Genomic DNA, 124,779 nt, shown 5'->3' with positions numbered 1-124,779 from the left:
TTCATATTATAACACCAGTGTGTTAAAATAACTGTATAAATCAACGTGATATTCATATTATAACACCGGTGTGTTAAACTATCTGTGTAATCAACGAGATATTCATATTATAACACCAGTGTGTTGAAATAACTGTATAAATCAACGTGATATTCATATTATAACACCGGTGTGTTAAACTATCTGTGTAATCAACGTGATATTCATATTATAACACCAGTGTGTTAAAATAACTGTATAAATCAACGTGATATTCATATTATAACACCAGTATGTTAAAATAACTGTATAAATGAACGTGACATTCATATTATAACACCAGTGTGTTAAACTATCTGCATAAATTAACACGCTATCAGTGTGATAAACTATCCGTTTCAGTTAACGTAATATCGATATAATAGCAAAAGTATGATAAACTGTCAGTAAAAATGAAAGATATTTCTTTCTATCGATGTGTAAGATCATAACCACAGAAATGTTTCGATAAATATTTATATTATTAATGCTAATTAAAAAACAAATTATTTCTTTAAAATCTTGATCAAGAGGAAAGTCTCGTCCATGATATTAAAACCTAGGACTTTAAGTTACTATAGTTACCACATCTTGACGTAAAAACTGACAAAGAATGCATCTTCTGTGGATAGAACTACAGCTCAATTAGTCAGTTGATTTCAGAACTTCGAGCGAAGCTACACAGGGACTACCTGTGATGGACAAGAGGAGCAGAAACCAATCAACACCATCCGTCGCCAATTTCAAATTACTTTTTCATGATGAAACAGTGGGATTTGACTGTCGGCTACAGCCTTCAAATACCGAGTTTATTTAGGTTTGTAGCAACGAGACGTGGATCACAAGTTATTGGGATTCACCGCTGACATGCTCTCTCGTTGGTCACACCCAACCTGTGATGTCCAAAACTTTTCAGTAAAATCGTGTTGTGATTATGTAATGGACATTGTTAGTTTTTCGATGGAAACGACTTTATTTCGAAACTTTTTATTTTTAATAACTATATATCTGAAGCTCTATAGTAGTTGATGATATATTCATGAAATACTGAGTAAGATTGGTAGGACTACTTATTACAAAGTTCCATATCAGATAAATTTGTTTGTTGGTTGGTTAAACCTCGCGCAAACTTGTAAGATGGCTACCCGCACTAGCCATTGTTAATTTTGAAGTAATATACTAGATGAAAGGCAGCCATTTAACAACATTCACTGCCAACACTTAGACTACTAGTTATCAACGGATCGAACATTATAAAACCAATAGTCTTAAATTTCATTTTACAAGGTTGTTATGTTTATCCACGAGTCCATTTTGTCGGTCTCTGATGAATTGTGTCGTTGTACAAGTTTAGTATGTCAACTCACGAGTCCATTTTGTTGGTCTATGATGAATTGTGTCGTTTTACAAGTTTATTATGTCAACTCACGAGTCCATTTTGTTGGTCTCTGATGAATTGTGTCGTTTTACAAGTTTATTGTGTCAACTCACGAGGCCACTAAGAAAATGTCTTATTGTTGCAGAAATATGAGGACGGATAACTTCCAATATCTTATGGCTAAAGGTGTCTTACATACACCAATGTGTTGTACTTGTCTCATCTGTATACACCAATGTGTTGTACGTGTCTCTTCTGTATACACCAATGTGTTGTACTTGTCTCATCTGTATACACCAATGTGTTGTACGTGTCTCTTCTGTATACACCAATGTGTTGTACGTGTCTCTTCTGTATACACCAATGTGTTGTACGTGTCTCATCTGTGAATTATACTTAAACTCTAGAAGGGAATAGATGATGGTTCGCTACAACACGGGTTGTGAAGCGATCACACCAAAGATCAAACTATCTGAAGTGTCAGTTTCCGAGAGAATCCTTTAAAAACAAAGGATCAGATGCTTCCAGTTGAGGTATCTCAAATGTCAGATATCAAGGGAATCCTTCCGTAAAGATGATCAGATGTGAAAGGCAAAGAGTGTGTTCGTGTGTTACAAGATGGAGAACTTGAACCGTTTCATACATTTCAACAAGTACAAGATAAAGTGTTCATCGTAATGAATCAGAAGCTGAAACACACCAGTACTTAACTCTATATTTGTTAATCGGTGAAAAGCGCGGCAAATTTGTAATAGCACTGCCGCAGGGTTTTACAGAACAGCGTATCACGTGACTGGAACATTAAACCATAATAAACAAGGCCTAACACGTTTAAATACTCAACCATTCAATAAGAATACTTACACGTAAAACTGATACATCATCCTAAAATGATAGGACACTGATGTTCATTATTTTTACTTCGCGATGCACAATGGTATCCTTTCTTGTTTTTTTTTAAATTAAGAATTTTTTATTGGTTTGTGTCACATGAAATAGAAATAAGGTTGTGTTTTAGCTTATATCTACACAACAGTTTGACCACCGTGAGAAATCGAGCTCAGGATTTTACCGTTGTACATGAACTTGTCAGAAGTGAGGTGGCGTTTCAATAACAGGTCACATTATCAAGAATTAATTAAGCATATAAGTATTAATGCTACTCAGGAAAATTATTATTTTTATAACTGTGTGTTTTTTCTTATAACAAAGCCATATCGGACTATTTGTTGTATCCACCGAGGGAATCTAACCCTTGATTTTAGCTGTTTAAATACGTAGACTTATCCGTTATCTCAACGGATGACTTTTTCATATAATAATTTTGTCTTAAAATAATTACTTAGTGTAGTAACACTTACATATAGATGGTGTCAACAACAACAGTTCAATAATTATTAACAGTACAAGCAAATGTCTACTCAGGACAAAGACACCAAAGGACAGACATAGAAACAAAATTATGAAACACCAAGTGACGGACGTAGAAACAAAATCATGAGACACCAAGTGGCGAACGTGAAAACGATCTCCTGCCTTGTCCTCCAACCTGATTTTGTCCCCTTATAGGACAGTGGTAAATTTACGAATTTGCAACGCTAAAACATAGGGTTCAATTCCCTGTAATAAACACAACAAATTGCCTCACGTGGCTAAAAACAACTACACTCCTGGTTTGAAAGTTTTTATTGTAACCTCAGTATTAATGAGTAGAAAAACTGGAATTCTTAGAAAGTGTGTGTGCATTCCCAGCAGCCTTCGTAACGTTACAGCATCAATCTATGGATGGTGTTCTGAGGCAAGGAAATGCCTCTTCGTTCCTTCTCCAAGATGATTTATAGACGATTCAGTTTTCCTAGTGGATGAAGTAGACATCTGTGAAATGAAGTGGCATAACACTTGCTTAAACTTGACTCAATGAAAGCAACTCGAAGCGGTTTACATCAAACTGATGTAAAGATTCGTTAGCACGCGAGCAGTGATTCAGAATACAAACACAATCGAAGGACGCTCCTCGTGTTTCTTGTACAACCGGTGATTCGACGGAAGTTATATTACTAACAACTAGCGCGCGCTCTTGACAAATCTTTCTTCTTTTTTTTTTCTCAGAATATTCATTTTCACTTCCACTTGCTCTCTAGCTTACGCATTTCCCAGCATGTTGCAAGATTGTTGGTGAGTGACGAATTATTTATCACTCCTGCTGAGATCTGGCTCCTCTCCGGTGGGCGTCAAAAGATTATACTTTTATAGTCAAAAAATTGACGTGATTCATTATAACTGTAAGCGCCTTTTCATTTATACCGTTGTCAGGTTTTTGTTGCCTAACCGATATAAAAGCGTCCTCTGACAACAGTTTCGCGTTATTTTTGCGAAGAGTTGTCGACAGTTCCAGAGAGCTGCATTCCACGTGCCCCGTTTGTGAAAATGCATCTAGTCAGCTGTAACGGAGTAAGCCAGATCCATTAGTACTATTAACTGAACTAACCTGTTTTGCGTGTTTTTAGTACTAATAATCATTTAACCTTGAAACGAGTATTAATTAATACAGTTTTATTTTATTTGTGTCAGGAATAACAACTTCATTAACTTTTTATTTATTGATTAATGGCTAGTTATAACTTGAATCAATGTCTTAGAAAAGTTACTTCGTTTATATATCGTTTATAAATATTAAATTTAGAAAAAAGTTGAATACCGCCAAATTTTTTTTATATTATTATTTGAAGATGTCGCTTCGAGCTAGCGCTCCTGTCAGACCTTACAGCTTTTAAAAGAAGGCAGAATTTCTTTGGTGTGTTTAAAAGTAGTCTATGTTTCTGCTAAGTAAAGTGAAATAAACAGAATATTCTCACTCGGTGGACACAGTAAACAGCCTGAGGTGGCTTTGCTATAAGAAAATAGCTCACACACACTGCTTGTTCTTTCTGGTAGGAAAAAACTATAACTTTATATAAACAGGCAGCCCTAGAACTGTTTAAAACTCGAAATAATAATGATTAGTAATCTATTACTTTGGGTATCTTGATCTTAGGCCTACATACCTATAGTGATATTATGATCTTTAGGCCTACCGGGATATGATACCTTGAACAAGATCCACACGGATATAACAGTATCTCGAATTTAGATCCACATGGATATAACAGTATCTCAGACTTAGAAAGCCAACATGGATATGACCGTTAAGATAAACAATAATTATTTAAAAACTACTTACTACTATGTGTTATTTCCACTCATAGACGATGGAGTGTGGTATAAATAAAGTGTATTTATTGCACGTGGACAGTAATATAATTTCACACCAGTATCTTAAATATAATTTGCCTTGAAAAGTATATTCAGGATTATTCAACTTTGAAAAGTAGCTTTTTCCCTCCTCCAAAAAACAAACACACACAAATCTTCTTTGTAGTTCAGCGATGTCAATGAACTTATAAGGCTAAAAACCAGGTTTTCGATGCCTGTGATTGGATCAGCACAGATAGCCCATTTTGTAGCGTTTTACTTAATAATAAACATATATTTTAACCACTTTAAATCATGGAATTAATTAACCGTTATCGATTAAAAAACGAACACGTGCAAAACGATTAAAAGGAAAGCAAAGTAATTAATTTTAGGTTTCTTCAAACTGTGGACCATTAATTTTATTTAAGCTATGAATGAATATTGTTTTGTTTGTTTTTCTGTTTAAAGAGTAACGTCTATCTGCTGAGTACACCTCGGGGACTGAACCCAGATTATGCGCTGTAAGTTCGTAGATTTACCTCTGCCTCACCGGAAGATAGATGAACTAAACCTCTATAATTCTTAGAATAAACCTGGTGGTTACGACACTCAACTCGTTCGTAATATCAGTGTAACAGATTCGAATATCGTCTCAAACCTGCTAGCCTTTTCAGCTGTGGGAGCGTTATAGTGTTACACTCAATTCCACTTTTCGATAGGAAAAAAGTATTCTCAAAAGTTCTTGGAGGTGTCACTCTAATCTATCACTTCAAGATTAAGGACAGCTAGTCACTGAGAAGCTTTCTGGAGAAATTAAAACAAACTAGCAAACATTTCTTAAACGAGAAATAAAATTCTTTTAGGCGTAAAAACTTAGAATAAGTTGGTTATGAGACAACTGCTGTGATATCTTGCTAAATGTGACACTTTTCATAGAAAGAACGATATTCGATGTAACAGAAAATTTAATTTAAAGGTATTTAAATCAGTTTTAAAGATAATTTTAAAACGTTACGCAGTGTTTTCCAAACTACTTGAGGGAGAGTCAAAAAACATTGACGAAATAAACAGAATTGGAGACAACGAAAATCTAATAAAACTATAACTTTCACAGTTACTCATTTTCTAACAATCTTCTTTTTATCATTTAAAAATATTAAAAATACATGAAGAAAATTTTAATTTTGCAGTTACCACTTGCAAAAATTATGTTAATGTTAAGGGGCGACGCTATTTAAAGTTTGGAACACAATACGTCAACCGATTTGTTTCAAACGTGCGTGTAACAGTGGATTTAACATGTAGCTTAAATTGACTTTTATTACTGAAGTAGATCGGAAATAAATTTTATTTTAACGCGTGTGTTTCTAGAAATTACAAACAAACTGCAGAGAAAAGTCATGTCGCCTGATCCGTCCATGTCTACTTGTCCTACCACTTTTTTTGTCTTCCTATTTTAGAGGTAAGTTAACTGTTTACTGAATGCTTAACGTTACACTGTTACTATGTACAGTCCAGACTATACTCCTAAGTTACACTGTTACTATGTTCAGTCCAGACTATACTCCTAAGTTACACTGTTACTATGTTCAGTCCATACTATACTCCTAAGTTACACTGTTACTATGTTCAGTCCAGACTATACTCCTAAGTTACACTGTTACTATGTTCAGTCCAGACTATACTTCTAAGTTACACTGTTACTATGTTCAGTCCATACTATACTCCTAAGTTACACTGTTACTATGTTCAGTCCAGACTATACTCCTAAGTTACACTGTTACTATATTCAGTCCAGACTATACTCCTAAGTTACACTGTTACTATATTCAGTCCAGACTATACTCCTAAGTTACACTGTTACTATGTTCAGTCCAGACTATACTCCTAAGTTACACTGTTACTATGTTCAGTCCATACTATACTCCTAAGTTACACTGTTACTATGTTCAGTCCAGACTATACTCCTAAGTTACACTGTTACTATGTTCAGTCCAGACTATACTTCTAAGTTACACTGTTACTATGTTCAGTCCATACTATACTCCTAAGTTACACTGTTACTATGTTCAGTCCAGACTATACTCCTAAGTTACACTGTTACTATGTTCAGTCCAGACTATACTCCTAAGTTACACTGTTACTATGTTCAGTCCAGACTATACTCCTAAGTTACACTGTTACTATGTTCAGTCCAGACTATACTCCTAAGTTACACTGTTACTATGTTCAGTCCATACTATACTCCTAAGTTACACTGTTACTATGTTCAGTCCATACTATACTCCTATGTTACACTGTTACTATATTCAGTCTAGACTACATCCTTATGTTACACTGTTCCTATATTCAGTCCAGACTATACTGCTAAGTCAGATTGTTACTATATTCAGTCCAGACTATACTGCTAAGTCAGATTGTTACTATATTCAGTTCAGACTATACTCCTAAGTTACACTGTTACTTTATTCAGTCCAGACTATACTCCTAATTTACACTGTTACTATATTCAGTCCAGACTATACTCCTAAGTTACACTGTTACTATATTCAGTCCAGACTATACTCCTAAGTTACACTGTTACTATATTCAGTCCTGACTATACTCCTAAGTTACACTGTTACTATGTTCAGTCCAGACTATACTCCTAAGTTACACTGTTACTATGTTCAGTCCATACTATACTCCTAAGTTACACTGTTACTATGTTCAGTCCAGACTATACTCCTAAGTTACACTGTTACTATGTTCAGTCCAGACTATACTCCTAAGGTACACTGTTACTATGTTTAGTCCAGACTATACTCCTAAGTTACACTGTTACTATGTTTAGTCCAGACTATACTCCTAAGTTACACTGTTACTATGTTCAGTGCAGACTATACTCCTAAGTTACACTGTTACTATGTTTAGTCAGACTATACTCTAAGTTACACTGTTACTATGTTCAGTCCATACTATACTCTAAGTTACACTGTTACTATATTCAGTCTAGACTACATCCTTATGTTACAGTGTTACTATATTCAGTCTAGACTACATCCTTATGTTACAGTGTTACTATATTCAGTCTAGACTACATCCTTATGTTACACTGTTACTATATTCAGTCTAGACTACATCCTTATGTTACAGTGTTACGAAATTCAGTCCAGACTATACTGCTAAGTCAGATTGTAACTATATTCAGTTCAGACTATACTCCTAAGTTACACTGTTACTATATTCAGTCCAGGCTATACTCCTAAGTTACACTGTTACTATATTCAGTCCAGACTATACTCCTAAGTTACACTGTTACTATGTTCAGTCCATACTACACTCCTAAGTTACACTGTTACTATGTTCAGTCCATACTATACTCCTAAGTTACACTGTTACTATATTCAGTCTAGACTACATCCTTATGTTACACTGTTACTATATTCAGTCCAGGCTATACTCCTAAGTTACAGTCACTATATTCAGTCCACACTATACTTCTAAGTTAGATTGTTACAGTCCGTAGTGTACTCCTAAGTTACAGTGTCACTATGTTCAGTCTAGACTATACTGCTGAGATAGATTGTTACTATGTACAGTCCGTAATGTACTCCTAAGTTACAGTGTCACTATGTTCAGTCTAGACTATACTGCTGAGATAGATTGTTACTATGTACAGTCCGTAATGTACTCCTAAGTTACAGTGTCACTATGTTCAGTCTAGACTATACTGCTGAGTTAGATTGTTACTATGTACAGTCCGCAGTGTACTCCTAAGTTACAGTGTCACTATATTCAGTCCAGAATATACTCCTAAGTTAGATTGTTACAGTCCGTAGTGTACTCCTAAATTACAGTGTTACTATATTCAGTCCAGACTATACTGCTGAGTTAGATTGTTACTATGTTCAGTCCGTAGTGTACTCCTAAGTTACAGTGTTACTATATTCAGTCCAGACTATACTGCTGAGTTAGATTGTTACTATGTTCAGTCCGTAGTGTACTCCTAAGTTACAGTGTTACTATATTGAGTCCAGACTATACTGCTGAGTTAGATTGTTACTATGTTCAGTCCGTAGTGTACTCCTAAGTTACAATGTTACTATATTCAGTCCAGACTATACTGCTGAGTTAGATTGTTACAGTCCGTAGTGTACTCCTAAGTTACAATGTTACTATATTCAGTCCAGACTATACTGCTGAGTTAGATTGTTACAGTCCGTAGTGTACTCCTAAGTTCCAGTGTTACTATATTCAGTCCAGACTATACTCCTAAATTACACTGTTACTATATTCAGTCTAGACTATACTCCTACGTTACACTGTTACTATATTCAGTCCATACTATTCTTCTAAATTACACTGTTACTATATTCAGTCCAGACTATACTGCTGAGTTATATTGTTACTATGTTCAGTCCGTGGTGTACTCCTAAGTTACAGTGTTACTATATTCAGTCCAGACTATACTGCTGAGTTAGATTGTTACTATGTTCAGTCCGTAGTGTACTCCTAAGTTACAGTGTTACTATATTCAGTCCAGACTATACTGCTGAGTTAGATTGTTACTATGTTCAGTCCGTTGTGTACTCCTAAGTTTCAGTGTTACTATATTCAGTCCAGACTATACTGCTGAGTTAGATTGTTACTATGTTCAGTCCGTAGTGTACTCTAAGTTACAGTGTTACTATATTCAGTTCAGATTACACTCTAAGTTACACTGTTACTATATTCTGTCCAGGCTATACTCGTAAGTTACACTGTTACTATATTCAGTCCAGACTATACTCCTAAGTTACACTGTTACTATATTCAGTCCATACTATACTCCTAAGTTACAGTGTTACTATATTCAGTCCAAACTATACTCCTAAGTTACACTGTTACTATGTTCAGTCCAGACTATACTCCTAAGTTACACTGTTACTATGTTCAGTCTATATTATACTCTAAGTTACACTGTTACTATGTTCAGTCCATACTATACTCCTAAGTTACACTGTTACTATGTTCAGTCCAGACTATACTCCTAAGTTACACTGTTACTATGTTCAGTCCAGACTATACTCCTAAGTTACACTGTTACTATGTTCAGTCAGACTATACTCCTAAGTTACACTGTTACTATGTTCAGTCCAGACTATACTCCTAAGTTACACTGTTACTATGTTCAGTCCATACTATACTCCTAAGTTACACTGTTACTATGTTCAGTCCATACTATACTCCTATGTTACACTGTTACTATATTCAGTCTAGACTACATCCTTATGTTACACTGTTACTATGTTTAGTCCAGACTATACTCCTAAGTTACACTGTTACTATGTTCAGTCCATACTATACTCCTAAGTTACACTGTTACTATGTTCAGTCCATACTATACTCCTAAGTTACACTAGTACTATATTCAGTCTAGACTACATCCTTATGTTACACTGTTACTATATTCAGTCTAGACTACATCCTTATGTTACAGTGTTACTATATTCAGTCTAGACTACATCCTTATGTTACAGTGTTACTATATTCAGTCTAGACTACATCCTTATGTTACACTGTTACTATATTCAGTCTAGACTACATCCTTATGTTACAGTGTTACGAAATTCAGTCCAGACTATACTGCTAAGTCAGATTGTAACTATATTCAGTTCAGACTATACTCCTAAGTTACACTGTTACTATATTCAGTCCAGGCTATACTCCTAAGTTACACTGTTACTATATTCAGTCCAGACTATACTCCTAAGTTACACTGTTACTATGTTCAGTCCATACTACACTCCTAAGTTACACTGTTACTATGTTCAGTCCATACTATACTCCTAAGTTACACTGTTACTATATTCAGTCTAGACTACATCCTTATGTTACACTGTTACTATATTCAGTCCAGGCTATACTCCTAAGTTACAGTCACTATATTCAGTCCACACTATACTTCTAAGTTAGATTGTTACAGTCCGTAGTGTACTCCTAAGTTACAGTGTCACTATGTTCAGTCTAGACTATACTGCTGAGATAGATTGTTACTATGTACAGTCCGTAGTGTACTCCTAAGTTACAGTGTCACTATGTTCAGTCTAGACTATACTGCTGAGTTAGATTGTTACTATGTACAGTCCGCAGTGTACTCCTAAGTTACAGTGTCACTATATTCAGTCCAGAATATACTCCTAAGTTAGATTGTTACAGTCCGTAGTGTACTCCTAAATTACAGTGTTACTATATTCAGTCCAGACTATACTGCTGAGTTAGATTGTTACTATGTTCAGTCCGTAGTGTACTCCTAAGTTACAGTGTTACTATATTCAGTCCAGACTATACTGCTGAGTTAGATTGTTACTATGTTCAGTCCGTAGTGTACTCCTAAGTTACAGTGTTACTATATTGAGTCCAGACTATACTGCTGAGTTAGATTGTTACTATGTTCAGTCCGTAGTGTACTCCTAAGTTACAATGTTACTATATTCAGTCCAGACTATACTGCTGAGTTAGATTGTTACAGTCCGTAGTGTACTCCTAAGTTACAATGTTACTATATTCAGTCCAGACTATACTGCTGAGTTAGATTGTTACAGTCCGTAGTGTACTCCTAAGTTCCAGTGTTACTATATTCAGTCCAGACTATACTCCTAAATTACACTGTTACTATATTCAGTCTAGACTATACTCCTACGTTACACTGTTACTATATTCAGTCCATACTATTCTTCTAAATTACACTGTTACTATATTCAGTCCAGACTATACTGCTGAGTTATATTGTTACTATGTTCAGTCCGTGGTGTACTCCTAAGTTACAGTGTTACTATATTCAGTCCAGACTATACTGCTGAGTTAGATTGTTACTATGTTCAGTCCGTAGTGTACTCCTAAGTTACAGTGTTACTATATTCAGTCCAGACTATACTGCTGAGTTAGATTGTTACTATGTTCAGTCCGTTGTGTACTCCTAAGTTTCAGTGTTACTATATTCAGTCCAGACTATACTGCTGAGTTAGATTGTTACTATGTTCAGTCCGTAGTGTACTCTAAGTTACAGTGTTACTATATTCAGTTCAGATTACACTCTAAGTTACACTGTTACTATATTCTGTCCAGGCTATACTCGTAAGTTACACTGTTACTATATTCAGTCCAGACTATACTCCTAAGTTACACTGTTACTATATTCAGTCCATACTATACTCCTAAGTTACAGTGTTACTATATTCAGTCCAAACTATACTCTAAGTTACACTGTTACTATGTTCAGTCAGACTATACTCTAAGTTACACTGTTACTATGTTCAGTCAGACTATACTCCTAAGTTACACTGTTACTATGTTCAGTCTATATTATACTCCTAAGTTACACTGTTACTATGTTCAGTTTATACTATACTCCTAAGTTACACAGTTACTATGTTCAGTCCATACTATACTCTAAGTTACATTGTTACTATGTTCAGTCAGACTATACTCTAAATTACACTGTTACTATGTTCAGTCAGACTATACTCTAAGTTACACTGTTAATATGTTTAGTCCAGACTATACTCCTAAGTTACACTGTTACTATGTTCAGTCAGACTATACTCTAAGTTACACTGTTACTATGTTCAGTCCATACTATACTCTAAGTTACACTGTTACTATGTTCAGTCCATACTGTACTCCTAAGTTACACTGTTACTATATTCAGTCTAGACTACATCCTTATGTTACACTGTTACTATATTCAGTCTAGACTACATCCTTATGTTACAGTGTTACTATATTCAGTCCAGACTATACTGCTAAGTCAGGTTGTTACTATATTCAGTTCAGACTATACTCCTAAGTTACACTGTTACTATATTCAGTCCAGGCTATACTCTAAGTTACACTGTTACTATATTCAGTCCAGACTATACTCCTAAGTTACACTGTTACTATATTCAGTCCAGACTATACTCCTAAGTTACACTGTTACTATATTCAGTTCAGACTATACTCCTAAGTTACACTGTTACTATGTACAGTCCAGACTATACTCCTAAGTTACACTGTTACTATGTTCAGTCCAGACTATACTTCTAAGTTACACTGTTACTATGTTCAGTCCATACTATACTCCTAAGTTACACTGTTACTATGTTCAGTCAGACTATACTCCTAAGTTACACTGTTACTATGTTCAGTCCAGACTATACTTCTAAGTTACACTGTTACTATGTTCAGTCCATACTATACTCTAAGTTACACTGTTACTATGTTCAGTCCAGACTATACTCTAAGTTACACTGTTACTATGTTCAGTCCAGACTATACTCCTAAGTTACACTGTTACTATATTCAGTCCAGACTATACTCTAAGTTACACTGTTACTATGTTCAGTCAGACTATACTCTAAGTTACACTGTTACTATGTTCAGTCCATACTATACTCTAAGTTACACTGTTACTATGTTCAGTCCAGACTATACTCTAAGTTACACTGTTACTATGTTCAGTCCAGACTATACTTCTAAGTTACACTGTTACTATGTTCAGTCCATACTATACTCTAAGTTACACTGTTACTATGTTCAGTCAGACTATACTCTAAGTTACACTGTTACTATGTTCAGTCAGACTATACTCCTAAGTTACACTGTTACTATGTTCAGTCAGACTATACTCTAAGTTACACTGTTACTATGTTCAGTCCATACTATACTCTAAGTTACACTGTTACTATGTTCAGTCCATACTATACTCCTATGTTACACTGTTACTATATTCAGTCTAGACTACATCCTTATGTTACACTGTTACTATATTCAGTCCAGACTATACTGCTAAGTCAGATTGTTACTATATTCAGTCCAGACTATACTGCTAAGTCAGATTGTTACTATATTCAGTTCAGACTATACTCCTAAGTTACACTGTTACTTTATTCAGTCCAGACTATACTCTAATTTACACTGTTACTATATTCAGTCCAGACTATACTCTAAGTTACACTGTTACTATATTCAGTCCAGACTATACTCTAAGTTACACTGTTACTATATTCAGTCCTGACTATACTCCTAAGTTACACTGTTACTATGTTCAGTCCAGACTATACTCCTAAGTTACACTGTTACTATGTTCAGTCCATACTATACTCCTAAGTTACACTGTTACTATGTTCAGTCAGACTATACTCCTAAGTTACACTGTTACTATGTTCAGTCCAGACTATACTCTAAGGTTACACTGTTACTATGTTTAGTCAGACTATACTCCTAAGTTACACTGTTACTATGTTTAGTCCAGACTATACTCCTAAGTTACACTGTTACTATGTTCAGTGCAGACTATACTCCTAAGTTACACTGTTACTATGTTTAGTCCAGACTATACTCCTAAGTTACACTGTTACTATGTTCAGTCCATACTATACTCCTAAGTTACACTGTTACTATGTTCAGTCCATACTATACTCCTAAGTTACACTAGTACTATATTCAGTCTAGACTACATCCTTATGTTACACTGTTACTATATTCAGTCTAGACTACATCCTTATGTTACAGTGTTACTATATTCAGTCTAGACTACATCCTTATGTTACAGTGTTACTATATTCAGTCTAGACTACATCCTTATGTTACACTGTTACTATATTCAGTCTAGACTACATCCTTATGTTACAGTGTTACGAAATTCAGTCCAGACTATACTGCTAAGTCAGATTGTAACTATATTCAGTTCAGACTATACTCCTAAGTTACACTGTTACTATATTCAGTCCAGGCTATACTCCTAAGTTACACTGTTACTATATTCAGTCCAGACTATACTCCTAAGTTACACTGTTACTATGTTCAGTCCATACTACACTCCTAAGTTACACTGTTACTATGTTCAGTCCATACTATACTCCTAAGTTACACTGTTACTATATTCAGTCTAGACTACATCCTTATGTTACACTGTTACTATATTCAGTCCAGGCTATACTCCTAAGTTACAGTCACTATATTCAGTCCACACTATACTTCTAAGTTAGATTGTTACAGTCCGTAGTGTACTCCTAAGTTACAGTGTCACTATGTTCAGTCTAGACTATACTGCTGAGATAGATTGTTACTATGTACAGTCCGTAGTGTACTCTAAGTTACAGTGTCACTATGTTCAGTCTAGACTATACTGCTGAGTTAGATTGTTACTATGTACAGTCCGCAGTGTACTCTAAGTTACAGTGTCACTATATTCAGTCCAGAATATACTCTAAGTTAGATTGTTACAGTCCGTAGTGTACTCTAAATTACAGTGTTACTATATTCAGTCCAGACTATACTGCTGAGTTAGATTGTTACTATGTTCAGTCCGTAGTGTACTCTAAGTTACAGTGTTACTATATTCAGTCCAGACTATACTGCTGAGTTAGATTGTTACTATGTTCAGTCCGTAGTGTACTCCTAAGTTACAGTGTTACTATATTGAGTCCAGACTATACTGCTGAGTTAGATTGTTACTATGTTCAGTCCGTAGTGTACTCTAAGTTACAATGTTACTATATTCAGTCCAGACTATACTGCTGAGTTAGATTGTTACAGTCCGTAGTGTACTCCTAAGTTCCAGTGTTACTATATTCAGTCCAGACTATACTCCTAAATTACACTGTTACTATATTCAGTCTAGACTATACTCCTACGTTACACTGTTACTATATTCAGTCCATACTATTCTTCTAAATTACACTGTTACTATATTCAGTCCAGACTATACTGCTGAGTTATATTGTTACTATGTTCAGTCCGTGGTGTACTCCTAAGTTACAGTGTTACTATATTCAGTCCAGACTATACTGCTGAGTTAGATTGTTACTATGTTCAGTCCGTAGTGTACTCCTAAGTTACAGTGTTACTATATTCAGTCCAGACTATACTGCTGAGTTAGATTGTTACTATGTTCAGTCCGTTGTGTACTCCTAAGTTTCAGTGTTACTATATTCAGTCCAGACTATACTGCTGAGTTAGATTGTTACTATGTTCAGTCCGTAGTGTACTCCTAAGTTACAGTGTTACTATATTCAGTTCAGATTACACTCCTAAGTTACACTGTTACTATATTCTGTCCAGGCTATACTCGTAAGTTACACTGTTACTATATTCAGTCCAGACTATACTCCTAAGTTACACTGTTACTATATTCAGTCCATACTATACTCTAAGTTACAGTGTTACTATATTCAGTCCAAACTATACTCCTAAGTTACACTGTTACTATGTTCAGTCCAGACTATACTCCTAAGTTACACTGTTACTATGTTCAGTCCAGACTATACTCTAAGTTACACTGTTACTATGTTCAGTCTATATTATACTCTAAGTTACACTGTTACTATGTTCAGTCCATACTATACTCTAAGTTACACAGTTACTATGTTCAGTCCATACTATACTCCTAAGTTACATTGTTACTATGTTCAGTCCAGACTATACTCCTAAATTACACTGTTATTATGTTCAGTCCAGACTATACTCCTAAGTTACACTGTTAATATGTTTAGTCCAGACTATACTCCTAAGTTACACTGTTACTATGTTCAGTCCAGACTATACTCCTAAGTTACACTGTTACTATGTTCAGTCCATACTATACTCCTAAGTTACACTGTTACTATGTTCAGTCCATACTATACTCCTAAGTTACACTGTTACTATGTTCAGTCCATACTGTACTCCTAAGTTACACTGTTACTATATTCAGTCTAGACTACATCCTTATGTTACACTGTTACTATATTCAGTCTAGACTACATCCTTATGTTACAGTGTTACTATATTCAGTCCAGACTATACTGCTAAGTCAGGTTGTTACTATATTCAGTTCAGACTATACTCCTAAGTTACACTGTTACTATATTCAGTCCAGGCTATACTCCTAAGTTACACTGTTACTATATTCAGTCCAGACTATACTCCTAAGTTACACTGTTACTATATTCAGTCCAGACTATACTCCTAAGTTACACTGTTACTATATTCAGTCTAGACTATATTCTAAGTTACACTGTTACTATATTCAGTCAGGCTATACTCTAAGTTACACTGTTACTATATTCAGTCCAGACTATACTCTAAGTTACACTGTTACTATATTCAGTCCAGACTATACTCCTAAGTTACACTGTTACTATATTCAGTCCATACTATACTCCTAAGTTACACTGTTACTATATTCAGTCCAGACTATACTCCTAAGTTACACTGTTACTATATTCTGTCCAGGCTATACTCGTAAGTTACACTGTTACTATATTCAGTCCAGACTATACTCCTAAGTTACACTGTTTCTATATTCAGTCCATACTATACTCCTAAGTTACACTGTTACTATATTCAGTCTAGACTATACTCCTAAGTTACACTGTTACTATGTTCAGTCCAGACTATACTCCTAAGTTACACTGTTACTAATGTTCAGTCCAGACTATACTCCTAAGTTACACTGTTACTATGTTCAGTCCAGACTATACTCCTAAGTTACACTGTTACTATGTTCAGTCCAGACTATACTCCTAAGTTACACTGTTACTATGTTTAGTCCAGACTATACTCCTAAGTTACACTGTTACTATGTTCAGTCCATACTATACTCCTAAGTTACACTGTTACTATATTCAGTCTAGACTACATCCTTATGTTACACTATTACTATATTCAGTCTAGACTACATCCTTATGTTACAGTGTTACTATATTCAGTCCAGACTATACTGCTAAGTCAGGTTGTTACTATATTCAGTTCAGACTATACTCCTAAGTTACACTGTTACTATATTCAGTACAGGCTATACTCCTAAGTTACAGTGTCACTATATTCAGTCCAGACTATACTTCTAAGTTAGATTGTTACAGTCCGTAGTGTACTCCTAAGTTACACTGTTACTATGTTTAGTCCAGACTATACTCCTAAGTTACACTGTTACTATGTTCAGTCCATACTATACTCCTAAGTTACACTGTTACTATGTTCAGTCCATACTATACTCCTAAGTTACACTGTTACTATATTTAGTCTAGACTACATCCTTATGTTACACTGTTACTATATTCAGTCTAGACTACATCCTTATGTTACAGTGTTACTATATTCAGTCCAGACTATACTGCTAAGTCAGGTTGTTACTATATTCAGTTCAGACTATACTCCTAAGTTACACTGTTACTATATTCAGTCCAGGCTATACTCCTAAGTTACAGTGTCTCTATATTCAGTCCAGACTATACTTCTAAGTTAGATTGTTACAGTCCGTAGTGTACTCCTAAGTTACAGTGTCACTATGTTCAGTCTAGACTATACTGCTGAGTTAGATTGTTACTATGTACAGTCCGCAGTGTACTCCTAAGTTACAGTGTCACTATATTCAGTCCAGAATATACTCCTAAGTTAGATTGTTACAGTCCGTAGTGTACTCCTAAATTACAGTGTTATTATATTCAGTCCAGACTATACTGCTGAGTTAGATTGTTACTATGTTCATTCCGTAGTGTTCTCCTAAGTTACAATGTTACTATATTCAGTCCAGACTATACTGCTGAGTTAGATTGTTACTATGTTCAGTCCGTAGTGTACTCTTAAGTTCCAGTGTCACTATATTCAGTCCAGACTATACTCCTAAGTTAGATTGTTACAGTCCGTAGTGTACTCCTAAGTTCCAGTGTTACTATATTCAGTCCAGACTATACTCCTAAATTACACTGTTACTATATTCAGTCTAGACTATACTCCTACGTTACACTGTTACTATATTCAGTCCATACTATTCTTCTAAATTACACTGTTACTATATTTAGTCCAGACTATACTGCTGAGTTAGATTGTTACTATGTTCAGTCCGTAGTGTACTCCTAAGTTACAGTGTTACTATATTCAGTCCAGACTATACTGCTGAGTTAGATTGTTACTATGTTCAGTCCGTGGTGTACTCCTAAGTTACAGTGTTACTATATTCAGTCCAGACTATACTGCTGAGTTAGATTGTTACTATGTTCAGTCCGTAGTGTACTCCTAAGTTACAGTGTTACTATATTCAGTCCAGACTATACTGCTGAGATAGATTGTTACTATGTTCAGTCCGTTGTGTACTCCTAAGTTTTAGTGTTACTATATTCAGTCCAGACTATACTGCTGAGTTAGATTGTTACTATGTTCAGTCCGTAGTGTACTCCTAAGTTACAGTGTTACTATATTCAGTTCAGACTACACTCCTAAGTTACACTGTTACTATATTCTGTCCAGGCTATACTCGTAAGTTACACTGTTACTATATTCAGTCCAGACTATACTCCTAAGTTACACTGTTACTATATTCAGTCCAGACTATACTCCTAAGTTACACTGTTACTATGTTCAGTCCAGACTATACTCCTAAGTTACACTGTTACTATGTTCAGTCCAGACTATACTCCTAAGTTACACTGTTACTATGTTCAGTCCAGACTATACTCCTAAGTTACACTGTTACTATGTTCAGTCCAGACTATACTCCTAAGTTACACTGTTACTATGTTCAGTCTATATTATACTCCTAAGTTACACTGTTACTATGTTCAGTCCATACTATACTCCTAAGTTACACAGTTACTATGTTCAGGCCATACTATACTCCTAAGTTACATTGTTACTATGTTCAGTCCAGACTATACTCCTAAGTTACACTGTTACTATGTTCAGTCCAGACTATACTCCTAAGTTACACTGTTACTATGTTTAGTCCAGACTATACTCCTAAGTTACACTGTTACTATGTTCAGTCCAGACTATACTCCTAAGTTACACTGTTACTATGTTCAGTCCATACTATACTCCTAAGTTACACTGTTACTATGTTCAGTCCATACTATACTCCTAAGTTACACTGTTACTATGTTCAGTCCATACTGTACTCCTAAGTTACACTGTTACTATATTCAGTCCAGACTATACTCCTAAGTTACACTGTTACTATATTCAGTCTAGACTATATTCCTAAGTTACACTGTTACTATATTCAGTCCATACTATACTCCTAAGTTACACTGTTACTATATTCAGTCCAGACTATACTCCTAAGTTACACTGTTACTATATTCAGTCCATACTATACTCCTAAGTTACACTGTTACTATATTCAGTCCAGGCTATACACCTAAGTTACACTGTTACTATATTCAGTCCAGACTACATCCTTACGTTACACTGTTACTATATTCAGTCTAGACTACATCCTTATGTTACAGTGTTACTATATTCAATCCAGACTATACTGCTAAGTCAGGTTGTTACTATATTCAGTTCAGACTATACTCCTAGGTTACACTGTTACTATATTCAGTCGAGGCTATACTCCTAAGTTACACTGTTACTATATTCAGTCCAGACTATACTCCTAAGTTACACTGTTACTATATTCAGTCCATACTATACTCCTAAGTTACACTGTTACTATATTCAGTCCAGACTATACTCCTAAGTTACACTGTTACTATATTCAGTCCAGACTATACTCCTAAGTTACACTGTTACTATATTCAGTCTAGACTATATTCCTAAGTTACACTGTTACTATATTCAGTCCAGGCTATACTCCTAAGTTACACTGTTACTATATTCAGTCCAGACTATACTCCTAAGTTACACTGTTACTATATTCAGTCCATACTATACTCCTAAGTTACACTGTTACTATATTCAGTCCAGACTATACTCCTAAGTTACACTGTTACTATATTCAGTCCATACTATACTCCTAAGTTACACTGTTACTATATTCAGTCCAGGCTATACACCTAAGTTACACTGTTACTATATTCAGTCCAGACTATACTCCTAAGTTACACTGTTACTATATTCAGTCTAGACTATATTCCTAAGTTACACTGTTACTATATTCAGTCAGACTATACTCCTAAGTTACACTGTTACTATATTCAGTCCAGGCTATACTCCTAAGTTACACTGTTACTATATTCAGTCCAGACTATACTCCTAAGTTACACTGTTACTGTATTCAGTCCAAACTATACTCCTAAGTTACACTGTTACTATATTCAGTCCAGACTATACTCCTAAGTTACACTGTTACTATATTCTGTCCAGGCTATACTCGTAAGTTACACTGTTACTATATTCAGTCCAGACTATACTCCTAAGTTACACTGTTACTATATTCAGTCCATACTATACTCCTAAGTTACACTGTTACTATATTCAGTCTAGACTATACTCCTAAGTTACACTGTTACTATGTTCAGTCCAGACTATACTCCTAAGTTACACTGTTACTATGTTCAGTCCAGACTATACTCCTAAGTTACACTGTTACTATGTTCAGTCTATATTATACTCCTAAGTTACACTGTTACTATGTTCAGTCCATACTATACTCCTAAGTTACACAGTTACTATGCTCAGTCCATACCATACTCCTAAGTTACATTGTTACTATGTTCAGTCCAGACTATACTCCTAAGTTACACTGTTACTATGTTCAGTCCAGACTATACTCCTAAGTTACACTGTTACTATGTTTAGTCAGACTATACTCCTAAGTTACACTGTTACTATGTTCAGTCCATACTATACTCCTAAGTTACACTGTTACTATGTTCAGTCCATACTATACTCCTAAGTTACACTGTTACTATATTCAGTCTAGACTACATCCTTATGTTACACTGTTACTATATTAAGTCTAGACTACATCCTTATGTTACACTGTTACTATATTAAGTCTAGACTACATCCTTATGTTACAGTGTTACTATATTCAGTCCAGACTATACTGCTAAGTCAGGTTGTTACTATATTCAGTTCAGACTATACTCCTAAGTTACACTGTTACTATATTCAGTCCAGGCTATACTCCTAAGTTACAGTGTCACTATATTCAGTCCAGAATATACTCCTAAGTTAGATTGTTACACTCCGTAGTGTACTCCTAAATTACAGTGTTATTATATTCAGTCCAGACTATACTGCTGAGTTAGATCGTTACTATGTTCAGTCCGTAGTGTACTCCTAAGTTACAGTGTTACTATATTCAGTCCAGACTATACTGCTGAGTTAGATTGTTACTATGTTCAGTCCGTAGGGTACTCCTAAGTTACAGTGTTACTATATTGAGTCCAGACTATACTGCTGAGTTAGATTGTTACTATGTTCAGTCCGTAGTGTACTCCTAAGTTACAATGTTACTATATTCAGTCCAGACTATACTGCTGAGTTAGATTGTTACTATGTTCAGTCCGTAGTGTACTCTTAAGTTCCAGTGTCACTATATTCAGTCCAGACTATACTCCTAAGTTAGATTGTTACAGTCCGTAGTGTACTCCTAAGTTCCAGTGTTACTATATTTAGTCCAGACTATACTCCTAAATTACACTGTTACTATATTCAGTCTAGACTATACTCCTACGTTACACTGTTACTATATTCAGTCCATACTATTCTTCTAAATTACACTGTTACTATATTCAGTCCAGACTATACTGCTGAGTTAGATTGTTACTATGTTCAGTCCGTAGTGTACTCCTAAGTTACAGTGTTACTATATTCAGTCCAGACTATACTGCTGAGTTAGATTGTTACTATGTTCAGTCCGTGGTGTACTCTAAGTTACAGTGTTACTATATTCAGTCCAGACTATACTGCTGAGTTAGATTGTTACTATGTTCAGTCCGTTGTGTACTCCTAAGTTTCAGTGTTACTATATTCAGTCCAGACTATACTGCTGAGTTAGATTGTTACTATGTTCAGTCCGTAGTGTACTCCTAAGTTACAGTGTTACTATATTCAGTTCAGACTACACTCCTAAGTTACACTGTTACTATATTCTGTCCAGGCTATACTCGTAAGTTACACTGTTACTATATTCAGTCCAGACTATACTCCTAAGTTACACTGTTACTATATTCAGTCCATACTATACTCCTAAGTTACACTGTTACTATATTCAGTCCAGACTATACTCCTAAGTTACACTGTTACTATGTTCAGTCCAGACTATACTCCTAAGTTACACTGTTACTATGTTCAGTCCAGACTATACTCCTAAGTTACACTGTTACTATGTTCAGTCCAGACTATACTCCTATGTTACACTGTTACTATGTTCAGTCTATATTATACTCCTAAGTTACACTGTTACTATATTCAGTCCATACTATACTCTAAGTTACACAGTTACTATGTTCAGTCCATACTATACTCCTAAGTTACATTGTTACTATGTTCAGTCCAGACTATACTCCTAAGTTCCACTGTTACTATGTTCAGTCCAGACTATACTCCTAAGTTACACTGTTACTATGTTTAGTCCAGACTATACTCCTAAGTTACACTGTTACTATGTTCAGTCCAGACTATACTCCTAAGTTACACTGTTACTATGTTCAGTCCATACTATACTCTAAGTTACACTGTTACTATGTTCAGTCCATACTATACTCCTAAGTTACACTGTTACTATGTTCAGTCCATACTGTACTCCTAAGTTACACTGTTACTATATTCAGTCTAGACTACATCCTTACGTTACACTGTTACTATATTCAGTCCAGACTATACTGCTAAGTCAGGTTGTTACTATATTCAGTTCAGACTATACTCCTAAGTTACACTGTTACTATATTCAGTCCAGGCTATACTCCTAAGTTACACTGTTACTATATTCAGTCCAGACTATACTCTAAGTTACACTGTTACTATATTCAGTCCAGACTATACTCCTAAGTTACACTGTTACTATATTCAGTCCATACTATACTCCTAAGTTACACTGTTACTATATTCAGTCCATTCTATACTCCTAAGTTACACTGTTACTATATTCAGTCCAGACTATACTCCTAAGTTACACTGTTACTATATTCAGTCCATACTATACTCCTAAGTTACACTGTTACTATATTCAGTCCAGACTATACTCCTAATTTACACTGTTACTATATTCAGTCCATACTATACTCCTAAGTTACACTGTTGCTATATTCAGTCCAGGCTATACACCTAAGTTACACTGTTACTATATTCAGTCCAGACTATACTCCTAAGTTACACTGTTACTATATTCAGTCTAGACTATATTCCTAAGTTACACTGTTACTATATTCAGTCCAGACTATATTCCTAAGTTACACTGTTACTATATTCAGTCCAGACTATACTTTTAAGTTACACTGTTACTATATTCAGTCCAGGCTATACTCCTAAGTTACACTGTTACTATATTCAGTCCAGACTATACTCCTAAGTTACACTGTTACTATATTCAGTCCATACTATACTCCTAAGTTACACTGTTACTATATTCAGTCCAGGCTATACTCCTAAGTTACACTGTTACTATATTCAGTCCAGGCTATACTCCTAAGTTACAGTGTCACTATGTTCAGTCTAGACTATACTGCTGAGTTAGATTGTTACTATGTTGAGTCCGTAGTGTACTCCTAAGTTGCACTGTTACTATGTTCAGTCTACACTATACTGCTGAGTTAGGTTGTTACTATATTCAGTCCGTAGTGTATTCCTAAGTTACAGTGTCACTATATTCAGTCCATACTATACTTCTAAGTTAGATTGTTACAGTCCGTAGTGTACTCCTAAGTTACAGTGTCACTATGTTCAGTCTAGACTATACTGCTGAGTTAGATTGTTACTATGTACAGTCCGTAGTGTACTCCTAAGTTATAGTGTCACTATATTCACTCCAGAATATACTCCTAAGTTAGATTGCTAGAGTCCGTAGTGTACTCCTAAATTACAGAGTTACTAAATTCAGTCCAGACTATACTGCTGAGTTAGAGTGTTACTATGTTCAGTCCGTAGTGTACTCCTAAGTTACAGTGTTACTATATTCAGTCCAGACTATACTGCTGAGTTAGATTGTTACTATGTTCCGTCCGTAGTGTACTCCTAAGTTACAGTGTTACTATATTCAGTCCAGACTATACTGCTGAGTTAGATTGTTATTATGTTCAGTCCGTAGTGTACTCCTAAGTTACAATGTTACTATATTCAGTCCAGACTATACTGCTGAGTTAGATTGTTATTATGTTCAGTCCGTAGTGTACTCCTAAGTTCCAGTGTCACTATATTCAGTCCAGACTATACTGCTGAGATAGATTGTTACTATGTTCAGTCTAGACTATACTGCTGAGTTAGATTGTTACTATGTTCAGTCTAGACTATACTGATGAGTTAGATTGTTACTATGTTGAGTCCGTAGTGTACTCCTAAGTTACACTGTTACTATGTTCAGTGTAGACTATACTGCTGAGTTAGATTGTTACTATGTTCAGTCTAGACTATACTGCTGAGTTAGATTGTTACTATGTTCAGTCTAGACTATACTGATGAGTTAGATTGTTACTATGTTGAGTCCGTAGTGTACTCCTAAGTTACAATGTTACTATGTTCAGTGTAGACTATACTGCTGAGTTAGATTGTTACTATGTTCAGTCCATAGTGTATTCCTAAGTTACAGTGTCACTATATTCAGTGCAGACTATACTTCTAAGTTAGATTGTTACAGTCCGTAGTGTACTCCTAAGTTACAGTGTTACTATATTCAGTGTAGACTATACTGCTGAGTTAGATTGTTACTATGTTCAGTCTTGACTATACTGCTGAGTTAGATTGTTACTATGTTGAGTCCGTAGTGTACTCCTAAGTTACACTGTTACTATGTTCAGTGTAGACTATACTGCTGAGTTAGATGGTTACTAGGTTCAGTCTAGACTATACTGCTGAGTTAGATTGTTACTATGTTCAGTCTAGACTATACTGATGAGTTAGATTGTTACTATGTTGAGTCCGTAGTGCACTCCTAAGTTACAATGTTACTATGTTCAGTGTAGACTATACTGCTGAGTTAGATTGTTACTATGTTCAGTCCATAGTGTATTCCTAAGTTACAGTGTCACTATATTCAGTCCAGACTATACTTCTAAGTTAGATTGTTACAGTCCGTAGTGTACTCCTAAGTTACAGTGTTACTATATTCAGTCCAGACTATACTGCTTAGTTAGATTGTTACTATGTTCAGTCCGTAGTGTACTCCTAAGTTACAGTGTTACTATATTCAGTCCAGACTATACTGCTGAGTTAGATTGTTACTATGTTCAGTCCGTAGTGTACTCCTAAGTTACAGTGTTACTATATTCAGTCCAGACTATACTCCTAAGTTAGATTGTTACAGTTTGTAGTGTACTCCTAAGTTCCAGTGTTACTATATTCAGTCCAGTCTATACTCCTAAATTACACTGTTACTCTATTCAGTCCAGACTATACTCCTACGTTACACTGTTACTATATTCAGTCCATACTATTCTTCTAAATTACACTGTTACTATATTCAGTCCAGACTATACTGCTGAGTTAGATTGTTACTATGTTCAGTCCGTAGTGTACTCCTAAGTTACAGTGTTACTATATTCAGTCCAGACTATACTGCTGAGTTAGATTGTTACTATGTTCAGTCCGTGGTGTACTCCTAAGTTACAGTGTTACTATATTCAGTCCAGACTATACTGCTGAGTTAGATTGTTACTATGTTCAGTCCGTTGTGTACTCCTAAGTTTCAGTGTTACTATATTCAGTCCAGACTATACTGCTGAGTTAGATTGTTACTATGTTCAGTCCGTAGTGTACTCCTAAGTTACAGTGTTACTATATTCAGTTCAGACTACACTCCTAAGTTACACTGTTACTATATTCTGTCCAGGCTATACTCGTAAGTTACACTGTTACTATATTCAGTCCAGACTATACTCCTAAGTTACACTGTTACTATATTCAGTCCATACTATACTCCTAAGTTACACTGTTACTATATTCAGTCCAGACTATACTCCTAAGTTACACTGTTACTATGTTCAGTCCAGACTATACTCCTAAGTTACACTGTTACTATGTTCAGTCCAGACTATACTCCTAAGTTACACTGTTACTATGTTCAGTCCAGACTATACTCCTATGTTACACTGTTACTATGTTCAGTCTATATTATACTCCTAAGTTACACTGTTACTATATTCAGTCCATACTATACTCCTAAGTTACACAGTTACTATGTTCAGTCCATACTATACTCCTAAGTTACATTGTTACTATGTTCAGTCCAGACTATACTCCTAAGTTCCACTGTTACTATGTTCAGTCCAGACTATACTCCTAAGTTACACTGTTACTATGTTTAGTCCAGACTATACTCCTAAGTTACACTGTTACTATGTTCAGTCCAGACTATACTCCTAAGTTACACTGTTACTATGTTCAGTCCATACTATACTCCTAAGTTACACTGTTACTATGTTCAGTCCATACTATACTCCTAAGTTACACTGTTACTATGTTCAGTCCATACTGTACTCCTAAGTTACACTGTTACTATATTCAGTCTAGACTACATCCTTACGTTACACTGTTACTATATTCAGTCCAGACTATACTGCTAAGTCAGGTTGTTACTATATTCAGTTCAGACTATACTCCTAAGTTACACTGTTACTATATTCAGTCCAGGCTATACTCCTAAGTTACACTGTTACTATATTCAGTCCAGACTATACTCCTAAGTTACACTGTTACTATATTCAGTCCAGACTATACTCCTAAGTTACACTGTTACTATATTCAGTCCATACTATACTCCTAAGTTACACTGTTACTATATTCAGTCCATACTATACTCCTAAGTTACACTGTTACTATATTCAGTCCAGACTATACTCCTAAGTTACACTGTTACTATATTCAGTCCATACTATACTCCTAAGTTACACTGTTACTATATTCAGTCCAGACTATACTCCTAATTTACACTGTTACTATATTCAGTCCATACTATACTCCTAAGTTACACTGTTGCTATATTCAGTCCAGGCTATACACCTAAGTTACACTGTTACTATATTCAGTCCAGACTATACTCCTAAGTTACACTGTTACTATATTCAGTCTAGACTATATTCCTAAGTTACACTGTTACTATATTCAGTCCAGACTATATTCTAAGTTACACTGTTACTATATTCAGTCCAGACTATACTTTTAAGTTACACTGTTACTATATTCAGTCCAGGCTATACTCTAAGTTACACTGTTACTATATTCAGTCCAGACTATACTCCTAAGTTACACTGTTACTATATTCAGTCCATACTATACTCCTAAGTTACACTGTTACTATATTCAGTCCAGGCTATACTCCTAAGTTACACTGTTACTATATTCAGTCCAGGCTATACTCCTAAGTTACAGTGTCACTATGTTCAGTCTAGACTATACTGCTGAGTTAGATTGTTACTATGTTGAGTCCGTAGTGTACTCCTAAGTTGCACTGTTACTATGTTCAGTCTACACTATACTGCTGAGTTAGGTTGTTACTATATTCAGTCCGTAGTGTATTCTAAGTTACAGTGTCACTATATTCAGTCCATACTATACTTCTAAGTTAGATTGTTACAGTCCGTAGTGTACTCCTAAGTTACAGTGTCACTATGTTCAGTCTAGACTATACTGCTGAGTTAGATTGTTACTATGTACAGTCCGTAGTGTACTCCTAAGTTATAGTGTCACTATATTCACTCCAGAATATACTCCTAAGTTAGATTGCTAGAGTCCGTAGTGTACTCCTAAATTACAGAGTTACTAAATTCAGTCCAGACTATACTGCTGAGTTAGAGTGTTACTATGTTCAGTCCGTAGTGTACTCCTAAGTTACAGTGTTACTATATTCAGTCCAGACTATACTGCTGAGTTAGATTGTTACTATGTTCCGTCCGTAGTGTACTCCTAAGTTACAGTGTTACTATATTCAGTCCAGACTATACTGCTGAGTTAGATTGTTATTATGTTCAGTCCGTAGTGTACTCCTAAGTTACAATGTTACTATATTCAGTCCAGACTATACTGCTGAGTTAGATTGTTATTATGTTCAGTCCGTAGTGTACTCCTAAGTTCCAGTGTCACTATATTCAGTCCAGACTATACTGCTGAGTTAGATTGTTACTATGTTCAGTCTAGACTATACTGCTGAGTTAGATTGTTACTATGTTCAGTCTAGACTATACTGATGAGTTAGATTGTTACTATGTTGAGTCCGTAGTGTACTCCTAAGTTACACTGTTACTATGTTCAGTGTAGACTATACTGCTGAGTTAGATTGTTACTATGTTCAGTCTAGACTATACTGCTGAGTTAGATTGTTACTATGTTCAGTCTAGACTATACTGATGAGTTAGATTGTTACTATGTTGAGTCCGTAGTGTACTCCTAAGTTACAATGTTACTATGTTCAGTGTAGACTATACTGCTGAGTTAGATTGTTACTATGTTCAGTCCATAGTGTATTCCTAAGTTACAGTGTCACTATATTCAGTCCAGACTATACTTCTAAGTTAGATTGTTACAGTCCGTAGTGTACTCCTAAGTTACAGTGTTACTATATTCAGTGTAGACTATACTGCTGAGTTAGATTGTTACTATGTTCAGTCTTGACTATACTGCTGAGTTAGATTGTTACTATGTTGAGTCCGTAGTGTACTCCTAAGTTACACTGTTACTATGTTCAGTGTAGACTATACTGCTGAGTTAGATTGTTACTAGGTTCAGTCTAGACTATACTGCTGAGTTAGATTGTTACTATGTTCAGTCTAGACTATACTGATGAGTTAGATTGTTACTATGTTGAGTCCGTAGTGCACTCCTAAGTTACAATGTTACTATGTTCAGTGTAGACTATACTGCTGAGTTAGATTGTTACTATGTTCAGTCCATAGTGTATTCCTAAGTTACAGTGTCACTATATTCAGTCCAGACTATACTTCTAAGTTAGATTGTTACAGTCCGTAGTGTACTCCTAAGTTACAGTGTTACTATATTCAGTCCAGACTATACTGCTTAGTTAGATTGTTACTATGTTCAGTCCGTAGTGTACTCCTAAGTTACAGTGTTACTATATTCAGTCCAGACTATACTGCTGAGTTAGATTGTTACTATGTTCAGTCCGTAGTGTACTCCTAAGTTACAGTGTTACTATATTCAGTCCAGACTATACTCTAAGTTAGATTGTTACAGTTTGTAGTGTACTCCTAAGTTCCAGTGTTACTATATTCAGTCCAGTCTATACTCCTAAATTACACTGTTACTCTATTCAGTCCAGACTATACTCCTACGTTACACTGTTACTATATTCAGTCCATACTATTCTCCTAAATTACACTGTTACTATATTCAGTCCAGACTATACTCCTAAGTTACAGTGTTACTATGTTCAATCTAGACTATACTGCTGGGTTAGATTGTTACTATGTTCAGTCTAGACTATACTGCTGAGTTAGATTGTTACTATGTTCAGTCCGTAGTGTACTCCTAAGTTACAGTGTCACTATATTGAGTCTAGACTATACTGCTGAGTTAGATTGTTACTATGTTCAGTCTAGACTATACTGCTGAGTTAAATTGTTACTATGTTCAGTCCGTAGTGTACTCCTAAGTTACAGTGTTAGTATATTCAGTCCAGACTATACTGCTGAGTTAGATTGTTACTATGTTCAGTCCGTAGTGTACTCCTAAGTTACAGTGTTACTATATTCAGTCCAGACTATACTCCTAAGTTAGATTGTTACAGTTTGTAGTGTACTCCTAAGTTCCAGTGTTACTATATTCAGTCCAGTCTATACTCCTAAATTACACTGTTACTATATTCAGTCCAGACTATACTCCTACGTTACACTGTTACTATATTCAGTCCATACTATTCTCCTAAATTATACTGTTACTATATTCAGTCCAGACTATACTCCTAAGTTACAGTGTTACTATGTTCAGTCTAGACTATACTGCTGGGTTAGATTGTTACTATGTTCAGTCTAGACTATACTGCTGAGTTAGATTGTTACTATGTTCAGTCCGTAGTGTATTCCTAAGTTACAGTGTCACTATATTCAGTCTAGACTATACTGCTGAGTTAGATTGTTACTATGTTCAGTCTAGACTATACTGCTGAGTTAGATTGTTACTATGTTCAGTCCGTAGTGTACTCCTAAGTTACAGTGTCACTATATTCAGTCTAGACTATACTGCTGAGTTAGATTGTTACTATGTACAGTCCGTAGTGTACTCCTAAGTCACTCTACTAATGTTAACTCTATTCTTTGTTTAGGATTAGAGGCTATGATAAAAGGACACCGTGGAAGCAGTTGTAACGAGCTAATTTTCAGTCACACTGCTACTATAGAGAGTCCAGGCTATCCTCTCTACTATCCGCCATTGTTAAACTGTGTATATACAATAAGAAAATACAAGCCTGAAGTATGCCAGGTATGTCTTTATTCAGTACATACTGAGATACTATAAACAAACTAAACAGTTTTGCTATTTCTTACCGTCCGTAACTTTTATCTGGAACTCCACTTGGGTGAGCTGTGTATCAATAGTGAGTGCAGGTTTTCATAATATGTTGTTTTTTATTTCTGTGTATGAAATATTGTTCCGTATATACCTTATTGTTCTGCAGGTTAAGATATACGTAAACGATTTCCAGTTGGATAATTCTAACCAGTGTGCTTGTGATTTCTTGTGTGTGGACAGTCGGCGATACTGCGGTCGGATGTTACGTCCAAAACAAACATGTAAGTCCAGAGCTGTGGAACTTGCCACATAAAAAAACTTGTTTCCTTTTATATTACCTGTTAGCATATAAATATATATTCACATTAAAACATATTTACATAGCTCTGTTTTCGGAGAAAGTTAAAGAAAAGTCATCCCAGGAAACAATCTTCCGGTACAGTCGGGATTCTCGCTCACGCTATTTTAAATGTTACTAAAGTGATGTTTACTTTGCCACGCCTTTCGCTCACAGAAATGAAGTCGACAAATTACAGAATAAATAAATAAATGTGCAGTGAACTTTAATGAAATTATATGCTTAACGTCCGTTATATATTTCTTTTAGTTCTGTCGTGTCACTTTTGTTTCTCCATGTCCTTACAGCAATAATATTTAAAACTGAACTTAAATTACTCAAAATTATCCTTCCAGCGGCTAAATGGTAAGTCTGAAAATGTATAACTTTAAAAACCTGGGTTCGATAACCACAGCGCCCCCCCCCTAGTACAGCGATATGTCTCCGGATTTACAACGCTAAAATCAGGGGTTCGATTCCCCTCGGTGGGCTGAGCAGATAGCCCGATGTGGCTTTGCTATAAGAAAACACATACAAACACGGCACAGCACACGTACCTCATTTTGTAAGTTTGAGTTTATATGTGAACAAACAATATAAATATAGATTCACTGTTTGTCACTAAGTTCCACCCCTCATCAGTGATCCGGGACAAGGGCAAATCTACATAACGAAACTGCCAATTCAGACTGTTTTAAAGTTATTTAGGCCTACATGAGGTATAAAACTACCGAGTACAAACGAAGGAAAAGCCACATAGCAAAATGGTAATGGCTTTCCATTAGACAGAACATGACAATGCATTAACAGAGGGGATCGGCATGGCCAAGCGTGTTAAAGCGTGCGACTCGTAATCTGAGGGTCGGGGGTTCGCATCCCCGTCGCGCCAAACATGCTCCTCCTTTCAGCCGTGGGGGCGTTATAATGTTACGGTCAATCCCACTATTCGTTGGTATAAGAGTAGCCCAAGAGTTGGCGGTCGGTGGTGATGACTAGCTGCCTTTCCTCTAGTCTTACACTGCTAAATTAGGGAGGGCTAGCATAGATAGCCCTCGAGTAGCTTTGCGCGAAATTCCAAAAAAACAAACAAACAATTGTTAAGAATAATGTAATACACAGTTTTGTTTAAAATAATATAATATACGGTTTTGTTATCGGGATAATTTTTTTAGAACTTGTGTGCACGTGAGTTGTTAATACTTGTGTTTACGTAGCAATTTTCATTTTTCTAGTGACGCTGGACTTTCCATATTGGAAGAATAAATTATTCTTGAACTTTCACACAAATTGGATCCGATGGGGGAAAGGATTCAGCCTAGAAATCCATCAAAAAACAAACTGTGATCCTTCTCCTAGCAACAGAGGTAATAGAACGTTCTCTAACTTGTTTCCTAGTAACAACAATCCGAGTTAGATTACAAGGGTAATCAGTGTGTGACTTTCTTCAACAAGAAAGGTAAAACAACTTGTTAGAGTGGGTATGTGATCCACCTGGCAACACAGGTCACTATTACAAAATGTACTTTATATATTATGTATGTGTTGGTATTGTAGATATACGATAGGTTGTTATGAGAAGTAGTGCATACAGTGACCCCTCTCCCCAGAACCTTGTGAAAATCAGCCCAATACACCCATCCTATTTTCACGTGAACGATAACGTCATTACAGCGTAATATGACGTAACGTCTCATGCCATTGCATGCGACTCGTAATCCGAGGGTCGCGGGTTCGCGCCCGCGTCGTGCCAAACATGTTCGCCCTCCCAGCCGTGGGGGCGTTATAATGTGACGGTCAATCCCACTATTCGTTGGTAAAAGAGTAGCCCAAGAGTTGGCGGTGGGTGGTGATGACTAGCTGCCTCCCTCTAGTCTTACACTGCTAAATTAGGGACGGCTAGCACAGATAGCCCTCGAGTAGCTTTGTGCGAAATTGCAAAAAAACAAACAAACAAACAAACTCATGCCATTACATGGATATTGTTGTTTGTTGTTGTTTTGTTGTTTTTGGAATTTCGCACAAAGCTACTCGAGGGCTATCTGTGCTAGCCGTCCCTAATTTAGCAGTGTAAGACTAGAGGGAAGGCAGCTAGTCATCACCACCCACCGCCAACTCTTGGGCTACTCTTTTACCAACGAATAGTGGGATTGACCGTCACATTATAACGCCCCCACGACTGGGAGGGCGAGCATGTTTGTCACGACTCGGGCGCGAACCCGCGACCCTCAGATTACGAAGCGCACGCCTTAACGCGCTAGGCCATCATTACATGGAAATTGCGACACTACGGAATGCGTTCACAAACCTAATTGATCTAATTTCATTTTTTACTTACTGTTCGCACCTGTAACTTTCCCAAAACTCCGTTGCATATATTATAATTTATGAACAACTGGACCGGTTATCACCAAACCTGTCATTGCACCCTTATAGCCCTTTGGGAAGTGTAATAGTGTCAGTAGGCGTTCAAATGTGAATCCACCTTTTTACGTCACCTTTACAATACGTCTTCGAAGTACGCTAAACGGTTACGTCAGTTGGTAACAATAAATATAAAACCGATATTTGGGTTTCTGTCTGTTTCTTTGTTTGTTTGTAGTTAAGCGCGAAGTTACACAATGGGCTATCTGTGCTCTGCCCACTAAGGGTATCGAAACCCGGATTTTAGCGTTCTAAGTCTGCAGACATACCGCTATGCCACTGGGGAGGCTAGAGTTTCTGACGTATATTTAGCTATTAGATATTGTTTGTGCTTTGTTCCTTCTCTCTGGGGCCCAGCACGGCCAGGTGGTTGAGGCACTCGACTCGTAATCCGAGGGTTGCAGGTTCGAATCGCTGTCATACCAAACATGCTCGCCCTTTCAGCCGTGGAGGCGTTATAATGGGATGGTCAATCCCACTATTCGTTGGTAAAAGAGTAGCCCAAGAGTTGGCGGTGGGTGGTGATGACTAGCTGCCTTCCCTCTAACCTTACACTGCTAAATTAAGGACGGCTAGCGAAGATAACCCTCGAGTAGTTTTGCGTGAAATTCAAAACAAATCTAACCTCTGTACTAAAAGAATCAGAACAGGTCATGATCATGTATAACTTGATATCCTACTAACACTTAGTCTTGCTGAGATCCTGTTTTGTGTTTTTTTAAACAGTAACAACACCGCACCCGCCGCCCTTTTGCAACGCCCTTCTAAGGCACCCAGAAGGTATAATAACGAGTCTGGGATATCCTCAAAAATACTCCAACAACATGGACTGTACATACAGATTCGTTAGAAACGGTGGCGACACCTGCTGGTTAGAACTGACCTTTGTAGACTTCTCCGTTCAGGCCACTCAGGACTGTTCAGGAGACTATCTGGAAATAGGAGAAAGCCGTTTCTGTGGAGAAATAATGAACAGGAGAGTAGGTAAGACAGCCAGAAATTAGGGTTAACAAAAATACTACAACACCACAAAATGTGCGGTTAAGTATTTTGATTATATTTCAAAGTTCCTCGACAGGTGGTTGTTGCATGTGTAATGGTGGTATTTCATTCTTTTGAATTTATTTTTCAGAAACTCCATTCGCACCCGGTGAAAACTATATAGACATTAAGTTCATCACCGACAACAGCGCCACCAACCGCGGTTTTTATCTAACTTACAAACTAATTTCCTGTAACGACATCTCATCGTCCATGGAATCATCTCTGATTACTTCACCATCCACCAGGGACGGTAGGGTTTATTTTTTGGTGTTATTTGCTTTAAGAAATTTAACATTTATTATAATAACATTAAATTGGTGTTGTGCTTAAGTCGAATTCATTGTATATTTATTATAATAACATTAAATTGGTGTTGTGCTTATGTCGAATTCATTGTATTATTACCGTTATTATAACCCAAAATACGCAGATTTATATATCTATTATTTGCATTGTATTTAAAGTTGCATTGGTGACAGAACAGATTTGGATTTTGAGGGCACCAATGATTGGGGATTATTTGCTATGTTGTGATCATTGATTTCATAGGGGCACGAGCCCCTACCCAGATTTGACCGTCTATGTAAAGCTGTAACTGTGTAATACGTGCGAGTTGTACCTAATTTTCAGCTATGCCACGTGATATATTTAAGGTATGTCTTTAGTGTTTACTTCACTATAATACTATGTTACATACTGTAAACACTTATTAGCAAGTAATATGAACCCGTTGTCCCATGGCTCAATGGTAAGAGCTTATAACTCTAAAATCAGAAGTTCTATCCCAGTGTAGCCGTGAACTTCCAAGAAAGAATGGATACGAATACAGCAAAAAGAGAATAGAACCTTATATTTAGTGTTTTTAGGTGTCAACAATTAAACCTTAGAGTGGACTTCGTTAGTAAGGAGTTTACCTTGTTAAAACTACTAACATGCCCACGATGTTGCTTGTCTTTAGTGAGTTAGAATTTCTTTACCATATTGTGGTAATCATTTGATTGTATCATTGTTTATCAAAGACTTCCTTACCATATCATGGTAACCTTCTGATTATATCATTGTTTACAAAGATTTCCTTACCATATCGTGGTAACATTTTGATTGTATCATTGTTTAACAAATTCACAACACTGTAGATCACAGGTATTATGGTTTTCTCAGCAGAACACCTGAATAGACGTCTGCTGTTTTTTAAAATATGATGATCTTACGCAAGTTACTTACGTATCAAATACTTACGTTAGGTATTTTTTGTTGTTATTATAGTTACAGTGACACCTCATCCACCAAGATGCAATTATTACCTAACTCAAAGAACAGGAAATATAACCAGCAGTGGCTACCCAGTCAGTTACTCTAACAATATGGACTGTACATATACTATCACTAAGCTCGGTCGCGACATCTGTTGGCTGAAGATCACATTTGTAGATTTTTCTTTGCAGAAGAGCGACGATTGCACGAGAGATTACTTAGGAATTAATGTTGATAACCGTTTCTGTGGCAACGTTAAAAACAATCACGTGGGTAAGACGTTTCTGTATTCCCTTAAGAAAACAAACAGAGTCCAAGGTGAAAGTTACCACACAACTTTTATTTTACCCTGGTAGAAAGGGAATGTAAAAGGTCAAAGTTAAGGTTTACAGCTCTGGTTTCCTCTTAGGCCTAAATCAATTCTCGATGTAATAAGTATATATGTATTTATTTATAACAACTTCATAATATTATCAGTTAAAAAATTCTGAATAAAAAGGAATATTTATTGCTGACAACCACTGATATCAAGAAATTATTATTGTATATTTAATTCATTACAAACTACAATAAAACGCGACACTATTTGGTAGTTTTATCTTCTTACGAAAATAAAATATCGAGTCTTTAGTAAAAAACTTGAAGCTTGAATCAATATATTTTGCCCATTCCTACAATTTTTACAATAAACCAGAAAGTTTTCTTATACTATTCGTTGATACTTCACGAAGGTGAAACAGAAAAAAAACAGCAACGCCATCTATGTATTAGTTTATTTTTAACACGTCTCCATATTTTGAGGTGCTCTTTTACTGTTGACTCGAATTATTATTTCTCTATCAGAAATGTATCCCTTTCCTACCAAAGTGAGTTTTATCAACCTCAAGTTCATCACCGATAACAGCGCCACCAGCCGGGGTTTTGATCTCGCATACCAGTTAGTCCGCTGTGACGAATTTCCATCGTCCACAGAGGCACCTCACAAAATAACCACTGCCGAGTATATTTCTTCTTCATTCGATCCGGAAACAACAGTAGAATCAGTTACAGAGTCCACAACCATATCAGGTAAAAATCACCTATCTGCAGATATAATGTTTGTTTATTTTCCAAATAAAGAAACATTTGAAGTTCCGACTAAACCTAATGTTTTACCGAAATAAGAGTTGGGAACATTTTTCTACATACAATAGTTAAAATACCTTGAAATAAAACCAGTAAAAGTGTGGGTTCCTCCAATATCTCAAAAGATCAAACTCAATTTCTGAAAATCAGAACAATGGTACAAAATGAAGTTAAAATTACCGGAAGAAAATGTAGGTAGAGAATGAATGTTTGTTTAATGTATCAGACGTGGTTTTCTTGTTTTTACATAATACCACCTTTTCGGAGGGTCGGAGATACTACAGAGGAGTTCGTACCAGCTTGATAAGTTGGGTATTAAACAACAGTCACGTTTATGTCTTGCCAGCACATGTAATTATATATGATAAAGGAGATAGTGTGTAGCTCTGGTGGATAATTAAACGCCACACTATAAGGGAACTTTTTCTCATATATGATACTGGAAAAATGTTTTTTATTACATAATGTGCAATCCCCAACTTAGCGAAATTTTTATCCTTTGTGCATGTACAGTTGCAATAGGGGTCACGAGTTTCCCGTTTCCCGTCACAGAGAACTCTATTTTTCTCCATTCTCAAGGTTCAGATATGACATAATGAATATGTAAACCGCGCATCTAATGCACTGGCGCCATCTATATAAATATAATAGTACCTTGTGTTGTTTGTCCATGTAACTACTTTGCAAAGTGTGGATGGTTTGTTTTTGTTTTGAATTTCGCGCAAAGCTACACGAGGGCTATCTGCGCTAGCCGTCCCTAATTTAGCAGTGTAAGACTAGAGGGAAGGCAGCTAGTCATCACCACCCACCGCCAACTCTTGGGCTACTCTTTTACCAACTAATAGTGGAATTGACTGTCACATTATAACGCTCCCACGGCTGAAAAGGCGAGGATGTTTGGTGCGACGGGGATTCGAACCCGTGACCATTAGATTACGAGTCCAACGCTCTAACCCACCTGGCCATCCCGGGCCGAGTGTGGATGGATCTTCACCAAATTGGTATGGAGGTTCATTAGGTCCATGGGCAAATACACAAATTTTCAATTTTGCAGTTTTTATTAATGTTTTTCCAAGTTATTTTTTTTACCCCTACTACTCTCCTGTCGATGGATCTTCACCAAATTTGGCATGAAGATTTGTTGGGTCCGTGAGGAGATGCACCCAAACTTACGGTTTCACATTTTATGTTTTTTGTAAATTTATGGGTGTATCTTTTTTAATTCTATATAATCTTTTCATGTCCTAGAATAACTTTCCATTAATAATGAATTTATAAGACTTCCGTCCAGGATGCGGGTACACCCAGCTAGTTTCTACCGTGTTTCTCCGATAATAAGACCTACCCATAAAATAAGACCTAGTGTGATTTTTGGGGATAGTTTTAATATAAGCCCTACCCTTAAAATAAGCCCTAGGTAAGAGTGGCAGGAAGAGGAAAGAAATAAAAAAAATTAATTTATTAATTAGTTTAATAGTTAGTTAATTAGTTTGTTTAAGTATTAATCAGTTAGTTTAATAGTTTAATAATAGTTTATTTTAAATGGTTAGTTTAATAGTTTTACTTTGTAACTTCATTTTTTAATATATCAAAATAAGACATCCCCCGAAAATAAGCCCTAGCGTCATATTTTGGAGTGAAAATTAATATAAACCCTAGCGTCATATTTTGGAGTGAAAATTAATATAAGCCCTGTCGTATTTTCGGAGAAACACTGTATCAACAAGTATTGCAGTTCGATAAAATGTACGAGTTTTTGCTATACAAGTGCAGTGCTTGTCTTTGTAATTAAACTATTTATACATTTTTTAATATAAAATTCGAATGAACAATAGAAGTCAAATCCACGACCCCAGAGACATCTGTTTGCGAATATCTAATCCGTTCTACGTTCCAGTCTGATTGTCAAAAATATATTGACTGCACGAGTGGTACTCCCAAAATAAAAGCCTGCCCTACTGGCCAGTTGTTTATGGAAGTAGTGACTGAAAATATTAGGATTGCTGAATGTCGAGATGAGAAGGAAGTTAATTGTGAAGGTAAGACGTTTGTATTCATTGAAAATCATGTACTACATAACTACTCACAATCTGAACAAACGTTTAATCTTTCTGTTTAATTGTTAACAGAACGGTAGTGAAATTTGCTTTATACAAATTCCCCAGTAGTCCAACTAAATAAACATTATTACAACAACATTAGTCTTTTTAAAACTGAATTTGGTTCCAATTAAAACAGTACGTGTGTATATTTCAATTAAGTTAATAAGTGAAGCTTAATGATTTAGACAATAGATGGCACTAGGAAACAAGACTTTATAAATCACCTAAAAAGATATTTTTCAAATGTTGAGAGAACTTGTTTCTTGGGTTCACTCCTCAACCAGTAAGAGGTTACTCATGTAGAGATTTGTAAGTTAAAGCTGACAGGCACAAGAAACACGTGCCATATTATCCTGTTTTGGCATTTATACAGAATGGATGCGTCTCTAACACTGTGTGTTACCAGACAAATTCTGTACAAGTACCCATATTTTTACCTAAAGTTATACACAGCACAGTTATTATTGTTTTAAGATTTTATGTTCTAAGTAAAGCAAACTGAATATTTTCTGTAGCACTACGCTTATCATACTATATAGCAAGTTATGTGTTTAGGCCTAGCTACCAATTTACTCTAGTGGAAACTTAAACACAGTTTATCAAAAATAATTATTTTTTCTAATATCTAGGACATTAATTGAGCAACTTAATTACCAATAAATAAAGCTACAGTTTTTGTTTGAGGGGGGATCTTACTTCTGTGTTATTGACACACTTACCAAAACAAGAACACAGTCTGAGAATATTTCGAGTTGCAAACAGTTTGTGTGAGAAACAGAAATAACCTTCAAGTACTTTGACAGCCGAGTTTCTCACAGACGTGCACTAATAACACTTATTTCTTTACATAACAGGCCGTAATAGGATCTCTAAAGACTTGGACATACCAGATGCAGATGAGTGAAGAGCTGTGTAGACCTAGTCTTCTCAAACCTTCCTCAACCAATGTGTCAGATTCCTGAATAGCAAATGAAAATTATGATTCAATTTTTGTTTATATTAACAACGTAAAATAATATCAATTGATAGTTTCTCCCAACTTCCTTCAAAAGGATTTAAGTTTACCATCGAGATTCAGTTAAATATTTAGCTGCGAAAGAACAAAGCGTAAACAGCCAATATCTGAGATGTACAAAAATACATTTCTCTTTTACAAACAAGTTCAGTATTAAAGCCCTTAATGTAACCAAACTTTATGTTTATGTAATTCCATCTAAGTCTTAATAACAATAAATATTTGTTCAATTTTACCTTATTGTTAACATGTTTGTGAGACATAACATTGTTTCTCCAAGCTATGTAATCTGTTCAGAATAAATAAAAAGGATGGTTTATCATCTCGCCCAACCTTCTACGTTTCAGTGTAGAATGTAAAACAAATCACCAACCCCCACACAAAATATATTTAGTAAACAAATCACTTGTTCAGGACTCCCACCATCAGGAGGTGGAAATGGGGACATTAGATACTTATAGAAAGGTCTTTTTTGAAATACATGAGTAACCTGGATCAACCAGGTTTCAAGATGGTTGACAAACAGGATGGATCACTGCACTGTATATACTGCTGGTAGAAAAACTCGTATTACAAACAAGTTAAGGATGGATCAGAAAAATTTGACAAACATTCTTACATTTGTTCGTTTTACAGATAAATAACAGTTGTTTCCATTACTAACATTAAGCCAACAATTTCACACATGTTGAAGGAAAACTGGTGTAAAAGTAAAAATAGTGAAACTTGGGAGGTGGTAGAAAGCATTAAAGGTTAGAAACCCCTGTAAGAAGGACTAACAACTAAGTGGACATATATGGTCCTTGTTCAAATAAGGTTCAGTCCACATATAACATCATCTTCCAGTGTCAGAAAAAAATTAAACTAATTTTTAATGAAATTTAATTGAAATGAATGTTTGTACATCCTGACCTAGGTTTACATTTACTTGTAACAATGTAATGACCATGTGAGAGACTGTATGCTTTTGGATATTACACTGAAAATATTAACAAAATGCATTCTCAATACCACTAACAACAGACTTTAATATATAATCAGTACAGTTTTCTTACCAATGATTAGATACAGTGAAACAATGAACCTTCAACAATATTAACAACAGACTTTAATATATAATCAGTACAGTTTCCTTACCAATGATTAGATACAGTGAAACAATGAACCTTCAACAATATTAAAAATACACTTTAACAGTGTTGATATATCAAAATTACTACAGTCTTCTTACCAACCATTAGATACAGTGACACAACAAATATTCAACAATATTAACAACAGACTTTAACAGTGTTGATATATCAAAATTACTAGTCTTCTTACCAACCATTAGACACAGTGACACAACAAATATTCAACGATATTAACAACAGACTTTAACAGTGTTGATATATCAAAATTATTAGTCTTCTTACCAACCATTAGATACAGTGACACAACAAATATTCAACAATATTAACAATATACTTTAACAGTGTTGATATATCAAAATTACTACAGTCTTCTTACCAACTATTATATACAGTGACACAACAAATATTCAACAATATTAATAAAAGACTAATAGTTGTGATATAACATTACTACAGTCTTCTTACCAACCATTAGATACAGTGACACAACAAATATTCAACAATATTAACAACAGACTAATAGTTGTGATATAACATTACTGCAGTCTTCTTACCAACTATTATATACAGTGACACAACAAATATTAACAACAGACTAAAAGTTGTGATATAACATTACTGCAGTCTTCTTACCAACTATTATATACAGTGACACAACAAATATTCAACAATATTAACAACAGACTAATAGTTGTGATATAACATTACTACAGTCTTCTTACCAACTATTATATACAGTGACACAACAAATATTCAACAATATTAACAACAGACTAATAGTTGTGATATAACATTACTACAGTCTTCTTACCAACTATTATATACAGTGACACAACAAATATTCAACAATATTAACAACAGACTAATAGTTGTGATATAACATTACTGCAGTCTTCTTACCAACTATTATATACAGTGACACAACAAATATTCAACAATATTAACAACAGACTAATAGTTGTGATATAACATTACTGCAGTCTTCTTACCAACTATTATATACAGTGACACAACAAATATTCAACAATATTAACAACATACTAATAGTTGTGATATAACATTACTGCAGTCTTCTTACCAACTATTATATACAGTGACACAACAAATATTCAACAATATTAACAACAGACTAATAGTTGTGATATAACATTACTGCAGTCTTCTTACCAACTATTATATACAGTGACACAACAAATATTCAACAATATTAACAACAGACTAATAGTTGTGATATAACATTACTACAGTCTTCTTACCAACTATTATATACAGTGACACAACAAATATTCAACAATATTAACAACAGACTAATAGTTGTGATATAACATTACTGCAGTCTTCTTACCAACTATTATATACAGTGACACAACAAATATTCAACAATATTAACAACATACTAATAGTTGTGATATAACATTACTGCAGTCTTCTTACCAACTATTATATACAGTGACACAACAAATATTCAACAATATTAACAACAGACTAATAGTTGTGATATAACATTACTGCAGTCTTCTTACCAACTATTATATACAGTGACACAACAAATATTCAACAATATTAACAACATACTAATAGTTGTGATATAACATTACTGCAGTCTTCTTACCAACTATTATATACAGTGACACAACAAATATTCAACAATATTAACAACAGACTAATAGTTGTGATATAACATTACTGCAGTCTTCTTACCAACTATTATATACAGTGACACAACAAATATTCAACAATATTAACAACAGACTAATAGTTGTGATATAACATTACTACAGTCTTCTTACCAACTATTATATACAGTGACACAACAAATATTCAACAATATTAACAACAGACTAATAGTTGTGATATAACATTACTACAGTCTTCTTACCAACCATTAGATACAGTGACACAACAAATATTCAACAATATTAACAACAGACTAATAGTTGTGATATAACATTACTGCAGTCTTCTTACCAACTATTATATACAGTGACACAACAAATATTCAACAATATTAACAACAGACTAATAGTTGTGATATAACATTACTGCAGTCTTCTTACCAACTATTATATACAGTGACACAACAAATATTCAACAATATTAACAACAGACTAATAGTTGTGATATAACATTACTGCAGTCTTCTTACCAACTATTATATACAGTGACACAACAAATATTCAACAATATTAACAACAGACTAATAGTTGTGACATAACATTACTGCAGTCTTCTTACCAACTATTATATACAGTGACACAACAAATATTCAACAATATTAACAACAGACTAATAGTTGTGATATAACATTACTACAGTCTTCTTACCAACTATTATATACAGTGACACAACAAATATTCAACAATATTAACAACAGACTAATAGTTGTGATATAACATTACTGCAGTCTTCTTACCAACTATTATATACAGTGACACAACAAATATTCAACAATATTAACAACAGACTAATAGTTGTGACATAAGATTACTGCAGTCTTCTTACCAACTATTATATACAGTGACACAACAAATATTCAACAATATTAACAACAGACTAATAGTTGTGATATAACATTACTACAGTCTTCTTACCAACTATTATATACAGTGACACAACAAATATTCAACAATATTAACAATAGACTAATAGTTGTGATATAACATTACTGCAGTCTTCTTACCAACTATTATATACAGTGACACAACAAATATTCAACAATATTAACAACAGACTAATAGTTGTGATATAACATTACTACAGTCTTCTTACCAACTATTATATACAGTGACACAACAAATATTCAACAATATTAACAACAGACTAATAGTTGTGATATAACATTACTACAGTCTTCTTACCAACTATTATATACAGTGACACAACAAATATTCAACAATATTAACAACAGACTAATAGTTGTGATATAACATTACTACAGTCTTCTTACCAACTATTATATACAGTGACACAACAAATATTCAACAATATTAACAATAGACTAATAGTTGTGATATAACATTACTGCAGTCTTCTTACCAACTATTATATACAGTGACACAACAAATATTCAACAATATTAACAACAGACTAATAGTTGTGATATAACATTACTGCAGTCTTCTTACCAACTATTATATACAGTGACACAACAAATATTCAACAATATTAACAACAGACTAATAGTTGTGACATAAGATTACTGCAGTCTTCTTACCAACTATTATATACAGTGACACAACAAATATTCAACAATATTAACAACAGACTAATAGTTGTGATATAACATTACTGCAGTCTTCTTACCAACTATTATATACAGTGACACAACAAATATTCAACAATATTAACAACAGACTAATAGTTGTGACATAAGATTACTGCAGTCTTCTTACCAACTATTATATACAGTGACACAACAAATATTCAACAATATTAACAACAGACTAATAGTTGTGATATAACATTACTGCAGTCTTCTTACCAACTATTATATACAGTGACACAATAAATTTTCAACACAACAATCCTTCAACACCATTAACAGTTTTGAATATTCACATTGTTACAGTTGTTTTATCAACTGTTAGCTATAGTGATAGGCTGTTAAATATACTTTATAAGTGACATTTTGACAACTGTTGGTTTCTATTTTTATACCTAATGGTTTATAATGCTACTGGATAGTTAACATGGTTTCAGTTTGGAAAATCTTAACTTTCAAATCTCTCGACATACTTTGAAAAGGTTTTTCTTTATGTTAATAAGGGTAAAGGTATAAAACTGTTGTACTTAGATTTTCAAAACATTTGAATAAGTGCCACATAAAAGGCTTGTAAAAAATATTATTTCTACAAGTGTGCAGGACAAGTTAGCAATTTGTGTGAAAGAAACCAGAGAGTTAGGTAAGTAATTCTAAATGTTCCTTTATATTCTGCTGTTTATTAAACATCTCACAGATGTAGAAAGTTTAGGTAAGTAGCTGAAATTTGTGCTTTGATTTTAAAACAAACTAAATAAACACAGGGATAGTCCAAATAAATTACTTAATACAAGGCAGAGGGTTGTTACAAATAGAGTTCAATCAAACTGGATTCATGTCACAAGTGAAGTACCTCAGGGTTCAGTCTTAGAACCTATGCTGTTTTAAATCTACATTAGTGACAGATGAAGGATTGGCCACTAAATTGTGTATAGTTGTAGATGATATTAAAGACTTTGGTCATTGTTGACTGTGAAGAGGATGTTACTGATTTACAAAAGGATTTAGATCATTTATTGAGTTGGACAAATAAATGGTGGATGGGTTTTAATTATAATAAATGGAAGATATTATACATGGGTTATCATAATTTGAAGGTTAAACACCAGGTTGAGAAACTGATTTGCACAACATTACCCTTGAAGTTTAACCCACATCACAAAGGGTTTGACCATAGTGAAGAAGACTGAGCCAGGATTTAGCAACACACTTTATGTCTACACCCACAAAGAACAAGTTAACACATTTTTAACTTGCCTATTAAACCATCATGGAGTAATCTCTTATTTTTTTAATTCAATCCTTTTGCTACATTGTTAGCTGAGATATTTAGATACTAATTTTATTACTCTGTAATTGTCAAAATTCCTACAAAAAAAGTAAAATGTGACTTTCAACGCTTCAGAAAAACTGAATTAATAATTCTTTGTTCAAGTTTTTCCATAATCAGAGCTACAGTTTGTATTTGTACGGAACTGTTGTTTATAGGTTCAGAATAAGACTTCTGCTTAGTAACTTTTCACAGTACATGTTAATAACTCAGGTTTTATCTTTCTTTTATTGTGAGTATTCTCAAGTTGAATATATTTTCTCAAGAGATCAGTTTAAAATATTAAGTTTCACACTGTCATGTCCTACTTTACATGAGTTAACAAGTGGGTCACTTACTTTAGTAAGATATTCACTTTCTAAATTTTGGGGGCGTCTACAACCATCGCAGAATTTAACCCCAGCACTCCATGGGACATCTTGTTTTTTGTCTGTTTTTGAAGATGATGAAGCAAATGAGTTTGAGACTTCAGAGTTTCAAAAGAAACAAACAGTAGCACCATTAACGTTTGTGACTTTTATGGAACATATTTGTTGAATTCTTTGGTAACTGCTACAGCATATAAACCCTACAGCAAGTGGTGAGCTTTATTCAGGTAGTGAGCACAACCTTCATTTCTGAAAACTCTGAAAACTGTCACATTTGTGTTCTTTATAACAACAACTTCAGGGAGAAGTCTCCTCACGTTGCTGATGCACCGGTTACTCACGTGAGTCATGTCCAATTTCAACCATGTCAGAGAGAGTACAATTGATGTAAGGTGTTCCAGGCCTGTATCAGTAACACGAGTTCCTGAAAGACAGAGCTTTTTAAGATGTTTGAACATTCCTTTTGTAATCAAAAACAAGCTACAGTCTTTAGTCAATGTGCACCCAACATAAAGTTCCTCTAAGTTCACTGTGTTTTCTCCAATGATGAATACAGCTGTTTCAAATCCATATGATCCTTCTATATCAAGCACTTTTAGAGTTCTTTGAAGCCCCATTATACTTTCTAAAAGATGTTTATCAATAAAAGGACATCCTTCCAAGAAAAGTTCTTTTAATTGAGGTAAGTTTGGCCACTGGTGGATGTTCCCATCAGCAAGATATACACATCTCCCTAGGTCTAAAATTTCTAAATCAAATGTAACAGGTTTCCCAATATTAGTATAAAAGAATACACTTCGATCAATGATGGAATTTCTGATAGACAAATGATGCAATGTAAGTGGAAAATCTTGAAGTTTGACACACTTTTCACTTGTTAGTGACCGAAAATTAAAATCTTCCATAATAAGACAACGTAAATTTGGTGAGAATTTCTGAAGCTTGGCCAAAATCTTTGGTAAATGGGGTCAGCCATAGTGACCTGGACTGCCCTCTTAGGTGTAGCTCTACTAAGAAAGAGTTAAAATGGTAGTATATTAGCTGTTTCACTTGGGAAGTTGTTATACTATGTTCTCGAAGCTCAATAACACGACGCAGGCTAAAGTCTTTTGATAAGATATACCACTGTTTACAGACTCTACAAAAATAAAAACAATTATTTTTAAGACAACGATATAAAGTACAGAGTAAATAAAAACAAAAATGTTTAGGATACATGGACCCATTGTAAACTGGAAAAAAATATTTCTTACAAACTTCTAACAATGTAAAATAAAAATGCTTTATTTGGCATTGCCAACTTAAATAGATAACTTTCATGCACAAACGAATGAAAGTGTAAAATGTTCAAAGGTAAATTAAAAGCTCACAACAATATACGTACAACTACACGCATGTTATGCAAGTTGATAGTATTTATAATACTGACAAACCTGGAGACGTTGCACAGTTCCAAGAAAGTAAGAAAAGAAAACAAATAAACTAGTATACTATCTGGTAAACTATTTATTGTTAAAGTCTGTTTTCTGCATGCTGTGCGTCTTAATAGTTTACTACACCATAACATCGACTTAGAAATTTCTCCTCCACTTCCGAATCTCCATCTGATACACTTTTTCATGTTTGTTTTAAATCAAGTTTAAGGTCATACGACAGTTTAGTCACGTTACCAAACAAGACTTACGTGACAAGTGCTGGCATCTACATTTTTATATTGTCTTTCACAAATGTTTGAAAAATGTATAAATATAGGTTATTGGTCAGCGATCAGTCGTAAAAACAACTTTTGTTCATCTCGACAACACGGAATAATAGTTGTTTTTTAAGGTAGTATTTATTCAATCCTTTTTGTATTCCAACCTGGTAAGTCAGTTCAGAGTCAAGAGTGCGCATGTCTCGCAATCGGCGGCAGAGACTTCCGGAAAGTCCTGTTCAGGTATCGTGAATTGCGGATACAATAAAGACAGAGATGTATTAGGCTCACATGTACCAGAATATGCTCGTAAGATGAATACGCACCAGGGGCGTAGCCAAGGAGGGGGAGATTGGGGTGTTAACCCTCCCCTCCGGACCCAAACCTTTTAGACAAGTTCAGTTGCCACCTGTGAAGTTTCATAAAGACCCGTGATTGCATGACAGATAATTTCACACACAACAAATGGTCAAATACAAGTTTCTAATTGAACAGTATTTTAATAAAGCAAGTTTTGTCAGAACCAGAAATACAATCGAATATTTATGAAAGGCTCAAACGTCTGTTCGTTCGTGCCAGGACATCTACAACACAGTTTGGTTCAACTTTAATATCACGGTGAATGTATAATGAGGCCTACTTTGCTGGGCCTGATTACTTTAAGTTGTATATTATATGTATAGGCCTATATATTTATTTATGATTAAACAAATAAGACAAAGACCTCAGTGTGCCATTCTGAAATTTGTCAAAAATGTGATCTCAGAATGCATAATTCAGGCTTTTCTTTTATGTTTTTTTAAATTAAAAGTTCCCGGGGGGCATGCCCCGGACCCCCCTAGCATAGCTTCGTGTCTGCGGCGCTTGCATCAAGCACTCACAGTATCTCACCCCCCCCCCCAAATGGCCATTTTTGACTACACCCCTGATACACACCCTTACCTACAAATATGCTTTGAGATGAGTGTTGGAGTTATCAATCTAAATCGAACCTGGTTAACAAATAGCCGATGTACTTCTCAAAATTCGTTGTCTGATATATGTTCATTGTTTTAATTTGAATGTTAGCTAGCGGGTGAGCGCCATTAACATCTTTGAAGGAGCAAGCCGAGAGAGTTTTAACTTTTATACTACGAAAATTTAGTAAATGAAGGTAGTACTGAGAAACGAGAGGAGATTGTAAATATGAGAATCAGTGTGTGTGTGTGTTTTACTTCTGATTGATAGAACAGTGAGTCAGTTAGTTTAATTCGGTGAAATACTCGATTCAACGTTATTTATCGCACGTATTCAGTTCCTTGATCTATCAGCCTTGAAACTGTACAATAAGTTTATTTTGATGTTATTTGTAAATCACTTAGCGTAATGTTTCCTTGTAGAATCGTTAGTGAAGACAAAAACTAATATTTATTATTACGTGAACTGGACTAGGAAATGTAAAACAAACAAGAACGTTTATGGCTTTAAAATAGGGTCTGACTTTGTTTTGTTTTTTTTTCAATTAAAATAAGTTAGTACATCGGTCAAAATTACTGTGAGTCTGGTTACCGGAAACAATATTTCGCTTATACTTCGTATTAAAGCATCGTTTTGTCAGTTTATAGTGGTAAGATCCCAGAACACTGGCTTATAAGTTATCTATACATTTACATATAGACATTTTAAAACTATCACAACAGACAAATGTCGTTCCCCTGGTGATACAGCGGTAAGTCTACGGATTTACAACGCTAAAATCAGGGGTTCGATTGCCCTCGATGAAGTCAGCAGATAGCCCGATGTGTTTTTGCTGTGAGAAAATACACTCAGGGACAAATGTTGTTTTGTTGCAGCAAGATATTTATGTTTATTTTATTCAGTTATATGCTAGACATTATGTCGTAATATTTTCTTCCCACCCATCAACGCTGTATAAAAACACACACCATGATATGGAAGTGTCTTCAACGAACAAATTCTATTGAAACGTTGAAGATCTGGAAATTTAAAGGTGGCGCTAAAATATCAACTCTACTGTTAAAAAACATTATTTTCGTAAGGTTAAACTGTTTATTTATTTATTTTGGCTATTAAATATTCGTCTAAGTTAAGTAAAGAAGTGAATATTACAAATGTATAATAACCAGTTATTTCTCTATTAACTAATTGAAAAGTAAGGAGTTACTCATTCACTATGGTGATATTTGGTTGTTGTTTTTGAAATTCGCCCAAAGCTGCACCAGGGCTATCTGCGCTAGCCGTTCCTATTTTACGAGTGTGAGATAGCTAGTCATCATCACTACCTACCGCCAAGAAATAGTGGGGGTTGACCATAACATTATAACGCCTCCACCGCTGAAAGGGCGAGCATGTTTGGTATGACGGGGATTCGAACCCGCGCCCCTCAGATGATGAGTCGAGCGGCTTAACCACCTGGCCATGCCGGGCGCTGTAATGATATACTGTCGGTAAAATATTAATTAGGGGCCACATTTTGTTGTCTTCCAATTGTTTATTTTAACTCCGATAAAACCGCAAAAGCGAAACGTTGATTAAAGTAAATATATAAATTAATATTCTCACATTGCGACTTGTAACCTGGGATTTTTTCAGCCGATGCAGTGTTGTTTTTCTTTCGGCTTGTTTTTGAGTTAAATTAATATATGTTGTGGAATATAAAGGTCATAATTTTTAATAAAACTTAAGCTGTGATTGGAACAATTCGTATATAGTTAACTAAACATAAGTTTGTTTCTAGTCTTACGTTGAATTAACAATGAAGTGAAGGATGTTACTTCCTTACATTATGCTTATCATAAGTGACACAAAATAATATTGAGACACAAATTAATTAATTATTTTTATTACAGTTTGTGTCCCACTTTGTTCAGTACAAAATCAAACAAGATCTAATGTATATTGTGTTAACACTCAATAATTCCATCATAACAAAAGCACACCAATAGTTATATGTATATATATATATATATATGTATATAAAAACGTTTCATACACTAACAGACGGTAGTAACTTTAATTAACTTGTTATCTTTCGTACAGTGTCAGTCCTTATTTTAAAATCTACATTAGGAGTTATTTCAGTTTAATTTTAAGAAACATGTACTGATGGATGAAGTAGTTTGGATCTCAGACGGTAACAATTTAAACATTATAAAGGCTACTTGTTAAGCGTGGGCTGCAAAGTTGTAATATCGTTGAGTACGTTAGTCAAATTGAGGCAGTCTGTTCGTTTGTTTCGAATTTCGCGCAAAGCTATACGAGGGCTATCTACGCTAACCGTCCCTAATTTAGCAGTGTAAAACTAGAGGAAAAGAGAAGACAATTAATCATCACCACCCACCGCCAACTCTTGAGCTATTCTTTTTATCAATGAATAGTGGGATTGGCTGTTAAATTATAACGCCTCTACGGCTGAAATGGCAAGGATGTTTGGTATGACGGGGATTCGAACCCGAGCCTCAACCACCTGACCATACACAATGGTCTATTTGTACTCTGTTCACCGCGACGGATTGAACATTCATTTTCGTATTATAAGTCATTAAACTTATCGTTGGGAGAACTTATAATTAGTTCTAGTACTTCTGTCTTTAGATTTAAAAATCCAAAATGGATTCTGGGATCCAACAGAAAATAAGCGCCGAGAAGTTATTACCACACATTAGAATGGCCATAAGTTTTAATTTATTTACGTATACATATATTTAAATCTGTAGAATGTTTAAGTTATGTCCTTTTAGCCTAATTTATAAACGTTTCCACGAAGTTTACTTAACATCATTATTATTATTATTTTGGTTTCTAATTTTCGATTTATTAAAATCCCAGTACTCTAATTATTATAAGACCCCTTAGCATGGATGGCGGGTGATAGGGTGCTGCTAACGGCAAAAGTTAATAAGACATTCAAATTATTTATTGTTTCAGATAAACTGCAGAAACTACTTTCGAGTTTATTTCTTTTTCTAAAACGTTTCGTTTTGAAACTGAGAATTTCTGTGTCACCCATTTAATGTTTAGATAACCCTACATGTGTTAGTGAACTAACATTTCGCTGGTGGAGCTAACCGTGGCGCCATGTTTGAGGGTATGTCTGAGAAGGAATATTTGGGTGTTGACTGCAAAACTGACATTTATAATTACAAATAATTATTTTAATGTATTCACATCATAACGAGTGATACTTTAGCATATAATGATTTTAAGTATGTTTATTTTTTACAATAACCAGCTTATACATGAACGTTAAGCCTAATATAAAAATGTGATTTTTTTTTTTTTATGAATCGGTGAAGAGAAAACCTTCCTATCACCTAATAGAAAAAACAAAGATTTAGTTATAAAATCATTTAGAATTAACGTTTGCTGTTTATAGTATATTATATTTACTACCTTACGAAAAAATAAACAAATAATTAATTCACAATAGCTTTATACTTTTATCAACTAATATGTTAAACGTTAAGCCTAATAAATCTATCATTTTTTAATATATTTCCTTAATTTTCAAAATTCTAGTGTTAAAGTCAAGAATGATATTTAGTCATTATTTACTACTGTAATAATAGTTTTGTTTCATCTGAGAAATTATTAGGTAAATTCTTTTCTTATAATTCCAGTAATAAACAGACACTAGGCGCTAGTGGGCTATTTATTAAAATAAAAAAATGCAGTTTAACAATTACGTTTTATTTGAAAATAATTACTTTGATGTAAATATATCTTGACGAATGATGAAAATATGTTTTACGTCTTTATTGTATAAAACAGTTACCAAGACCAAGCGTTAAAACATTTTACGTAAAAGATATAGTAAGATGCGAACATATCATTTGCGAAGCTGCACACACAAAATGATTATTTACATATATTATACAAGTTGCCAGTAGAGGGCGCGATTAAATGCAAGGGATGTGTCAGTGTTGTTATCCTTTTCATTGGATATCCTGACGACATGAATATGGCGTGATTGTCAACAGTATGGTATTCTTTTTGGCCATCAAACTATTAACTTCCATGATGTCTTTTTCTTTCACACAAACGCCATCTATTTCTTGAATCTCGTCTCCAATATCGACCAATCCCGAGAGAAGTTTCCGTGTCTCGTGATCTTTCATCCTCGATACAAAGACTCCTGAAGTCAACAGAAATACAACTAATAAGTTTGTATAAAGTGCTAGTTAGTGTTAAGACTTGTAGTATTTTTCAATAATAAAAATCGCTTATATATAAATTTTCGCTGTATTACTTCAACTAATTTTTCGATTTAGAGACTGAATTGTGGTATGAGTTATGATTTAACGTCATAAGTTACTCTCCAGAAGGCAGTTGAGATCTTTACTATACTAAAAACTTTTATTCAAAGTAACCTGGGGCAGATGTCCCTCTAAACACAAAAACCGTCATAATGAGGCCAGGCACTTATATTAGTTTGGTGCGTTTTGAGTTTCACGCAAAGCTACACGAGGGCTATCTGCGCAAGCCGTCCCAATTAAGCAGTGTAAGACTTAGAGGGGAGGCAGTTGACTAGCCACCTCTTGGGCTACTCTTTCACCAACGAAAAGTGGGATTAACCGTAAGTTTATAATGCCGCCACGGCTGAAAAGGCGAGCATGTTTAGTATGACGGGGATTCGAATCCACGACCTTAAGAGTCAAATGCCTTAACCACCTGTCCATGCCGGGTATGGCACTTATATTACTGTTAATAATGTAAAAACTCATTGACGTCAGCAACTGTTTATAAAAAAAAATGAAACGAATCAGATGCCTGTCCTCATGCAACTCCACTGGACTTTCGTTTTTTAGTCCAGATGAACGTCGTGTTGAGAGTAGAAGTTAAGGAACAGTGGAAAATATCAAGTTGCTAGCTCTAAAGTTACTCTAATTAAGTTTAGCAGAAATATGAGCTGGTAACAATGGTAATTACCGTGTACGACAAATAAGGCGTAACTCAAAACAAACATGAGGTGCTCCTGATGTCAACCAAGGACATCGGTGAATAATTAGTTCTCTGAATCCTTATGAACGTTTATTCTGTTTATACTTTATACATACCTACACAGTTTAATTATTGAATATTTTTCTTAACTTGACAGACCCAGTTAAATCCCACGGTCTTACCGCACGAGATATCTTAATGTTTATCTAAATGCCATCACTTATTATTTCTAATTTCTTACCTGTGTAATGTGATTGGTCTCTGCTCTAAGTTTCATTCTTACCTCGACAGTTATTAATCTTTCCACGAGCCACAAAGAAACCGAAAGGCTTTCCCTCAGGTCTGTTAAGTTCTATCACTTGTGATCCCTTCGTGTTAAGTTGAATCAATTGGCCCCACACGTGGTGAGAGGGAGGCTGGGGTTCTCCACTGGGATCTACACAGTCAGTTGGACTGGACGAAAGAAAAGGTAAACAAGACAAAAATAGGATTAAAAGTCGCAGCATCTAACGTAGAGAGACTTACATAACTAAAGAAGGGAAGACTATATCATTTGATACACATCTCGAATTAAATTTTAACTCACGTCAAGACTACCAGATTATAAGTATGGCATCTGTATCGTAAGTCTAACCAACTAGTAAGTCTCTCAGACTAACAAATATGACTCTAAGAGCAATTCCTAGAAGTTACACGTCACCATGTCGTACCAGACATGCTCGCCCTTTCAGCCGTGGGAGCATTATAATGTGACGGTCAATCCCACTATTCGTTGGTTAAAGAGTAGCCCAGTGGCTGGTGATAACTAGCTGCCTTCCCTCTAGGTTTACACTGCTAAATTAGGGAAGGCTAGCGCAGATTGCGCTCGTGCAGTTTTGAGCGAAATTCAGAAACGTAAATAAATCTCACGTTCGTTTTTTTTTATCCCAATTATAAATCGTAGCAGAAATGTACAACGATTACTTACATATTAACACCAATCTCTTGATAAGAAAGATACAAGTGAATGATAGATATTTTTTTTTGTAGATGGGCAAACAGTAAATAAGTCACTTTTCTTCAGCCTGTCACAATAAATAGGTCAGTATCGGCTTACGTGACTAAATATCTCTTACTGTTATACCTAACTCAACATTCACAGTTTTTCATTCGTAATATTTCAATTGTTTGTTCCAGAAGGTTGCACACAAATAAATGCGAACCGTTCCATACTGTGAACTCACAGACATTGGAGTGAAGTTAGGTAGTCAACAGCACTCATTATAAACTATTGGACTACTCTTGTCTGGTTGAACAGTTGACGGACTAGAGAGGGAAGTTGGCTAGTCAACAGTATTCATTATGAACTATTGGACTACTCTTGTCTGGTTGAACAGTTGACGGATTAGAAAGGGAAGATAGCTTGTCAACAGTATTCATTATAAACTATTGGACTAGTCTTGTCTGGTTGAACAGTTGACAGACTATACAGGGAAGTTAGCTAGTCAACAGCACTCGTTATAAACTATTGGACTACTCTTGTCTGGTTGAACAGTTGACAGACTATAGAGGGAAGTTAGCGAGCCTACAGTATTCGTTATAAACTATTGGACTACTCTTGTCTGGTTGAACAGTTGACCCACGATAGAGGGAAGTTAGCTAGTCAACAGCATTCATTATAAACTATTGGACTACTCTTGTCTGGTTGAACAGTTGACGGACGATAGAGGGACGTTAGCTAGTCAACAGTATTCGTTATAAACTATTGGACTAGTCTTGTCTGGTTGAACAATTGACAGACTATACAGGGAAGTTAGCTAGTCAACAGCACTCATTATAATCTGTTGGACTACTCTTGTCTGGTTGAACAGTTGACGGACGATAGAGGGAAGTTAGCTAGTCATCAGTATTCGTTATAAACTATTGGACTACTCTTGTCTGGTTGAACAGTTGACAGACTATACAGGGAAGTTAGCTAGTCAACAGCACTCGTTATAAACTATTGGACTACTCTTGTCTGGTTGAACAGTTGACAGACTATAGAGGGAAGTTAGCGAGCCAACAGTATTCGTTATAAACTATTGGACTACTTCTTGTCTGGTTGAACAGTTGACGGACGATAGAGGGAAGTTAGCTAGTCAACAGTATTCGTTATAAACTATTGGACTACTCTTGTCTGGTTGAACAGTTGACAGACTATACAGGGAAATTAGCTAGGCAACAGCATTCATTATAAACTATTGGACTACTCTTGTCTGGTTGAACAGTTGACGAACTAGAGAGGGAAGTTAGCTAGTCATCAGTATTCGTTTTAAACTATTGGACTACTCTTGTCTGGTTGAACAGTTGATAGACTATACATGGAAGTTAGCTAGTCAACAGCATTCATTATAAACTATTGGACTACTCTAGTCTGGTTGAACAACTGACGGACTAGAGAGGGAAGGTAGCTAGTCAACAGCACTCGTTATAAACTATTGGACTACTCTTGTCTGGTTGAACAGTTGACAGACTATACAGGGAAGGTAGCTAGTCAACAGTATTCATTATAAAGTATTGGACTACTCTTGTCTGGTTGAACAGTTGACAGACTATAGAGGGAAGTTAGCTAGTCAACAGCACTCATTATAAACTATTGGACTACTCTTGTCTGGTTGATCAGTTGACAGACTATACAGGGAAGGTAGCTAGTCAACAGTATTCATTATAAAGTATTGGATTACTCTAGTCTGGTTGAACAGTTGACGGACTAGAGAGGGAAGGTAGCTAGTCAACAGCACTCGTTATAAACTATTGGACTACTCTTGTCTGGTTGAACAGTTGACGGACTATACAGGGAAGGTAGCTAGTCAACAGTATTCATTATAAACTATTGGACTACTCTTGTCTGGTTGAACAGTTGACGGACTATAGAGGGAAGTTAGCTGGTCAACAGTATTCATTATAAACTATTGGACTACTCTTGTCTGTTTGAACAGTTGACGGACTATACAGGGAAGGTAGCTAGTCAACAGCACTCATTATAAGCTATTGGACTACTCTAGTCTGGTTGAACAGTTGATGGACAATAGAGGGAAGTTAGGTCGTCAACAGCACTCATTATAAACTATTGGACTAATGATTGAACAGTGAGAGTTATAACACAGAACAACAACAAGACGCGAACTATGAACTATTGGGCCGATAGTTCAGACACGCTGACCACAAGGTCACGGGCAGTGAAATGTTCATGTGTGATTATGATAACCAGTATCCAGCTACTCTGACCTCAACTAGTTGAAACGTTAGCTAATAGCAGAGGAAATATAATTTATCCTCCGTTACCATCAGCTTGCTTGATACAAAATGTTTCGGGAATGTTTATGTATATTCCGTATATCCTATCAGTAAGCTGTAATTCAGTAGCATTTGTTTTCGTTTAATTTCGCACAGAACTACTCGAGGGTTAACTGCACTGGTCATCCCGAGTTTAACAGATTAGAGGAAATCAACACCGCCAAGTCTTGGGCGACTATTTACCAATGAGACGTGAGAGTTGATCGTGACACATCCGTGGCCGAGAAGGCGAGAATATTTGGTAAAGGGGGTTTTGAGCCCACAACTCTCAGTTTGGGAATCGAACACTAACCATCAGACCGTGCCATGCCCTCACGATAGTAAATGAGTAGAAATGCATCAGTAAATATCAAAACCTCTCATGATATTTTCTGTTTTGTTGCCGTACAGTAAATCTCACCAAAGATATTGAACCAATACTCATGTAGATTAATGGGTTCAAAACGCAATAAAATCTAGTTAACTCTTGGACCAGCATGCAGCTGATTTACTCACCATCTAACAGGATCAAACTGTGACAAAACTGTTTAACTATTGCACCGATATACAGCTACATTAGATAGCATCTAATCAGAATTCAGATAGTTATATAATCTGTATCTACGGTACTCTGCGATTGTATTACACGTGCATAAACCAAAGAGAGAAATCAAACAGAGTCCAAAATGTATCTTCTCTAAAAATCGCTTCTCAACGTTAGATTTCATCTTAAACTATTACTAACGATTTACCTCACTTGGTGAAGGATTTTGTTCTGATGATTCTGGGTTTTCACTCTCGTGCTCATGCGTTTCTTTAGGCCTTTGATGAAAGACGGTGCACGTCGTGATTTGTGGAGTGTTTCTTCTCTCTCTGACTTGTGCATGCGTTCTGAACTGAACGTCTTCTGTAGGACACTTCTGGCAGATCTTGTGATACCTTGGACACGTTCGAAAAGTGACTTCCTTGATGATGGTGGTCCTCTATAGAGAGCAAAGTCACTGGAAAGAAACACGTAGAATATCCGTTTTAACTAACAATGTGGGTGTCAAGTTAACGGTGACTTGTAGATAACACCTATTTATAATCACATGATATAATAGAAGTGTTAGTCTGACATGGAAGTGTCAAGTTAACGATGACTTGAAGATAACACCTATTTATAGTCACATGAAATAATAGAAGTGTTAGTCTGACATGGAAGTGTCAAGTTAACGATGACTTGTAGATAACACCTATTTATAGTCACATGATATAATAGAAGTGTTAGTCTGACATGGAAGTGTCAAGTTAACGATAACTTGTAGATAACACCTATTTATAGTCACATGAAATAATAGAAGTGTTAGTCTGACATGGAAGTGTCAAGTTAACGATGACTTGTAGATAACACCTATTTATAGTCACATGATATAATAGAAGTGTTAGTCTGACATGGAAGTGTCAAGTTAACGATAACTTGTAGATAACACCTATTTATAGTCACATGAAATAATAGAAGTGTTAGTCTGACATGGAAGTGTCAAGTTAACGATGACTTGTAGATAACACCTATTTATAGTCACATGATATAATAGAAGTGTTAGTCTGACATGGAAGTGTCAAGTTAACGATGACTTGTAGATAACACCTCTTTATAGTCACATGATATAATGGAAGTGTTAGTCTGACATGGAAGTGTCAAGTTAACGATGACTTGTAGATAACACCTATTTATAGTCACATGATATAATAGAAGTGTTAGTCTGACATGGAAGTGTCAAGTTAACGATAACTTGTAGATAACACCTATTTATAATCACATGATATAATAGAAGTGTCAGTCTGACATGGAAGTGTCAAGTTAACGATGACTTGTAGATAACACCTATTTATAGTCACATGATATAATAGAAGTGTTAGTCTGACATGGAAGTGTCAAGTTAACGATGACTTGTAGATAACACCTATTTATAGTCACATGAAATAATGGAAGTGTTAGTCTGACATGGAAGTGTCAAGTTAACGATGACTTGTAGATAACACCTATTTATAGTCACATGATATAATAGAAGTGTTAGTCTGACATGGAAGTGTCAAGTTAACGATAACTTGTAGATAACACCTATTTATAATCACATGATATAATAGAAGTGTTAGTCTGACATGGAAGTGTCAAGTTAACGATGACTTGTCGATAACACCTATTTATAGTCACATGATATAATAGAAGTGTTAGTCTGACATGGAAGTGTCAAGTTAACGATGACTTGTAGATAACACCTATTTATAGTCACATGAAATAATGGAAGTGTTAGTCTGACATGGAAGTGTCAAGTTAACGATGACTTGTAGATAACACCTATTTATAGTCACATGATATAATAGAAGTGTTAGTCTGACATGGAAGTGTCAAGTTAACGATGACTTGTAGATAACACCTATTTATAGTCACATGATATAATAGAAGTGTTAGTCTGACATGGAAGTGTCAAGTTAACGATGACTTGTAGATAACACCTATTTATAGTCACATGATATAATAGAAGTGTTAGTCTGACATGGAAGTGTCAAGTTAACGATAACTTGTAGATAACACCTATTTATAATCACATGATATAACAGAAGTGTCAGTCTGACATGGAAGTGTCAAGTTAACGATGACTTGTAGATAACACCTATTTATAGTCACATGATATAATAGAAGTGTTAGTCTGACATGGAAGTGTCAAGTTAATAATGACTTGTAGATAACACCTATTTATAGTCACATGAAATAATAGAAGTGTTAGTCTGACATGGAAGTGTCAAGTTAACGATAACTTGTAGATAACACCTATTTATAATCACATGATATAATAGAAGTGTTAGTCTGACATGGAAGTGTCAAGTTAACGATGACTTGTCGATAACACCTATTTATAGTCACATGATATAATAGAAGTGTTAGTCTGACATGGAAGTGTCAAGTTAACGATGACTTGTAGATAACACCTATTTATAGTCACATGATATAATAGAAGTGTTAGTCTGACATGGAGGTGTCAAGTTAATGATGACTTGTAGATAACACCTATTTATAGTCACATAAAATAATGGAAGTGTTAGTCTGACATGGAAGTGTCAAGTTAACGATGACTTGTAGATAACACCTATTTATAGTCACATGAAATAATGGAAGTGTTAGTCTGACATGGAAGTGTCAAGTTAACGATGACTTGTAGATAACACCTATTTATAGTCACATGAAATAATGGAAGTGTTAGTCTGACATGGAAGTGTCAAGTTAACGATGACTTGTAGATAACACCTATTTATAGTCACATGATATAATAGAAGTGTTAGTCTGACATGGAAGTGTCAAGTTAACGATGACTTGTAGATAACACCTATTTATAATCACATGATATAATAGAAGTGTTAGTCTGACATGGAAGTGTCAAGTTAACGATGACTTGTAGATAACACCTATTTATAGTCACATGAAATAATGGAAGTGTTAGTCTGACATGGAAGTGTCAAGTTAACGATGACTTGTAGATAACACCTATTTATAGTCACATGATATAATAGAAGTGTTAGTCTGACATGGAATTGTCAAGTTAACGATAACTTGTAGATAACACCTATTTATAATCACATGATATAATAGAAGTGTTAGTCTGACATGGAAGTGTCAAGTTAACGATGACTTGTCGATAACACCTATTTATAGTCACATGATATAATAGAAGTGTTAGTCTGACATGGAAGTGTCAAGTTAACGATGACTTGTAGATAACACCTATTTATAGTCACATGAAATAATGGAAGTGTTAGTCTGACATGGAAGTGTCAAGTTAACGATGACTTGTAGATAACACCTATTTATAGTCACATGATATAATAGAAGTGTTAGTCTGACATGGAAGTGTCAAGTTAACGATGACTTGTAGATAACACCTATTTATAGTCACATGATATAATAGAAGTGTTAGTCTGACATGGAAGTGTCAAGTTAACGATGACTTGTAGATAACACCTATTTATAGTCACATGATATAATAGAAGTGTTAGTCTGACATGGAAGTGTCAAGTTAACGATAACTTGTAGATAACACCTATTTATAATCACATGATATAATAGAAGTGTCAGTCTGACATGGAAGTGTCAAGTTAACGATGACTTGTAGATAACACCTATTTATAGTCACATGATATAATAGAAGTGTTAGTCTGACATGGAAGTGTCAAGTTAACGATAACTTGTAGATAACACCTATTTATAATCACATGATATAATAGAAGTGTCAGTCTGACATGGAAGTGTCAAGTTAACGATGACTTGTAGATAACACCTATTTATAGTCACATGATACAATAGAAGTGTTAGTCTGACATGGAAGTGTCAAGTTAATAATGACTTGTAGATAACACCTATTTATAGTCACATGAAATAATAGAAGTGTTAGTCTGACATGGAAGTGTCAAGTTAACGATAACTTCTAGATAACACCTATTTATAATCACATGATATAATAGAAGTGTTAGTCTGACATGGAAGTGTCAAGTTAACGATGACTTGTCGATAACACCTATTTATAGTCACATGATATAATAGAAGTGTTAGTCTGACATGGAAGTGTCAAGTTAACGATGACTTGTAGATAACACCTATTTATAGTCACATGATATAATAGAAGTGTTAGTCTGACATGGAAGTGTCAAGTTAACGATGACTTGTAGATAACACCTATTTATAGTCACATGAAATAATGGAAGTGTTAGTCTGACATGGAAGTGTCAAGTTAACGATGACTTGTAGATAACACATATTTATAGTCACATGAAATAATGGAAGTATTAGTCTGACATGGAAGTGTCAAGTTAACGATGACTTGTAGATAACACCTATTTATAGTCACATGAAATAATGGAAGTGTTAGTCTGACATGGAAGTGTCAGGTTAACGATGACTTGTAGATAACACCTATTTATAATCACATGATATAATAGAATTGTTAGTCTGACATGGAAGTGTCAAGTTAACGATGACTTGTAGATAACACCTATTTATAATCACATGATATAATAGAAGTGTTAGTCTGACATGGAAGTGTCAAGTTAACGATGACTTGTAGATAACACCTATTTATAGTCACATGAAATAATAGAAATGTTAGTCTGACATGGAAGTGTCAAGTTACCGATGACTTGTAGATAACACCTATTTATAGTCACATGATATAATAGAAGTGTTAGTCTGACATGGAAGTGTCAAGTTAACGATGACTTGTAGATAACACCTATTTATAATCACATGATATAATGGAAGTGTTAGTCTGACATGGAAGTGTCAAGTTAACGATGACTTGTAGATAACACCTATTTATAGTCACATGAAATAATGGAAGTGTTAGTCTGACATGGAAGTGTCAAGTTAACGATGACTTGTAGATAACACCTATTTATAGTCACATGAAATAATGGAAGTGTTAGTCTGACATGGAAGTGTCAAGTTAACGATGACTTGTAGATAACACCTATTTATAGTCACATGATATAATAGAATTGTTAGTCTGACATGGAAGTGTCAAGTTAACGATGACTTGTAGATAACACCTATTTATAATCACATGATATAATAGAAGTGTTAGTCTGACATGGAAGTGTCAAGTTAACGATGACTTGTAGATAACACCTATTTATAGTCACATGAAATAATAGAAATGTTAGTCTGACATGGAAGTGTCAAGTTAACGATGACTTGTAGATAACACCTATTTATAGTCACATGATATAATAGAAGTGTTAGTCTGACATGGAAGTGTCAAGTTAACGATGACTTGTAGATAACACCTATTTATAATCACATGATATAATAGAAGTGTCAGTCTGACATGGAAGTGTCAAGTTAACGATGACTTGTAGATAACACCTATTTATAATCACATGAAATAATGGAAGTGTTAGTCTGACATGGAAGTGTCAAGTTAACGATGACTTGAAGATAACACCTATTTATAATCACATGAAATAACAGAAGTGTTAGTCTGACATAGAAGTGTCAAGTTTATAATGACTTGAAGATAACACCTATTTATAATCACATGATATAATAGAAGTGTTAGTCTGACATGGAAGTGTCAAGTTTATAATGACTTGAAGATAACACCTATTTATAATCACATGATATAATAGAAGTGTTAGTCTGACATGGAAGTGTCAAGTTTATAATGACTTGAAGATAACACCTATTTATAGTCACATGGTATAATAGAAGTGTGAGTCTGACATGGAAGTGTCAAGTTAACGATGACTTGTAGATAACACCTATTTATAATCACATGATATAATAGAAGTGTTAGTCTAATTAACAACGTGAAGACATAGTTAACAATAAGTTGAAAATAACACCTGTTTCTAACTTATTCAATGCTTAGTGAACAAACTATGACTTAGTTCCAATCTATTTGATCCCCAAGTTAACATATTCCGATAGACCAGTTCTGGAATGCGACCTCTCAGTTGAGAAACGCTGCTCAATATATGAATTATCATGAGAAATAGAGAAACAAACAGCATTTACTAAACAGTCTTTTGAGATACTTGAATGACACGAAACTGTAACTTACCTCCTGCACATGAACTTTTTCGGAGGCACCGGTGGTCTCTGCTCTTCACAGAAGGGGCCATCTGTGTTATTCACGATACAAGGGTTACTGACTACTCTAGGAAGTGATGTAGCCTGCTCAGCATGGCAGGATTTTTTGCTTTTATCAATAACAGCGTATTGTGGGATTTCAACCTGGTCTGGTTTGTTTACTCTTGTACCTGTACAAACAAGAAAAATGTAAACATTTAATAAGCATTCCAACTTGGCTTGCATTCGTCTACCTTAACTACATTCTATAATAAGTTTCCTCTCTGTGTTTCATCTGTCTAAACTATATTCTATAATAAGTTTCCTCTCTGTGTATTCATCTGTCTTAACTATATTCTGTAATAAGTTTCCTCTCTGTGTATTCATCTGTCTTAACTACATTCTATAATAAGTTTCCTCTCTGTGTATTCATCTGTCTTAACTACATTCTATAATAAGTTTCCTCTCTGTGTATTCATCTGTCTTAACTACATTCTATAATAAGTTTCCTCTCTGTGTATTTATCTGTCTTAACTATATTCTATAATAAGTTTCCTCTCTGTGTATTCATCTGTCTTAACTATATTCTATAATAAGTTTCCTCTCTGTGTATTCATCTGTCTTAACTATATTCTGTAATAAGTTTCCTCTCTGTGTATTCATCTGTCTTAACTATATTCTATAATAAGTTTCCTCTCTGTGTATTCATCTGTCTTAACTATATTCTATAATAAGTTTCCTCTCTGTGTATTCATCTGTCTTAACTATATTCTGTAATAAGTTTCCTCTCTGTGTATTCATCTGTCTTAACTATATTCTGTAATAAGTTTCCTCTCTGTGTATTCATCTGTCTTAACTATATTCTATAATAAGTTTCCTCTCTGTGTATTCATCTGTCTTAACTATATTCTATAATAAGTTTCCTCTCTGTGTATTCATCTGTGTTAACTATATTCTGTAATAAGTTTCCTCTCTGTGTATTCATCTGTCTTAACTATATTCTATAATAAGTTTCCTCTCTGTGTATTCATCTGTCTTAACTATATTCTATAATAAGTTTCCTCTCTGTGTATTCATCTGTCTTAACTATATTCTATAATAAGTTTCCTCTCTGTGTATTCATCTGTCTTAACTATATTCTATAATAAGTTTCCTCTCTGTGTATTCATCTGTCTTAACTATATTCTATAATAAGTTTCCTCTCTGTGTATTCATCTGTCTTAACTATATTCTATAATAAGTTTCCTCTCTGTGTATTCATCTGTCTTAACTATATTCTATAATAAGTTTCCTCTCTGTGTATTCATCTGTCTTAACTATATTCTGTAATAAGTTTCCTCTCTGTGTATTCATCTGTCTTAACTATATTCTGTAATAAGTTTCCTCTCTGTGTATTCATCTGTCTTAACTATATTCTATAATAAGTTTCCTCTCTGTGTATTCATCTGTCTTAACTATATTCTATAATAAGTTTCCTCTCTGTGTATTCATCTGTCTTAACTATATTCTGTAATAAGTTTCCTCTCTGTGTATTCATCTGTCTTAACTATATTCTGTAATAATTCTCTCTGTGTATTCATCTGTTTCTCTCTGTTTCCTCTCTGTTCATCTGTCTTAACTATATTCTATAATAAGTTTCCTCTCTGTGTATTCATCTGTCTTAACTATATTCTATAATAAGTTTCCTCTCTGTGTATTCATCTGTCTTAACTATATTCTATAATAAGTTTCTCTGTGTATTCATCTCTCTGTCTGTGTATTCATCTGTCTTAACTATATTCTATAATAAGTTTCCTCTCTGTGTATTCATCTGTCTTAACTATATTCTATAATAAGTTTCCTCTTTCCTCTCTGTGTATTCATCTGTCTTAACTATATTCTATAATAAGTTTCCTCTCTCTGTGTATTCATCTGTCTTAACTATATTCTGTAATAAGTTTCCTCTCTGTGTATTCATCTGTCTTAACTATATTCTATAATAAGTTTCCTCTCTGTGTATTCATCTGTCTTAACTATATTCTATAATAAGTAATCTGTTTCCTCTCTGTGTATTCATCTGTCTTAACTATATTCTATAATTTCCTCTCTGTGTATTCATCTGTCTTAACTATATTCTGTAATAAGTTTCCTCTGTGTATTCATCTGTCTTAACTATATTCTGTAATAAGTTTCTCTCTGTGTATTCATCTGTCTTAACTATATTCTGTAATAAGTTTCCTCTCTGTGTATTCATCTGTCTTAACTATATTCTGTAATAAGTTTCCTCTCTGTGTATTCATCTGTCTTAACTATATTCTATAATAAGTTTCCTCTCTGTGTATTCATCTGTCTTAACTATATTCTATAATAAGTTTCCTCTCTGTGTATTCATCTGTCTTAACTATATTCTGTAATAAGTTTCCTCTCTGTGTATTCATCTGTCTTAACTATATTCTGTAATAAGTTTCCTCTCTGTGTATTCATCTGTCTTAACTATATTCTATAATAAGTTTCCTCTCTGTGTATTCATCTGTCTTAACTATATTCTATAATAAGTTTCCTCTCTGTGTATTCATCTGTCTTAACTATATTCTATAATAAGTTTCCTCTCTGTGTATTCATCTGTCTTAACTATATTCTATAATAAGTTTCCTCTCTGTGTATTCATCTGTCTTAACTATATTCTATAATAAGTTTCCTCTCTGTGTATTCATCTGTCTTAACTATATTCTATAATAAGTTTCCTCTCTGTGTATTCATCTGTCTTAACTATATTCTATAATAAGTTTCCTCTCTGTGTATTCATCTGTCTTAACTATATTCTATAATAAGTTTCCTCTCTGTGTATTCATCTGTCTTAACTATATTCTGTAATAAGTTTCCTCTCTGTGTATTCATCTGTCTTAACTATATTCTATAATAAGTTTCCTCTCTGTGTATTCATCTGTCTTAACTATATTCTATAATAAGTTTCCTCTCTGTGTATTCATCTGTCTTAACTATATTCTATAATAAGTTTCCTCTCTCTGTGTTTCCTCTCTGTGTATTCATCTGTCTTAACTATATTCTATAATAAGTTTCTCTGTGTATTCATCTGTCTTAACTATATTCTATAATAAGTTTCCTCTCTGTGTATTCATCTGTCTTAACTATATTCTATAATAAGTTTAACTATATTCTGTAATAAGTTTCCTCTCTGTGTATTCATCTGTCTTAACTATATTCTATAATAAGTTTTCCTCTCTGTGTATTCATCTGTCTTAACTATATTCTATAATAAGTTTCCTCTCTGTGTATTCATCTGTCTTAACTATATTCTATAATAAGTTTCCTCTCTGTGTATTCATCTGTCTTAACTATATTCTATAATAAGTTTCCTCTCTGTGTATTCATCTGTCTTAACTATATTCTATAATAAGTTTCCTCTCTGTGTATTCATCTGTCTTAACTATATTCTATAATAAGTTTCCTCTCTGTGTATTCATCTGTCTTAACTATATTCTATAATAAGTTTCCTCTCTGTGTATTCATCTGTCTTAACTATATTCTATAATAAGTTTCCTCTCTGTGTATTCATCTGTCTTAACTATATTCTATAATAAGTTTCCTCTCTGTGTATTCATCTGTCTTAACTATATTCTGTAATAAGTTTCCTCTCTGTGTATTCATCTGTCTTAACTATATTCTGTAATAAGTTTCCTCTCTGTGTATTCATCTGTCTTAACTATATTCTCTGTCTTAACTAATTCTGTAATAAGTTTCCTCTCTGTGTATTCATCTGTCTTAACTATATTCTATAATAAGTTTCCTCTCTGTGTATTCATCTGTCTTGTAACTATATTCTATAATAAGTTTCCTCTCTGTGTATTCATCTGTCTTAACTATATTCTATAATAAGTTTCCTCTCTGTGTATTCATCTGTCTTAACTATATTCTATAATAAGTTTCCTCTCTGTGTATTCATCTGTCTTAACTATATTCTATAATAAGTTTCCTCTCTGTGTATTCATCTGTCTTAACTATATTCTATAATAAGTTTCCTCTCTCTGTGTATTCATCTGTCTTAACTATATTCTATAATAAGTTTCCTCTCTGTGTATTCATCTGTCTTAACTATATTCTATAATAAGTTTCCTCTCTGTGTATTCATCTGTCTTAACTATATTCTATAATAAGTTTCCTCTCTGTGTATTCATCTGTCTTATATTCTAATAAGTTTCCTCTCTGTGTATTCATCTGTCTTAACTATATTCTAAATAAGTTCCTCTCTGTGTATTCATCTGTCTTAACTATATTCTATAATAAGTTTCCTCTCTGTGTATTCATCTGTCTTAACTATATTCTGTAATAAGTTTCCTCTCTGTGTATTCATCTGTCTTAACTATATTCTGTAATAAGTTTCCTCTCTGTGTATTCATCTGTCTTAACTATATTCTATAATAAGTTTCCTCTCTGTGTATTCATCTGTCTTAACTATATTCTGTAATAAGTTTCCTCTCTGTGTATTCATCTGTCTTAACTATATTCTGTAATAAGTTTCCTCTCTGTGTATTCATCTGTCTTAACTATATTCTGTAATAAGTTTCCTCTCTGTGTATTCATCTGTCTTAACTATATTCTATAATAAGTTTCCTCTCTGTGTATTCATCTGTCTTAACTATATTCTATAATAAGTTTCCTCTCTGTGTATTCATCTGTCTTAACTATATTCTATAATAAGTTTCCTCTCTGTGTATTCATCTGTCTTAACTATATTCTATAATAAGTTTCATCTGTCTCTGTGTATTCATCTGTCTTAACTATATTCTATAATAAGTTTCCTCTCTGTGTATTCATCTGTCTTAACTATATTCTGTAATAAGTTTCCTCTCTGTGTATTCATCTGTCTTAACTATATTCTATAATAAGTTTCCTCTCTGTGTATTCATCTGTGTTAACTTCTATATAAGTTTCTCTCTGTGTATTCATCTGTCTTAACTATATTCTGTAATAAGTTTCCTCTCTGTGTATTCATCTGTCTTAACTATATTCTGTAATAAGTTTCCTCTCTGTGTATTCATCTGTCTTAACTATATTCTATAATAAGTTTCCTCTCTGTGTATTCATCTGTCTTAACTATATTCTGTAATAAGTTTCCTCTCTGTGTATTCATCTGTCTTAACTATATTCTGTAATAAGTTTCACTCTCTGTGTATTCATCTGTCTTAACTATATTCTATAATAAGTTTCTCTCTGTGTATTCATCTGTCTTAACTATATTCTATAATAAGTTTCCTCTCTGTGTATTCATCTGTCTTAACTATATTCTATAATAAGTTTCCTCTCTGTGTATTCATCTGTCTTAACTATATTCTATAATAAGTTTCCTCTCTGTGTATTCATCTGTCTTAACTATATTCTATAATAAGTTTCCTCTCTCTGTGTATTCATCTGTCTTAACTATATTCTATAATAAGTTTCCTCTCTGTGTATTCATCTGTCTTAACTATATTCTATAATAAGTTTCCTCTCTGTGTATTCATCTGTCTTAACTATATTCTATAATAAGTTTCCTCTCTGTGTATTCATCTGTCTTAACTATATTCTATAATAAGTTTCCTCTCTGTGTATTCATCTGTCTTAACTATATTCTATAATAAGTTTCCTCTCTGTGTATTCATCTGTCTTAACTATATTCTATAATAAGTTTCCTCTCTGTGTATTCATCTGTCTTAACTATATTCTATAATAAGTTTCCTCTCTGTGTATTCATCTGTCTTAACTATATTCTATAATAAGTTTCCTCTCTGTGTATTCATCTGTCTTAACTATATTCTATAATAAGTTTCCTCTCTGTGTATTCATCTGTCTTAACTATATTCTGTAATAAGTTTCCTCTCTGTGTATTCATCTGTCTTAACTATATTCTATAATAAGTTTCCTCTCTGTGTATTCATCTGTCTTAACTATATTCTATAATAAGTTTCCTCTCTGTGTATTCATCTGTCTTAACTATATTCTATAATAAGTTTCCTCTCTGTGTATTCATCTGTCTTAACTATATTCTGTAATAAGTTTCCTCTCTGTGTATTCATCTGTCTTAACTATATTCTATAATAAGTTTCCTCTCTGTGTATTCATCTGTCTTAACTATATTCTATAATAAGTTTCCTCTCTGTGTATTCATCTGTCTTAACTATATTCTATAATAAGTTTCCTCTCTGTGTATTCATCTGTCATATTCTGTAATAAGTTTCCTCTCTGTGTATTCATCTGTCTTAACTATATTCTGTAATAAGTTTCCTCTCTGTGTATTCATCTGTCTTAACTATATTCTATAATAAGTTTCCTCTCTGTGTATTCATCTGTCTTAACTATATTCTATAATAAGTTTCCTCTCTGTGTATTCATCTGTCTTAACTATATTCTATAATAAGTTTCCTCTCTGTGTATTCATCTGTCTTAACTATATTCTATAATAAGTTTCCTCTCTGTGTATTCATCTGTCTTAACTATATTCTATAATAAGTTTCCTCTCTGTGTATTCATCTGTCTTAACTATATTCTATAATAAGTTTCCTCTCTGTGTATTCATCTGTCTTAACTATATTCTATAATAAGTTTCCTCTCTGTGTATTCATCTGTCTTAACTATATTCTATAATAAGTTTCCTCTCTGTGTATTCATCTGTCTTAACTATATTCTATAATAAGTTTCCTCTCTGTGTATTCATCTGTCTTAACTATATTCTATAATAAGTTTCCTCTCTGTGTATTCATCTGTCTTAACTATATTCTATAATAAGTTTCCTCTCTGTGTATTCATCTGTCTTAACTATATTCTGTAATAAGTTTCCTCTCTGTGTATTCATCTGTCTTAACTATATTCTGTAATAAGTTTCCTCTCTGTGTATTCATCTGTCTTAACTATATTCTATAATAAGTTTCCTCTCTGTGTATTCATCTGTCTTAACTATATTCTGTAATAAGTTTCCTCTCTGTGTATTCATCTGTCTTAACTATATTCTGTAATAAGTTTCCTCTCTGTGTATTCATCTGTCTTAACTATATTCTATAATAAGTTTCCTCTCTGTGTATTCATCTGTCTTAACTATATTCTGTAATAAGTTTCCTCTCTGTGTATTCATCTGTCTTAACTATATTCTATAATAAGTTTCCTCTCTGTGTATTCATCTGTCTTAACTATATTCTGTAATAAGTTTCCTCTCTGTGTATTCATCTGTCTTAACTATATTCTGTAATAAGTTTCCTCTCTGTGTATTCATCTGTCTTAACTATATTCTGTAATAAGTTTCTCTCTGTGTATTCATCTGTCTTAACTATATTCTATAATAAGTTTCCTCTCTGTGTATTCATCTGTCTTAACTATATTCTATAATAAGTTTCCTCTCTGTGTATTCATCTGTCTTAACTATATTCTATAATAAGTTTCCTCTCTGTGTATTCATCTGTCTTAACTATATTCTATAATAAGTTTCCTCTCTGTGTATTCATCTGTTTCTATAATAAGTTTTCCTCTCTGTGTATTCATCTGTCTTAACTATATTCTATAATAAGTTTCCTCTCTGTGTATTCATCTGTCTTAACTATATTCTATAATAAGTTTCCTCTCTGTGTATTCATCTGTCTTAACTATATTCTGTAATAAGTTTCCTCTCTGTGTATTCATCTGTCTTAACTATATTCTGTAATAAGTTTCCTCTCTGTGTATAAGTTTCCTCTGTGTATTCATCTGTCTTAACTATATTCTGTAATAAGTTTCCTCTCTGTGTATTCATCTGTCTTAACTATATTCTATAATAAGTTTCCTCTCTGTGTATTCATCTGTCTTAACTATATTCTATAATAAGTTTCCTCTCTGTGTATTCATCTGTCTTAACTATATTCTATAATAAGTTTCCTCTCTGTGTATTCATCTGTCTTAACTATATTCTATAATAAGTTTCCTCTCTGTGTATTCATCTGTCTTAACTATATTCTATAATAAGTTTCCTCTGTGTATTCATCTGTCTTAACTATATTCTATAATAAGTTTCCTCTCTGTGTATTCATCTGTCTTAACTATATTCTATAATAAGTTTCTCTCTGTGTATTCATCTGTCTTAACTATTCATCTGTCTTAACTATATTCTGTAATAAGGTTCCTCTCTGTGTATTCATCTGTCTTAACTTCATATTCTATAATAAGTTTCACTCTCTGTGTATTCATCTGTCTTAACTATATTCTGTAATAAGTTTCCTCTCTGTGTATTCATCTGTCTTAACTATATTCTATAATAAGTTTCCTCTCTGTGTCTTATATCTATAATAAGTTTCCTCTGTCTTAACTACATTCTATATTCTGTAATAAGTTTCCTCTCTGTGTATTCATCTGTCTTAACTATATTCTGTAATAAGTTTCCTCTCTGTGTATTCATCTGTCTTAACTATATTCTATAATAAGTTTCCTCTCTGTGTATTCATCTGTCTTAACTATATTCTATAATAAGTTTCCTCTCTGTGTATTCATCTGTCTTAACTATATTCTATAATAAGTTTCCTCTCTGTGTATTCATCTGTCTTAACTATATTCTATAATAAGTTTCCTCTCTGTGTATTCATCTGTCTTAACTATATTCTATAATAAGTTTCCTCTCTGTGTATTCATCTGTCTTAACTATATTCTGTAATAAGTTTCCTCTGTGTATTCATCTGTATTCATCTGTCATTAACTATATTCTGTAATAAGTTTCCTCTCTGTGTATTCATCTGTCTTAACTATATTCTATAATAAGTTTCCTCTCTGTGTATTCATCTGTCTTAACTATATTCTATAATAAGTTTCCTCTCTGTGTATTCATCTGTCTTAACTATATTCTGTAATAAGTTTCCTCTCTGTGTATTCATCTGTCTTAACTATATTCTATAATAAGTTTCCTCTCTGTGTATTCATCTGTCTTAACTATATTCTGTAATAAGTTTCCTCTCTGTGTATTCATCTGTCTTAACTATATTCTATAATAAGTTTCCTCTCTGTGTATTCATCTGTCTTAACTATATTCTGTAATAAGTTTCCTCTCTGTGTATTCATCTGTCTTAACTATATTTCTGTAATAAGTTTCCTCTCTGTGTATTCATCTGTCTTAACTACATTCTATAATAAGTTTCCTCTCTGTGTATTCATCTGTCTTAACTATATTCTATAATAAGTTTCCTCTCTGTGTATTCATCTGTCTTAACTATATTCTGTAATAAGTTTCCTCTCTGTGTATTCATCTGTCTTAACTATTCAAGTCTCTCTGTGTATTCTTGTCTTAACTATAACTATAATAAGTTTCCTCTCTGTGTATTCATCTGTCTTAACTATATTCTGTAATAAGTTTCCTCTCTGTGTATTCATCTGTCTTAACTATATTCTGTAATAAGTTTCCTCTCTGTGTATTCATCTGTCTTAACTATATTCTATAATAAGTTTCCTCTCTGTATTCATCTGTATTCATCTGTCTTAACTAACTATTCTATAATAAGTTTCCTCTCTGTGTATTCATCTGTCTTAACTATATTCTATAATAAGTTTCCTCTCTGTGTATTCATCTGTCTTAACTATATTCTGTAATAAGTTTCCTCTCTGTGTATTCATCTGTCTTAACTACATTCTGTAATAAGTTTCCTCTCTGTGTATTCATCTGTCTTAACTACATTCTATAATAAGTTTCCTCTCTGTGTATTCATCTGTCTTAACTATATTCTGTAATAAGTTTCCTCTCTGTGTATTCATCTGTCTTAACTTTAATAAGTTTCCTCTCTGTGTATTCATCTGTCTTAACTATATTCTATAATAAGTTTCCTCTCTGTGTATTCATCTGTCTTAACTATATTCTATAATAAGTTTCCTCTCTTGTAAACTATATTCTGTAATAAGTTTCCTCTCTGTGTATTCATCTGTCTTAACTATATTCTGTAATAAGTTTCCTCTCTGTGTATTCATCTGTCTTAACTATATTCTATAATAAGTTTCCTCTCTGTGTATTCATCTGTCTTAACTATATTCTGTAATATAATAAGGTTTCCTCTCTGTATTCATCTGTCTTAACTATATTCTGTAATAAGTTTCCTCTCTGTGTATTCATCTGTCTTAACTATATTTTATAATAAGTTTCCTCTCTGTGTATTCATCTGTCTTAACTAATAATAAGTTTCTCTCTTGTGTATTCATCTGTCTTAACTATATTCTGTAATAAGTTTCCTCTCTGTGTATTCATCTGTCTTAACTATATTCTATAATAAGTTTCCTCTCTGTGTATTCATCTGTCTTAACTACATTCTATAATAAGTTTCCTCTCTGTGTATTCATCTGTCTTAACTATATTCTATAATAAGTTTCCTCTCTGTGTATTCATCTGTCTTAACTATATTCTGTAATAAGTTTCCTCTCTGTGTATTTATCTGTCTTAACTATATTCTATAATAAGTTTCCTCTCTGTGTATTCATCTGTCTTAACTATATTCTGTAATAAGTTTCCTCTCTGTGTATTCATCTGTCTTAACTATATTCTGTAATAAGTTTCCTCTCTGTGTATTCATCTGTCTTAACTATATTCTATAATAAGTTTCCTCTCTGTGTATTCATCTATCTTAACTACATTCTATAATAAGTTTCTTCTCTGTGTATTCATCTGTGTTAACTATATTCTGTAATAAGTTTCCTCTCTGTGTATTCATCTGTCTTAACTACATTCTATAATAAGTTTCCTCTCTGTGTATTCATCTGTCTTAACTATATTCTGTAATAAGTTTCCTCTCTGTGTATTCATCTGTCTTAACTATATTTTATAATAAGTTTCCTCTCTGTGTATTCATCTGTCTTAACTACATTCTATAATAAGTTTCCTCTTTGTGTATTCATCTGTCTTAACTATATTCTGTAATAAGTTTCCTCTCTGTATATTCATCTGTCTTAACTATATTCTGTAATAAGTTTCCTCTCTGTGTATTCATCTGTCTTAACTATATTTTATAATAAGTTTCCTCTCTGTGTATTCATCTGTCTTAACTATATTCTATAATAAGTTTCCTCTCTGTATATTCATCTGTCTTAACTACATTCTGTAATAAGTTTCCTCTCTGTGTATTCATCTGTCTTAACTATATTTTATAATAAGTTTCCTCTCTGTGTATTCATCTGTCTTAACTACATTCTATAATAAGTTTCCTCTCTGTGTATTCATCTGTCTTAACTATATTCTATAATAAGTTTCCTCTCTGTGTATTCATCTGTCTTAACTATATTCTGTAATAAGTTTCCTCTCTGTGTATTTATCTGTCTTAACTATATTCTATAATAAGTTTCCTCTCTGTGTATTCATCTGTCTTAACTATATTCTGTAATAAGTTTCCTCTCTGTGTATTCATCTGTCTTAACTATATTCTGTAATAAGTTTCCTCTCTGTGTATTCATCTGTCTTAACTATAGTCTGTAATAAGTTTCCTCTTTGTGTATTCATCTGTCTTAACTATATTCTGTAATAAGTTTCCTCTCTGTGTATTCATCTGTCTTAACTATATTCTATAATAAGTTTCCTCTCTGTGTATTCATCTGTCTTAACTACATTCTATAATAAGTTTCCTCTCTGTGTATTCATCTGTCTTAACTATATTCTATAATAAGTTTCCTCTCTGTGTATTCATTTGTCTTAACTATATTCTGTAATAAGTTTCCTCTCTCTGTATTCATCTGTCTTAACTATATTCTATAATAAGTTTCCTCTCTGTGTATTCAACTGTCTTAACTATATTCTATATTCTGTCATTGGTTCTTACATTTTGTGTCTAACAGAAAACCTGTCATTGGTTCTTACATTTTGTGTCTAACAGAAAACCTGTCATTGGTTCTTACATTTTGTGTCTAACAGAAAACCTGTCATTGGTTCTTACATTTTGTGTCTAACAGAAAACCTGTCATTGGTTCTTACATTTTGTGTCTAACAGAAAACCTGTCATTGGTTCTTACATTTTGTGTCTAACAGAAAACCTGTCACTGGTTCTTACATTTTGTGTCTAACAGTAAACCTGTCATTGGTTCTTACATTTTGTGTCTAATAGTAAACCTGTCATTGGTTCCTACATTTTGTGTCTAACAGTAAACCTGTCATTGGTTCCTACATTTTGTGTCTAACAGTAAACCTGTCATTGGTTATAAACCGATGTTTTGCCGAGAAGTTACTAATGATAGTATGTAAAGATAACAATGTCTTAAATATATACGGATTAACGTAAATAATACATAGTTAAAATAAATAAGACACCACACCTGTAACACACGTACCTTGATATGTCACACAGACAGCCACATCTGTAACACACGTACCTTGATATGTCACACAGACAGCCACATCTGTAACACACGTACCTTGATATGTCACACAGACAGCCACATCTGTAACACACGTACCTTGATATGTCACACAGACAGCCACATCTGTAACACAGGTAACTTGATATGTCACACAGACAGCCACATCTGTAACACAGGTAACTTGATATGTCACACAGACAGCCACATCTGTAACACAGGTACCTTGATATGTCACACAGACAGCCACATCTGTAACACAGGTACCTTGATATGTCACACAGACAGCCACATCTGTAACACAGGTACCTTGATATGTCACACAGACAGCCACATCTGTAACACAGGTACCTTGATATGTCACACAGACAGCCACATCTGTAACACACATACCTTGATATGTCACACAGACAGCCACATCTGTAACACGTGTACCTTGATATGTCACACAGACAGTCACATCTGTAACACGTGTACCTTGATATGTCACACAGACAGTCACATCTGTAACACGTGTACCTTGATATGTCACACAGACAGCCACATCTGTAACACGTGTACCTTGATATGTCACACAGACAGCCACATCTGTAACACGTGTACCTTGATATGTCACACAGACAGCCACATCTGTAACACGTGTACCTTGATATGTCACACAGACAGCCGCATCTGTAACACGTGTACCTTGATATGTCACACAGACAGTCACATCTGTAGCACACGTACCTTGATATGTCACACTGAGGACCACATCTGTAACACACGTACCTTGATATGTCACAGAGACAGCCACATCTGTAACACACGTACCTTGATATGTCACAGAGACAGCCACATATGTAACACACGTACCTTGACATGTCACAGAGACAGCCACATGTGTAACACGTGTATCTTGATATGTCACAGAGATAACCACATCTGTAACACGTGTACCTTGATATGTCACACAGACGACAACCACATCTGTAACACGTGTACCTTGATATGTCACACAGACGACAACCACATCTGTAACACGTGTACCTTGATATGTCACACAGACGACAACCACATCTGTGACACACGTACCCTGATATGTCACACAGACGACAACTACATCTGTAACACACGTACCTTGATCTTTTACGGGGAGAGACGGAACCACGTTACGTATTTGATTGTCGAGTTCCCCATCTGTTATTTCTTCCTTCTGGGAGGAGGTACAATCCTTCGAGACACTTTGCGTTGTACTGCTGTGTTTCGCATTCGTTGTTGTTTCTTGGATGGTTCTACAAACTGAAGAAGTTGGAGCATCGTTGTTGGCAGGTCGGAGAGACTCATAATCACTGTACAATTGACTGTTGTCAGGTTCGACACCGTCTGAAGTGTGTGAAGAACGTGGTTTTGTATTCAATGGACATCCCACGTTTCTTTCAGATATACTGGTGTTAATGTCAGTGACCGATACTGTCGACTCTTTCTGAGCTTCTGGAACCACAGAAGCCAAACGGGCATACACTTTGATCATGTCATCACTGTACAAAACACAGCCAGAAGCTCTGTCAAGATGGACCTTCTTGGTCCCCGATTTCCTCTCTTTGGACATAAGCTCACCGTTATCCAGAAGAGATGGATCTAGAGATTGTAGTGGATCCTCTGAAGGAAGGATCGTCAATTCCAGAGGAGGATCCTTCACAGAACTTAAGGCTGTTTCACTTGGTAGAGCCGTGCAGCTCCTACTCTTGAACAGTGAAGGCTGAGGATTGATACGAGTTCCAATACTGGAAATGTGACTAGAACTGGAGCCATTGTTCTGGAGCACTAAGCCCTTGTCGAATTTGGATCCTCTTTCTGGTGGACGTTCTGTGAAACATGGTTCTCTAATGTTAGCCCCGAAAAATGTTATTATCTGATTGACGAATGTTGTATTTTCTTCCGACTTTTGGTTTCCTGAGGCCAACCTGTTTTTTGGTCAAGCTTCTGTCATAAAGATAAGGGACATGAGTGATGTCCGGTGAGACATGGTGTTCGTGAAAGGCATTCACACGTCTTAAGGCAGCATCAGAAGGACTGCTGGACTTTAACAAACGTGGGTCACTGTGGATGGGGTAAGAACGATCCATCTTCGAATAAGTTGGTGCCTCATCTGGACAGTAAGGGCGGTTTAATCTCGCATTAGTAGTATCTGAATCATTGAATCTAAGCCTTGCTGCCGCGGCTTTCTGGGCATATAAAGTGGCGAAAAGCTTTCGACACGATCGGCGGATGTTGTGTTCAGTCAGTTGCAGTTCTTCATCAAACCGGACTCTTCCACAAGGCAAATCTTTCAAGGACGTAGAATGGACGGACAACGGCGGGGCTCTGTACGGGTACATAAAATATCAGCCTTTTTTTTTCCCCCCCACAAATATAAACCAATGTAATTATTCGCCACTAGTTTAAAGGCTACTGTTTTTAGAGGTAACACATCTTCAGCTTTTACTAAACAGACACTTCAGTAATTTCTCTACTGAATGAATCCTCCTACAGGAAGATTTAATGGAAAGTTTCTGATCATCCGACAACAATAGTAAATGACCTGACACCTCAAATTAAGACCAATAATAATAAATGCAGCTATATCTTTTCTTGAGAAAACAATAACGTATTTCGTTAAAACAGAGTCCTGGAAATTCACATGAGATTCTGTTATAGTGCACGAAATTAATCTTGTCCTATATTAATAACAAACAACTTCTTTTTGCCGCGAGCTTTGTCTGTCCAAATAGACTATCTGAAGAGAGTTACGAATATTAATCACGTTTCATTCGTGTATTAAACTCATGCTATTTCGATTTTTAATTCACATGACTAATTACAGGGCTGAGGAAGTAAGACTAGTTGTTTCATAAGCTAATTAATCAGAACACACACACACAGTCTCAGTATCGTATGTTGTTATGTTCTACTAACCGTTTTAAAATTTGACATATGCATTAGAGTGACAACTTTAAAGTCGGTAAAGTTTTGGTATATCTGTATATGTTAATTATTCCATGTCACAAAACTCCGATTTGTACCTTGTGACGTCACACTTATTATGAGAGTTCTTTACTTCGTGTAACTTCTTGACAATTCACCTTAAATGCTGTCTTTATGAATATTGTACAATAATCGTGACAAAAAAAAGATATTTAGGGTTAGCTCGGTACTTCGACAAGTTTTGACAAGAATTTTTAGTAACCACAATACCAACAATATCTTATTAATCATAACAGGTACGGTGTTTTGTTAAAACTTCCATATCGCTAAGAATGTCTGTTCAGTTTGAAAGTGATAACCGCAGCGCTCCTAGCGGTAGGTTTGATAGACAACAGGTTGCCGTATGTAAAGTCTGCATGATACACTCACTGTTCATATGAAACAAAAACTTCCATATCGCTAGGAATGTCTTCAGTTTGAAAGTGATAACCGTAGCGCTCCTAGCGGTAGGTTTGATAGACAACAGGTTGCCGTATGTAAAGTCTGCATGATACACTCACTGTTAATATGAAACAAAAACTTCCATATCGCTAGGAATGTCTTCAGTCTGAAAGTGATAACCGCAGCGCTCCTAGCGGTAGGTTTAATAGACAACAGGTTGCCGTATGTAAAGTCTGCATGATACACTCACTGTTCATATGAAACAAAAACTTCCATATCGCTAGGAATGTCTTCAGTCTGAAAGTGATAACCACCGCAGCGCTCCTAGCGGTAGGTTTGATAGACAACAGGTTGCTGTATGTAAAGTCTGCATGATACACTCACTGTTCATATGAAACAAAAACTTCCATATCGCTAGGAATGTCTTCAGTCTGAAAGTGATAACCGCAGCGCTCCTAGCGGTAGGTTTGATAGACAACAGGTTGCCGTATGTAAAGTCTGCATGATACACTCACTGTTCATATGAAACAAAACTTCCATATCGCTAGGAATGTCTTCAGTCTGAAAGTGATAACCGCAGCGCTCCTAGCGGTAGGTTTGATAGACAACAGGTTGCCATATGTAAAGTCTGCATGATACACTCACTGTTCATATGATCTATAACAAAGTGAGTGACATCATTGCTAGTTTTGGTTTACATGTTTAATAAACATGTTAATTACTGTTTATAATAGGATTCACTTGTTTTAACTCATTATTTTCATTCCATCCAACATTTGTTACAAGTCCCGAACTTTACCACCAGTTGACCACACTGACGACAATGGTTTTTCAAGATACAAATTGAATATTATAAACTATGCGTTACTAGAAGCTACAGCTATGTAGCCTTCACAACAGTTCTTATGTAGTCAGTGTTTCTTGTTAGTGAGGACTGTAGTAAATAGTCATCTTGAAACAGAATATACATCTAGTATGTCGTCATCCTAACCATTCTATACGTGAAGATCATTTAGTTTTAATAACTCTAAAAACTACCCTTGTAAGAAGATATCTTGTACTATCATGGGCCTAAAGCATTTATAAGTTGTGTTATTTATTATCGTTGTATCACATTAAATACTTTATTGTATGGTTATTTCTGTGAACCAACAATTTATCTCTTGAATTCATTAGATCACAAATATTCGTATTACAACTCATGAACTTAAAATATCTACCATTAGATGTGGCAACTTTCTTACACACTGAAGCTATACCTGTCGACAGACGTTATTTCGATCGTCAATATGACTTCACAACAAAATGAATTTAAATACCTTTTACTGTAATTTGCAGTTTGTCCTAAAGTACGCGATTAAATAGGATTCCCGGTAAAAGCTATCGAACGAAGTGCCAGTAGGCGCCGCTCTTTAAACTTCATCAGGCTTATATTAGATTTTGATGAAGGTTATCAGCCCTTCAGACCCGGTAGGCGGCGCTCTTTAAACTTCATCAGGCTTATATTAGATTCTGATGAAGGCTATCAGCCCTTCAGACACGGTAGGCGGCGCTCTTTACACTTCATCAGGCTTATATTAGATTCTGATGAAGGTTATCAGCCCTTCAGACCCGGTAGGTGGCGCTATTTAAACTTCATCAGGCTTATATTAGATTCTGATGAAGGTTATCAGCCCTTCAGACCCGGTAGGCGGCGCTCTTTAAACTTCATCAGGCTTATATTAGATTCTGATGAAGGTTATCAGCCCTTCAGAATCGGTAGGTGGCGCTCTTTACACTTCATCAGGCTTATATTAGATTCTGATGAAGGCTATCAACCCTTCAGACACGGTAGGCGGCGCTCTTTACACTTCATCAGGCTTATATTAGATTCTGATGAAGGCTATCAGCCCTTCAGACACGGTAGGCGGCGCTCTTTACACTTCATCAGGCTTATATTAGATTCTGATGAAGGTTATCAGCCCTTCAGAATCGGTAGGTGGCGCTATTTACACTTCATCAAGCTTATATTACATTCTGATGAAGGTTATCAGCCCTTCAGACCCGGTAGGTGGCGCTCTTTAAACTTCATCAAGCTTATATTAGATTCTGATGAAGGTTATCAGCCCTTCAGACCCGGTAGGTGGCGCTCTTTAAACTTCATCAAGCTTATATTAGATTCTGATGAAGGTTATCAGCCCTTCAGACCCGGTAGGTGGCGCTCTTTAAACTTCATCAGGCTTATATTAGATTTTGATGAAGGTTATCAGCCCTTCAGACCCGGTAGGCGGCGCTCTTTAAACTTCATCAGGCTTATATTAGATTCTGATGAAGGTTATCAGCCCTTCAGACCCGGTAGGTGGCGCTCTTTAAACTTCATCAGGCTTATATTAGATTCTGATGAAGGTTATCAGCCCTTCAGACCCGGTAGGTGGCGCTCTTTAAACTTCATCAAGCTTATATTAGATTCTGATGAAGGTTATCAGCCCTTCAGACCCGGTAGGTGGCGCTCTTTAAACTTCATCAGGCTTATATTAGATTTTGATGAAGGTTATCAGCCCTTCAGACCCGGTAGGGGCGCTCTTTAAACTTCATCAGGCTTATATTAGATTCTGATGAAGGTTATCAACCCTTCAGACCCGGTAGGTGGCGCTCTTTAAACTTCATCAGGCTTATATTAGATTCTGATGAAGGTTATCAGCCCTTCAGACCCGGTAGGCGGCGCTCTTTAAACTTCATCAGGCTTATATTAGATTCTGATGAAAGTTATCAGACCTTCAGACCCGGTAGGCGGCGCTCTTTAAACTTCATCAGGCTTATATTAGATTCTGATGAAAGTTATCAGACCTTCAGACCCGGTAGGCGGCGCTCTTTAAACTTCATCAGGCTTATATTAGACTCTTATTAAGGTTATAAGCCCTTCAGACACGAAAACTTAAAATCTAGTGCAATGAAATATGTTTACCACTTCTCTAGAATATAATATAACCACTGATAAATTGTTACCTGCTTGCTGACGCGGAGGATCCTGGGAATATACTGTGGTCTCCTTTAATTGGTCCACTGGTGATATTTATATTAGAAGCTGAGGATGCTTTCAGAGAAGACTTTACAATACATTTGTTTAAAAATTCCTGTGAATTACTACCAACGATTGACCTGAAACACAGAACCGTTAAGCCTAAGATAAAACATTTAACAAAGTTCATAAGCGACATCAAGTGCCTACTTTAAATGGACACTTGTTAACAATGATAGAGGACTAATCTAGGAAAACAGTACACATGGTAAAACGTACATTTAGAAATAATTCCTGCAGACGAAAGACTCAAGTAAAAATGAAATACAACAACAACTTTTGTTTACAGGCTAGAACAGATGTCCACTAGCAAGAACTGATTTGTTTTGAATTTCGCGCAAAGCTACACGAGGGCTATCTGTGCTAGTCGTCCCTATTTTAGCAGTGTAAGTATAGAATGAAGGCAGCTAGTTGTTACCACCCACTGCCAACTCTTGGACTACTCTTTTACCAACAAACAGTGGGATTGATCGTCACGTTATAATACTCTCACAGCTGAAAGGACGAGCTTGTTCGGTGGGATATGGATATTTGTAAAAAAAAAAAAAATATTGCCGAGAAAAAAGACCATTAGAATACCTTTTGTTCATTTGAGATTTTATGTTTTATAAAGCATCCAGTAGATGCCGCCACAATATAATGATAGACAATGCGGGTTTGAAGAAGCTGAGTTCTAGTTTCTAGAATCCGAACACCGGTGCTCCTGAATTAAAGTTCATTGGATAATAATATATAATGAAGAGTTATTTTAACATATTTTTCCTGTAATAGAAAATAGAAATGAAATATGCATGTATGTAATATTGATAGATTATATTTGTTTGTTTGAAGCACAAACATACACAGTCGGCTATCTGTACTCTGCCCACCACAGGTAACGAAACCCGGTTTCTAGCGGCGTTGTAAGTCGTTAGACATACCATCGATTTTAGAAGACATTTTGATAGGTTTTGAACTGAGGAGACTCATTGAATTACAAAACTTAAAAATACATACAGAGAGTTAAAGTTCGCAGAAACCCAAGAAAGAGAAGTACCCAAAAAATATCCTTATTTTATTATTATATATTAACCTGTTGACTGCCAAGTATTTCAGCTGCTACAATACAACTCTAATGCTTCTTCATTTTGTAACTTTTTTTCGTGACGCCATTTTGGATCGAAAGTGAAACAATTTGTAATTGGGTCAAATGCATGTATGGTGCTGACATCTAGCGGTGAAGTTAGATATTACTGAGAACGAATTAACTCGTCCGTGGCACTGTGTTACCGATCGGCTTGGACGAGCTATCTCGTCTACGGCACTGGACAAGTCAATATCTCAATGAACTGCAATATTTAACAACGACCAACTCTGATTTTTAAATAGTAAGGTCAGTCGTCCTTTATTAGAATGATTTGATTTTCGCCAATGCAGAGGCGCGATGGGTGGAGTTATCGTCATTCCTACGGATATATAACAACTGTTTTCATCTTGGCTGCTACACTATCTACGAAAAGTAACACAACACTTTGAACAAGAGGACTTTTAATGTTCCCCAATGAAACAAAAAGGGCCCGTCATGGCCAAGCGTGTTAAGGACTCGTAATTTGAGGGTCGCGCCAAACATGCTTGCCCTTTCAGCCGTGGGGGCGTTATAATGTGACGGCCAATCCCACTATTCGTGGGTAAAAAGAGTAGCCCAAGAGTTGGCGGTAGGTGGTGATGACTAGCTGCCTTCCCTCTAGTCTTACACTGCTAAATTAGGGATGGCTAGCACAGATAGCCCTCGAGTAGTTTTGTGCGAAATTAAAAAACAAACAAACAAACAATGAAATAAAAACTCGCATGGCAGAACTACACTATCGTTCAGTTGTCCAAAGGTGTCAGGGAATGTGCACAGTTTCATCGCAACCCTGTTTTTTGGGGAAAAAGATTCTCTTTCCTAACCCTAACTTTGAATTTGCGGATGAGGCACCGATTTTAGTGGAGTTGCATCATGGAACTTGAAAACAACCCCAGTAAAATCGGTGCCTTTGGTTTTCTTAAAGTGTGATTTCGAAAGTAGATGACCACTTAATATGTGTGTGGAAAGTTGTCAACATGTGTATCGATCAGCACTGTGTTGTAATGGTCATTGAACTAAGCGTTCCATGACAGAGAAATCACCTATAGAATCGCAGCATGAGACCTGGAACCTCGTTAAGTCTCACTGCTTATCACGCTGAAATTTGGGTTTGACACCCGCGATGGGTAGAGCACAGACAGCCAGCCCATTGGGCAGCTTTGCGATTACTGACAAACGAAACAACGTGATTTGTAAACGTACCTCGGTTTTTTCTGGCAGTAGTCCTGACTGTAGTCCGTCTCCGTGGAGCAGCTGGACCTGATCCTTCCTTCGTTCCTTCCAACAGCTACAATTCCTGAGTCACCATCACTATCTTGCAGTTGAAATCCCACTAACGAAGGGCAAACAGTTAGGGTTAAGCTGAAAGTTCGTGACGTCATTGTTCAGGATATTAAAATAGTTTAAAGGTTGTTATTTTTTCTTTCAGGTTTGTGAACGTTCAGAAACTTTCTAAACACCTAACAACATTTCTGCTGCCTTCCTTACTGTAGCTTGTGACGATTTTAACCGATTTATAAAACACGTAGGAAACACGTTTACAAAACAGGCGAGATTCAATACACCTTTCTAGGGTTAAACTGCGCATGGTTCCAGGCGTGTCCAATGAGTCAATAATTAAATTACCTTGTAACTTTTAACTACGTTGCTTGGTTACCTATAGTCATATTACCAGATAAGCAGTCGTTTTGTGACATAAAAACCTATAAATACGATAACCTGTAATTATGTTGAACGTTAACTGTATTTATTGTGACAAATTTGCTTGGTATACACTTACATATACACGATATATCATGTACTGTAATGAATTTAACTGATGCGTCTATGGGTTGTGTATCGTATTAAATGAGGTTTGTCTAAGTTTATTAATACATACTGTAGGTTTTGTAATGTACTGACAAATCTGTCGAAGTTCATTGTGCAGACTGTATTTCACTAGATAAACTTTTTCTGCAGTTTTGAACTTCGCAAATCGGAATCAATGTTTCTAAACCAGAGTAAAGCTGGTGTCAAACATGTTCAACATCAGATAAAGGAACAGTGGTTGAGAACCTTTAGAACTTGTGAGAAGAATCCAATCAGAAGGTTTTACGTTATCACTGATCGGTCTGACACCAAACTGAATCACCAACCCAATCTCACGAGCGAATACATAAACTTGTCACATCTGTCCGCTGCCTGTCCGACTTGATTGTTCTGTCAACTTTATATTCCGTGTTCTTGTCTGTAAAGGTTTGTCATGACCATCCCTACTGTGAGATGGAGAGAAATAAAGATTGAAGTCTGAAACTGAGGAAAGACAGCTCGGTCACGTGCTGTAAGAGAGATACTTTCCGGACGCGCGACATTTATATTGACGTTGGTTTTATCATAATGATTTACTTACCGATCGCTCAACGTGATTTTAATACCGTGGTTTGAATGACACGGACATACCATAAACATTTGATAAGGTGACTTTATTATCAACAGTTGCTTACGACGTAATAAGAACAAAACATTCGGTGAGAATCACGCTTCAGTTACCAGTCTTAACCAGATTCAACGAGAGTCACACTGTAGTTAGTAGTCTTAACCAGATTCAACGAGAGTCACACTTTAGTAAGTAGTCTTAACCAGATTCAACGAGAGTCACACTTTAGTTAGTAGTCTTAACCAGATTCAACGAGAGTCACACTTTAGTTAGTAGTCTTAACCAGAATCAACGAGAGTCACACTTTAGTTAGTAGTCTTAACCAGAATCAACGAGAGTCACACTTCAGTTAGTAGTCTTAACCAGAATCAACGAGAGTCACACTTTAGTTAGTAGTCTTAACCAGATTCAACGAGAGTCATACCTCAGTAACCACTTTTAACCAGTTTCTTATAAACGTCCAACAGCATTTACATCAAAAGCTGAATTTCAAACCTGTCAGATAACGACAAACTACTGGACGACAATTTGTAAATAAACAATACATGAAGGAACACAAGATCTTAACAACATAGAAGTAGCATTATATCAAAGTTATAAAGACGGTAATGAACTAACAGTTGAAAAAACAAGTAATAAATGAAAATATGTTTGAAAGTTATTACAAACAAAATAACATTTAATAAATTACTGGAATGTACTTTAATAGAAAGTGAAAAATATTATCTTGGAACCACAGTCACAAGACAGACAGAAACTGTCGTCACAAAATATCAGTCAACACTTTGACCAGTTCACACGACAGACAGTTAATTGTCACGTAATATCAGTGAACACTTTGTTCAGTTCACACGACAGACAGAAATTGTCACGTAATATCAGTCAACACTTTGACCAGTTTACACAAAAGACAGAAATTGTCATGTAATATCAGTCAACACTTTGTTCAGTTTACACGACAGACAGAAATTGTCACGTAATATCAGTCAACACTTTGACCAGTTCACACGACAGACAGAAATTGTCACATAATATCAGTCAACACTTTGACCAGTTCACACGACAGACAGTTAATTGTCACATAATATCAGTCAACACTTTGACCAGTTCACACGACAGACAGTTAATTGTCACATAATATCATTCAACACTTTGACCAGTTCACACGACAGACAGAAATTGTCACATAATATCAGTCAACACTTTGACCAGTTCACACGACAGACAGTTAATTGTCACGTAACATCAGTCAACACTTTGTTCAGTTCACACGACAGACAGAAATTGTCACGTAATATCAGTCAACACTTTGTTCAGTTCACACGACAGACAGAAACTGTCGTCACAAAATATCAGTCAACACTTTGACCAGTTCACACGACAGACAGAAATTGTCACGTAATATCAGTCAACACTTTGACCAGTTCACACGACAGACAGAAATTGTCACGTAATATCATTCAACACTTTGTTCAGTTTATACGACAGACAGACATTGTCACATAATGTCAGTTAACACTTTGATAGTTCACATGACATTGGTAAGTAATTACTGTGGGAGTCACAATAAACTAAAAACAATAATACTGAGCTGCGCGTGCTTTTGTTGATACCGACGTGAAATACTGATACTAGTCGATGAAATAATCTATCTGTAAGAGTAAAATTTTGTGCCATAGAAAGAAATAAACAACATAAACCATACAGGTATCAGTTAGATAAAGTGATGTGCCAAGGGTTCACGTTCACGAGGCTAAACGTGAAGTAACAAGAGTATAATTACCTTGAACTATTAGAATGTCTTCATTTTTTTCCTTCAAAATAACAACATGATTAGAACGTCATACTTTATAGCGACAGACCCGCCACCAGATGTGGTGAAGGGAAGCAAAATGGACATTTTCATGTTTAAAAATGATCATACCTCCATTGTTCTCCGGTTTCTCCCCATTTCGTTGTATACCAGATACTTGCTTCTCTCCAGGTAAAGTTGAGGTTGTGGTGTTGGGAACACTGCTGGTTGCATTTTCTGGACCGTGTACAACCGTTGTCGGTGTCCAATCTTGTTCGCAGGCGCTATCTGGAGATGGAACTCGGCCGCCACCACTGGTCGTCATGACTACCTCAATCTTGTTGCTATGGGCACCAGTATTAAGGTGAGTACAGAGAAAGTGAAGACTGTGATGAGACCATTCCTGAAAGAAGACGACAAAAATATGACAACCGGAAACCGCTTCTACAAAACGTCTTCCACAAATAACCAAACCTCCTGTCACATTCCCATGTTACGTTTTCATGAAGTGGGCTTTATACAGAACAAATCTGTACCCAATGTGTTAATGTACAGCACTGTGCAAAATATAATATTATATCATTCTTTTAATGGAGCTGATTCTTACATGTTGTGAATGTGTAAATTTTAACACTATGGAAATGCTTCACTAATTCTTGTTCACAACTAAATGACACACGATAAGAATATTTATTATTCTCTAGATTTTCTATATTATGTACCAAGAGCATGTCATTTCTTGAACCAAGGGCATGTCATTTCTTGAACCAAGGGCATGTCATTTCTTGAACCAAGGGCATGTCATTTCTTGAACCAAGGGCATGTCATTTCTTGTACCAAGGGCATGTCATTTCTTGTACCAAGGGCATGTCATTTCTTGTACCAAGGGCATGTCATTTCTTGTACCAAGGGCATGTCATTTCTTGAACCAAGGGCATGTCGTTTCTTGAACCAAGGGCATGTCGTTTCTTGAACCAAGGGCATGTCGTTTCTTGTCCCAAGGACATGTCTTTCTTGTACCAAGGGCATGTCATTTCTTGTACCAAGGGCATGTTATTTCTAGAACCAAGGGCATGTCATTTCTAGAACCAAAGGCATGTCATTTCTTGAACCAAGGGCATGTCATTTCTTGTGCCAAGGACATGTCATTTCTTGTGCCAAGGACATGTCATTTCTTGTACCAAGGGCATGTCATAAGGGTTAAGCTTCAATGAACATACAGATCAAATGTAGGACCTGAAGTAACAGTCATGTTACCCTATGCAGTATCTTAATTATAGAAAACGAATTAACATATGGACAGGCATATACTAGAAGAAATTAATTTAACAGTATTCCACAAATAAAGCTTGAGAAAAACAGTATTTAACACTATATATTAAGTTTTGTTGTCATGTCCAAAAAGCAGAGAGAATTGTCGGTAGAACAGAGAGTTTACATAAAAGCTTTACGTGATGCTGGTTGGACTCTGACAAATTGATGTAGACTAGAAACATTCCACAAACACTGTCAAGTACACTACAGATCATGAGATTGAGACAGGTAAGTTTAAAAATAAGAAAGGATACTGATGTTAAATATGTTTGTTTATGAAGTCTTCAGGACAGTAGTAAGACTGTCACTGATATTAAGCATGACACAAACAACATGTGCCAAATAACAGAACAGTGTCCAGATCTACAGTATGAAGAACACTGAACCAGAATGGAATATTTGGTTATGTACCAGTTTAAAACCTTTACTTTGACATACAAACATTGTCAAGGAACTGAAAGTTGGTAAAAAGTACCAAAACTGGATTGTTGTTGATTGGAAACTGGTTTTATGGATGGATAAGTCCATGTTTGAAATATTTAGTTATAAACATAAGTTGTAAATCTGGTAGAAGAAAGGTGAAAGATGCTTACCTCAGTGTATAACACCTACCATGAAACATGAGGGGAGGCAGTGTAATGGTTAGAGAGTGTTTTTCTACTGAGGTAACAAGAGATATTTACAAAATAGATGGAATAATGGACCAGGTCAAGTACCATCAGATACTGATCCATCATGGTATACTAAGCAGTTTATGTATTATTGGTAAATGATTCTACTATCAAGAAGATAATAACCCCAAACACACATCCAACCTATGTAGAAACTGTTTAGTTAAGAAAGAAGCGACTGGAGTCATTCAAATGATACATTATCCTTCACAGATCACTGATCTTAACCCATCTGAACAGATCTGGGATCTGATGGATCAAAAACTTGGCAAATCAAAAGTTACGTTCAAAGAAACTTTATGGGAGTGTATTAGAGACATTTGGAGTAAAATCCCACAGAATACTTTTGATTAAATATGTTACAATAATGACTGAAAGACTGTCTGTAGTTATTAAAGTGAAACAGAGAGAGATAACATATTAACTGTTCAACTCAGACACTTCCACCGAGTTTCTGTTGTACTAAATATGAATATTAATACAATTATGTTTCACCTGTGATTTACCTTCCATTGTTCATTGAAATTAGCTGAAACTTAACTGTAATATATACAGTTTCTACTGATACTACTACTTATACTAAATGTAAACAGTATATTTACTACTACGTATACTAAATGTAAACAGTATATTTACTACTACTACGTATACTAAATGTAAACAGTATATTTACTACTACTACGTAAACGTATACTAAATGTAAACAGTATATTTACTACTACTACGTAAACGTATACTAAATGTAAACAGTATATTTACTACTACTACCACTACGTATACTAAATGTAAACAGTATATTTACTACTACTACTACTACGTATACTAAATGTAAACAGTATATTTACTACTACTACTACTACGTATACTAAATGTAAACAGTATATTTACTACTACTACTACTACTACGTATACTAAATGTAAACAGTATATTTTACTCACTACTACGTATACCAAATGTAAACAGTATATTTTACACTACCACGTATACCAAATGTAAACAGTATATTTACTCACTACTACGTATACCAAATGTAAACAGTATATTTACTTTACTTACTCACTACTACGCATAATTAAATGTAAACAGTATATTTACTCACTACTACGCATAACTAAATGTAAACAGTATATTTATTTCACTACTCACTACTCACTCACGTAAACGTATACCAAATGTAAACAGTATATTTTATCACTACTACTACTACGCATACCAAATGTAAACAGTATATTTACTTACCACTACGTAAACGCACACTTAAATGTAAACAGTATATTTACTCACTACTCACTACACTACGCATACTAAAATGTAAACAGTATATTTACTCACTACTACTACCACGCATAATTAAATGTAAACAGTATATTTATCACTCACTACTACTACGTATACCAAATGTAAACAGTATATTTACTACTACTCACTACGTATACCAAAATGTAAACAGTATATTTACTACCACTACTACTGCATAACTAAATGTAAACAGTATATTCACTACTACTACTACTTATACTAAATGCAAACAGTATATTTACTACTACGACTACGTATACTAAATGTAAACAGTATATTTACTCCCACGACTACGTATACTAAATGTAAACAGTATATTTACTCCCACGACTACGTATACTAAATGTAAACAGTATATTTACTCCCACGACTTATACTAAATGTAAACAGTATATTTACTCCCACGACTACGTATACTAAATGTAAACAGTATATTTACTCCCACTACTTATACTAAATGTAAACAGTATATTTACTACTACTACTACGTATACTAAATGTAAACAGTATATTTACTACTACTACTACGTATACTAAATGTAAACAGTATATTTACTACTACTACTACTACGTATACTAAATGTAAACAGTATATTTACTCACTACTACCACTACTGCATACCAAATGTAAACAGTATATTTTACTACTACTACTACGCATAACCAAATGTAAACAGTATATTTACTACCACTAACTACGCATAAATAAATGTAAACAGTATATTTACTCACTACTACTACGTATACCAAATGTAAACAGTATATTTACTCACTACTCACTACTACGTATACCAAATGTAAACAGTATATTTACTACTACTCACTACTACGCATACTAAATGTAAACAGTACATTTGTTACTACTACTACTTATAATTAAATGTAAACAGTATATTTGTTACTACTCACTACTCTTATAATTAAATGTAAACAGTATATTTACTACTACTACTACTTATAATTAAAATGTAAACAGTATATTTACTTTTCTACTACTACTTTATAATTAAATGTAAACAGTATATTTACTACTACTACTACTTATACTAAATGTAAACAGTATATTTACTACTACTACTACTTATACTAAATGTAAACAGTATATTTACTCCTACTACTACTACGTATACTAAATGTAAACAGTATATTTACTACTACTACGTATACTAAATGTAAACAGTATATTTACTACTACTACTACTACGTATACTAAATGTAAACAGTATATTTACTACTACTACTACTACTACGTATACTAAATGTAAACAGTATATTTACTACTCACTACTACTACACGCATACCAAATGTAAACAGTATATTTTATCAATACTACTACCACGCATACCAAATGTAAACAGTATATTTACTCACTACTACTACGCATACCAAATGTAAACAGTATATTTACTCACTACCACTACGTATACCAAATGTAAACAGTATATTTACTCACTACTACTACTACCACGATCGCATACCAAATGTAAACAGTATATTTACTACTACACTACTACTCACGACGCATACCAAATGTAAACAGTATATTTACTACTACTACTACTACGACGTATACTAAATGTAAAAAGTATATTTACTACTACTACTACTACGTATACTAAATGTAAACAGTATATTTAATACTACTACTACTACTACGTATACTAAATGTAAACAGTATGTTTACTACTACTACTACTACGTATACTAAATGTAAACAGTATATTTACTACTACTACTCACTTTATAATAAATGTAAACAGTATATTTACTACTACTACTACTTATACTAAATGTAAACAGTATATTTACTACTACTACTACTACGACGTATACTAAATGTAAACAGTATATTTACAAATACTACTACTACGACGTATACTAAATGTAAACAGTATATTTACTACTACTACTACTACGACGTATACTAAATGTAAACAGTATATTTACTACTACTACTACTACGACGTATACTAAATGTAAAAAGTATATTTACTCCTACTACTACTACTACGTATACTAAATGTAAACAGTATATTTACTACTACTACTACTACGTATACTAAATGTAAACAGTATATTTACTACTACTACTACTACGTATACTAAATGTAAACAGTATATTTACTACTACTACTACTACTGCATACCAAATGTAAACAGTATATTTACTACTACTCACTACCACGCATACCAAATGTAAACAGTATATTTTACTCACTACCACTACTCTTATACCAAATGTAAACAGTGTATTTTACTCACTACTACTACGTATACCAAATGTAAACAGTATATTTACTCACTCACTACGCATACCAAATGTAAACAGTATATTTACTCACCACTACGTATAATTAAATGTAAACAGTATATTTCCTACTCACCACTACTACTTTATACCTAAATGTAAACAGTATATTTACTTTCACTCACTATTACTTTATAATTAAATGTAAACAGTATATTTACTACTTACTACTACTAACGTATACCAAATGTAAACAGTATATTTACTCACCACTCACTACTACGCATAATTAAATGTAAACAGTATATTTCACTACTCACTACTACTACGTATACTTAAATGTAAACAGTATATTTACTCACTACTACGCATACCAAATGTAAACAGTATATTTACTACTACCACTACTACGCATACCAAATGTAAACAGTATATTTACTCACTACTACCACGCATACCAAATGTAAACAGTATATTTACTACTCACTACACTCACTACTATGCATACCTAAATGTAAACAGTATATTTACTACTACTCACTACCACGTATACTAAATGTAAACAGTATATTTGCACACTACTCACTACGCATACCAAATGTAAACAGTATATTTACTCACTACTACTACTACGCATACCAAATGTAAACAGTATATTTACTACTACCACTACTACGCATACTAAATGTAAACAGTATATTTACTCACTACTCACTACTACACGATCGCATACCAAATGTAAACAGTATATTTACTCACTCACTCACTACTACGACGCATACCAAATGTAAACAGTATATTTACTCACTACTACTACTACGACGCATACCAAATGTGTAAAAGTATATTTTCTCACTCACTACTACTACGTATACCTAAATGTAAACAGTATATTTACTCACTACTACTACTACGTATAATTAAATGTAAACAGTATATTTACTCACTACTACTACTACGCATAATTAAATGTAAACAGTATATTTACTACCACTACTACACTTATAATTAAATGTAAACAGTATATTTACTACTACTACTACTTATACTAAATGTAAACAGTATATTTACTACTCCTACTACTACTTATACTAAATGCAAACAGTATATTTACTACTACTACTACTTATACTAAATGTAAACAGTATATTTACTACTACTACTACTTATACTAAATGTAAACAGTATATTTACTACTACTACTACTTAGTATACTAAATGTAAACAGTATATTTACTACTACTACTACTTATACTAAATGTCAACAGTATATTTACTACTACCACTACTTATACTAAATGTAAACAGTATATTTACTACTACTACTACTTATACTAAATGCAAACAGTATATTTACTACTACCACTACTTATACTAAATGTAAACAGTATATTTACTACTACGACTACGTATACTAAATGTAAACAGTATATTTACTACTACGACTACGTATACTAAATGTAAACAGTATATTTACTACTACGACTACGTATACTAAATGTAAACAGTATATTTACTACTACGACTACGTATACTAAATGTAAACAGTATATTTACTACTACCCCACTATTTATACTAAATGTAAACAGTATATTTACTACTACTACTTATACTAAATGTAAACAGTATATTTACTCCCACTACTTATACTAAATGTAAACAGTATATTTACTACTACTACTACTTATACTAAATGTAAACAGTATATTTACTACTACCACTTATACTAAATGTAAACAGTATATCTACTACTACTACTTTAACCAAAGGTATACAGTATCTACTACTACTACCATTTATACTAAATGTAAACAGTATATCTACTACTACTACTTTAACCAAAGGTATACAGTATCTACTACTACTACCATTTATACTAAATGTAAACAGTATATCTACTACTACTACTTTAACCAAAGGTATACAGTATCTACTACTACTACCACTTATACTAAATGTATACATTATATCTACTACTACTACTTATACTAAATGTAAACAGTATATCTACTACTTTAACCAAAGGTATACAGTATCTACTACTACTAGTAGTAGTACTTATTGTAAATATTAAATATCTTCTATTATTCCATCGTATATTTAGTTATTCAAATACCGAAATAAATTTTTTGTTTATTTTTAGTTAATCATAAAGCTACACAGTAGGCTATCTGTGGTGTGCCCGTTTCGAGTATCGAAACCCTGTTTATAATGTTTCCTCCACCTGACCGCTGAGGCACCGGGGGTCATGAATTGAAGACCAAGAAGTTTGATGGAAAAAAAATTCAAACACACGCGCAGATACACACACACATAGACAATACAAATATATATCTGTTTGTTTCTTGACGTTCATAAATAATTGTAACTCCATTTCTCACGAACCACATCCATCCCAGACTTGCATCTCTGGTGTCGTTTAACAACTTTACCGCCACCAAGCACGTGAGTTCTGGGGAACTGTTAACGTCAAGGTTGTTAATCATCAAATCTAGATGATCCTTGACCTCACCTCTAAAGATGGATCAGATTATGTGATTGTAAAAGAAAGCGATCCTGTCCATGTGTCATTACATATCACGTTTCTACTAAATAAAAGTCGACAGCTGAGATAGGTGTTTTGATAAATCACGCTAAACTTCTGCATACAGAAAGTTTAGGTTCTTTAAGTTTTCACACATAAAAGTCACATCAAAGCGAGTTGTTTATTGTACAGAGGGATAAAAATTGAAATTTTAACGGAAAGAAAAGATCGTGGGTAGTTCTTAGAATTACTTGTTGTAGGAAGTATGGAAAGCAGATGTTGCAATAAAAGTAAGCAAACGACTTTGTTTGTTTGTTTACTGGGTTTCAAATTTCACGCAGAGCTACACGAGGACTATATGCGGTGGCCCTCCCTAATTTAGCAGTGTAGAACTAGAGGGAAGGTAGCTAGTCATCACCACCCACCGTCAACTTTTGGGATTCTCTTTTACCAACGAATTATAGGATTATAACGCCCCCACGACTGAAAAGGCGAACATGTTTGGTTGGTACGACCAGGATTCGAACCCGTGACCCTCGTCCCTATATACGAAAATACACAGTTTGAGAAACACTAGTTTATTGTATCTGGTATGATTCATAACAAGTAACTGCTACGTTTCCTGGAGGCTCAGATGTAATCACGACGTTTACAATGCTGAAGTTTGGGTTTCAATCAATCCCTGTGGGTGGAAACAGCATGGAGAACCAATAGAAACAGCTCTTGTCAAACATATTAATGTGTTCTCCGCTGGTACATTGGTAAGTCAACGGATCTACCACGCTAAAATTAGGAGTTTGATTCCCCTCGGTGGATTCAGCAGATAGCCTGATGTGACTTTGCTGTAATAAAACACACACATTAATGTGTGCTATTACATAAAAGGCACCAACAGTAAATTAGCCATGGTTTACAATAAGGATGTTTTAACCCTCTTTATTCCCATGTTTTATAATTGTTTAAGCGTCATGTATTATTATCTACTGTAGAGCTAATGGTACATCAACTTGCATCATGTATTGCTTGTCTAGTGTTAAGGTAGACGTCCATCAACTTGAATCGTGTATTGCTATCTGTTGTAAAGCTAGACGTCCATCAAGTTGCATCATGTATTGCTATCTGTTGTAAAGGTAGACGTCCATCAGCTTGAATCGTGTATTGCTTGTCTAGTGTTAAAGTAGACGTCCATCAACTTGAATCGTGTATTGCTATCTGTCGTAAAGGTAGACGTCCATCAACTTGCATCAGGTATTGCTATTAATGTAAAGGTAGACGTCCATCAACTTGAATCGTGTATTGCTATCTGTTGTAAAGGTAGACGTCCATCAGCTTGAATCGTATATTGCTATTAATGTAAAGGTAGACGTCCATCATTTTGAATCGTGTATTGCTTGTCTAGTGTTAAGGTAGACGTCCATCAACTTGAATCGTGTATTGCTATCTGTTGTAAAGGTAGACGTCCATCAACTTGAATCGTGTATTGCTTGTCTAGTGTTAAAGTAGACGTCCATCAACTTGAATCGTGTATTGCTATCTGTCGTAAAGGTAGACGTCCATCAACTTGCATCAGGTATTGCTATTAATGTAAAGGTAGACGTCCATCAACTTGAATCGTGTATTGCTATCTGTTGTAAAGGTAGACGTCCATCAGCTTGAATCGTATATTGCTATTAATGTAAAGGTAGACGTCCATCATTTTGAATCGTGTATTGCTTGTCTAGTGTTAAGGTAGACGTCCATCAACTTGAATCGTGTATTGCTATCTGTTGTAAAGGTAGACGTCCATCAGCTTGAATCGTGTATTGCTATTAATGTAAAGGTAGACGTCCATCAACTTGAATCGTGTATTGCTATCTGTTGTAAAGGTAGACGTCCATCAACTTGAATCGTGTATTGCTATTAATGTAAAGGTAGACGTCCATCAACTTGAATCGTGTATTGCTATCTGTTGTAAAGGTAGACGTCCATCAGCTTGAATCGTGTATTGCTATTAATGTAAAGGTAGACGTCCATCAACTTGAATCGTGTATTGCTATTAATGTAAAGGTAGACGTCCATCAACTTGAATCGTGTATTGCTATCTGTTGTAAAGGTAGACGTCCATCAGCTTGAATCGTGTATTGCTATTAATGTAAAGGTAGACGTCCATCAGCTTGAATCGTGTATTGCTATTAATGTAAAGGTAGACGTCCATCAGCTTGCATCATGTATTGCTGTCTAGTAAAAAGCTAGACGTCCATCAGCTTGCACCGTGTATTGCTGTCTAGTGAAAAGCTAGACGTCCACCAACATCTGTGTGTTAGTGTTATCCACCACACCTTAAATAGTAACACAGGAGGACAGTATTTATAACACTCTGTGGCGCCATTTTCTGACCTTACAGCTTACAACGCCAAAGCTGGACATGATCTTAACCTGTAAAGTGAGGTGGTTTGTTATATCTATAGTTTCACAGTGGTTTGGAAACAACGTTAGAACTGACCGTAAACCTAATATATAACATGAGGTGGTTTCTTATATCTATAGTTTCACGAGTGGTTTGGAAACAACGTTAGAACTGACCGTAAACCTAATATATAACGTGAGGTGGTTTGTTGTACTTATAGCAGGTGAGGCCTAAAACTTTTTCTGTCAGCCCCTTAAGTTAGTTAAGTAAAAATGAATCACTTGTTTTGAAATGACTGCTGATAGAAATGAAGTTAGGACGTCTTTCTACACACACACACACATACATACATACATAAAGCAGATATTTCGGTTAGCTTGTTTGAACTTCAGCACAAAGCTACACAATCGGCTAACTGTGCTCTTCCCATCACGAGAATCGAAACTTGATTTTTCGCATTGTTTGTTTGCAGACATGGCGCTGTGCCACTAGGGGGCTACTCCTTTTATGCGGCTTTAACACCACAGTTTTCGTTTATTTTCATTAACAGTGTAATGAAAGCTACAGAGGGTTGTGCGTATTTACATTGATAACAACGAATTCACGGTTAGTTGTTGAAATAACTCACAACACACAGATAACTCACAACTCCTTATTACAGAGGAGCCTGTATGTCTTTATTCAAGTGTGAAAATGTAATAACTAAGCTCCATTGGGTTATTTTATTTGTCGATTGTAGGGAATCAAACCTTGAACGCTATAAGACCGTAGACTTACTCGTATACCACCAGTGTTCCTTGATATTCAAGATTAAAATTTCCAAAACCCTTCGGCTTGGGAAAAGCGATGTGATAGTTTACGTTGTTTTCTAACACTGACATCTGGCGGCGTTTTGTATTAAAAATCGGAGGTTTTTTTTTTGTTTTTTTGTAATAAACGAACAAAGTTTCGTGTGAAACAGTTAATAACAAAAATATTCCAGCATATCGAACGAACTGTCAAAAGTATCGATACTGGAAATCAGTTTGACACATTTGTGCGTCTTCGTCAGTAAGACTGAAAATGACGCACGAATGTGTCAAAATGGTTTCTATAATATCGGTACTTTGTTCCAATTACTGAGATTTTTCACTATATAGCTTCTGATAAGCAGTCATTTAATTGTCTACCTTTAGGTTATAACTAACGCCTCCAGGTGTCACTGTATCACCGTTGTACAACCTTGCGTTAAGGAATAAATATTGTTTTTACCAAAGATGTTACTTTGGTTTCTGATTTGCATTTTTCTGCGATTTCTTTTAATAAATTCGAATTTCACTGAAACCGGTCGAATTCATTGGATCAGGCTAAAGTAAACAGTAAACCGTGTTTTCTAGCCCTCTTTAGGTTTCATTAATTACCCCAGAAATTATTAAGAGAGAGAGTTCAGCAAACTAAGACAATGGACTGTTTGTTTAATGGAGTTGTTCACGTAAGGTGAATGTCGGTCAAATTTTAAGGTCACGTGGCGCCGCCGCCATTGTTTATCAATAGTTATCTGTCTCGTTAAAGCTTTAGAACTGCATGTAAGCCATGGCTTGTCACTGCATCTGTCATCTAATTGCTTTGGCGTGCAGGTTTCCCATCTCAGGTATAATTGTTTCAGTTTGTAACATCGCGTGATAAGACCTGACAGAGCAACTGAGGTTTTTCTGTAAGGTAAAAATTCATTATTTCATGTTATCAGTAGGGAAATAGAGAAAAAAAACCTTTTTTTTTTTTTTTACATTTTCCTCACGTTCATATATTAGCCTCGCATAACTTGTAATACACTGTAGCCAAATGCTACCAGTATTTCATAGTGAAAGGGCAAACACACCAAATATTTACTCTCATCGATACGCCGACTTAATTTGTCAACTGAAAACTGCCTTAGGTTGAAATTATTAGCTTTATCTGGTTTATACTATATTCCTAGTAATAAATGTGATAGAAGTCCTTTCTATCTTCACTATTCTGAATGCAAGGTTCCTGACAGACCAACCATCAGATGGCACCGCGGTGGCTGTGGGCTAATAACGCAAAAATCAGGTTTCGATACCCGCCGTGGACACATCACAAGTAGTCAAATATTGCGATTACAGAAAACATTATAAAAGTATACGTGTCTGCTCTTTTTAATGAATATTAAAGTCAGTTAGCACTTTGAAAAAAACAAAATCATTTCTGAGTCGGCACTTCTTTCGTCACTGAATAATGTTCTGGTTGTGTTGCACGTGCCTGACACAACAACATCTAGGCCTTGAGTGACCGTTACTTGTTGCACGTGCCTGACACAACAACATCTAGGCCTTGAGTGACCGTTACTTGTTGCACGTGGCTGACACAACAACATCTAGGCCTTCAGTAACAGTTATTTGTTGCACGTGGGTGACAGAACAACATCTAGGCCTTGAGTGACCGTTATTTGTTGCACGTGGGTGACACAACAAGAACATCTAGGTCTTGAGTAACCGTTACTTGTTACACGTGGGTGACACAACAACAACCTCTTGGTCTTGAGTGACCGTTATTTGTTGCACGTGGGTGACACAACAACAACCTCTTGGTCTTGAGTGACCGTTATTTGTTGCACGTGGGTGACACAACAACAACATCTTGGTCTTGAGTAACCGTTACTTGTTGGTATTTGCAGCCTGCTTGTTCTAGCAAAGGCCAACAACATAACATTTGTAATAACTGACAGACAAATACAACTGTTAACAAGTTTTACAGTGAAGAAAGCTTGTTTACTTTAGTCTCCGTTACACAGAGCAGGTTAGAGTTCATCGATATCACAACACCTGTTTACTTTAGTCTCCGTTACACAGAGCAGGTTAGAGTTCATCGATATCACAACACATGTTTACTTTAGTCTCCGTTACACAGAGCAGGTTAGAGTTCACCGATATCACAACACATGTTTACTTTAGTCTCCGTTACACAGAGCAGGTTCAGAGTTCACCGATATCACAACACATGTTTACTTTAGTCTCCGTTACACAGAGCAGGTTAGAGTTCACCGATATCACAACACATGTTTACTTTAGTCACCGTTACACAGAGCAGGTTAGAGTTCATCGATATCACAACACCTGTTTACTTTAGTCTCCGTTACACAGAGCAGGTTCAGAGTTCACCGATATCACAACACATGTTTACTTTAGTCTCCGTTACACAGAGCAGGTTCAAAGTTCACCCACATCACAACACATGTTTACTTTAGTCTACGTTACGCAGAGCAGGTTCAAAGTTCACCCACATCACAACATATATTTACTTTAGTCTAAGTTACACTGAGCAGGTTCAGAGTTCACCCACATCACAACATATGTTTACTTTAGTCTACGTTACACAGAGCAGGTTCAAAGTTCCCCCACATCACAACACATGTTTACTTTAGTCTCCGTTACACAGAGCAGGTTCAAAGTTCACCCACATCACAACACATGTTTACTTTAGTCTCCGTTACACAGAGCAGGTTCAAAGTTCACCCACATCACAACACATGTTTACTTTAGTCTCCGTTACACAGAGCAGGTTCAGAGTTCACCCACATCACAAAACATGTTTACTTTACGTTACACAGAGCAGGTTCAGAGTTCACCGATATCACAACACATGTTTACTTTAGTCTACGTTACACAGAGCAGGTTCAGAGTTCACCCACATCACAACATATGTTTACTTTAGTCTACGTTACACAGAGCAGGCTCAGAGTTCACCCACATCACAACACGTTTACTTTAGTCTACGTTACACAGAGCAGGTTCAGAGTTCACCCACATCACAACACATGTTTACTTTAGTCTACGTTACACAGAGCAGGTTCAGAGTTTCCTTAAAAAGTTTTCTTACGTCCCAGTTATATAGCACACATTTCTAGTTTACCTACGTCCCAGTTGCACATAACAAGTTGTGCAATATTGTTTTACTAACAATAGTAAAATATGTTTTAATAATATAATAATAAAACTACATTCAGTAACTTTGCTGACTGTTGAAACCATATTTTTCTCTCTACAGAATGGTTAGGATTTTAATCAAAAAATACAAAAAGGCTTAGTTTCTCATGAATGAACATAGTCGTCATTAGGTTTGTTTTCATTACAGAATTGTGAAACTATCCGTTACGGCTGTGTGGTAACAGCGGATAAATGATACGTGAAGGACGTTATTACCTACAATGCGTGTATTGTCTTTTCTTTGTTTCTCGGATTCCGTTTTAAACGACGCTGTGACTGATCTTAAATTCACAGTACGGTATTCGCTCGTATAATACTTTATCAACATTCGTATAATTCTGTGTTGTTATATTTGACATTTAAAACAACGTTTATTAAACGCAAGTCGACTTCACGCACAACTCTCACTAGTGCGCTGGAAAAGTTTGTTTGTTTGTAATTTCGCACAAAGCTACTCGAGGGCTATCTGTGCTAGCCGTCCCTACTTTAGTAGTGTAAGACTAGAGGGAAGGCAGCTGATCATCACGACCCACCGCCAATTCTTGGGCTACTCTTTACCAACGGATCGCGGGATTGACCGTCACATTCTAACGCACCCCACGACTGAAAAGACGAGCATGTTTGGTGCGATGGAGATTCGGACCAACGACACTCAGATGGCGTGCCGAACGCCCTAACCACCTGGCCGGGACGCGAATTATGAACTGTCGGATTCACAGTCCAGATATGCTAATCGTTGGGCTCAAGTACAAAATTCGAAGGATTCTATAGACAAATTTCTTTGTTTGGAAAACAATAGGACAGAAGTGTCTTAATGGTAAAATAACTATTTACAAGTTTTCATAAACACATTATTTAATTTCACAAAACTCGCATTAAATTGAATATTAGAAAATAAATCACTAATTTAAATAAACGTAACTTCAATAATTCACGACATAGGGAAATTTTTTTTTTACATTTAGGAGAAGAAACACAATGAAATGATATATTGATAGTTTGGGCTTTCCTATCAGGATGGCCCGGCATGGCCAGATGGTTAAGATATTTGACTCGTAATCTGAGAGTCGCGGGTTCGAATCCCCGTCACACCAAACATGTTTACCCTTTCGGCCGTGGGGGCGTTGTAATGTAACAGTCAATCCCACTATTAGTTGGTAAAAGAGTAGCCCAAGAGTTGGTGGTGGGTGGTGATGGCTAGCTGCCTTCCCTATGGTCTTACACTGCAAAATTAGGCACGGCTAGCGCAGATAACTTTGCTCGAAATTCAAAACAAACCAAACCTAAGAGCACGCCCCCCAGTGGCACAGTGGGATGTCTGCGGACTTATACGGTTAAAAACCGGGTTTTGAAACCCATTGTGGGCAAAGCACAGATAGCTCTCTGAGCAGCTTTGTGTACAATACCAAAACAAGCAAACCCTAACTCAACAGAAAGACTCGTGTCGTAAAAACTGTCACTTATTTTACAACAATAATTACACAGTCATTTTTCACAACCCCAGTTCAAAACTGATTTGGTAATAATAGGAATTGTCTCGATGATTTGAGATTTAGAGAATGGTTAAGCTGTATGGATCTTTAAGGCTAAGATACCCTTGGAATAACACAAACGGATAGTCTCGTGTCGGCTCGAAGAGGTTTATGAAGGTGTTGTTTCTTCCTTACTAAAGTCAGCCTTCATGCCCTATGTAAAGGTTTGCAACCGAACACAACTTGAAGATATGTTCTCAAGCCTCTTGTTGTTCATATATCACAGAACATTAGTCTATTATCAAAACCCGAATTAATACTGAATATAACAGTCTTTCGTGAACAGAGAACGTACCTGAAATTTTGAAACTAAAAAGCTTGTAACACTGCGAACGTTTCGGATTAAAAAAAAAAAAAAAGTGTAATACTCTATAACCAGGTGTCTATGAAAACACAATGCATGTTGTGTGAAAAAAAAAAAGTTCTGTAATTCATCATGTAAGGAAAACAATAGGTTTGTCTCCTTTTACCGCAGGCTTAAAACTTTAAACGTGCCACTTTACCTCTTGGTCAGAATAAAACTCTTTAACGAACTAATAAAATGACCCCCGTTTGAAAGGCACCGTCAACAACACATCTGTATGCATAACGTTAAGAAGAAATCTGGTACTTTTAAAATAAGACTAATTACATTAAAACTCACACTAATAATATAGTTTCCTGACATGCTATAAGTGATAAAACTGAAAAGTTTTAAAAATTATAATTATAGGTCACTGGTCTTTACGATAGTTCCGTCTTCTGTTTCTCTAGGCGACCTGCCGAATGTCCAGTCATTACAACCGTTGATATTACATTAATTTAAATAGTTGTTCATGTTCCATTAAATTACAACGAATGTCCAACTTCTGCTGCTGCGTTGAGAAAAATTAAACACAGAATCACGACACTTCAAGGCCTGGCTTGTCAGATAGTTAACTTCTCGCTTACGGCGAAAACACAAAGCGCCATCTATAGCAGTTGGAATACTATTTACAGTAAAACATTAAGCTCTCATTATGTTAAATTAAATGTAATAATTTCATAAAAACGTCTCGACTGGCTAAGAAACTTCAATACACTCGCCATGACAATAGAGCGATTCTCGTTAGGTGGCGTATCTGCAGGTATAAAGTATCATCGTGTAAGCCTCCTGGCGGAGAAAGAGAGAACGTGACTTTGGTAGCTGCTGTTTTTATGACCCCGACCGTGTTTGCTTACAATGACTAAATTTGACCTAACGATAGCTTTGTTAACATCTTACCCGAGGCGCTTGATGAAGGGTTATTTAATTATTCAAGGGACGCCTGGAATTTGAAGAAATATTACTAGCGCCGCAATCTTGCGCTGTGCCGCGTGTCTCAAAAAGTTGCAGACACACACACACACAGAGTATCGGAAAAAAAAATCGTTTGGCGGTGCCGTGGTGTCTCGTACCTCTGTTTGGCTTGAGCCATTATCTTGTGACGACGCGTGTCCGTTAGAAAGACGTGAGGTTCTGCAGAAGTTGTGTTTCATGTTTTGGCCACGTTTGTGTTGTCATTCTTTGTTTCCAAAACAATAGCTGTTAGAAGTACGCTAAGCGAGTGGTTCTATATAGCATAAACGCAGCAAGTTAAGGAATCACGTAAACGAAGGAAAAAACCCTCGAAAAGTTAAGGGTTCTCGCTAAGGGTCTTCCTACGGCCAGAGGTCAAAGGCCATGTCATCACGTTTGTAAACTTATAGTCAAAATTTTAGTGAACTACTATTTTATCAATTTATGTTCAATAAGTTTGGTATCAAACTGTAGATTATAACATCAGTTAACTTCTTAATTTAAAAGTGTTTGTTTTTGTTTTTGAATTTCGCACAAAGCTACTCGAGGGCTATCTGTGCTGGCCGTCCCTAATTTAGCAGTGTAAGACTAGAGGGAAGGCAGCTAGTCATCACCACCCACCGCCAACTCTTGGGCTACTCTTTTACCAACGAATAGTGGGATTGACCGTCACATTATAACGCCCCCACGGCTGAAAGGGCGAGCATGTTTGTAATTTAAAAGTAAATATAAAAAAATCTTAAATGTGGATTTTTGTGTGTCACGTGGTATGTTGAATGTACCATTAGTTCAAATTAAATGTTTTTGATATCCAGAGTCTATAGCTTCTCAGGAATTATGAACTAAAATTAGAGATACTGACAGGCTATAATATAAAATATGAATCTCCTATCTTTTCTATTTGATGAAATATTAATAAATCATAATTTCCTGGCGCCACAGCTGTACACTTTCATTACAAGAATTTCTATAGGTGAAATATCTCAAAAGCACCAACTATAAAGTGAAATATGATTGGTCGAAACAGACAACAATAAACGTGCGCACTGAACGAGTAATTGTATTTCTGAGAAGGCCGTACAGCGGAGTTTTACAACAAAATACACAGAGACAGAAATCCAATAAATGCCAGGATATCCTGGAAGAGACCTCAAATAAAACACAATACGAGTTCTTTAAATCAGCCGTGTACAGCTTTTTTAACAACGGAATGAACAGCTGAAGATTACATGGCTAACAACCTACTGTTGCCCTGCAGGTATAAAGAATTAGTCATTATTTCTACCGAGAAATATAGTTTATTTTGCCAAACAAAATCATTTTTTTCTCTCTAACAGACGGCGCTAGTGAGACTTGAATTCGTCTCAAACTTTAAATTTTTCGTCTGCCGTTGTGGATAATTTTTAATAATTAGCTAGCGTTTGGTGTTTTTTCATGCTTGAAGAAGTTTGGATATTTTCGTAAGTCTGAAACAGTCAAACCACTGTGTGATCCATCTTTCAATTTTATTACGTGTTTTGTTACGTTTTCAGTGCAAGCTGTCTCGACGAATTGGCCCAAAAGGCCGAGCATTCTCACCAAACACTGGGCACTTGTTGTTCAAACTGTGACGATGACGTCACACAAGAAGACCAAGGAGGTCGATCATTGTCTTCAAACTGGTCAGTAAGCTGACTAATGTTTTTACTGACCACTGATCCTTAGATTTTTTTATATTATTTTGCTCAAAGTTACACTAAGGACTATCTCTGCTAGCCATCCCTAAGTTAGCTGGGAAAGACTAGAGGGAGGGCAGCGAGTTATCATTATCCACCGCCAATCTTTGGGCTACTCTTTTACCGACGAATAGTGGAATTGATTGTAACATTGTAACGCCCATACGGCTGAAAGGATGAGCATATTTGGTGGGAAGGAGATTCGAACCTATGAACTTGATACTGCAGGTGAAGTGACACAACCATCTAGCGATGCCGCTTTTAGAGATAGAACTATATGGATCGCAGATAGCCCTCGTGTATCTTTGCGCGAAATTCAAAACAAACAAACCAAACTTTATAGTTACTTGGTTGGTGCTCTTCGTGGTCACAACGTATACGTTTCTTTTGATTGTTTATTGTTAAGCCTAAAACTACCTTATCTTTGCTGTATCCACAGCTGAGATCAAACCTCGGACTTTAGCATTGTAAGTTTTCGAGCTTGACACTTAAACCATTGGGTGAGGGGGGGAAGGGTTCGTTTAATTTCCTCCCGTGTTATGTATATTTCTCATTTTTTATTTTACAAATTATAATGTGCAAACACTGAAGATAGAGGGCTACATTATCATTATTTAAGGGGTGGTAGCAATTAAATGATTATTTAATAAAGCTACTCAAGTGCTAGCCCCACATTAGGCAGTATAATTTTAGGCCCAGCATTTAAGTGTTTAAGGCGCTCGACTCGTAATCTGAGGGGCGCGGTTAGAATCCCCGTCACACCAAACACGCTCGCCCTTTCAGCCGTTGGGGCGTCGTTAAGTGACGGCCAATCCCACATTTCGTTGATAAAAGAGTAGCCCAAGAGTTGGCGGTGGGCGGTGACGACTAGCTGCCTTCCCTCTAATCTTACACTGCTAAATTAGGAAGGGCTAGCGCAGATAGTCCTCGTGTAGCTTTGCGCGAAATTCAAAACAAAATACTGACTAAAGCAAAGGTGTATTTTAAATCATTTCTGGTTTATTTAGGTGCTCGGTAATCTATTTTGCAAAAATAAAACAAAACTGAATTGTTATTAAAATCTCTAAAAATTGAAAGAAGCAACAAGAAGTAAACTAAAGTTGACTATTCGAAGCCGAATTAGTGTCCAGCGAATTTAAATTCTGACCTTTTCGGGTGACCGTGTGTCCTCTATAAATATTGATGTTTAAATAACTGTGCATTTCGAACTTTTCTTTACGCATCTGTTCCTTTAAAGTTGGGTCGTGTTTTATTTCTAGATTATTATTTGACATCTTTGCTAACGTATGGCGCAAGTCTTCTGATAAATTTACGTGTATGTCATACACTCGCCACTTGACTGTAAACTATACAATTTTGAGTGTGGTGTTGATTAGTTTGTATGTATACAATATTCGGATTTTTATCGACTAAGTAGATTCATCCACTTGTTTCAAGTGCTGAGGTTTTTAGTTTTCAGTCGGATATGGCCCGGCATGGCCAGATTCGTTAAGACGTTCGACTGGTAATCTGAGGTTGGCGGGTTTGAGTCCCGGTCGCACCAAACATGCTCGTCCTTTCAGCCGTGGGAGCGTTATATTGTTACGGTCAATCCCACTATTCGTTGGTAAAAGAGTAACCCAACCCAAGAGTTGGCGGTGGGTGGCGATGATTAGCTGCCCTCCCTCTAAATTAGGGACGGATAGCGCAGATATCCCTCGTGTAGCTTTGCGCGAAATTCAAAAACAAACAGTCGGATATTCATTGAACATTTTTCTATTATAAAAAAACGCTCTCTGAACACACACACACATTAATTTCATGAAAAAGCAAAACAAATATTAAAAAAAAACTATTATGTTAATACTGATGTTTTAGGATGTTAAATATTTAAAATAATAATTAATTATGATGTTAGGAATGAAAGTATGTTCCATTTCTCTTAGGAATGAAAGTATGTTCCCTTTCGGTACGAGAATAGTATTAAGTTTGATTAAGCTCATAGATTTTGTCAAATAAACTGTGAATTCATTTAACACACTTCTAACCCACGTAACGGCTCGTGCTGGTAAAGCGTAGACGTAACTGCTTTCTTTCACGCATGCGTAATAGACCAGCGAGCAGTCCGTTCGATACGGTGCACTGACAGTATAATACAAAGTTCAGTTCTACCCCGATAAAAGACGCATTCACGAGCACATTGTGCTGTTTTTATGATGATTTCATCCACTTGTAAGTAAAAAACATCCCAGCCAATCAGACTCGTTCTCCCACAGGTACGGAACATGCGCGGTGATGTGCTATCAAATACAGTTTAAAGACCTTGACTTGTAAATCTGCGCATATTCAAATTGTTTTTAAGATGTTTAATGTGCCACGTGCTATTTTAACTCCAATCATTTTCACGCCTACGTATTTGTTATTTATATTGTAACGAAGTTTCTAGCCTCTCAAAATGTTACGAAATAAATGCATTATATTATCGCACTAGTTCCCAATTATAACGTGTGTTTTTTTTTTTTAAAGAGTCGTTTAATTATAATAACCAGTGAGCAACAGACGGGGAATGGAATTATGAGGGTCAACAGCTTGGGATAAAAATACACACAGAAATGAAGTTTCTCCATCTTTACTCAGTACTTACAATGAGAGCCGGGTTCCAGAGGTCAACCAAACCCACGGGCCGCCTACTGGTGACCGAAAGACAAACATTCCACTTGAAGCTTCAGTTAAAACTGTGCTGGTTTATTAAAATTATTTCACTAAAGAGCAAGCCAACGTTTCTGGTGATCTTTTCTGAACCCCCGTGGGGGTTTTAGAGGGTGAGGCTAACCAGTCAACAGTAATGATATAAAATGTACCCTGATCTAATTGCCTGCAAGCTCCTAGCAACACTGAGGGCTACAACACATCAACCCCATTAAGAAAGACTGTTTCAGAACCTAACATAAATATCATTATTCTGAATCCATTGTTTCCCAGTTCTTTGTATTCTTATTAAATTAGGCATAGCCTACTGACTAGCGAGAAACCAAAAATTTATGGTTCGTGCCCAGCAGTTTTTGTTGTTGTATAAAGGCGCTCTACATTTCGATGCTTTGGTTTTGCTACAAAAGTGACGGCCTAATTTCAGTGTTCCATCAGGCAAGTTGGCGGCAGGTACTGTTGACTAACTGCCTTCTCTCTTGTGTCCCAGTTTTAAATTAGAGAGGACTAAAAGCAGATAGTAAGCGTGATGCTTTACTAGAAGTGCTGGAAGAAACACCTGTGTATTTTACTGTGTGTTTTGAGACTGTTACGAGATTTGAGATCCAAACACTTGTGTCTGAATCCACCTAAAATTGAGATACAAATTTCAGTTTTACTTGTTATGTTTTCACATAATGAGATCATAACACATTTGTTTATAAGTATCTTAACGCTTACACTCCATAACTTCCCATTTAAAAAAACAAATCGAATTTTAAAGTAGGCGACAGTTGATGTTCTAGATAAGTGGATTTCAAACTTCGGTCACATTCTATAGTTAGTTTCAACTGTTTTTTCTTTTAATTTTAAACAATACGCATGACCTTACGTAACAACAAGTCCTAGAGTCATTTTACAGAGAAAAACAACACAATATTTGATGTTCTTTTGTCTAACAATGTGAACCATCATAAAGGTTCTTGACTTTTTATTATAACTATTACTAAAACCAACAGAACCACCCTTTTACATTGTAACCATGGTAAAACTAGGTAACAACTGAATCACTTCTGCACTTTATGTAAGTAACTTTGTCAAACAGAGCTCCATAGACATCATTTATTCTTTCTGTAACTACGTAACGACAGAGCAGTCCTTTTTCAAACTATAACCATGGTGAAACTAGGTAACAACAGAATCATTTCTGTAACTGACGTCAATCACCAAATGAAGTTCTATTCAAACAATTCTTTCGTGATTGAACTGAAGCTAAATGTCGGTATTCCGTACACCTCCAATAACTTCGTGGTCGTGTATTAAATCAGTACGGATAGATCATGTTAATACAGTCTATTATCTACAGGGTGGCCCGTAAGTCTCTACCCATCCATATGTTATGATGTTATATTCAATTACGCATGTGTTATAAATTGGTTTCTTTTTTATCAGAGAAATATGGCCGATGTGAGCACTGTTACACTTGCAGAGTGTGTTGTGACAAGTACGTGGGTACATGAGCACAAGAATACTGGTGACACTGGATACATAAGATATATGGATGGGTAGGGACTTAGGGGTCACCCTGTACATGTAATTAACTATTAATGTTACAGAATAAATAAAAGAAAGGTCAACGCCGTTTATTTATTGATGTACAGCCACCTGGTTAACACTCCTGAAACAACAGGTCTTCAGCACACCTGGATATTACTTTTCCATCTTTAGATACGTTCTTTAATAAATGTGTCCAGAGTTTGAAGAAGTACCAGTGTTTTGAACTGGTGTTCATTTTTATAGCAGATGAAAGTGTACCGTGTAATTAACTGTCAAGAGTAATTGTCATAGCAGATGAAAGTGTACCGTGTAATTAACTGTCAAGAGTAATTGTCATAGCAGATGAAAGTGTACCGTGTAATTAACTGTCAAGAGTAATTGTCATGAACTGATGCCAGTCCAATCGTCGTCGTTTCACTACTGATATTATTTAGACAGCAGTGTAGCAGTACCAGTTACAACTATTTGTTTGTTTTACGATAGTGTAAAATAGGATAAGATTACAAATGTATCCAGTAGCAACGCACCTCGGTTTCAGGTATTGTGACCACAACTCCACTTAAAACCTGAATCCACCCAGCAGTGCGTTAAAAAAGTAGTTTTATTTTACAAAGGTCATTACTTAAGCTACATGTCACGTATGCCACACTATACTGCACCCCGTGAACTGCATGTCACGTGTACCACAATATACTGCACCCCGTGAACTGCATGTCACGTGTTCCACACTATACTGCACCCCGTGAACTGCATGTCACGTGTTCCACACTATACTGCACCCCGTGAACTGCATGTCACGTGTGCCACACTATACTGCACCCCGTGAACTGCATGTCACGTGTGCCACACTATACTGCACCCCGTGAACTGCATGTCACGTGTGCCACACTATACTGCACCCCGTGAACTGCATGTCACGTGTGCCACACTATACTGCACCCCGTGAACTGCATGTCACGTGTGCCACACTATACTGCACCCCGTGAACTGCATGTCACGTGTGCCACACTATACTGCACCCCGTGAACTACATGTCACGTGTGCCACACTATACTGCACCCCGTGAACTGCATGTCACGTGTACCACAATATACTGCACCCCGTGAACTGCATGTCACGTGTACCACGTATTCCCCACCAGCAACTATGCATGGAAAGAGATATAGTGCGTCACTAAAGCAAGTAGAGCGTTACTTATCAGACAAATTGTGACAACAGTGGACTACAGTGACTGAATACTGAAGAGAAAGCAAAACTTTAAATGACATTCATTCTTGACAGGATGAGGCCCGGCATGGCCAGGTGGTTAAGGCACTCAACTCGTAATCTGAGGGTCGCGGGATTTCGAATCCCCGTCATACCAAACATGCTCCCCCTTTCAGCCGTGGGGGCATTACAATGTTACGCTCAATCCCACTATTCGTTGGTAAAAGAGTAGCCCAAGAGTTGGCGGTGGGTGGTGATGACTAGCTGCCTTCCCTCTAGTCTTACACTGCTCAATTAGGGATGGCTGGCGCAGATAGCCGTTGCGTCGCTTTGTGTGAAATTCAAAATAAACAAACAAAGCAAAAGAAATACAGAGGTTAAATATGTTATTTAAAAACAATTTTGTAAATTTAAAACTCCTCAAAAATCACGTGGACACATCCAGTCATAATCTATATAATAAACATATATCGTGACTGTAGTTTCTGTAACTTCATCGTAAGGCTGTTATTCGACAGTACCAATCCTCCTCCATTTTTTATTAGGCATTCTAATGTACGAGGACATGAGTTTCCACAAAGCTTGTATCAACATTCTAATAATACAGACATTCATTGACTCTGAGTCTGGTGAATTGACCACTATAATTTTGTGTGGTTTAGCATGGATATCCGAGTTATTCTTCTGTTGCCACAGGTATGCGATTGTATGACTGAATGCCTATCTTTGTAAACCTTTGCACTGTTGGCCCCATTTTCAAACAAAAACGTTTCTTATATGTTACACGATGCTGCAGTTTTATTACCACGGCGAAGGTACGACTTGTCGCAGGTTTCTTTCTGGATGATCCCGGTGCTTCAAGTTAATCCATTTATTTTATTTCCCAGTGCCGTTAAGTAAGAAAACAAAACTTTTTTTAGAATTCTAAATCTAAGTCTGAAGATATCTTTACGATCTCATTGTATAAACAATTACGACTTTATATCGGCTGTAGTTCTTACGTTATTTGCTGATCATGGTAATCAAAGTAGTTTTAACATAATGAAATCAACCTTCTCCACAACTTGTTCTTTATTGGTAAGAATCTTTAGCATCTACAGGAATCTGTGGAAGATGTTTTACATATACATACATAGTGAAATTAAATAATTACATCCTAATGAAGCCACATAAGTAAAAAAATCATGAGGAAGGACTGCATTAAAAACAGAAAATCACAACCTCTGATTAATAACATCATAACCATAAACTTTTAAGCCATAAACAAAATACGTTAAAATTAAACAAAATACACTGTATGTTTTTAAAAAGATCCTAGGGTGCAAGTTACAACATGGGATTATAAAATGTATCCTAGGTTTTGGAGGTGACTGTAGAAGTAGAACCCACATTGCGGTGGGGATGCACCGTCTATCAATCTTAATGTCTAATCTGCTTGTCTCACATAAGAAGATTAGAATTTTATTTTATTTTGATTATTTATTTTTCACCTTTTTATCTTTATGTTTATCTTTTTCTTATTTTAACTTGGGAGAGCAGTCACCTTCCCACAACTGTCTGCAGGTAGTGAAGGGTGATATAGATGGTGGGACGTTATGAGCTTGAGCACCCACATCTCGCTCTCCTGATTTCTAATCTTCGTATGTGAGACTAGCGAACTAGAGGTTAAGATTGATAGACGGTGCATCCCCGCCGCAATTTGAGTTCTACTTCTTTAGTCATCTCCAAAACCTGGGATACATTTTATAATCCCACGCTACAGCTTGTACCCTAGAGTCCTTTTTTTAAAAATATGCAGCGTAGTTTGTTTAATTTTAAGGCCGTTTTGTTTATGGCTTAAAAATTATGGTTATAATATATATCTAGCAGTAATGGTTCGTGTATTGAAAACAACCTGGCAAAATACAAAACGTCAAAATGAAAAATGACAGTGAGTAGAAAACAGTAAGTCTTCAATTGATCTGAACACCTAACCATTAAATGGTGCATTTCCACTTTACGATTATTATAAATAATAACGTTCAATGTTGCAAATTTTTTATGGAAGACTTACAAACAACGTACCTACGAGATTCCACTAACTGTTCCACGTCATGTTTGTAACATGAGTCATACCATTACATATATTACTCTTGACCATAAGTATAAAAACACAAGGCAATCTGGTACTTCACAGTGCACTAAACGCACTTTTTTACTAGATTTCGTATTTAAGTGAAACGTGCAAATATCGCGAATGACAATTTAAATTCAAGTAGAGAAAAAACAAAATAAAATTCGGAGGAATAAAATGTAGTGCGAAGTTTGAACTCTTCAAATTCTTGAAAAATAAACACAATTCATTTTGTAAGATTATCCTCTACTCTTAGTAACAAATACGTTTATAAATAAGAATCAGTAAATGTAAGTTCTTGTTCTCCGATTATGACCGTCACAATCCTGAACTAACCATTACCAAGTGCACCACGTAAAACCAGCATAACATGAACTAACCATTACCAAGTACATCAGGCCAAACCAGAATAACCTGAACTAACCATAACCAAGTACATCAGTTCAAACCAGCATAACCTGAACTAACCATTACCAAGTGCACCAGATAAAACCAGAATAACCTGAACTAACCATTACCAAGTACATCAGGCCAAACCAGAAAAACCTGAACTAACCACTACCAAGAACATCAGTTCAAACCAGCATAACCTGAACTAACCATTACCAAGTGCACCAGGTAAAAACAAGAATAACCTGAACTATCCATTCCCCAGTACATCAGGCCAAACCAGAATAACCTGAACTAACCACTACCAAGAACATCAGTTCAAACCAGCATAACCTGAACTAACCATTACCAAGTGCACCAGGTAAAACCAGAATAACCTGAACTAACCATTACCAAGTACATCAGGCCAAACCAGAATAACCTGAACTAACCATAACCAAGTACATCAGTTCAAACCAGTATAACATGAACTAACCATTACCAAGTACATCAGACCAAACGAGAATAACCTGAACTAACCACTACCAAGAACATCAGGTCAAACGAGAATAACCTGAACTAACCACTACCAAGAACATCAGGTCAAACCAGCATAACATAAACTAACCACTACCAAGAACATCAGGTCAAACCAGCATAACCTGAACTAACCACTACCAAGAACATCAGTTCAAACCAGCATAACCTGAACTAACCACTACAAAGAACATCATGTCAAACCAGCATAACCTGAACAAACCACTACCAAGAACATCAGGTCAAACCAGTATAACCTGAACTAAACACTACCAAGAACATCAGTTCAAACCAGCATAACCTGAACTAACCACTACAAAGAACATCATGTCAAACCAGCATAACCTGAACAAACCACTACCAAGAACATCAGGTCAAACCAGTATAACCTGAACTAACCACTACCAAGTACATCATGTCAAACCAGCATAACCTGAACAAACCACTACCAAGAACATCAGGTCAAACCACTATAACCTGAACTAACCACTACCAAGAACATCAGTTCAAACCAGCATAACCTGAACTAACCACTACAAAGAACATCAGGTCAAACCAGCATAACCTAAACTAACCACTACCAAGAACATCAGGTCAAACCAGCATAACCTGAACTAACCACTACCAAGAACATCAGATCAAACCAGATTCATATGAGATCACCACTACCAAGTGCAACAGTTCAAATCAGTATAACCTGAACTAACCACTACCAAGTACATCAGTTCAAATCAGTATAACCTGAACTAACCACTACCAAGTACATCAGTTCAAACCAGCATAACCTGAACTAACCACTACCAAGAACATCAGGTCAAACCAGCATAACCTGAACAAACCACTACCAAGAACATCAGGTCAAACCAGCATAACCTGAACTAACCACTACCAAGAACATCAGGTCAAACCAGTATAACCTGAACTAACCACTACCAAGTACATCACTTCAAACCAAAATAACCTGAACTAACTACTACCAAGAACATCAGTTCAAACCAGCATAACCTGAACTAACCACTACAAAGAACATCATGTCAAACCAGCATAACCTGAACAAACCACTACCAAGAACATCAGGTCAAACCACTATAACCTGAACTAACCACTACCAAGTACATAAGTTCAAACCAGAATAACCTGAACTAACGACTACCAAGTGCAACAGTTCAAACCAGAATAACCTGAACTAACGACTACCAAGTGCAACAGTTCAAATCAGTATAACCTGAACTAACCACTACCAAGAACATCAGTTCAAACCAGCATAACCTGAACTAACCACTACCAAGAACATCAGGTCAAACCAGCATAACCTGAACTAACCACTACCAAGTACATCAGGTCAAACTAGCATAACCTGAACTAACCACTACCAAGAACATCAGGTTAAACCACTATAACCTGAACTAACCACTACCAAGTACATCAGGTCAAACCAGTATAACCTGAACTAACCACTACCAAGTGCAACAGTTCAAACGAGAATAACCTGAACTAACCACTACCAAGAACATCAGTTCAAACCAGCATAACCTGAACTAACCACTACCAAGAACATCAGGTCAAACCAGTATAACCTGAACGAACCACTACCAAGTACATCAGGTCAAACCAGTATAACCTGAACTAACCACTACCAAGTGCAACAGTTCAAACGAGAATAACCTGAACTAACCACTACCAAGAACATCAGGTCAAACCAGCATAACCTGAACTAACCACTACCAAGTACATCAGTTCAAACCAGAATAACCTGAACTAACCACTACCAAGTGCACCAGGTCAAACCAGCATAATATGAGATAACCACTACCAAGTGCACCAGGTCAAACCAGCATAATATGAGATAACCACTACCAAGTGCACCAAATCAAACCAGCATAATATGAGATAACCACTACCAAGTGCACCAAATCAAACCAGCATAATATGAACTAACCACTACCAAGTACATCAGTTCAAACCAGTATAAAATGAACTACTCACTTCCAAGTGCACCAGGTCAAACCAGTATAATATGAACTAACCACTACCAAGTGACCAGGTCAAACCAGCTTAAACTGAACTAACCACTACCAAGAACATCAGGTCAAACCAGTATAACCTGAACTAAACACTACCAAGTACATCAGGTCAAACCAGTATAACCTGAACTAACCACTACCAAGTACATCATGTCAAACCAGCATAACCTGAACAAACCACTACCAAGAACATCAGTTCAAACCAGCATAACCTGAACTAACCACTACAAAGAACATCATGTCAAACCAGCATAACCTGAACAAACCACTACCAAGAACATCAAGTCAAACCACTATAACCTGAACTAACCACTACCAAGTACATCAGTTCAAACCAGAATAACCTGAATTAACGACTACCAAGTGCAACAGTTCAAATCAGTATAACCTGAACTAACCACTACCAAGAACATCAGTTCAAACCAGCATAACCTGAACTAACCACTACCAAGAACATCAGGTCAAACCAGCATAACCTGAACTAACCACTACCAAGAACATCAGGTCAAACCAGCATAACCTGAACTAACCACTACCAAGTACATCATGTCAAACAAGCATAACCTGAACTAACCACTACCAAGAACATCAGGTCAAACCAGTATAACCTGAACTAACCACTACCAAGAACATCAGGTCAAACCAGATTCATATGAGATAACCACTACCAAGTGCAACAGTTCAAATCAGTATAACCTGAACTAACCACTACCAAGTACATCAGTTCAAACCAGCATAACCTGAACTAACCACTACCAAGAACATCAGGTCAAACCAGCATAACCTGAACAAACCACTACCAAGAACATCAGGTCAAACCAGCATAACCTGAACTAACCACTACCAAGAACATCAGGTCAAACCAGTATAACCTGAACTAACCACTACCAAGTACATCACTTCAAACCAAAATAACCTGAACTAACTACTACCAAGAACATCAGTTCAAACCAGCATAACCTGAACTAACCACTACAAAGAACATCATGTCAAACCAGCATAACCTGAACAAACCACTAACAAAAACATCAGGTCAAACCACTATAACCTGAACTAACCACTACCAAGTACATAAGTTCAAACCAGAATAACCTGAACTAACGACTACCAAGTGCAACAGTTCAAATCAGTATAACCTGAACTAACCACTACCAAGAACATCAGTTCAAACCAGCATAACCTGAACTAACCACTACCAAGAACATCAGGTCAAACCAGCATAACCTGAACTAACCACTACCAAGAACATCAGGTCAAACCAGCATAACCTGAACTAACCACTACCAAGAACATCAGGTCAAACCAGCATAACCTGAACTAACCACTACCAAGTACATCAGGTCAAACTAGCATAACCTGAACTAACCACTACCAAGAACATCAGGTCAAACCACTATAACCTGAACTAACCACTACCAAGTACATCAGGTCAAACCAGTATAACCTGAACTAACCACTACCAAGTGCAACAGTTCAAACGAGAATAACCTGAACTAACCACTACCAAGAACATCAGTTCAAACCAGCATAACCTGAACTAACCACTACCAAGAACATCAGGTCAAACCAGTATAACCTGAACTAACCACTACCAAGTACATCAGGTCAAACCAGTATAACCTGAACTAACCACTACCAAGTGCAACAGTTCAAACGAGAATAACCTGAACTAACCACTACCAAGAACATCAGTTCAAACCAGCACAACCTGAACTAACCACTACCAAGAACATCAGGTCAAACCAGCATAACCTGAACTAACCACTACCAAGTACATCAATTCAAACCAGAATAACCTGAACTAACCACTACCAAGTGCACCAGGTCAAACCAGCATAATATGAGATAACCACTACCAAGTGCACCAGGTCAAACCAGCATAATATGAGATAACCACTACAAAGTGCACCAAATCAAACCAGCATAATATGAGATAACCACTACCAAGTGCACCAAATCAAACCAGCATAATATGAACTAACCACTACCAAGTACATCAGTTCAAACCAGTATAAAATCAACTACTCACTTCCAAGTGCACCAGGTCAAACCAGTATAATATGAACTAACCACTACCAAGTGACCAGGTCAAACCAGCTTAAACTGAACTAACCACTACCAAGAACATCAGGTCAAACCAGTATAACCTGAACTAAACACTACCAAGTACATCAGGTCAAACCAGTATAACCTGAACTAACCACTACCAAGTACATCACTTCAAACCAGAATAACCTGAACTAACCACTACCAAGAACATCAGATCAAACCAGCATAACCTGAACAAACCACTACCAAGAACATCAGGTCAAACCACTATAACCTGAACTAACCACTACCAAGTACATCAGGTAAAACCAGAATAACCTGAACTAACCATTACCAAGTACATCAGGCCAAACCAGAATAACCTGAACTAACCACTACCAAGAACATCAGGTAAAACCAGAATAACCTGAACTAACCATTACCAAGTACATCAGGCCAAACCAGAATAACCTGAACTAACCATAACCAAGTACATCAGTTCAAACCAGTATAACATGAACTAACCATTACCAAGTACATCAGACCAAACGAGAATAACCTCAACTAACCACTACCAAGAACATCAGGTCAAACCAGCATAACCTAAACTAACCACTACCAAGAACATCAGGTCAAACCAGTATAACCTGAACTAACCGCTACCAAATACATCAGGTCAAACCAGTATAACCTAAACTAACGACTACCAAGTGCAACAGTTCAAATCAGTATAACCTGAACTAACCACTACCAAGATCATCAGTTCAAACCAGCATAACCTGAACTAACCACTACCAAGAACATCAGTTCAAACCAGCATAACCTGAACTAACCACTACCAAGAACATCAGGTCAAACCAGCATAACCTGAACTAACCACTACCAAGAACATCAGGTCAAACCAGCATAACCTGAACTAACCACTACCAAGTACATCAGGTCAAACGAGCATAACCTGAACTAACCACTACCAAGAACATCAGGTCAAACCAGCATAACCTGAACTAACCACTACCAAGAACATCAGGTCAAACCAGTATAACCAGAACTAACCACTACCAAGAACATCAGGTCAAACCAGCATAACCTGAACTAACCACTACCAAGAACATCAGGTCAAACCAGTATAACCTGAACTAACCACTACCAAGTGCAACAGATAAAACCAGAATAACCTGAACTAACCACTACCAAGTGCAACAATTCAAATCAGTATAACCTGAACTAACCACTACCAAGTGCAACAGTTCAAATCAGTATAACCTGAACTAACCACTACCAAGTACAACAGTTCAAACCAGCATAATATGAGATAACCACTACCAAGTACAACAGTTCAAACCAGCATAATATGAGATAACCACTACCAAGTGCACCAGGTCAAACCAGCATAATATGAGATAACCACTACCAAGTGCACCAGGTCAAACCAGCATAATATGAGATAACCACTACCAAGTGCACCAGGTCAAACCAGCATAATATGAGATAACCACTACCAAGTGCACCAGGTCAAACCAGCATAATATGAGATAACCACTACCAAGTGCACCAGGTCAAACCAGCATAATATGAGATAACCACTACCAAGTGCACCAGGTCAAACCAGCATAATATGAGATAACCACTACCAAGTGCACCAGGTCAAACCAGCATAATATGAGATAACCACTACCAAGTGCACCAGGTCAAACCAGCATAATATGAGATAACCACTACCAAGTGCACCAGGTCAAACCAGCATAATATGAGATAACCACTACCAAGTGCACCAAATCAAACCAGCATAATATGAGATAACCACTACCAAGTGCACCAAATCAAACCAGCATAATATGAACTAACCACTACCAAGTGACCAGGTCAAACCAGCTTAAACTGAACTAACTTCTACCAAGAACATCAGTTCAAACCAGATTCATTTGAGATAACCACTACCAAGTACATCAGTTGAAACCAGCATAACCTGAACTAACCACTACCAAGAACATCAGTTCAAACCAGCATAACCTGAACTAACCACTACCAAGAACATCAGGTCAAACCAGTATAACCTGAACTAACCACTACCAAGAACATCAGGTCAAACCAGTATAACCTGAACTAACCACTACCAAGAACATCAGGTCAAACCACTATAACCTGAACTAACCACTACCAAGTACATCAGTTCAAACCAGAATAACCTGAATTAACGACTACCAAGTGCAACAGTTCAAATCAGTATAACCTGAACTAACCACTACCAAGAACATCAGTTCAAACCAGCATAACCTGAACTAACCACTACCAAGAACATCAGGTCAAACCAGCATAACCTGAACTAACCACTACCAAGAACATCAGGTCAAACCAGCATAACCTGAACTAACCACTACCAACTACATCATGTCAAACCAGCATAACCTGAACTAACCACTACCAAGAACATCAGGTCAAACCAGTATAACCTGAACTAACCACTACCAAGAACATCAGGTCAAACCAGATTCATATGAGATAACCACTACCAAGTGCAACAGTTCAAATCAGTATAACCTGAACTAACCACTACCAAGTACATCAGTTCAAACCAGCATAACCTGAACTAACCACTACCAAGAACATCAGGTCAAACCAGCATAACCTGAACAAACCACTACCAAGAACATCAGGTCAAACCAGCATAACCTGAACTAACCACTACCAAGAACATCAGGTCAAACCAGTATAACCTGAACTAACCACTACCAAGTACATCACTTCAAACCAAAATAACCTGAACTAACCACTACCAAGAACATCAGTTCAAACCAGCATAACCTGAACAAACCACTACCAAGAACATCAGGTCAAACCACTATAACCTGAACTAACCACTACCAAGTACATAAGTTCAAACCAGAATAACCTGAACTAACGACTACCAAGTGCAACAGTTCAAATCAGTATAACCTGAACTAACCACTACCAAGAACATCACTTCAAACCAGCATAACCTGAACTAACCACTACCAAGAACATCAGTTCAAACCAGCATAACCTGAACTAACCACTACCAAGAACATCAGGTCAAACCAGCATAACCTGAACTAACCACTACCAAGAACATCAGGTCAAACCAGCATAACCTGAACTAACCACTACCAAGAACATCAGGTCAAACCAGCATAACCTGAACTAACCACTACCAAGTACATCAGGTCAAACCAGCATAACCTGAACTAACCACTACCAAAAACATCAGGTCAAACCACTATAACCTGAACAAACCACTACCAAGTACATCAGGTCAAACCAGTATAACCTGAACTAACCACTACCAAGTGCAACAGTTCAAACGAGAATAACCTGAACTAACCACTACCAAGAACATGAGTTCAAACCAGCATAACCTGAACTAACCACTACCAAGAACATCAGGTCAAACCAGTATAACCTGAACTAAACACTACCAAGTACATCAGGTCAAACCAGTATAACCTGAACTAACCACTACCAAGTACATCACTTCAAACGAGAATAACCTGAACTAACCACTACCAAGAACATCAGATCAAACCAGCATAACCTGAACAAACCACTACCAAGAACATCAGGTCAAACCACTATAACCTGAACTAACCACTACCAAGTACATCAGGTAAAACCAGAATAACCTGAACTAACCATTACCAAGTACATCAGGCCAAACCAGAATAACCTGAACTAACCACTACCAAGAACATCAGGTCAAACCAGAATAACCTGAACTAACCATACCAAGTACATCAGGCCAAACCAGAATAACCTGAACTAACCACTACCAAGTACATCAGTTCAAACCAGTATAACATGAACTAACCATTACCAAGTACATCAGGTCCAAACCAGAATAACCTGAACTAACCACTACCAAGAACATCAGGTCAAACCAGCATAACCTAAACTAACCACTACCAAGAACATCAGGTCAAACCAGTATAACCTGAACTAACGACTACCAAGTGCAACAGTTCAAATCAGTATAACCTGAACTAACCACTACCAAGATCATCAGTTCAAACCAGCATAACCTGAACTAACCACTACCAAGAACATCAGTTCAAACCAGCATAACCTGAACTAACCACTACCAAGAACATCAGGTCAAACCAGCATAACCTGAACTAACCACTACCAAGAACATCAGGTCAAACCAGCATAACCTGAACTAACCACTACCAAGTACATCAGGTCAAACCAGCATAACCTGAACTAACCACTACCAAGAACATCAGGTCAAACCAGCATAACCTGAACTAACCACTACCAAGAACATCAGGTCAAACCAGTATAACCAGAACTAACCACTACCAAGAACATCAGGTCAAACCAGCATAACCTGAACTAACCACTACCAAGAACATCAGGTCAAACCAGTATAACCTGAACTAACCACTACCAAGTGCAACAGTTCAAACCAGAATAACCTGAACTAACCACTACCAAGTGCAACAATTCAAATCAGTATAACCTGAACTAACCACTACCAAGTGCATCAGTTCAAACCAGTATAACCTGAACTAACCACTACCAAGTACAACAGTTCAAACCAGCATAATATGAGATAACCACTACCAAGTACAACAGTTCAAACCAGCATAATATGAGATAACCACTACCAAGTGCACCAGGTCAAACCAGCATAATATGAGATAACCACTACCAAGTGCACCAGGTCAAACCAGCATAATATGAGATAACCACTACCAAGTGCACCAGGTCAAACCAGCATAATATGAGATAACCACTACCAAGTGCACCAGGTCAAACCAGCATAATATGAGATAACCACTACCAAGTGCACCAGGTCAAACCAGCATAATATGAGATAACCACTACCAAGTGCACCAGGTCAAACCAGCATAATATGAAATAACCACTACCAAGTGCACCAGGTCAAACCAGCATAATATGAGATAACCACTACCAAGTGCACCAAATCAAACCAGCATAATATGAGATAACCACTACCAAGTGCACCAAATCAAACCAGCATAATATGAACTAACCACTACCAAGTGACCAGGTCAAACCAGCTTAAACTGAACTAACTACTACCAAGAACATCAGTTCAAACCAGATTCATATGAGATAACCACTACCAAGTACATCAGTTGAAACCAGCATAACCTGAACTAACCACTACCAAGAACATCAGGTCAAACCAGCATAACCTGAACTAACCACTACCAAGAACATCAGGTCAAACCAGTATAACCTGAACTAACCACTACCAAGAACATCAGGTCAAACCAGTATAACCTGAACTAACCACTACCAAGAACATCAGGTCAAACCACTATAACCTGAACTAACCACTACCAAGTACATCAGTTCAAACCAGAATAACCTGAATTAACGACTA

At 35.6% G+C, this 124,779-nt stretch overlaps 3 protein-coding genes across 3 annotated transcripts; 1 reads left to right on the top strand and 2 right to left on the bottom strand.

Annotated features, from left to right (window-relative positions):
- The first annotated feature begins 3,592 nt into the window (after positions 1-3,592).
- Positions 3,593-40,595, top strand: LOC143228727 (CUB domain-containing protein 2-like). Its single transcript, XM_076460018.1, has 11 exons — positions 3,593-3,847; positions 6,002-6,092; positions 30,771-30,928; positions 31,125-31,239; positions 32,528-32,659; positions 34,443-34,700; positions 34,849-35,010; positions 36,027-36,287; positions 36,858-37,082; positions 38,975-39,178; positions 40,096-40,595. Exons 1-11 carry the CDS (start codon positions 3,824-3,826, stop codon positions 40,143-40,145), a joined length of 1,680 nt encoding a protein of 559 aa, XP_076316133.1. The 5' UTR covers positions 3,593-3,823; the 3' UTR covers positions 40,146-40,595.
- A 5,541-nt stretch (positions 40,596-46,136) lies between these two features.
- Positions 46,137-48,013, bottom strand: LOC143228001 (uncharacterized). Its single transcript, XM_076459351.1, has 2 exons — positions 47,780-48,013; positions 46,137-47,484 (listed from the first exon to the last, which is right to left on the bottom strand). The coding sequence occupies exon 2, from the start codon at positions 47,249-47,251 to the stop codon at positions 46,547-46,549; it is 705 nt and encodes a 234-aa protein (XP_076315466.1). The 5' UTR covers positions 47,252-47,484; positions 47,780-48,013; the 3' UTR covers positions 46,137-46,546.
- Positions 48,014-50,865: 2,852 nt separating this feature from the next.
- LOC143227942 (uncharacterized) lies at positions 50,866-88,368 on the bottom strand. Its single transcript, XM_076459294.1, has 9 exons — positions 88,074-88,368; positions 84,937-85,066; positions 82,556-82,708; positions 78,130-78,529; positions 77,303-78,077; positions 63,867-64,065; positions 58,026-58,274; positions 54,263-54,432; positions 50,866-53,173 (listed from the first exon to the last, which is right to left on the bottom strand). The coding sequence occupies exons 1-9, from the start codon at positions 88,264-88,266 to the stop codon at positions 52,974-52,976; spliced, it is 2,469 nt and encodes an 822-aa protein (XP_076315409.1). The 5' UTR covers positions 88,267-88,368; the 3' UTR covers positions 50,866-52,973.
- Positions 88,369-124,779: the final 36,411 nt, after the last annotated feature.

The sequence above is a fragment of the Tachypleus tridentatus genome, chromosome 10, assembly GCF_004210375.1.
Source record: "Tachypleus tridentatus isolate NWPU-2018 chromosome 10, ASM421037v1, whole genome shotgun sequence".
Lineage (NCBI taxonomy): Eukaryota > Metazoa > Arthropoda > Merostomata > Xiphosura > Limulidae > Tachypleus > Tachypleus tridentatus.
The sequence above is the reverse complement of the archived record's forward strand: the minus strand, read 5'-3'. Positions and strand labels throughout refer to the sequence as shown.

What these genes read in the sequence shown, in the direction of transcription:
- LOC143228727 (XM_076460018.1), top strand. Translation starts at nt 3,824, where the DNA reads ATGCATCTAGTCAGCTGTAACGGA. An exon ending in ACAAGCCTGAAGTATGCCAG is followed by an intron (nt 30,929 to 31,124) that starts GTATGTCTTTAT and finishes ATTGTTCTGCAG; the next exon opens with GTTAAGATATACGTAAACGA. An exon ending in CGTTAAAAACAATCACGTGG is followed by an intron (nt 36,288 to 36,857) that starts GTAAGACGTTTC and finishes TTTCTCTATCAG; the next exon opens with AAATGTATCCCTTTCCTACC.
- LOC143228001 (XM_076459351.1), bottom strand. Translation starts at nt 47,251, where the DNA reads ATGGAAGATTTTAATTTTCGGTCACTAACAAGTGAAAAGTGTGTCAAA.
- LOC143227942 (XM_076459294.1), bottom strand. Translation starts at nt 88,266, where the DNA reads ATGACGACCAGTGGTGGCGGCCGAGTTCCATCTCCAGATAGCGCCTGC. An exon ending in GAAGCTTGACCAAAAAACAG is followed by an intron (nt 78,078 to 78,129) that starts GTTGGCCTCAGG and finishes TTCGTCAATCAG; the next exon opens with ATAATAACATTTTTCGGGGC. An exon ending in AAAGATTAATAACTGTCGAG is followed by an intron (nt 53,174 to 54,262) that starts GTAAGAATGAAA and finishes TGTTGACTTCAG; the next exon opens with GAGTCTTTGTATCGAGGATG.